We start from the raw sequence: 142,000 nt of genomic DNA on the forward strand, positions 1-142,000 counted from the left end.
GGTATGATGCCATTAGAGTAGTCAAATTCATAAAGACAGAAAGTAGAATGGAGGTCACCAGGGGCTGGGGGTAGAGGGTACCTGGGAGTTAGTGTTTAGTGGGGTCAGCATTTCGGTTTGGGAAGAGGGGAAAAAGTTGCAGAGATACGTTATGGTGATGGCTGCATAACGCTGTGAATGTACTAAATGCTACAGAGCTGTGCACTTAAAAGTGGTTAAAATGGTAAATTTTATGTTGTGCATGTTACCACAGTTAAAGAAAAACAAAAACAAACCTCGCACCTGCATTTTGCTGAATAGGTGAGTGAATAAACACATACTGGGAGACGCTGCTTTTCCATTGGGTAATAAGGTGAATAAAATACGTCTTGGCTTCAGACCTACTCACTGCGGGGTGTGCAGTGCTACAGTCATGCTTCGCCAGAGCACCAGGGTGGAGGGGCAGCACGTGGGCCGCGTAGCTGGGGAGCCCACCCCGCTCACCCCTACGGCATGCCAGGATGCTTGCGGTGGGTGGTGAGGTCTTGATGCTTGCATGGATTTCTGGGTGCTGCATCCTGGGGAATGGGGTGAACTTGGGGGATGGGTGTTGAGGCAAGGCGCAGACCACGTGCAGGGGCCACTGAGCGCAGGGCGGCAGAGTTCCAAGGCCATCCCCCACCTTCCTGGGTCCTGATGAGTAAGTTCCCTTCACTCTCCTTCCCCGCCTCACCCCTTCCCGGCTTCTGCTTCCGGGTCAGCTCAGGAGCTCTCCACCTCTGCCCACCCCCCCACCCTGTGCCGGTTTCCCCGGGGCACTGTGGTGCCCAGTCCACTATGTGTGTGGCTGTCTCCCTTCACTGCAATATGAGCCCACAAGACTTGGGGCTGCCAAGTGCACAATCACTACAACACTGCTCAGCAAACACACAGCAGGTGCTCAATATATGCTGAGGTAAATGACTGAGAAAGGGAGGACATAGAGAAAAGGAAGGCTTCCCAATGGGGGACAACTGGGAAATCACAGGGACAAAGCAAAGAGAGGGAAAGAGTCTGGGACCCACACTGAGCCTTATTTTAGTCTGTACTTGGCAGGCAGCCTTGGAAAAGCTTTGAATAACAGGAAAGTATCTCAGTGCTTCCAGATGCAAGTGGACATGGCTGCAGACAGGAGAGCCCTGGAGGGCAGGGAGTGGACGGGGGTCGGGCAGGGTGGCCAGAGCCATCACAGAGGTCAGCAGTGAGACCTGGGGTGGGAGGACGGGCTCCCGTGCCCGTCGTGTGTGCTCAGGGCCTCCTGGGAAGCGACCCAGGGGTGGCAGTGCCCACTCAGGCCCTGGAGAAGTCTGGATTCCTAGCTTGCTCCTTTCTCTTGCCAGCCAGCTGACCTCCCTCACGAGGCATTCAACTGCTCCGAGCCTCAGTTTTCAGTTCTAGAAAATGGTACCAACATGACACCTCTCTGTGACACCTGTCTGCCTACCTATCTCTAAAAGTGGCAGCAGTAACACCTGAGGTGTCAGTGTGAGTGTTGAGAATGTAATAATCACCACCCAGGAGGTATGCTAAGTGCTTCACAAGTACCTGGGTGAGTTCTGAGCTCTGTGAAGAACTAAGCACAGTGTACCGTACCTGGTAAGCAACTGATAAATGCTGGGGCCTGTTATCATTATTTGCAAAGTAAGAAATGGAAGTCTCAGAGATGAGGACTGCTCACAGTCAGGCTGGCTTCCCCTGCACCAGTCAGGTTGGGCTCCTGAAGTTTCTGGCTTCGATGAATGACGAATCGGGGGACGTGGACACTGCTGGTTTAAGTGCTTCGGTACTGCGGTTGGGGGAGGGAACTCGGCAGCGCCCAGGCCAGGCTCTTTGGGCCCCTTTGCAGCCTCTGATCTGCAGGCTGAGCACTGCTTATCTGCACTAATTCACATCAGGGTGGGAATGGTGGACAGTGCTTAATAGATACCCCGTTCCCAGAGCCATCCAGGCTGTCACCAGGAGGAAGGACTCTGGAGAGGAGGGTGACAGCTAGAGTTCAGGTGGGAAGGCCTGATGGTACTCCAGGTGGTGGGCCGCTCACCAAGGTATGAGAGGGTCAGGGAGGGAGATAATCGCTTTTCTTCCTGCTTCCCTCTTCTCCAGACTCTTTTTTCCCCATCCTCACCTTCCTCAGCTTGTCTCTCTCAGCTAAGGTCCTGCCCTCGGCCCTGCCGAGGCTGTGGTTGAGGGGTCACCTATTGGGGGAAGGTGGCCAATAATGTGAGGGCAGATTTTTCACTTAATAGGAAGGAAGACCTCAACTGAGCTGCCTGTAAGTGGAGCAAATGGCCCTTAGCAGCTGCAGGCCTCGGCTGAGGGTCTGTTGAGGATGCTTCTGTGGGGTGAGCTGGACCAGGCTTCCTGCCCCAAGCCTGGAATTCTGTGCTTGTGGTGGCCAGGATCTCCATGAAGATTTTGCTGAGAGTGGGTGGGGAAGACAGACAGAGTGAGGGAGCACAGACAGGTTCCTTACTCCAAGACAGGAGTCAGCTCTGCTCCAGCATCATGAAATGATCATGGATGCTCAAAGAATTCAGCAGCTGGGTAGGGGGCAGGGGAGAGCCTGCTACAGAATGCCTTGGGGAAAGATCCCTCAGAGCCAGGCCCCCTCCCCCTCTCACACACATCAAAGACTCTGACCACCGCAAGTGAGGTAGCGGGACCACTTCAGGGCAAAAGATGCAGGGCCCAGAGCAACACTACCGCACTTTCGGGTCCCCCCTCCTCTTACATCCCTGTGGCCACCAGCAGAGCTCAGCAATCTGGGACACAGACAGGAGACTGGGCCTGCTGCCCTCCCTGCACCTTAGGTCTCCTGGGGGCTCTGACCAGGGCCCTGGGCAGCTCAGATTCCAGGTAACTGCTTTCTCCTTACAGAGCTGACCCGTGCCAGCACGCTCCTGGGTCCCCTGAATTCCGTCCTCCTCTGTGGGCTGAGCATCAGGGGAAGTCCAGAGATCCTGTGAGGGAGGGTGGGCTGTCCCCAGGCAGGAAAGAGGGGTAAGGGAAGTTGTATTCCAGCCAGAAACTCGGTCGGGGAAGGTAGGAGGGAGGAGGGAACAGGAGGAACCCCCCTGGCTGCCCCCTTCCCTGCCGCTGTGTCTGAAGAAAGTTAGAGCCAAGGAGTTGCTCCTCCGGCTTCTGAACCAGGAAGGACGTCCTCCGGGGTCTCACCCCTCACCCAGGAGGTCTCCCAGACCTGTCTTCCCCTTGTACCCTCAGTCCACCTTCTCCTCCGGGGAATCCCTCGGCCCACCTTCTTCCAGGTGAGGGTCTTCCAGCCCACCTTCTTCCCTGGCGGGAGTGCCTAGCCCACCTTCTCCTCTGGAGGGGTCTCGCAGCCCACTTTCTCCCCTGGCACGGTCTCCCCCCGCCCACCTTCTCTCCCTGCAGGTCCCCTGACGCACCTTCTCCTGGAAGGGTCCCCCGGTCCCTCTTCTCCCCCAGCAGGGTTCCCTGGCCCACCTTCTCCCTCGCCGGGGTACCCCGGCCCGCCTTCCCCGCTGTCCCCGGCCCGCCTTCCCGCGGCTGGAGCGGCGGCCCAGGCTGGCGGGCGGAGGCGGCGCCACCCGGGGCGCTGACGTAGAGGCCGCTCGGCGGCCGGGGGTCCCTTCGGTGGGGCCGCGGCTCCCCGCCCGCCGCCCCCGCGCGTCCATTCCCTTTTGTGTCCCGCGCGCGGCCCGTCCCCCGCGCACACTCGCGCCCTGCGCCCCGCGGGCCGGCGGGCGGCTCCCGGCGCGGCCCTGCACCGCGCGCCCTGCTTTGTGTGGACGCGCCGGCCGGGTGCGCGCGGGCTGTCGTGCGCCCCCGGCCCCGTCCCCGGCCCCGGCCCCGGCTCCGGCCCCCGCCCGGCCCGGCCCGCCCGGCCCGACCCGGGAGCGCAGCGCGGGCCGAGGGGCGGGCGGGCGGCGCGGCGAACATGGCGACGGTGCCCGTGTACTGCGTCTGCCGGCTCCCCTACGACGTTACCCGCTTCATGATCGAGTGCGACGCCTGCAAGGACTGGTTCCACGGCAGGTGAGCGCACAGCCGCCCGCCTCCGGCCCCGGCTCGGGCCCCCCAGCTCCCGGCTCCCGGCCCCCCGGGCCCCAGCCCGGCCGGGTGAGCGCCCCGCAGGCCCCCGCCCGCCGCCTCCCGGCGGCCGCGCGCCCTTTTGTGCCCGGGGCGGGGGCTGAGGCCGGGCGGGCGCCCCTCGCCGCCGCCGCGCACAAAGCGGGCCCGCGGGGGGCGGCGGGCGGGGGCCGGGCAGGGAAGTTGGGGCGCCGGGGCCGGCCGGGCCGACTGACAGCGGGGCCGCGGAGGCCGGGCTCCCGAGGCCCAGGCCCGGCGCCCGGCGCCTCCCCCGCGAAGTTGCAGGAACTTTCCCCGCGCGGGCCCCGGAGAGGCGCGAGTGGCGGGCTCGGACGCTGGCGGGGCTGGGACGGACGTGGGGCCCGGCCAGGTGGCGGCCGGCGCGCCCACCCTCCGCCGCGGTCCGGAGCTCCGGGACCTCGTCCCGGCGGCCGGGACCCCATCCTGGCCCCCGCGGGGCTCGCGGAGCCAGCCGGCCTGCGCTTCCCCCGGTGGGAGTGTGTGTGACAGAACGGTGTCTGTGTGTGTGTGTGGGTGGGTGGGGGGTGCTGTGGCTTTGCTGCCTCCTCCCTGGCTTTCCCCGCTGCCCTCCTGTCTGTTGCAGACCACAGGCCCACCCGGGTTTTCACTTGACCTTACGCTCTCGGAGGAAGGTGGGGTAGGGGGAGATACAGCTTGGTCTTTGCCCGTGACCATGACCTGGCCCTGCGCCGAGTTTTCAAAAGCCCGAGGCCCCTTCCCACCCAGAAGTAAGTGGAGGAGGAGGAAGAGGAGGTGACACTGGTGCCCAGACTGCTCCAACAGGTTCTCATGTGTTCGGGCCTCAGCAGGACCCGCCAGGGGCTGGCCGGGGCAGTGTGCCCTCCTAGGTTCCAGTCTTAAACGCAGCCGGGCTGGGGGCAAGAGACAGAGGTCTGGGATGGTAGGTGGTCCCTCGTCCCCCAAAGAGGAGAACCTCCCCCTGGTTTTAACTGTGGATGGGCCAGTGGCCCTTAAACGTGGGCTGTGGTGTCTAGTCCTGCCAGTTTACATGTGGGCAGCCAGGCAGCTAGATGTGACAGGGCCGGCTCAGGTTGGCAGCGCCAGGCCTGAGTCCCCGGGGCTCAGTGCCTGTGACAGGGACCCCAGGGGGAAGGGGCTGGGGATGCACGGGGCAGGGACACCCACTGGAATCTCCTGGGCCTCTTGGGCTGCTTTCCTGTGGCTGTCCAGGGCTGCGGAGACCCCAAAGAGCAGCGGTGCCTGGAGCGTGAACCCTAGGCTCTGCCCAGAACAGTGCTGCTATGCACACCCACCAGCTGGCATCCTTTCAGAGTTCATGGCTGGATCAAGGGTGAGAGCTGCTATATGATCTTTCATGGCTCCATGGTTGCAGAGATGCTGAGAAGCTGGCCTTGAGTGCTCTGACAGTGGTGGGGCCTCTCCCTCCTCCCCCACCCCCACCCCGGACCTGCAAGAGCTCCCTAGGTACCCAGGCTGGAGGAGTGTGAGGGCCTGGGGGGACCCTTGTCTGGCTGCTCACGGGTCCTCTCCCCTGGATTGAGAAGGCAAGGCCGGTTCTGAGCTAGACTTTGAGAAGAGGGTAGGGAGTGGGAGGAGTGGAGGGGGTAGAGGGAGTCCCAGGAATGAAGGGCAGGCAGGGGAAGGGGGCTGAGGGCTGGCCTGAGGGTCTGGTGGCATTTGCCGGATTGGCTTAGGCAGAGGCAGGGAGAAGGATGCATCCTGGCACCTTAAAGGGCATGTTTTGGGGAGGTCTTGTTTCCTTGTTTCTTGTTTCTCATGTGAGGTCTTGATCTGGTCTGACACAGGCACAGATCACTTGATCAGCGCAGATTCACGTCCACCTATGTGGGGTCGCTCCGGGGTCTGTGCTTCCCCCCTGCCATGGGGCACATCTTTTCTGCATCTAATCAGGGGTCCCTTGTGGAAATGAGCCTTGAGGCCGGAACGCCTTCTGGAGTCCCTAGTCCCCTGCACGGCTCAGAGGAGGTGCTGTGATGGGGCGACTCAGGGTCAGGGATTGGGACTTTTGTGGGCGAGGCTGGGCAAGGCCACGTGTGGCCCCCACAGCCCTGGGCAGACCCCCCTTGGCTGTGCCAGGAAGGTGTGTGACGTGATCCACATGTTTCCTGACCTCCAGATACTCCCAGATGGATGACCCTTCACTCCAGATCCCTGTACACCAGTATTGTTGTTTACTTCACGTTCAACAGCTCGAGTCACTTTTAAAAAGTTTAAAGACTTTTTATTTTGAGAGATTTTTAGACCTACAGAAGAGTTGCAAAAATGGTATAGTTTCCCTAGACCCCACATCTTCCGTCCCCTGAAGTTAAGGGTCTTATCAAATTATGCTGTAAGCATGGAAACTGAGGCAGAAGCCTTAGCTTAGTGCTGCTAACCAAGCTCTGGGCCTCGGGCAGGCTTGCTTAGTTCCAGGACCCCACGTTGCATTTCACTCTCATGTCTCCTTCCTCTCCTGAATATTTCTTAAAGAAGGAAACTTCGTATCATTCCCTGAAATAGAATATTAGTATAACTTGCCGTAGACAGTACCTGTAAAAATAAACATAGCTGTTAAAGTAACAGGCTCCCTCTTGTGACCCATCACATTCCTCCAGCGCACCTCATTTTGGGGGGATTGGAAGGGGATCTCTGACACTCACAGTGGCCAGGCCTTTGCTGGGAGGACTCCGGCAGCGTCGCCAGCCGAGAACGTGGTTGGGGCAGCCTCTTTCTAGGGGCAGAGCCTGCTCACAGCCTGCGCCCACCTATGCAGGAAGCCTCGGGTACCCTGACCACCCCTCCTTGCGTTCCCCAGGGAGGCCTCTCCGCCGCGCGGCGCTGGAACGCAGTCAGCCAGGTGTTCCTCCCCATCTTGACTGTGGCTGGTCACTCTTGGGGCTGGGGTACCGTGTCAGCCCAGCCTGCCTTCACTGGCACTCGCTACTGCGTTGCCTGGGAATTGCCTTTGACTAGGAAGGGATGGATTTTCTGGCCACTTGTCCTCAGAGCTGTCTCATCTGTGTATTTGGCAGGAAAGTGTGGCACTACTTGGGACTGGGGACTTTCCTCCCCAGTTAGGGTGCCACAAAGCCACACAGGCCAAAAACGAAGTGGCTTCTCATTCCTGTGTCTTCTGCCAGACCCCGTGTGTCCCTCCACCCCTGCCTTCTGCAAGGCGCCTGGCTGTGGACCAGTCACTCTGGGGAATGGTCTGGGCGTCTCGCCTTGTCACCAGCTCTGTCTGTTGTGGGAAACAGGAATGATTCTGTTAAAGGGTCAGATATCCTAAATCTTCCTGGCCCTCTTTAACTTCCTGTTGTATCGAACCTGAAGGGTTTTTGGAAGCATAATCAGTAAAGTTGATTTGAAAAGGTCTGAAAGCTGAAGGTGCTGTGCAAGGCCTTCAGTGGTGGAAGTTTGGTTTATTCTGTGTGGGTGCAGTGCTGGCTGTGGGGGTTCCTGGGGTAATAAGGCGGGTCCCTTGCCTCTTACAGGGTTTTTTTCTATGGGAGTCAGACTTGTGGATGGGGAGCTCCATGCCAGCCTGGGGAGCCCTGTGAGAGCCCTGAGGAAGCAGCGTGTGGGAGCAGGAGGCTGCACCAGGGATGGCCTGCGGGGTGGCCGGGAGGTGAGAGCCACGCTGGGGGCTCAGCAGAGCAGTGGTGGGAGGGCACTGAGGGTTTGACAGGGTCTCTCTGGCTGCTGTGGGCACAGTTGGAGAAGGGAGCGGGGACAGGAGCCACTGTCCAGGAGAGAGGTGACAGGCAGGACCTGGGGGTGAGGACTGGGATGGGGAGAAAGGGTGAAATTCTGCAGGTATTCAGGAGGTGATCTGACAAGCCTTGCCTGGTGTGGATCCCCTCTGATTCCTGTGTGTCCATCCACCCATCCGGGCTCCACCTGCCCTCCCCAGCAGGGCCCTGTCTCTGTGCCCACGTCCCCCAGGACTGGTTGGCCGTTGCTGGCTCTTGCCATGTCTTTCACCACACTCAGCCTTAAGCTTCTTGGGGCAGAGCCTCTTCCCGGGCCCTCGGCCCTCACGGGTGCCCAGTACCACAGAGTGGGACTCATGCATGGCTCTGTTGGCCAGCGGAGTGTGTGCACTTTTGAAGGGGAAGGTGGGACCACCAGGAATCAGGCCTCAACATCACAGTCTGGGTGATCAGATCTGACAACTAAGTCCTCAAGCCTGGATTCCCTGAATACTGCGGGGAGCGCCATTCACATGGAGATGGAAACGTGGCTTGTTTGACGTGTCTCGAAATAACGATTCATTACTTTTTAATGAAGAATTCTCACTGTGTGAGTTTAAGAAGTTCCAGAGGAGGATGGGGGAATGTCCTGCCAACTTACAGAGGGCAGAGCAGATGTCTCCTGTCCATCGATCCTCTCCAAATGAGATGTCTAAAGGGAAGCGATTTGGAGTCGAACTCATGGTAATCACCAGAATGTTTGCTTTTATTGAAAATTTTGGCCTGGAAATGTACTTGGTGTGAGCCTCTGCACTGCCCACGTTTTGTGGGGGGCTACTTTGGCTCAGGGGCCGTTGCAGATGGTCTGAGATCCGCAAAGGCTTGGGGTGCTTGGCGCGGACCCTGCCACTCCCGGGGGCCCCATCCTCTGGGGCCATCCCCCCGCCTCTGTGCTTGTGGCACCTGGCCATGTGGCAGGGCCTTTTTCCAAAAGAATGAGGAGAGTTGCTGTTGGGAGTGAGTATCGGCCAGAAAATAATGTTCCGTGACGGAGCATGCGAGAAGACTCTAACTCCTAAGATTCCGGTGTGAGTAAAGCAAAGCCATCAGTTGACTTCTGAACGACTGATGTGAGTAATGGCGCTGCAGGGCTCGCGCTCGGGCTGGCCTGTGTGGTGTCAGGATTCACAGCCGTCCTCTTCCCTGCTTCCCACCGTGACCTGGGTGGTGGGCCGGGCGGGCCACCTTGTCCTCCCACTGCTGGCAGAGGTGGACACCCCTCCGCCAGGTGCAGGGGGGAAGTGGTGTCTGGCTTCTTCTGGCTCACAACCAGATGCTGACAACCCCGTTCCTGTCCATGGTTTCGAAATTGCAACGTGAATGGAAACACCTTCTCAGGAGGAAGGTCCCATCCGGTGCCAAGTAGGGAAGCTGGACCCTCTGCATCTCAGGTGTGCCCAGTGTCCTGCTGGCCTCGCACTTAGAGTTGTGTCTCCATCTCTGTACTTGTCCTTCTCTGTCTCGCTCCATCTCCATTCCGCCACGCTTCTTGGTTCTCAGCTTTATGGCTTGGTGGGAAGTGAGCTTAACCGTGCTCTTTGCAGTGGGGCTTGGCCCTGTGCTTTAGGGTGTAGGGTCTTTTCACTTCCCCCCGAAGTGCGGGTCATCCGTGGAAAAATATCTGTGAAAAGACATAGTTAGAATTTCAGCCACTGACTGGCTTTGACCTCAGAGCGTAAGAACTGAAGGTCCTTGTGGGGTTTGTCCAGGCAAATGGAGAAGCCAGCCTTTCATCTTTTTAAAAAAATTTACATCCCATAAAATTAACCAATTTAACAGTCTATAGCATTGAGTGCATTCAGAATGTTTTGCAGCCATCACCTCTGTCTAGCTCCCAGATATTTTTATCACCCTAAAAGTAAACCCATTAAACAACTTTCCCCTCCCTCCTCCCCCGAGCCTTGGACAACCACCCGTCTGTGGACTTACCTATTCTGGACATTTCGTATGAATGGAGCCATACCGTATGTAACCTTTTGTGTCTGGCTTCTTTCACTTAGCATAATGTTTTTTAGGTTCATCCATGTTGTGGCGTGGATGAGAGCTTCACTGATTTTTTATGGCTGAATAATACTCCATTGTAAGGATATATCACAGTTTGTACATCCATTCCTCTGTTTATGGGCGTTTGGGCTTTTTCCAGCTGTGGCTATTTTCATTTGTGCTGGTGTGAACATTTGTGTACAGATGTTTGTTTAAAGACCTGTTTTCAATTTGGGGGGACTTGCTGGGTCATGTGGTCACTCTCTGTTTAACTTTTTGAGTAACCAGCAAACTGTTTTCCACAGCGCTGCACCATTTTACATTCTTCCCACTGATGTGGGAGCAATCTGATTTCTCCTCGTTCTTACCAACACTTGTTACTTTCCGTCTTTTAAATTATGGATGTACTAGTGGGTGGTATCTCATAATGGATTTTGTTTTGCATTTTCCTCATGGCTGACGACGTTGAGTGTGTTTTCATGTGCTTGTTGTCCATTTGTATGTCTTTTTTAACAAATGTCTGTTGAAACAGTGCTCATTTTTAAATTGATCTATTTTTTTATTGTTGAATTGTGAACAGCTCTTTATATATTCTGGACACTAGACCCTTATCAGATACAACATTTCAACATATTGTTTTATGTCTGTGGTAATGCCCATTGATGCACAAACATTTTTAATTTTGATGAAGTCCAATTTATCTTTTTCTTATGTTGCTTGTGCTTTTTGTGTCCTATCTAAGAATCCATTGCCAAATCTGAGGTCATGAAGATTTACTCCCTTGATTTCTTCTAGGAGTTTTATAATTTTAGCTCTGATATTTAGTGTTTGATTTATTCTCAGTTAATTTTTGTGTATGATTTGAGATGGGGATCCAACTTCTTTTGTCTGCATGTGGATATCCAGTTGTCCTAGCACCATTTGCTGAAAAGACTGTTCTTTCCCTATTGAAAATCGTGGTAGCCTCATTGAAAATCATTTGACCATATACCACGAGGATTTGATTCTGGACTCTATTCCATTCCTTTTGTGGATTTATGTCTATCTTTATGCCAGTGCCGCACTGTTTTGATTACCGTAGCTTTGTAGTAAGCTTTGAAATCAGGAAATGTGAGACCTCCAACCTTGATCTTTTTAAAAAAAAATGTTGTTTTGACTTTCGGGGGCTCTTTGCAATTCCATGTGAATTTGAAGATTGGCTTCTTCATTTCTGCGATAAGGGCTATTGGCATTTCAGCAGGGATTGTATTGAATCTGTAGATTATTTTGGGTAGTATTGACATCTTAAAATTACATCTTCCGATGCAGGAGCATGAGATGTCTTTCCATTTATTTAGATGTAGGTTTTCCCTGATTTCATTCAACAACGTTTGGTAGTTTTCAGTGTACAGGTTTTTTATTTCTTGATTAAGTTTATTACTCGGTATTTCATTCCTTTGGATGCAATTGTGGGTTGTTTTTGTGATTTCCTTTTTGTATTGTTCATTGCTGGTACTTTTATCCTTTCTATTAAAAAAAGAAAAGATCACCTTTTAACGTGTGGCAGCTGAGTTTCCAGAACCAGACACGTGAGGGGTGCAGGTGTTCATGCCCGTGCGGGATGTCACACACCCAGCTGCAGGCCTGTGGGTGCTCTGTGTCCAGAGTGTGTCTGCAGGCCCGGGGAGGGGGTGCTGCTCTCGTTTTTAATCATCAGTGTTTGCCGAGCCTTGCGTCTGCCACATCCTGGGCTAGGCATTTTCCATACATTGTGTCCGGGGCTCCTTCCTGTATTGTCTCTGTTGCCTTCACCCTGACCATCGAGGAAGCCGCAGTGGAGGAGGTCAGGGCCGGCTGCTGGGCACGTACTGCGTGTGCTCTTACTGACCTTCCCACTGCCCTTGAGGGGCTGGGTGGTGGTGGGCTGTTCTGATCGGGAGGGGAGCAACCTGAGGCTGAGGAGATCAGCTTGCTGAGGTCAACATGACGGACAGGACGGCAGCAGTGTGTTTGTCCTGGGTCTCCCCCGACCGGCGCCCTTTCATTGATGTGAGTGATGGGGGAGCGGTGCCCAGGGCCCCGGAAGTCAGGCAGGTCATGGCAGATGCGAACCTGCAGGACGGGTCAGCACTACTCCTGAGCTGAGCAGGCGTGAGGGCAGTGGATAAGCCCCTGGGACAGTAGTCCAGGCTGCTGACTAAGCCGCGAGCCGTATGCTGGAGTGGGCCTCATCCCCGGGAAGCTCTGGGCGCAGTCTCTGGCTGTGTGCATCTGGGGCTGGGTCCCTCAAGTGGGGTGCCATTTCATGCTTCACATGGATGTGCGGGCTGGGCCTCATTTCTTCTTGTACCCGACACACCGTGGGCTGCGTGATAAGTGTGCGTGGCTACACAGGCCTTGGGAGTGCCCTGGGGCCAGGTCTGAGCCCACAGAGGCCTCCCCTGGGGCAGCCAGCCTGGGGCTCGGAGCCCTAACCCTCTGTGGCCGGAACCCCAGACTGACGTATGACTAGCCCAGCTGCATGAACTCTGATACCCAAAAAATCTTGTAACTTTTTGACTTTGCCACACATCTTGCCCATCCCGTAGAAACCCTGCCAAAGCAGAGTCTGGGTGTGATTCTCTGGGAAGCTGGGCTGAGGGCGGTGAGAAAGTGCTGTCCCAGGGAGGGCACAGGGGCCCTTCCCTGCCTGGGGCCCGTCTCACCGTCCTCCTGGGCTGTCTTGCCATTGACTGGAGAGGACACAGATTTGAGGGGTTCAGTCCCTATCTCCTGGAGAAGAGACTGAGGCCTGGGGTCGTGGTGCATGGTGACTGTTAGCATCCTGGAATAATCCAAAGCTGCAGCCTGAGCCGGTCTGCCTCCCAGAGGAGCGAGGCCCAGGGAGGCGTGCAGCAGGGCTTCCTGAGAGCCCCCCAGGCCCTGTGGGGAGGGGGTCCCACAGTGTCCCACGAAGCAACAAGAGGCCTTGCATCGGAGCAGGAGGTGGGTTCTCACCAAACATCCTTCTGCTGATGTTTGCAAACTCCAGGATTAGTTACCATTGGTGCTTGTGGGGTCTCTTCTCTGCAAAGTCTAACACAACTCTGGCTAAGCTCCCAGCTGTTTTTGGAGCTACAGCGTGTAAAAAAAAGGGGCGCGCAGGTGGGTGAGGGGTGTTTGCTGCCATTTGTTTGCTCCCAGCATAAGACACTTTTCTGTCATCCTCTAATTCCTTCAGCAGCTTCCTGAGGGCATCAACAGTCTGGCCCAGAGAGGGCCAGCAGCTGGCCTGGGTCACCCACTAAGTGGCACATGGGGCTTTGCCACTCTGCCCGCCCCTTGGGAAGTTTGGAGTCAGCCGGGCACTGCTTCTTCCCTGAGCTGCGTCCGTGCTGTTGGAGGATGGAAGCGTCAGGTGCTCATTGGCCTCGTTGATTCTCATGGTACCATGTCATCACGGTGACCTTTCGATCCCAGTCTGGGTGCTGGTGTTGCCGGCCCCCACCTGAGCCCAGCACTGCCCACGGGCCTCTCCAGCATCCGCTTCCACAGCCTGGGCCCCCTGTCTGCCAGGGCCCCTCCCACCTGCCCACTGAGCAGGCGCCAGGCATTTGCCTTCTGGTCCCTGGCTCCTATGTGGAGGTGGACGGGTGAGCCTGGGGGTGGCCCCCTAAGTGCAGGCAGGATGTGTGAGGGTGGGGCCGTGTCATATCGTGGGGCCCCCTTCTCTGAGCCGTAGCTAGGTGTGGGACTAGGGCTCTGAGGACCTTTTACCGAAGTTCTGCCTCAAAGGACAGGTACAAATGCTTTTCCCCCGTGTCCTCAGCCCAGTTCTGCCCAGCCTTGTGCCACGTGGTCCTCTGCTGGCCTTGCGGTGCCCCTTCCCAACTCCCATAGCCACCTCCCCACCCCCGACTCTCTCAAACCTCTAGGGCCTGAAGGCAGTGCTGGCAGTGGCTGAAAGGATTCAGTTCAGGGAATCCCTCTGGCCATCTGGGCACGGGTGAGGGAGACGCTTTGGAGCAGGGAGCCGTGAAGCCACTTTCCCAGGGTCCCCCATGCTGTGCCCCAGTCCTGCCCATCCGTGCCCTTCTCCAGCTCGCCAGGGCGCGGGGTTCCTTTCCTTTCCTCCACAGACGATGTGACCCTCTAGAATAGAAGGTGGGTGTTGGTGGGACCAGAGAACCCCATGTGGTTCTGCTCCTGCACACACTCGGTGGCCACGCTCCGGAGGTGCAGCCCTGTGTGACTTCCGTCTGCGGAGCAGCCATCCCGGCCTCCAGTGCTGGATTAAAGCTTGGAGAAGGAAGCAGACAGATTTGCATTCAATTTGAGAAAAGACTTTCTAATAATTGAAACTGGCCCCAAACCCGACACGTCTGGGGAAATAGTCTTTACGTTAGATCAGGGTTTCTCAGCCTGGCTCTGTGGACACTGGGGCTAGAAAATTCTTTGCTGTGCGGGATGTGGAGCAGTGTCCCTGGCCTCTGCCTGCTAATCCAGTAGCACCCGCCCCCCCAGCTGTGACAGCAAAAGTGCCTCCAGGCATGGCCAGTGTCCCCTGGGGGGATAGCTGCCCCCAGTTGAGAATAAGAGGTGACTGAACTTCGTGGAAAATGGAGTTTCTGACCCCTTTTCTTTTCTTATATTTATTTATTGTGATAAAGAATAACTGCATTTTATTCACTTGAAAGTGGTTAATTGAATGAATTTGCAAATGGAACACTAGGACATGTTTTTTCAAAAAAGAGCATTAAAGAATATGTAGTGAAAAACTTGTCTTCTCCCTGGAACCAAATCATTTGCAGCGTCTTAAGAAAAACTCCAGAGAGATTTCTGTTTATACAACATTTGTGTCGCACAGCCACCCCCTCTCCCTTTCCCCAGGCGCACGGGAGCGCGCTGCCTGGGACGCGGCCCCCACCCCGGACTCCCTCGTGCGGGTGCCCCGGGGTGCTTCCTCCCGTCTCCTGTCTCCTGGTTGGCGTCTAGCTTGCTCCTCCTCTCGAGCTATGCAGTTTCGCACAGGGAGCACCCTGTTGCATCCAGTTATGTGTGTGTACACGTGACTTTTATCTGGCAGATAAATTCCAAGACACAAAGGTGCCGAGTTGAAGGGGGCAGCATTTCAGGTTTTAAAATTGTCCGCTAGGTTGTACCAATTTCTGAACTTTTTGATCTTTTGTCAGTTCAGTCTGGAAAGTGAAAAGTTGTATCTCACTGTAGTTTTAAGGTGCAGTTTCCATATTATATTGTGTATTATATGTTATTATATCATCATTTCAGTTTGCAGTTGTCTGACTTTTACATCCCTTTCTCCTTACGATGGTAGGATTTGGGAAGCGGTCCGGATGCTTTTCTAATAAAGTCAGAAAGAGCAGGTTGAATCTGAGAAGTGGAAGGAGCAGCTGCCCTCCTCTGAGGCATGGGGGCTGCGGGGGCTTCCCCCCATCCTCCCCGTCCTCCTGCTCCAGCGGCGCTCTGAGCCCCTAAACTTCCAAGGCTGGCAGACGGTGGAAGCTTGTCTGTTTGTTAAATATCCACCCCCACCTTTCTTTTGAGTCCTGTTGTGAGGTCAGGCCTCATTTGCTTTTATTTCCTTCATAGACTTTTATTTTAGACGTGTTTCAGGTTTATGGAAAAGTTGCAGCCATGGTAGCACTGTGCATACTCCTGGCTCAGTTTCTCTGATTGTTACCATCCCACGTCGCTGCCATACCCTGGTCACAGCTACGGAGCCCACGTGGCTTGGTTGGTCCTCCTCCTCTCGGTCCTCCCCACAGAACTAGGCTTCCTGGAGGCCGTGCGTGCGTAGCTATCCAGCTGTGATGGCTTCTCGGACCCCTTTGTCCTGTAATCGTAACACTGAAGTCACTTAAGGGTTTGTATACCTCTGAGGAGCCATGTCTCCAATGCATGTGCCCCCATCCCAGGCACCGTCACGCACCCTGGAGCCTGGGGCCCCAGCCCAGTGTGGGCACCCCGACAGCTCACGGGGCTGCATGTGACCCTCTGAGGGAGCTGGGCACCACTCAGCAGCCCCGAGGTGGTCCCTGAGGCCCAGACACGGGAGTGTTCTCCGCATCATCCGGACCACGATGCCGTTCCCTTTCGGTTTCTTCTAGATCTCAAACTTGTATTAGATTTCAGACTACTCTTTGGAAAAGAAAGATGTAATTAGACTGGTCTTTGGCACCTTCTCTCTGAAAAGCTGACCAAGAGAGCAGTTTGGGGCACCCCGCGATCTGCCACCATCCACTTAAGTGGCTCTGCCATCTAGACGCACCATTGGAGCAGGATGTGTGAGTGGGGGCTTCTTAGGAGCACTTGGTCTTAGCTCCCCTTTCACAAAAGGGAAATGGAGGCAGCACACCAGTGTCCTCCCGCAGCCTAGAGCTCTTTCCAGAGGTGTTCCCCACAGACGGGCTGGAGCCTTCTCAGTTGGTTCTCCCACCCGGTCCTGAGCAGCACAAACCTGATTGCGGGAAGCCCTGTGCCTCCTGTGACTGGGAGTGATGACTGTGGGCCCCTACTCAGGGCCACCTCGCCGTGTGGCCGGGCTGGGCTGCCCGTCTGCAGTGGGAGGCTGTGACCAGCCGGGCTTGGGGTCCCGGTGTTGAGTGGAGGCGGCCTGACGCCTTCCCTGCCCTGCGGTCGTCCTGCTGGGGCCCCGCCTCCTCGCCTGCCCATTTTCCTTCTCTGCGGGGCACGGGCAGCCTGGCCAGCTCCCTGAGGTCTCTCGTTGGAACTAAGGATCAGGATCCAGCCCATTTTCAGCCCCTCTGAGAGCCACTGGAGGCCTGAGGAGTGGCAAGGCAGGCCTGGTGGTCTCCTTGTCACTTCCCTCCTGACGCTCAGAGATTCCAGGACTCTGGTTCATTCTTAGACTCCCAGGGGGATCCCTGTGCAGACAGTCCCTGTGCTGAGGCCGCTGGTCTGGACGACAGCACGCAGGCGCAGAAGCCCTGTTGGACCGGAGTGTCCTCCTCGGGGAGCGCGCAGTCACCTCCTGCGCTGGCCTGTTGAGCGTGACCTGTGCGCGCTGCCAGTTAGTGAAGGAAGGCTCTTGGCGAAGTCACCCGGCAGCAGTTGGCGGCCTGCCATTCTTACTGGTCGCTTGGCAAGAGAACCCTTCCAGGCCTTTCCGGAAGTGTCCTGACTGTGGGGTGGAACTTACGGGTGAGGAATAATTCTGTGCTTGCTGGTATCTGTCGGTGTGAGTCCCACGGATGGACGGAGGGCCCTGATGTTCCCTGCGTGGTGACATGCCTGGTCTGGGTGAGCCTCTTCTTGTCCTCGGGGCTCGTTCCGTGAGCCAGGCAAGGTCCCTGATTCAGGGAAGGCAGCACTGATGCTCAGTGTTCCTAACACACCGCTAGGTTGGAGGCGGTCCAGCCCAGCCAGTGTCCTTTCACCGTGCTCACTGCCCACTAGCCATGCTGGCTGCTGGTGAAGTGTCCCTTGGGGCCCAGCTTGCACCATCTTAGCCTCATAGTCCCGGTTGCCTCTGAGATAGGGCCCATCAAAAGGCACATCCCTCAGGGGGCCGCGGGGGGGTCTCTGCTTCAGGCCCCACACCTCGCGTCTGTGTCTTCTGGGAGTCTGGGCCAGGGGCCCGCTGGAGCCCATGCACGTTTCCATATCCTGATCTTTGCTTCTCTTGTTCTTTATGGTTAAGAAAAAAAAAAAAGGCAAAGATCAGATACTGGAATGTTCCAGAAGGACAGGACCTCGTATCCGTGAGCCCCTCTCACCTGTAGACACCGCAGCAGTGAGGACCTGAGCCCACCCCTCAGTCTAGGGCTGCCCCCTGGAGGGTCACAGCACAGAGCTGGTCCCCAGGTCCCACCCCTAAACACCCTCCCTGTTGCTGCCCTCAGGCTGGTGGTGGGGGCTGAGGCCAGGGGCCTCACCTCCCTTGGTCTAGAGTTCTACTTCTGTTAACATGACCTTGGACTGCATTTGCTCTCAAGTCAAATTTGTCTTCCCAGCCACCTTGTGAGTCTCTGAGGGCTTTATCCAGATGGAAGGCTGTAATTCCCAGGGCTTCCTGACAGAGGTATTTGCTCTTTATCTGCATACAATTGGTTTCCCTAGAAACTGCTAGAATAAATGTTCCAAAACCTGCTTCTGATTTTTAAAGAGACCATGCCGTGTATCTGGAATATCTGTTAAAAATCCACTGGAACAGGTTTAAAAACATATAAAGAGACATTTTGAATATTCATTTAATACGACAAGGATTGTAGACTCTTAGAGTTGAGGGGATGATTAAGTAAATTATAATGTACTCACAATAGGAAATTATTCAGTCATCAACAGTGATGTTTACGACAAGATTTTAACGATATGGGAAAATGTTTATGCTATAATGCTAAATGGGAGGGAAAAAAAAAAGCAGGATTCTGCATTGTCTATACAGTGCATCAGTTGGTGTGAGGTAGGAGCCAGGCTGGATGCAAATGTGCTGACATGTTAGAGGGTTGAGAGCGTTTTTTCCCTGCTGCTTTCATCCTTCTCTGCACTTTCCAACTTGTTTTCCAGCAGCATAATATTAGTTTTATAATCAGAAATGACGAAGCATGAAAATTAGATTGTCAGAGTGTAGAGGTCACCCTGCCCCCACCTCCCATTTCACAGATTTTGTGGACTATAGATTTTTATAGACACTCAGGCTGGACTGTCTCCCTAGCACCGGGGGGCACAGCTGAGGGATGCCTTCTTTAGGACCCTGACTCTACTACTTAATTATTATTTTTTTATTCTGGGCAGGAAGGTAATTAGGTTTTAAAATTTATTTTTAGAGGAGGTCCTGGGCATTGAACCCAGGACCTCATGCATGCTAAGCACATGCTCTACCACTTGAGCTATACCCTCCCCCTAGGACCCCTGACTCTAAATGCCCTTCCAGCAACCCAGCCCTTCTAAAGAGATGACCCCCGAGGAATGCACGTTAGCCTGGCCTGCAGCCTGTCTGCTGAGAAGGGGCTCTGTCAGCGGCTCAATGGCCCCATCTACCCCAGGGGTCTTTGTGCAGGTGGAGTTTTAAGCCCCATAGGACCCTGCCCTGTCAGAGCCCCCCCTCCTTTGGGGTCATCCCAGGAATGGGGCCTCAGGTTGATGGGTCGGGGTTGGGCCTGCACCTAACTGGGAGCAGTGACTGAGGCCGCGTGACCACTTCCCAGAGCAGCAGGACCATCGTGCCCCCGGCTGCTCCCCTGACGGAATGTCCTACCCTAAGTGGGACCCAAGTGCACGGCCAGTTTTGGAGGACGGAGCCCATAAGGCAGACTCCTCCTGGTCTGTCCTGACATCTCTCTCCTGCAGACTGGCAGCTAAGCCCCTAGTTACCGCACGCCACATGAAGGGAGAGCAGGTGGCGCCTTGGTGCCACAAAATGTGTGGTTTGCAAGGCTGATGCGGGTGTGACCCAAGAGGGGGCCCTTGGGGAGCCCAGCCTTACCAGATGGGCTGAGGGCAGGGGCCAGTCTAGGCTCGTTCCAGTCTGGGAGGCTAAACACTGCTCTGTAAACAGGGAGTCCTCCTGCCTGGGGCTTTAAACCATTACTTACAGATACCAAATGATTACTCATATACTCTCGGATACTTACAGATACTAAGTAATTATTTTCAGATGCTCCACCTGAAGGTGGAGAGTGGAGTAACCTAAGGGCAAAAAATGGGGAGCCTCTTTCCACTGGCTCTGCTTTAGGAGTGGCAGCAAAGCATTGTGAAAATAAAGCATAAGCATTGAGAAATTTAGGGTTTGGTGTTACAGAAAATATTTTCTGACCACATTCACTGTGTGACCATCCACTTTCAAAATGCCCAGTCTGGACTGCCCTGAGAACACGTGCATCTTTGTGTCTGCGATGCACAGGATGAACGTTCCTACAGGTGCACCCACGGGGGCACACGTCCTTTACAAACAGGTGTATCCGCACGGCTGCCTTGCACCAAATGTGTGCGTATCCAAACATGCCTTAATTCCTTTTTTCTTACACATTTTAGAAAATTTAGTTTTATTCTTTCCAGCTTTATTGAGTTATAATTAACACAATTGTAATATATTTAAAGTGTACAATGTGATGATTTAATATACGTATACATTGTGGAAAGAGTCCCACAATGGAGTTAATTAACATATCCATCGTCTCACAGAATTAATCTTTGTGTGTGTGTGTGTGTGTGTGTGTGTGTATGTGAGAGAGAGAACACTTAAACTCTACTCTCTCGGCAAGTTTCAATTATACAATATAGTGTTATGAACTACAGTCGCTGTGTCATATATTGTATCCTCAGACCTTTCTCATCTCACAGCTGAGTTTGTACCCTTTTACCAGCCTCTCTCCATTTCCCTTCCCCCAAAAGATGCCTTGATCTCGGAGGTCAAGCCACATTCCATCAAACAGAAGTTCAGCCTCCCTAAGTTGCCCCACTTCCTCTGCTTCACCAAGCTTCGTATTACTGTTAGTTTTACTCCCGTCTCATAGGCACGAGGTGATGCTGTACTATTTCGGATTTGATAACTAGTCTCTGTTTGAACTATGTCCACAGCAGCCCGCAAGAGTGGACATTTTTCCAGTTGCTCGTTTACCAGCCGTCCATCCTCCTGGCTGGGCTGCCCCTGGCTCTGCCGTTCCTGGCCTTTCTGCTGAGCGGGCTCCTCCTCTCCTGTTGTCTGGATCTGGGGTCCTTGCTGTGACGGCTGCAGGGTGTTTGAAGCAGAAGCAGCAGGACCAGGTGGAGTGGGTTGGCCGTCCTGGGGGGCAGCTCTGAACAGCGGGGGGCTTGGAGAAGTCATGGTTTCCTTGTTTCAGTCAGGACCATGTGCCCAGGGTAGAAGGGGGGGGAAGCTGCATAGAGCACAGGCCAGCAGCCCAGAGGGGCCTTGGGCTGCCCGTTGAGAACCAGCGCGGAGACCAGCCGGTGGAGACCAGCAGCTTTGGTGGGGCCTGCACTCTCCATCCAGGCAGACACAGTGCTGGACCTGGCGGTGCTGGGGCTCTGGGACCGATGAGCAGCGGGGGCTCACAGGCTGCCGGGGTGTGGCTGGGCTTCTGTAGGTGGTGTCTGACAGGTGGCGTCAGGTACTTTTGCAGACCTAAAATCCCCCGCTTCTTGAATATGACTGTCTTCTGTGGTGGGTTGGATTTATCCTGGTGAGAGAGAGGGCTCCTGGCGGGGTCCACGTGGCCTCCAGTGCTTTGAGGGGTTGGCGGGCAGGGCGAATGCGTGGGGTTGTTCTCGCTTCTTGGGGCTTTCTGGTGCCCAGCGGGGCTTCCCGCGCCACCCCCCACCCCCTCTCCCTGCCTGCTGGCCGTGGTCTGAGACAGAGCCCTGGAGGGAGGCGCCGTGGGAAGGAGAGCAGAGGCTGCCAGACCTCGGTTTCTCCACCTGAGGAGCTGGGAGCAGCAGCTTGCTGGGTGCGTGGGGGTTGGTGGACACACAGTGCCCGTGGATGGGTGCGGCTTAACTGCCCCGCCTGTGTCTGGGGTGCAGGAGATGGTCGAGTGTTCTGGGACCTGCTAGGGAAAGGCCCTGTTGTCTCCAGGAGGAAGCTGGCTCACCCTCCCGGGGGTTGGAACCTATCCTGCAGGTGACATTTCAGTCTCCCTGCTGCTGAAGCCCTTTCATTCATCCCCTCCTGCACTTGCGGATTCTTTCAACCTCCCTTTTCACGCAGTGTGGGAAGTATCCGTACCGCTGTGGTTGGGGGTTTTAAAGGACCCCTCTCTTCTTGGCTCTCTGCTTCTCCAATTTTCCAAATCCCTTCCCACCCCAGGAGAGTACCTCGGCCTGGCATCCTCCTCTTCTAGGCACCCAGAAGGGGGGCGTCCTGATGGGGGCAGGGGTCCTCATGAGCATCCCTCCCTGTTTCAGCCCTGCCTGTAGCTCAGCTGACTGGCTTGCGCACTTCGTTTCTCCGGAGGGCCGGCCGTCTGCTCCCGCCGCCTTCAGCTGCTCCACCCTTGGTGAGAGGCCTGGCGCCTGTCTGGTGACCACCAGTCCAGGGGGGCCCAAAAGTCCAGATGCCCCTAAGAGAAGGCAGGAAAGCCTGGCCCACCCCGGGGGCACAGCCCGCTGTGAACCCTGTTTACTCTGACAGGTGAGAACCAGACTGACTGATGATGACACGGACTCCCTGTGAATGTGGCCACACTTTGTGGGAGCTTTGCCACCTTCCTTGTGGCCAGAGCTTTGAGACTTGACTCCCGTCTTACCAGAAAGGCCATGGAGAGGGACACGTGGTGTTTGCAGAGGGTGAGCAGCCAGCAGGGTCCCCAGGGGCTGGGTGGAACTTCCACAGGTGATGGTGGTAAGTGGGGACAGCCCCTGTCCTCAGTGAGAAGTGGCCTCGCCCGAGCTGGTCCTTGCAGCTGTCACCTCTGCAGTAGGGCATGGCCCCGCATCCGGGCACCTCCTGGGAGGCCCACCCACCTCTCAGGCTGCGAGAAGGTCCAACAGGCTGGCCCCGAGGCTCGGGGTGGGGTCCCCTTGGCTGGGGAGATGGGCTGAAGAGGGGCTTGGGAGGCCCCACAGCTGGAAGTCTTGGCTGCCATGTGGTTTTTCAGGTCCCGTTCTTGTTCACGTCCCCAGGAATGGCACCTCCAGTGCTAGCCCATGTGGGCCTGGAACTCTGTGCCTCGGGACTGGCTGTGGGCTCGGGCAGAGCCCAGCGAGGTGTCCTGTTGCCCCCGGGCCCCAGAAAGCACAGTTGGCCTCCAGAGGGGTCTGCCACGGGTGTGCGCTGAGCGTGTCTGGGTGGATCAACCACCTGACCCCAGGAGCGGGTCCAGTGCAGAGGCCCCCGTGCAGGGGGACTGTGACCACCTCCGGGTTCACAGGAAGGCTTGTCCCTGAGAGGCTGCATCCAGTGCCGTCCTGTTGACCTTGCTCTGTTCCCCTGCTTTTGGGGGTCCGGCATGAGCCCCACCTTTCCCACATGTCTGATTCTGTGCTTGGCCCCTCGGAAACTGTGTCGTGTGTGTTCTTCATAAGTCATTTCACTTGTGCCGTTTGTCCTGCAGCCCCTTCTTCCCTTCAGTTCAGGCCTCAGCGGGCCGACTCCATCGGACGTGGGGTTGGAACCAGAGCCCCGAGGGTGAGGTCTGCTCAGACACCTGCCCCCGTGCACCCCGCAGGGGCTCCCAAGGGCAGTTCCAGGGGTGGCTTGTGGGGCCAGGGCTACTCTGGGGGTTAGTTTTAGTGTCCAGCACATTCACCTGCCCGTGGCAGCGACAGGCAGCGGTTAGGCAGTGGTGGCCTGGCCTGAAAGCAGATGGGCTCACGGCTGCAGTGGGCTCACGCCGCGCAGTGACGCCACTGCCCCTCCACGACCCCCGGTTAGCCCTTCTGTTCCATAAGTCCAAGAAGTGAATACCAGAGGGATCAAGGAAGGGATGTGAAACAAAGTCCAAATGAGCAATGGTGGAGGTTATACAAGAAGACAGGGTGCCTGGAGGGTGGAAAACCAAGTAAAGGACTGTGCTGCGTTCATTGTTTGAATGCCAGCGTTTCACAGTGGGACCCAAAGCCAGGAAACAGCGCACGGGGGAGCTGGCCGAACCCCTGCCACGTCCACTCACCCCTGCATTTCTCGTTCCTGGTCTGCGCTAACGCGTGAACTGTCTCAGCTGGGACAGATGGGGTCCAACCCTCATTTCACACGCTGGAGGATTCAGTGCCGGAAGGGACTTAGAAATGCAGGTAGGGATGCCCGATCAGAAATGGTTTGAATTTCTCTTTATTGGAAATTCAAACTTGACTGGGTGTCCTGTATTTTTACTTGCTAACTCTGGCCACCCTAGGTGCAGCCCAGACCTGCATCTTTGTCAACGAAGATGTTGCAGCCAAGTACGGTGGGACCTCAGCACATCTCAGAGAGGGAATCTGGCTGTTGGGTTGCCCCGTGCCCCCCCAGCTCCAGCCTGCTTTACCAGTGAGAGGAGAGCCCTGCGGTGTGCAGTGTGTGTGTGTGTTGTGGAGTGTAGAGTGTGCATGTATGTGTGTGTGTGTGTGTGTGTGTGTGTGCAGCACAGAGCAGTGGAGGGAGGGTATGGCAGCCTGTGCTCAGCACCCTGAGAATTTGGGGGAGGTCCTTCTAAACTCTCAAGTCCCCAGATGCCTCTCATACTTTCTCCTGAAGGGATGGCAGGTGCAGTAGGAGGAGGAGGCTAGGAATTTTTCAGAATATTACCTGTGTGATTCTCTTAGTCTGAAACCTGTCCTCACCGTGGGAGCCCAAGCTGCCCGGGATGCACGGCTCCCCTGATGCGAGTGCCAGCCTCCCTGCAGTGTGGGGTGGCTTTGCAACTCAGATCCGTGCGGCCACCTTCAGCCACACAGCCTGAGCGGGCCCTCACCTGTCCCCGCCTCTCACCTGTAAAGTGAAAAGGGCAGGGGCCGCTTCGCAGGTTGTCATGCGGAGTGAGTCCCAGGCCAACAGCCGCTCTGTGATCATGCCCTGGTGCGTGTCAAGCTCAGCAGCCCAGGGGGGCCAGGGTCTCAGCCCCACCGCCTGGAGGCCTGTAGCTGGAGGCCCAATGGAGGCCCACTGGCTCAGCAGGAGAAGTTCTAGGGAGCACCGAGTCACCAAGGAGTTTGGTTTTGCTCAAGCCTGAGAGAGGGAAAGGCTGTCCTGACACCACAGCCGTGCTGACCTTGCAGCCAGGCTCTGACTGGTGGAAAACACACGAAGAGGGGTCCAATCTCTCTCTTTTTATTTTTTTTAAATGTTTTTATTTGGTAAAGAATAGAGGAGAAATTAGCCAACTATGGACTTTAAAAATCAGTGTTTGGGATTGCTCGGCATTTCGGGAGAGGCAGCTGTGTGCTGGAAGGACTGGCATCCGGGCTCCACGCGTTGTTGTGCCAGGAGGGTGTCCATGGTCCCGGGAGGACCCAGGAGGTAGCTCAGGGCCCAGTGAGAGCCCCGGCCTGGTGGGCACACCAGCAAGGCCCTCAGGAGGGTGGGAGCAAAGCCCAGACATTGTTTCTGGAGGACGAAGGAATCGTTTGCTCCCCGGGACTTCACAGGTGGCGATGCAGCTGCCCCCCACCCCCCAGTGACCATGGTGGCAGCGGTGGGAAGAGGGTCTTGGAGAAGGGGAGGGGGCCCTGGCTAAGGGGTGCAGCCGAGAAGTGGCTTCTCTGCTTCTCCAGCTACTCGTAGTCCCTCCTTTAAGTAGGATGGCTTTGCTCCGGGAGCTGAGCCAGGCCTTCCTCCTGTTCCACCCAGCCCTTGGCCCCCGTCCCTTGCCCTTCCGTCCAGTCTCTCCTTCCCTCCTGGAGCTGTCTTTTCTCTTGTGCTGGACCTCCTCGTTCTCTTCCACGGGCCTTAACTTTGCTATCGCATTTCCCCACGTCTTTTTCTCTCTGGTGACATTCTTGGTAACTCAGTTTACCAGTTCTCTGAACTCGATGGACACATGGAACAAATGTGTCTAATTTGTTGCTGAAACTGTTAATGGAGTTTTAAATTTTAATGTCATTTTTTATTTCTGGAAGTTCTAGTTTTTCAGATTTGTCTGATCATTTTTTTTTTCTCCAGAGTGTGTGTAAGTGTGTGTTTCATGCTTTTGAATCTTTCTTTTCTTCTACAATCATTTAGAATTATTTTATATCTTCTATTAGATGGCTCTATTATTCTATGACGTACTTGGAAGTTAAGTCCTACTTTCCCTCGGGGTAGATCGTCTCCTTATGTTTGGAGATCTATCCTCCTGAGGTCCCAGGGAGCTGCCGTTCCCACCCAGGTCTGTGGTGCACAGCTCGTCCCTGCCCCACGGTGCAGTTTCTAGGGGGTGTTGCAACATCTGAGACAGCCCCCCAGGGGTGCCCCTCTTCCCTGCTCTGTGGGCTCTGGAAACCCTACCCCTGTGCGGCAGCCTTTAGCCAGCTTCTGTCTGATGTCCCGTGGGTCTGGGCTAGCCCTGCACTGATCTGCATATTCAACAAGGCCTTTCAGGGACCAGTGCCGTGGCTGAGCAGAGCAGGGCTGTGAAAGGAGGTGTTGATCAGCAGAGACACCTACAGTGTCATGGGAAAAGTGAGGCCCAGCGGCAGGTCCACCCGCAGGCTGCCACGGACTGTGGCCCTGCTGCTGCTCCCCCAGCCTTCGGGCCCCCCATGCTATTTCCACGTGGCTGGAGACACATCCCGATGTTGTAAACGTGTTTTCCTGCGGCTTCAAATGTGGCTCGCAGTGAGTACCTTGGTTAGTGGTGTCCCTGCCTCAGGCCTCCCTGTGTGGGGCACCCAGAGTATCGGAAACATCTGTTTACGTCTTTGGAATCATGTCTTTGGGGCAGAGTCCCGGCAGTGAATTTATCTGGTCAGAGGACTTGAGGCTGGCCGAATGGCTCCTTTATTGTGATACTGCCCCTCAGGGGTGACTCTACTGCTGTGACAGACTGGCAAGGCTGTGGGGACACAGAGCCTTCCCATTCTCCCAGAGCCTGGGGCCAGCAGCCCTGCCTAGGGGTCTTTCCAGCAGGGAAGGGGTGATGTGGAGCTAAGAGGACCCCGAGTCTCCTGGACCAGTGAGGGCACAGAGGTGGGAAGGAAGCTGCGAGATGGAGCTGGACTCCCGGGTCTGTGGCTGCCCTCCCCAGGGCCCACGGCTACAGAGGCAGCTGGCCCAGATGATGACATGAGCGCTGGGAACCTGGGCCACAGTGCGAGATTGGCACAGGCCTCCCCCGTCCCGGGACCTTTCACCACTTGGTGGGAGCAGCCAAGTTGGGGAAGGAATGGTTGGCTCCTGACTGGGGCTCATATTTCCAGCCGCAGAGCACAGGGCATTCACAGGCGACGGACGCAGCCTGTCCTTGGTTGACTTTGAGGTGCTGTGGGCCCCCAAAAGTACTGCTGGTGCCAGTCTCCCACTGTCTGCACAGCCGGGGTCCCAGCAACCCCCTTCCTGAGGCTACCTCTCACCTCGGCTTCTGGGGTCTTTACAGCTGATATCTGCCTGTAGCTTTTCTTTGCTCAACTCTTCTGCACCTGTTTCCAGAACATTCTCCTGTAGGGCTGACCAGATGGAGCCCAGGACGCCCCCACTGTCTGCAGATTCAAGTGACACCCTCTGCCTGGGTCAGGACGTGCTGGGTGCACCCTGAGTCCCTGCTGGCCTGTCTCAGGCCAGGACCACACGGGCTTCTCGGTGTGCCCTGCACCTTTGCCCAGTGCACCCCTTATCTGCAAACCTGCTTGTGGAAGGAAGCCTTACTCTTCTTTCAGGGCGGCTTGTCCTGGGTGTTCCCAGAACTCCTGCCCAGCAGCATCCTCATGGGGTTGTGCCTGGGCCTGGCTGGTGGGATGGTGCCCTCACCTTAAATGCTCACCTTGACATTGCCCCATTAGTTAGCCCCTGGAGGCTACCCAGTGGCCACCTCTGGATTCCCCAGCCCGCTGCCACTTCTGGCCCTGAGGGGCCCAGGGTCCAGGTGTGCCAGCCAGCACCCACTGGACACTGCTGGGCTGTCTGTGGTTGTCCCAGAGCCTGCCGGCCGAGGAAGCATTTCTGCTGTTTGCGGGGGAGACACCCTGGCCTTGATCTGGGAGCATATGTGTGAGCACGAGGAGGCTGGAGGGGGAGACCCCAAGATAAGGAGGCCCCTCCAAGGTGGGAGAAGACAGATGCTGCTCCAGAGATCAGACCAAGAGGCAGGTTGTGGCTGGTGGTGGAGGCCTGTGCTCATGGGGGTGGAGTGGGGTGGGGTGGGGTGGGGGAGCTGAGGGTCAGGCACAGTGGAGGCCTCAGCCTGGAGCCCTGAGCGCTGCTCGTGGTGTTAGGGAATCAGGGGGAAGAGTGGGCTTGGTGATGGTGAACAGGAGGCCTTGCTTTTAAATTTAGAGAGCTGATTTACATTTGCACTTGTATGGGATTTCAAAATTAAATAGCAGAATGCTTCACGATCTCATTACCCAGCAAGTCAGCATTTAGTCGCTGCTAGTCCTTGCCCATTTGCTTGCTTGTTTTTAAACTTATTTTAATATCTGGGAGAGATATTGTTTCTGCAGGTTTTTATTAGTATTTCCCTCATAAGGTGTTTCCATAAGGTCTTGGCAGCTTTTCTCCAGCCTTCTCACCGAATGGCTCCATGTGTCTCTCCAGGAGCCCACAGTAAGCCTGTGGACACACATGGAACTTCTCCTGATTAAAAAAAAAGACTTCTTGAAAGAGTAGTTTCAGATTTACAGAAAGACTGGGTGGAAAGTGCAGAGAACTCCCATGTACCCCTTCGTACCTGCCCCCAGCGCCCCAGTCATTAACATCTTGCATCAGTGTGGAACGTTTGTTATAATTCATGAGCCAATGTTGATACATTATTACTAACTAATTCCATAGTTTACATTCAGGTTGACTCTTGGTGTTGCACATTCTGTGGGTTTGGACAAATGTATAATGACATGTATTCACCATCATAGTGTCATACAAGAGTATTTGCACTGCCTTAAAAACCAGTCCTCTGTGATCCCTCCCCCCATCTCCCCTGGCAACCACCGATTTTTTTTTTTTTATTTGAGTAAAGGTAGATTTATTTAGAGAGATGCATACTGCATAGAGTGTAGGCTGTTTTGAAAGGCAAGAGAAAGGCCACAAGGTGTGGGGGGTGGGTGCTCAGGTTAGAGTAAAAGTAGGTACACACGCCATAGACAGAGTGCCGGCTGTCTCCGAAGATGAGGGAGCGAGAGGCGGCCGCGAGGGATGCTGTTGCCAGTTTTTAATGGGCTCGATAGCTTCACATGCTAACAAGTGGGAGGACCATTCTAATTAACCTGGGGAAGAGGCTGGGATTCCCAGGAAGTTGGCCATTGCCCACTCTCTGACCTTTTGTGGTTACCCTTGGGACTGTCATGGTGCCTGTGGGCACGTTATTCACCATGCTAATATGTTACAGTGAGCGTATAATGAAGCTCAAGGTCTACTAGAAGTCAAATCTCCCACCATCTTAATCCTCAAGGCCAACTGGGGGTTGGGTCTTCCACCATTTTGATGTTAATTGCTGCGTTACTCCCTGAATGGCTGTGCCCTGCCACCTTCCTTCCTGTCTCACTCCCCGCTCAGAGATTTTACTCCCATAATCTTATGGGGTTGCAGAGGGGTGACCGTACGTCTTCTGAAACTGCTTCCAGGCTGAGTAGGGACGTTGACCCTGCCTATCAGGGCAACCAATAATCTTTTTACTGTCTCCGTCGTTTTGGCTTTTCCAGAATGTCATATAGTTGGAATGATACCGTATGCGGCCGTTTCAGACTGGCTTCTTTCACTTACTAATGTGCATTTAAGTTCCCCCCATGTCTTTTCATGGCTCGAAAGCTCATTTCTTTTCAGTACTGAGTAATATTCGTTGTCTGGATGTACCACAGCTTATTTATCCACTCAGCTACTAAGGGACATCGTGGTTGCTTCTAAGTTTTGGCAATTATGAATAAAGCTACTATAAATGCCCATGTGCAGGTTTTTGTGTGGACATAATTTTTCAGCTCATTTGAGTAAATACCAAAAGACTGCCATTTCTGGATCAAATGTTAAGAGCACACTTAGTTTTGTAAGAAACTGGCAAATGGTCTTCGCAAGTGGCTGTACCATTTTACAGCCCCCGTAACAATGAATGAGAGTTCCTGTTGCTTTGCAGACTCATCAGCACTGGTGATGTCAGTGTCCCAGATTTGGGCCATTCTAATAGGTGTGTAGTAGTATCTCATTGTTTTAATTTTCATTTCCTTGATGACATGTGATGTGGAATACCTTTTCATATGCTTCTTTACCAGCTGTGTTTCTTTTTTGATGAGGGGACTGGTAATATCTTTGACTTATTTTTTAATGGATTGTTGGTCTTATTGTTGAGTTTTTAATAGTTCTCTCGATATTTTGGATACTAGTCATTTTTCAGATATATGTTTTGCAAAGATTTTCTTTCAGTCTGTGGCTTATCTTTTCACTCTCTTAAAAGTGTGTTTTGCAGAGCAGAAGTTTTTAATTTAACGAAGTTCAGTTTATCAATTTTTTCTTTTAGGATTGTGCTTTTGGTATTTTATCTAAAAAGTCATAAGCAAACCAAGGTCATCTAGGTTTTCTTATATGTTTTCTTCTAGTAGATTTATAGTTTTACATTTAGGTCTACCCTCCCCCTCCTTTTTTGCATGTGGTTGTCCAGTTGTTCCAGCACCATTTGTTGAAATGACCATCTTTCTCCATTTATTGCCTTTGCTTCTCTATCAAAGACTGGTTGGCCATATTGGTGTGAGTCTATTTCTGGGAGCTCTCGTCTGCTCCATTGGTCTGTTCATCTGGTATTTCACAGATGCCACACTGTCTTGATTACTGTAACTTTATAGTAAGTCTTGAAGTTGGGTAGTGTCAGTCCTCCACCTTCACTCTTCTTCAGTATTGTGTTGGTCATTCTGGGTCTTTACCTCTCCATTTAAACTTTAGAATCAGTGTGTCAATACCAACGAAGTAACTTGCGTCTTTCTGATTGGGATTGCGTTCAATCTATAGATCAAGTTGTGAAGAACTGATATCTTGGCAAAACTGGTTCTTCCTGTCTGTGAATATGCAGTATCTCGCCATTTATTTAGTTCTTTGATTTCATTCATCAGAGTTTTGTGTTTTTCCCATATAGATCTTGTACACATTTTGTTAGATTTAGGTGCTAATATAAATGGTGTTGTGTTTTTAATACCAACACAGTTTTTAATTTTAAATTCTAATTGTTCATTGCTGGTATATAGAAAACAGTTTACCTTTGTATGTTAACCTTGGTGTCCCACAGCCTTGCTATAATCACCTGTAGGTCAGTTCTTTTGTTGATTACTTGGGATTTTCTATGTAGACCAGCATGTCATCTTCAAAAAAAGAGAGTTTTGTTTCATCCTTCCCAATCTGTGTATCTTTTATTTCCTTTTCTTGTCTTATTTTGTTAGCTAGAACCTCCAGTACCATGTTGAATAGGAGTGGTAATAGTGAATATTCTTGCCTTGTTCCTGATCTTAGAGGGAAAACATCTAGTTTCTCATATTAAGTATAAGTTAGCTGTAGGTTTTTATAAGATGTTCTTTATAAAATAGAGGAAATTCCCCTCTATTTCTAGTTTTCTGTGAATTTTTACATGAAGGAGCGTTGGATTTTGTCAGAAACATGTTCTGTATTTATTGATATAATTATATAATTTTTCTTCTTTAGCCTGTTTAGGTGGTAGATTACATTAATTGGCTTTCAAATATTGAACCATCCTTGCTTAGCTGAAATTAATCCCTCTTGTTCTTTTTATACACTGTTGAATTTGATTTGCTAATGTTTTGTAGAAGATTTTTCCATCTATGTTCATGAGAAAGATTGGAACAAAGGTTTCCTTTCTTGTCTTTGTCTGGTTTTCCAGTCTTCCTGTCTATCTGATTTGCCTTTCTCTCTCCTTATCTAGGTTGGTATTAAGGTAATGCTGGCCTCAGAGAATGAGTTAGGAAATATTTCCTCTGCTTCTAATTTCAGGAAGAAACTGTAAAGAATTGTTATAATATTGTCCTTAAATGTTTGGCAGAATATATCAGAGAACCCACATGGGCCTGCTGTTTTCTATTTTGGAAGGTTATTAAATATTGATTCCAGTTATTTAATAGATACAGCCTTAATCAGATTATTTATTTCTCCTTGAATGAGTTCTAGTAGATCGAATCTTTTAAGGAATTGGTTTATTTAATCTAGGTTATCAAATTTAGGAGCATAGAGTTAGTTGTTCATAATATTCCTTTATTATCCCTTTAATGTCCATGGGATGTGTAGTTATGGCCCCTCTTCCATTTCTGACATTAGTAATTTGTGTTTTCTCTCTTTTTCTTTGTTAACCTAGCTAAAGACTTATCGATTGATCTTTCTGAAGAACCATGTTTTGCTTTCACTGATTTTTTTTAATATTTACTGTTTTCAATTGCATTACTTCCTGCTGTAATTTTTATGACTCCCTTCCTTCTCCTTACTTTGGATTTTGTTTTCTCTTTTTCTCTAGTTTTCCTCAGGTGGCAGCAGAAATGACTGCTTTTAGGTCTTCTTTTGTAATGTTTACATTCAATGCTATAAATTTTCCTCTAAGCACTACTTTCGCTGCATCCCATAAATTTTCTAAGTTCTGTTTCATTTTCATTTAGTTAGAAATATTTTAAAATTTCTCCTCAGACTTCACCTGTGTGTTATTTGGAAGTGAGTTATTTAATCTCCAAGTATTTGGGGGTTTCCCAAATATCTTTCTTTGTTGATTTCTAGTGTAATTCCATTGTGGTATGCGAGCATTCTTTGTATGATTTCTATTCTTTTAAATTTGTTAAAGTGTATTTTATTGCCCAGAACGTGATCTCTCTTGGTCAATGTTCTGTGTGAGCTTGAGAACGTTCATTCTGCTTTTGTTGGATGAAGTATTCTATAAAAGTGAATTAGACCCAGCTGATTGATGGTGGTGTTCAGTTCAGCTATGTCCTTACTGATTTTTCTGTCTGTTGGGTACTCAATTATTGATAGAGGATGTGGAAATCTCTAATATGCTAATGGGTTTGTCTGTTTCTCCTTGTGGTCTGTCAGTTTCTGCCTCCTGTATCTTGATGCTCTGTTATTAGGCATAGATACATTCAGGATTGTTCTATCTTCTTGGAAAATGACCCCCTTTATCATTATGTAATGCCTCTATTTGTCCTATGGCTTTTCTTGTTTGGAAGTTTCCTTTATCTGAAATTAATATAGCTGCTCTGGCTTCTTTTGACTAGTATAAACAATGATACATCTTTCTTCAATCCTTTACTTCCCCCTAGCCTAAAAATTTTTATTGTTATTTATTTTCTAACAGAATTTTATGTTTTAGAATAGTTTTAGGTTCACAGCAAAATTGAGCAAAAAGCACAGAGAGTTCCCATACCACCCCTCCTCCCTCCCCACCCCAACAATGTCCCTTTCAATCTGTGACTCTGTATGTAAAGTGAGTTTCTGATACGCAACATGTAGTTTTGTTTTCCCCTGACTCTTACAGTCTCTGTCTTTTAATTTGTGTATTTAGACCATTGATGTTTAAAGTGATTATTGAAAATGTTGGATTAATATTTATTATATTTGCTTCTATTTTCCATTTATTGCATCCTTGTTATTTGTTTTGGGTTTTCTCTTCTACTCTTTTCTGCCTTCTCTGGCTTTAATGGAGCATTTTATATGATTTCATTTTCCTTCTCTCTTAATATATCAATTATACTTCTTTTTAAACTTTTTTTGCCCTTGAGTTTGCTATATATATTTATATATTTATATAAAAATATATATATATTTGCTATCTATATTGCAATATATATATTTATATTTATATTTATATTTATATTTATATTTATATTTATATTTATATTTATATTTATATTTATATTTATACCTAAGCCAGGTCCGCTTTCAAATACACTGTATCACTTGTGGGTACTGCAAGTTCCTTATAAGAGAATGTTCCCTGTTCCTCCCTCCTGTCTCTTATGACATTGCCATCATTTATTTCACCTAATCCTAAGCTATAATCATCTAGTTCATTGTTGCTATTATTATTTTGAATAAATTATCTGTTAGATCAATTAAGAATAAGAAAATTAAAGATTTTACTTTCCTTTAATTTATGCCTTTTCTAATGCTCTTCCTTTATGTAGATCAAAGTGTCTGACTTACTATGTCCTTTTCCTTCTCTCTGAAGCTGTTCTTTTAACATTTCTTGCAAGGCAGGTCTCCTGGTGACAAATTCCCTCAGTTTTTGCTTGTCTGATAAAGTCTTCATTTCTCCTTCACTTCTGAAGGATAATTTTGCAGGATACAAAATTCTAGGTTGGTGGTTTGTCTTTCAGCACTTTTAAGGTTTCACTCTACTTTCTTCATATTTGAATGTTTTCTGTCCCCCCCCCCCTTAATGGAGGCACTGGGGATTGAACCCAGGACCTTGTGCATGCCAAGCACATGCTCTACCACTGAGCTATGCACCCCACCCCCTGAATGGTTTCTAAAGAGAAGTTGGTGTCATTCTTATCTTTGCTATAAATGTTGTCTCCTTCTGGCTTTTGTTTCAAAATATTTTCTTTTTCTTTGTTTCTGTTACAGTGTTTTTGATTTCTAGCATTTCCTTTTATTCCTTTCTTAGGATTTCCATCTCTGCTTACATGGCGCATCTGTTCTCACACATGGTCCACTTTTTCCGTTACAACCCTTAACATATTAATCACAGTTAATTTAGTTCCTTATCTGATAATTCCAACATCCCTGCCATATCTGAGAAAGCATATCTCATGCTTTCTGTCTCTTCAGACTGTTTTTTTGTTTGTTTGTTTTTTAGTATGCCTGTTATTTTGTTGCAAAAAAATATTTTACAGAAAAGGAATCTGTCCCCTTTGTATGCCACCATCCAGAGGTGTTCATTTGTAACCTCTGTAAACACTTGCCTCCTCCCATCTCTTTTCTCTGTGGATGTTGCGATGACTCAGTGTGCTGTTTCCTGTATATGGTATAAACGTGTCCCTGTCAGAGCAAACCTTTGGGTGCATAATGATCTGTTAGGCGAATACTGACTTAGCAGCTCCTCTGTTACTGGATACTTTAGTCTATGAGTTTTTAAGTCTCTCCTGATCTGGGTTTTCTTGCTGTAGTTTATGGACAAGGAGGCTGAGGGAGGCCCAGAGGGGCAGCACCCAGGCCAGCGTCCTTTCTCCTGCTCATCTGATGCTGCTGCAGGCCTGGGTCAGACAGGGATGCCCAGCACTCTGGCATCCTGGCCTTCCAGCGTCCTGTGACCACACACCAGCTATGCTCTTAGTTCTACATGTGGATGTCCCAGAACAGGCCCCGGCCTGGAGTCTCCTAAGACAAATGCGGTCCCCATTGCCGCTGGACTGCCTTTTGGTCAGGATGTGTTGCAGACCCTGTGTTGGTGGGGGAGGAGGGGCTGCTGCCCCAAACATCACCCCAGATGCCAGGTCACAGAGGGAGCACCGAAAGGCCTCAGAGGCTAGTAGGATCTCTCCCAACCCTGACACCGGGCTGTGGAGGCGGGCCTCAGGTGGGCTTAGCTGCCCAGAGCAATGGGGGACATGCTGACCTGGTGACTGAGGGGAGGGGCACAGGCTGCAAAGTGCCCACTGGGCCATAGGTGTGTGCCGGGCTGATGATGATGGTCACGCAGGGTTTTCAAAACCAGTTCCATTAGCTGCATCATATAAAATCATGAGATTTCACATAAGGATGTGCATTCCCAGGTTTTCGTGACAAATCGGGAGATCTGACAGAGCCCAGCGCCCATCCACAGGGCGCCCCTGCGGGCCTGCGTGGCCCTGAGCCACGATGTTCTCACCTCCGCTGCTCACTGAGCTGAGAGGGGCTGCCCCTCTGCCTCCTCACGGCTGCCCGCCCCTCCCTGTGGGCCGCGTGCTGCATCCCTGTGCACAGCCCAGGGCCCGTCTGCTGGGCTGTTCTAGGTGACCCTCCGGTCCCTGCCGGGCGGAAACGTGATGGGTGTCTGAGGGCCGGCCGCGTGGGGACCTGTGACCACTGGGGTGTCTGTGGTTTCCTTGGAGCTGCGTCGGGGAGGGCTGTCCTGTGAGTCGGGCCGCCTGCTTCCCACGTGTCCCAGAGAAACGCTGACCATGATTCGTGGAGGGAATTAAAGTAGGCGGGGCAGGCCCAGTGTCCACGCTGGGCCCTAGTGTCCTCGTCTCACAAAAGAGAGGGCTGGACAGGATGGAGGTTCGCTGAGTACCTTCATTTTTTGATGTTTCCAGAGCCTTCACCTCTTGCCTGCTTGACACTACTCTCAGAAAGTTCCAGCACTTTTACCATAAGCGCTCACCAGCACTTACTTTTGACCTGCATTCTATAAAGATTTATCTTTGAGAGCCAGAAGAATATTTTCGAAAAAGTCTATTTGAATATACTTTAAAAAATTCAAATAGCTCTGAGATGAATCAAATCAGTTTACTGGTATTGTAGTTCTTTATAATTTTTAAAGGGAGACAGCGATATGTACACAGGAAAAAATTCAAGAGTCAAGAATTTGTCTTCTGTGACAAGTCTGTCTCCTTCCTGCTGATCACCAGTCTTCTCCAGAGTTGGCCAGTTGCGTCAGGTTTCTGAGTTGCTCCAGAACGTTCTGATGACAGAGGAGCATGTGTCTGCTTTTCCTTCAATGCGCACAAAAAATGGGTGGGTGCCCTGCCCCCCTTTCCCAACTCCTGTGCTTTGCTGCACGAGACATCCTGGAGGCTGCTGCAGATTGCAAGTGTAGAGTCGGTGCTTCTGGGCATTCCAGACGTTGACCTAAGTGTCCCCTGGACGGACACCTGCTTGCTGCTGCGGGAAACGCCCTGTACACGCCGGCCCCGGTGTAACTGCGCATTCTTGGAAGAGGGCCACGGATGAGCGTGCACGTGTTTTCAGTATCAGCAGCTCCCATCCTGGAGGCTGCGCCAAGGTGTGTCTCCGCAGAGGGCGTGTGAGAGTGCTCGTCTTCCTGCAGCATCACCACACCACGTCCTGCCCGTCCTCCTAGGGCAGTGCCAGCTGACGGGGGAGGTGGCGGGGGAACGTCGCAGTTTTAGTTTGCACGTCTTACTACAAGCACTGTTACACCTCTTTTGGAATATTGAAAACACCACTGTGTCCCTTTCTGTAAATTATTTACTTAAAGCCATGATTTAAATCACTGTTCAGGCAGTTTCATTATGTTTTTTTTTTTTCCCATAAAAAATGTATTCCTACAATTTACTCCATCCTTGACATACGGTTCAGACCTAGACTGAGGTCTCCCTGAGGCACATGAGACTCACAGATGGCAGGTGCTGAGTTGGGTACCTGATATTTTTCACTCCTGGTACTGCTGTTCATTGTTTGGAATCATTTGGATTTTGGTGTCCACAAGGCCAGTGGCAGGGCATGGACCACGAGGAGGTGCCCCCCTCAGCGGCGTCTCTGTGGGGCGTGGGAAGGGCCAGGTCTCCATCGGGGCCTACAGCCTTCCCCGACGTGGCCTTGGTTTCTTAGTGCCATGAGCCTCTGTGTCCCACTTACTTCTCCTCTTCAGCAAACACCTACTTAAACTAAACCTGCAGATGTGGTTTTGTGCTTGAAAATGCTTTAGGGGTAAGATTTTTGGACGGCAACCCTTAGGGGGGCATTGTGTCAGCTAAGTCCACGTGAGCGTCTTGGGACCTAGAGTGCTGTCCTCTGGCCAGTCTCCTGTTCTCGTTTGCTCACGGGTGGCAGGTGTCTGCTCACTTGTGTCCTCTGCTGGGCTCTCTATGCCGTCTAGAAATCAAGGACTTCCCCCTTCCTCTGGGGTGGAGCTGCCTGCAGGTTTCTAGGTCATGGAGCTTTGGTCCCATTGGGGCTGTGGCAATGCGCTGGGCAAAGCAGTTTGCTTAGGGTTGAGTAACGGGACTCATAAAGGGTAAGTGACTTATGTCCCATGTGCAGGGGGCTCTGCTCTGTGGTTTCCGCCAGTCACGCTTGGGGTTTTCCTTCAGCAAACATAGCCCAGAGATGTGCTTGAGCAGTGAATTCCTAGGCAAAGCTGGCACCTGAGCGCAGACGGTGGCCGAGGGCCACGGGTGTTGACCAGAAACAAGCCGGGGACTTGTGCTGTGCATGTGGGCTGCTCCTCTGCAAGGGGCTGTGTGTCCTCCTAAGAAGGGAATTACAGCCCCTTATGGGTCATGGAGACCCCGAGTGAGGCCTGCATGGGGCATAGGCCCTGCCCCCCCGGCTCCCTAAGATAGACCCTTCTATATAGCAGCTCCCAGGTTCCAGCTTGTCTTTGGAAATGGGCCTGATCCAGTAAGTCAGGCGGGGCTGGGAGTCCAGATCTTCAAAACCCTCCCTGAGGCTCTTCGATATAGTCTGGACATATTGCCAAGACAATGTAATTGCCCGGGCATGTTGGTAAGTGGAAGCCCAAGGGCAGTAACTGATTCCAGCTGGATTAGCCCTGCACACTGAGGCCACAGGTCAGAGGTTGTGGGGGCAACAGAGTGACCCCTCACAGAGTCCCTTCTTCATCCGCCGATAGTGGACTTGCACCGGCCAAGAGACCCACGGGACAGAACCCGACCCGAGTCTGTGATCTGCACCAGCACCACCCATGGGGCACTCGGGCCGGAAACGCAGCTCGAGTGCTGTCGTGTGGGAACGCTCGGCAGTGCAGGACGCGGCGTCTGTAGGGGACCACTGGCTTGGAGCCTGCCAAGGACAACGCCAGCGAAGACAAAGAGCGTCCCTTGACCCCATTTAAGGAGCCCAGAGGATGGGCAGCTGGTGCCATGTGTGATCTTGCGTCAAATCTACAAATAGCTAAGAAGGATGTTGTCAAGACAACTGGGAAAATGTGACTATGTAGACACATGCTTATGGTGTTAACTTTGATGGTGTGGCTATCGTGAAGACAGCCCTGTTCCCGGGAGGCTGCAGGCGGATGAATTAGGGGGCAGGTCCTGCTGTCTGTAACATATTTGCAAGTATTTCAGAAAAAAAATTACAGAGATGTAAAGCAAATGAGAGGAGTTGTTAAGGACTGGAGAACCTGAGTGAAGGGAACACGGCTATTCATTGTAGTAACCTTTCAACATTTTCGGAGGGCTTAAAATTTCAAAATAGGGAAAGTGGATCAGAGAGCCCTCTTAGGTGACGGTGACATTGAGCAGGCAGAGAACTGTCACCTGCCTGCCTCTGCTTTCCTCCCTCAGCTGTGTCCTGCCCGACCGTGCAGGGCACCTGCTGGTAGACTTCCCGGGGCCGCACTTGGCCCCACTCAGGCCCTTCCCAGGGCCCTGTGCTTGCCCCCCACGCCCTGCTCCTCCCTGTTCTGGCAGCCCGCACACTGCCTTTGGGATCCTTTTCCAGATGAAGGAGACGAGGGATGTGCCTCGCCTGCCCCCAGGTGACTGTCAGGAGAGGTGTGTGGACGTTCGGGACCTTGACTTCCACCTCCACTAGAGTGAGCACCATCAGTTTATCCTTGTTTAAACCATTGAACTAGGAGAGAGGAGGAAACCCCATGTGCCCTACAAGGGTACCTCTGTGGTGTCTGCTGCCATTGTAGGTGTGGATGCATGTGCTTCTCTTAGAGATGGTGATAAATTACGATAAATTGGGGAGTTAAAGAAGAACAGGGTCTTTGGGCCCTGCTTTCCTCACCCTGCGAGGGGCTTCATCCAGATTCCTGAGAGTGGTGCTCTCAGGGGTGGCCTGGGGATGGTGGAGGTTCCTCTCCGGAGTGCCTGCCAATGGCTTCCATCCCCCCATGGCTTCCACCCCTCCCCATGACTTCCATCCCCCTCATGGATTCCATTCCCCCAAGGCCTCCGTCCCTCATGGCTGTTTCCTTGTGGCTTCCACCCACCCCATGGATTCTACCCCACCATGGCTTCCATCATCCCATGGCTTCTGTCTCCCCCATGGCTTCCGACTCTCCCATAGCTTCCTTTCCAGGGAGCCCCATCCTGCTGAAAGGAAGTGTGGAGAAGCACAAACAAGAGTGTTACAGCCAGGGAGGAAAAACTTTGGGCAAGATGGCATGAAGCTCAGCTGGTCAGAGGTCACTGGCCCCTCATTATCTCCTTGGAGACAGGGAGGGGCTGGGCTGGAATCCATTTACCTCAGAGTCCTGGAAGAGTGGATATGACACATTTGAGAAGCGGAATAGATATTGACATTCTTTCCATGCAGATTCTGTGTTTCCCTCTGGAGTTTTGCTCTTTCTTATGATGGAAATGAGAGCATGTGTCATGATCCATTAGCTCAGCAGGAGAAAATAATGATGATGACAATGATGATAATGATAGTGATGATCATGGTGGTGACAATTGTAGTGATGATGGTGGTGATGATGGTGATGGTGGTGATGGTGATGATGGTGGTGATGGTGATGATGGTGGTGATGGTGATTGTAGTGGTGATGGTGATGATGGGGATGGTGGTGGTGATGATGGGGATGGTGATAGTGGTGATGACGGTGGTGGTGATGGTGATGGTGGTGATGGCTATGACAGCAGTAAATGTCCTGTCAGGCCCCTGCTGTGTGCCCAGCACGGTGCTGGGCATTGTACATACAACCCCTCTTGAGTTCACCTGCCACACTGCCAGGGGCTGGGAGGACAACTGTCCTTTGCATTTTGGAGCCTGTTTTCATCTCTTCTGAGCTTTCTGTCCCTCCCCATAGTCCTAGTTACCTATGGCTGTGTAATGGTCACCCTAAACCTAGTGGCTTCTGAGAGCAACCACGTGGGTTTTTGCCATGAGTCTGCATCTAGACCCAGCAGACAGAACTGACCCCACTGAAATTCTGTCATCGTTCTGTGGCTGGGTTCCCACAAAGGCCTGGTGGAAGCTGCATGGTCTGAATGACCCATGAGGATCCTGATGTACTGAGTCCCCAGGCCGACTGCCCTTCAGGGTTGGGAGTGAGACACTCCTCAGTGGGGCAGTGTCACCTAGCACTCCCAGGCCACGTCAGACACCCCCCTACACCCCATGCTCACAGGCGCCCTCCTCCCCAGGTGGGCCGGGCTCCTCCAGCTGGGCCAGGTCTGGCTGTTTCCTCATTCCCCTTTCCTGCTCCTCTTTATGAACTCATCCTGTTAGGGCTCAGCCGCATCAGGGGTCTGATCTTTCTTGTATCTCCTCCACCTCCCGAGGCAGAGTGTTTGTTATCCTGCCCTGCATAGCAAGCCCTTGGCTGGCTGGGAGCTGTGAAGGCTACTGAGCCTGGTGTGCAAGCTGCAGGGTGCAGATAGCCCCAGCTGCCCCTGCCTGCTCTTGACCCCTTCCCACGTGGGCCTGGCAAGTGCCGGCCTCTCCGGGCCCCAGTTTCTCCCTTGTACATCATGCCTGAGGCTCTTAGGGTGAAAGCAGAAATCCATGGGCAGCTGCTGGCCTGGGGGCGTCCTGAGATGAGGACCAGACTTGCTGCCCTTGCTGGTGTTTGAGAAGGGCCGCTCATCCAGCCTGCCTCTCGCCTGCGTGTGGCTCTGAGGGTGTCACCTCCCTTCTCCCACCGTGGATTCTCCCCTGTTGTGTGGAAAAGCTGTGTGGCTCCTGGACTTGTGGCTGGGCACTTTGTGGTATAGTGATTGTTTGCACGATTATGGTCTCAAGGATCAACTCAAGTTTGACCTGTGGCTGATGGCCATCTTGAAGCTGAGTGGTGACCGAGTTGTAGTCCCCATGGCCATGTCACATGGAAATGTGCCAATGACCAGTTCCTGGGCATCTTCTAAGGACCGCAGGTGGGAATGGGGGAGGAGGAGGGAGGAAGCAGGATGGCTCTGAAGTGGGGTGGGCTTGACATGGGATGACATCACCATGAGGGAAATCACTGAGCAACCCACCCCCCCCCACCCTGGCCATAACTTCCCTGCAGGGTCTGCCTGTCCTGTCTCTCCCTGTCTCTCCTGCCAGCCTGGCCTCTCCCCTCCACCTGGCTCCATGAGACGGGTGTCCTAGCCTTGCTGCAGGGCGGCCAGCTCAGGAGGGCTTTTCAGTGGGACACCAGGACCCAGAAAAGACAGAAGAAAGTGAGCTGGGAAGGGGCATCATTCGATTTTGAAAATATAGCAGGACTTTGGCTGCTTCATACAAAAGGAATACAAACGCATTTTGGGTGGTTTAGGAAAATATAGAAAAGTACAAAGAGGAGATGAACATGCTCTTACTGGCACCAGCTCAAGGCCCTCCTGTGTCACTGTGTGCCGGAGCTGTAGTTTTAATATCTGCAGATTGCAAAAATGTATAAAGCCAGAGTTTTGATTGCTGCATAATATTCTGCTGTGTGAGTGCAGCATGACCTGGGTATCTGACCTCCTGGCTGGAAAAATTTACTGCTCCGAATTTTTTGCTATTTTAAATAATCCTGGAGTGAACCCTCTTGCATGTGAATCTTACGCGCATTTCTGCTTTTGGCCTTAGAATAGGTTTGTAGTTGTGGAATTACTGGCCTAAAGAATAAAAACCTTTCTAAAGCTCTCTGCACACACGACTGTATTGCAGGAAGCTTCTTCCCACGTTAGTCCCTCCATGGGCAGGAAGAGCGCCCAGTCCCTGCAGCAGCCCCTGCATCATGACCATTATTGACACGTCCACTGTGCCACCTCTGAGCGCCTCGGTGCTGGAGGCTGCGCGGGATGCCACGTCGGGGAGGTTCTGCCTGTCCCCCTCCCCTCTTGGATCGAAAGGGGCCACTTCCTTTTTTTTGAGGCTCCTCCTATGATTAAAAAAAAATAAATGTCAAAACAGGGTTAGAGCAGTTGTGGTTTACATTAAATCAACACTCTTGACAACACAATAGAAAAAAACCACCATACAGTCTAACTGTGGATTCATGAGAAAATTCTAGCCGTAATTCCCAAAGGCTGAGCAGAGGAATGTGGTGGGGTGCCCAGGCCGGGCTGGGGGCTGGTGCCCTAGGAGCTCCTCTGTCAGGGCTGTCACCACGATGTTGGGTCCCCCATGCTGGGATTCTAGAAAGTCTTGCCAGAAGTGGCCCGACTGGAGGGGAGAGTTGCTTTTTGTCTCTGTTCCCCTGGTCCTTGGTGTTGTGAGGGTCTGACAGCCAGAGCAGCTCCAAGGGGCAGACTCTGATTTTGCACAAAGAGCGGGGAATCCAGGCTTCCCTGGGAACGGGCATTCCTGGAGGACGGATGGCCACTCGGACAATTCTGATGTGATTTTGCTGCCTTTGCAAATGTCTGAAATCTGTAGCCCCCTGCCCCTCAGTTCCCCCTTTCTTGATCATTTTCTTCAGTGACTTATCCCCCTCCCACCTCTGCCTTTGAAAATTCTGTTGTCTTTCTACTTCCTGGACAGCAAATTAGCTTTAACTTTGGTTGGTGTTGACTTTGTGGCATGCTGGGGTCACTGGTTGCTCAGATCAAACCAGTCATGAGCCCCTGAAAATGCACCTGTGTCCCTCCCTGTTTCTCACCACCTGGCCTCTCCAGTGGCAGGATGAGTGGGGTGGACTGAGTGAGCACACAGACAGGAACACACAGGCACACACCCGTATGCACACACATGTATGTACACATGCAGGAGTGCACACACAGTCATGCACACGCACATGCACCCACACATGCACACTCACCCATAATTTTGTTTTGGGTTTTCTACTAAAAAGAATTATGCCGTACACATTCTCCTGTAACCTACGATTTTTCACTCTGCAGTTACTGTGAGTATCTTTCCATGTCAGGATGTAAAGATCTATTTCATTCTTTTTTTTTTTTTTAAGTTAGTTTAGCAGTATCCTGGCCACACAGAGCATTCTGCGTTGTAGATCTGCCTGCGTCGGGCAGGTGGTTTCCAGGTCTCTTTCACGCTGTGAGTCCTGGGTCTGACCTCATCCTGTATCCCACCCTCTCCTTCAGCCGTCACATGAGCAGAGCCGTCCCTGGGCCCCTGGGAGATCTACCAGTTGGTGGGAACATCACTCATTCATTTGTGCCTCTCCTAGGGACCTGTGGTCCTGGGTGCCGGCCGCCTGGGTTCTTTCCAGGGGAGGGAAGGCAGGGTCAGCAGGGTCCATGATGATTTGGCCCCTGAAGCTTTCCGCCCTGCAGGAAGACATGTGGCCTTTGGGGCATTTGGGGGATGGCTGCTCTCACCAGAGCTAATAAAAAGGACAAACTCAACAATTGCCTGGCTGACTGTGTCTTTTTGCCGAGGTGCCAGAGCTGTTGAAGTTGTAGTTCTGTTTTAGAACCGATATCCCGGGTGACTTCTGTCCCCATCCAGCCTCTGAGGTCTGTGCGGGGTTCCCCTGCCTTGGCCCCACAACGCCCCTCCCAGCTCCTGGTCTTGCCCCCTGTGCCCTGAGTTACGTGCCTCCGCGCTCTCCCTCTCTCCTTCCCTCTCTGCCTCTCTTCCCCTCTTTCCGTCTCTCACCTGCCTGCTCTCCCCCAGCTTGCACACCACGGTGTGCTCACCTGGCGGCTTAGCCCGAGGCCTGGCTGACCACCCCCCAGGCTACAGCTGGGACTGCCTTGTGCGGATGTGGTGATCTTGGGGACACGGACGCAGCGGGGCCTGGCCGTGTCTGGGGTCTGGCTCGTGGCTGTTGCCCCGCGTCTTCCTTCTGCCCCTGGACCTTTGGCAGGTAGCTTTGAGCCTCTGCTTGGGCCTGCAGTGTGCGGCAGGTTATAGTGCCTGCTGCCCAGGAGGGCGATGCCGCCTTCCATCCAAAAACCCCTGAGTCTGGGGCCCGCTGCTGTGAGGGCCCTCCTCATCCCTTCTTCGGCTCACTGGGTCCTCACAGAGCCTTCGTCTGCTGCAGTCCTGCAGGGGACAGGGGACAGGCGAGGCCCTCGGGTGCCTTGCCATCGGCCCAGGAGGACTAGAGGATGCCCGGCTGTACTGAGCCCCCCAGGTCCGTCGGGGGAAGTCCCTGAGTGCCCCGCTCTTGTCCTGCGCTAGCTGTGGTCTCCATGGGGAGGAGACCTTCCAGACCAGGAAAATCTGGCTGCTTGGGCTCAGGTGGCCCTGAGCAGGGTTCCTGCAGAGGGCGTGCCTGTGGGAGTCCACGCCTCGGGCATGTGTGTGTTTGGCATTTTCTTCAGACTGATGTTCGTTAGCCACTTGCCCGCTGTGCTTAGTGAGGGTAGAGTGGGGTTGGTTTACGTTAATGTGAAGTGTGTAACTCTTTTTTAAAGTTTGATCTTTCAAAGTATTTTAAAATAGTGATCCATCACACTGACAGCCGCCGACTAGGTGCTCGTGCATCTCTGTGCTCACTGGGTGGTGCTGATCCCGCGCTCCCGGGTGGTCACTCGGCGTGACCCCTCCATCAGAACATCAGCGTCTTTGCTCCTGGACTTAGGGCAGGGAAGTGCTTCTGCCTTTTCTGTTGCTGTGTTCTCTTCTCAGACTTTTTGATAACTTCCCAAATAACTTCTTAGGGGCACTCAGTAAGCCTTAACTTTCGGATAATGAAATAAATGAGCTGTTTCAAGAAACAGCCCGCCTCGAGGAGATGGCAGTGACCACAATGTGGCCTAACTCTCACTGCCCAGGAGCTGGTACTGAACAGTGGGTCCCTGGACCCTTGAGGCTGCCCCTCTGCTCACAGCATAGCCGGTGGGCTGGTTCTGGGGCCTTAGTTTCCATATGTCAAGTGGCCCCTGTCAGGGCTGTGGGCACAGGCAGCCAAGGCCGCAACATGTGTCCGGTTGTGTGTGGGGGCTGCTGGCACCCATTAGGGGAGGGGCTGGGCCTGCCTGGGGTCACCCCCTGGTGTGTGGCCCAGGCCTTGGGTGGCTTTCCTAGGTGAGGGGCAGCCCTAAGGTGTTCCCAGCAGAACAGGTGCCCACCTCCCTTGCCTCTCTCCCTTTCAGTCTGGGAGCCTTCCTGCACAGTGCAGCTAACAGCCAGACCCATCCTGGCCCAGGCGGGACCTGTGCCCCCCAGGGGGTGGCATTCTAAAGAGGTGGCCCCAAGGGATGGAGTGGAAGTGTCAGCATGCACATGCACAGGGTCATGACGCCTGGGCCTCAGCTTCCCACCTGTCACCTGGGCCCCACCTGTCTTGGACCTTCCATGGTGCACCTGACTCCTGACCTGGTGAAACGGCCTCAAGTCAGTGTCAGAGTTTGGTCATCTGCCTTCAGACCTCCTGGCTGCCTGCAGGTTCAGTGCCAGCACATGGAGGCCTCGCAGCAGAACCTGTCTGTCTCTCTGTCCCTGGGGTGCCTGTGGCCCCGGCACACAGGGATTCCAGACAAGCCACGAGTGTGCATGGCCCCTGCGGGGATGAAGACAGACTCGTCAGGGGAGGCCAGCCACCCTCAGTGTTTGTGTGCTCCAGGGGCCGCCAGTGAGAAGACAGCCTGGAGCCACCGCCCGGTGTGGACGTGCCATGTGCCCTGTTGACCTAAAACTGTAAAACAGCCAGTCATTTTAACAGCAAAATGGGTTTATTCAGATATAGCAAAGAACTGCAAGATGGGACATGCAATCTCTGGCGAACCACAGGCAAGTTCAGAGAACAAAGAGGAGGGACGTTGTTTTATGAGGAGAAGGGGAAGTTGGGAGGGGCTGTTATAAAGGGTCCATTGGGGGAAACTGGGAATTCAGAGTGTAGTGGCTTTTCATTGGCTGAGCGTGACATTCTCTCGTTGTCTGGGCTGTTGCCGGGCGAGGAGACATTCCTCCTCCTGCTGAGGAGTAAAGTAGTAACCTTCTTCATCTTGGAGATGCAAGGGTACATTCTCTTCCTGTTGGGACTCCAGTTGGCATCGAGTGGTAGGGCGTAAGACTCCTGCCTCCATTCTAAATGAGGTTTCTGCTTATTAATTTTCACAGGACTGCAGGTGTGGACATGAGGTGTAGACCTGGGGTGTGGGTTCTGGGTCCAGTTTCTGGACCTGGCTAATCCTGAACAGTTGCAGGGGTCTTTTGTCTCAGCCCACGGCTCCTGGTGGGTGTGAGCGATGGGGCTCACACATGCCTAGCTCTGCAGTTGCAGTCTTTATCCTTGTGTGATCGCTGGTGTCACTTTATGGATGAGCAAACTGAGGACAGCTGGCTCAGGGCCTGTCATGCAGAGCAGGCCCAGGGTTCAGGACCCTTTCGGTGACCTGATTCTGGGAGGCAGGGATTTGAGGAGGACTAGGAGGGAAGGAGCCGGGTGGGCTAGCCCCGGGGGAGAGTTCAGGTGAGTCAGCCCTTCCTCCTCAGGAGTGGAGAGAGGCTGGCCTCTGCTGCCTGAGCCTCCAGGGCGCGTCCCATACCCGGCAGTGGAGGGAGGGGACAACCTTGGCTACAGACCCGTGGTGAGCTGGCTGTGTTTACTGTCCTCGCTGTGCCTTCACCAGCGTGGAGTGTTACCAGTTTAATGCGTTTCGGGTTTGGTTAATTTGTCAGGTGAAAATCATCGGCATCGTGATTTGAGCTTACCTTTCATGGTGGCCAGTGAGGTGGGGCATCCTTCTCCGCAGGGCTCCGCCTGCTGCTTCTGGGAGGTGCCCTTGGTGTATATTTCATGGAGGAAGGGTAGAAACACTTTGCCATGTGTGCTGTGTACATGCTTTTCATAGTTCGCACTTCAAAGTTTGTCCTCATGATAAGGAGCACTGTCCCTGTCCATCAGTGTCCTCTCCGGTTTCCTTTCCGTGTTTTTGTTTGTTTAGAAAGTCACTTGTGCATCGTGAGAACAAACACGCCCTCACGTTCTGATTTTGATGGCTTTGTCTTTTACACCTGACTTTAGACTGCTTGCACTTTATTTCCGTTTCGTTCTAAAGTGAAGAGCAAACTTTATATTTTCAAAACACTTGCAAAGGTCTTTCTGGGCTTCAGGCTCTGTTCCCGGGGCTGTGGGGCTGGGGCATCTGTGGCAGGCAGTGTCCTGTCCGGGGCCTTGGGGACGTGGTGGCCTGCAGGGAGTCATGCTTATCCTGGGCCAACGCCTGAGGGTGAGGGAGGACTGTCCCCCTGAACAGTGAGGAGACTCTGGGGCTAGGAAGACACCTAACCTCTCTTGCCTGTTTCCTCATTGTACAGCAGTGCTAAAGATAATTGTCCCAATTATTGCAGGATTGTTGCAAAAAAAATACATTTAGGGTTACTGATGCTGCCAGATGTAGAGTGAGCACTCAGCCAGCCTTAGTGACGATGGAAATGTGTCACTCTCACAGGGCCAGCTTCTTTTCTTTTTCTTTTTTTATTGAGATAAAATTCACATCACATAAAATTAACCTTGTTAAAGTGAACAATTCAGTGGCATTTAATACAGTCATAGTGTTGTGCAACCATCACCTCCGTCTAGTTCCGGAACATTTTCATCCCAAGCGGAAGTGCGCTAAACAGTCATTCCCCATTCTCCCCTCCCCCCACCCTCCCAGGTCACCCGTTGATCTGTCTCTCTGCATGTATCTGTTATGGGCATGATCATATAAGTGGACTTGTAATATGCGACCTTTTACGTCTGGTCCCTTCCACTTAGCATGATGGTTTTGAGGTCCGTCATGTCGTCGTGTGTATCGAGTGCTCCATTCCTTTTTAAGGCTGAACACTACTCCGTTGTGTGGCGACACCGCAGTTTGCTTATCCATTCATCAGTTGACAGACATCTGGGTTACTTCCATCTTTTGGTGACTGTGACTGAAGCTGCTGTGACATTTGTGTACAAGGATTTGTTTGAGAAAGTGTTCTCAGCTCTTTTGGGTCTATCCGTAGGAGCGGAATTGCAGGGTCATGTGGCAATTCTACTGTTTAACATAGAAACTGCACCATTTTGCATACCTACCAGTGATGTAAGAGGGCTCTGGTTTCTTCATATCCTTGTCAGCACTGGCTAGTTTCCTATTTTTTTTCTTTTTTAAGTTGTAGTCATCTTAGTGAGTGTGGAGGGGTATCTCATGGTTTTGATTTGCACTTCAGTGGCATCCAGGTGGCCAAGGATGTTGAGCATCTTTTCATGTGCTTGTTGGCCATTTGTGTATCTTCTTTGGAGAAATATTTATTCAGATCCTTTGACCATTTTTAACTGATTTGTCTTTTCGTTGTTGGGTTGCAAAGTTCTTTATGCATTCTGAGTGATAGACCCTTATCAGGTATATGATTTGTAAATATTTTCTCCCATTCTTGATGATGTCCTTTAATGCAGAAAACTTTCAAATTTTGATGATGTTCAGTTTACCTATTTTTCCTCTTGTTGCTTGTACTTTTGGTGTCATACTTAGGAATCCACGATCAAACCCAAAGTCATGAAGATTCACCCCTGTGTTTCCTTCTAAGAGTGTTGCAGTTTTAGCCCTTATCTTTAGGTTGTTAATGCCTTTTCACTTAATTTTTTGTATATGGCGTGAGGTAGGGGTTTGGCTTCACCTTCTGATATCCAGTTGTCTCGGCACCGTGGTCAGGCCCCTGGGGAAGGTGACTTGCATCTGTCCCCACCATAGGGTCCGGAGGGGCCCTGCCCATGGCTGCAAACTGCCTATAGTGAATTGAGGGGGGTGGCCTGGCTCTGAGACCCACACCCCCAGCATCCCTGGGCTCTGTGGTGACAGGGTAATGATGGCCCACATGGAAGCAAGCTCAAAGGATGACCAGTTCCCTCTGCCCCTCCTGGTCACACCTGGTGAGGCCTTCCTTGACCCTATGTCCCTTTTCGAGTCTCCATCCCATCCCCATGGCCACCGTCCCCGCGCACACTCTGCCCCGGCTGCGCTCACGCTGCCCGGCCCTTCTTCCTGAAAGGTGAGCGGGAGGTGCTGCAGAGCCCTGCAGGGGAAGCAGCGGAGCAGTTGCTGACTGCTGGTGATGTCTGTGTCTCCTGTTGCAGCTGTGTTGGCGTGGAAGAGGAGGAGGCCCCAGACATCGACATATACCACTGCCCAAACTGCGAGAAAACCCACGGGAAGTCCACCCGTAAGTATGGTCCAACACTGCTGCTCCTTGGATCTGGCCGGGGGGCAGGGTCTCCGCTTGGCCTTGACTCCAACACTGACCTGGCCCCAGCTTGCTGGAGTGAACCACCCATGCAGCCGGGGCACCCTGGTGCCTGGGTACCACCTCTCGCCTTACTTACTGTCCCTTATGGCCCTGCTGGGCCCACTGTGACTCTTCCTGATTGTCTCCTGCCTGTGGATGCAGCTGGGGCCGCTCATGGCCCTGTGCAGAGAGCCCAGCGGACTTTAAAGGCCTGAACAGGGGCCGCAAACTCCATCTGCAGTGATCAGGCAGCCTGAGATGGGGAACTGGCTGGCCCAGCCCAGCCCTGCCCAGCCGGCCACCTCTATGCAGGGCTCTGGGAATGTGCACTGCTGGCGATCTGCTCTCCTTCCCTTTTGTGGTGGCCCCTGCAGGGAATCTTAGCTGATTCTCTTTCTCAAACTTCTGTTTGTGCACCATGAAGACCCCCTTCCTTCTGGTCCTTTGGGGTTGATGGAGCCTGTGGGGCTTCTCAAAGCACAGGTTCATCCAAGGTGGCTCCAAGGGGCCTCACGTCATGGCTGGGAGGCAAGTTCCAGGGCTGAGTCTACGTGAGGGAAGTGCCGTGGTCTGCAGACACTGGACCCCTCCAGCCCTTATGGGCGAGTCCTGTGGATCCAGAGCGTGTAGGGAGAAGCCTGGCCCAGAGTGGAGGCCCACTCCCAGCGCCTCTGTGGGTCAGGGGTTGAGGCTGGCCAAGGGTGCCTTGAGGACTGCAGCCCAGCCCCTTGGGAAGCTGGGTGAAGCGGGGTCTCTCTTTGTGCCTAGCCTGCACCCCATCATCACTGAGTGACCACTGGGGTGGTATTCATTTCAGCTCTTGTGCCCTGCCCTCCAGCACATTGTGGTCTTATGGGGAAATGCTGACAGGTGCATGAGACGGGGGAGAAGAGGAGACCTGATGGCTTCTGAACTTCCCAGACACGAAAGTTCTTAAGTTCCTAACTTAGCCACATACCCCCGGGCGTTGGCAGGTGTTCACAACACATCTGCCCTACATGACCCGACAGTTCTGATAACTGCCTTACAGCAGGTGCAGGAGGAAGACTGTCACCCTGTGGCTTAACCAGCATCTCTGGCACCTCGCGAGCCTCCAGGAAAGCTCAGGGCCTGGGAGATAGGAGCAGGGTCAGACCCAGGGGCTGCACCTGCGGGCCCTGGGGCAGATCAGGGCTGGAGCCAGCAGACTCCCATCCTTCAAGCAGAGCCGAGTGCCCTGGGGAGGCACTGCCCGGGGGGTGCTCGGGGAGGGCGGGGGCAGAGCTGCCCCTGTTTTAGACCAGCAGCAGTGTGGACAGCAGCCTGGCGGGACCTGGCAGCCCTTCCCTGGCTGTGTGTGTGCACACACGTGCGTGCATACGTGCCTCATGAATTCTGTGAATCAGACGTTTCCTGCCGTTATGGAGCCCGCCAGGGACAAAGGCACAGATTCTAGCACCTTCCGCCAGTGGGTGCTCTCAGATTGCCCGTCACCATTCATCTCACACATGTCTGTGCCCTGATGGAGCCTGTCTGTGACACACTGGTTGGTTTTTGCCACGTCGGCTTTGGTCACACCTTCCAGAGTGAGGCCCTTGGATGCCCCTGTGCGCCTGGGGGACACTCGAGCACGTGGGCCTGCCTCCCTTCCTGGCCCTGGCCTGGTGGGGGGTTGTGGTGAACACAGCAAGGCGAGGACAGGAGGGAGAGGACCAGGATGGGATGGGGGCGGGGTCCCAGAACGAGCTGGACCGAGGCCACATCCCTCCAGCTTTGCCCTGTCTTCATGAGATGGCAGGGTTCTCTCCCCCTGCTGTCGCCACCTGTCCCTACCTGTCCCTTGGACTGATTTTGGCCTGTGACCCGCGGGCCCACAGGTTTACCCAATTCACAGAGATTTGAGGTGGGAACTCGACAAGGTATCCTCATTGGCATGAAGGCGCACGGGAGGCAGGTGACATGGCCCTTAAAGTGGTTCTGAGTGCTAGCGTTGCCTCCTGGTAGCTCTGGGCCTGCTCTGGACGCTACTTCCCTCACTCACTTCTTACCGTCCTCCCCCAGCGGCTGCCGCAGCTGTCTCACCCCATGAGGTGAGGTGAGCCACGCTCGGAGGCTGGCAGGGCCCTGGTACCAAACGCCTCAGGCACACCTGTTGCCCCCGTGCTCCGGGGGGCCCGCTGAGCCCCCACCAGCCTTCCTGATGGGCAGCCAACTTCAGGGCGCCTTGTCAGAGGGTGCTTTGGGGTACCACAGGCAGGGCAAGGGTCAGCCTCTGGGCTCTGGGGGGGTCATGGGCCCGGGGAGGGAAGGAACCCACCAGCCAGGGCTGCAGGGGGTTTGGAGGTAGCCCTGTGGAGCTTACACCCTGCCCCACAGCTTCATCTCTGGCTGGTGCCCCAGCACACCTGCACCAGTCACAGTGTCAGGTGTGTTCCAGCCTCTCCATGAGACGCTAGGAGCTGCCCAGCCCCAAGTGAGGGCCCAGAAGGCCCACGCCGGCCCAGGACAGGACTGCCCCCGGCCCCTGGTCAGCGTGGCCTTCTCAGGCCCCGCTCTTGGCAGGCACACGGAGGTGCTGCTGGCTTGTCCTGCTGCCCTCTGCTCCCCTGCCTGTTTGCTGTCGCTCGGCTGTCTGCCCCCTCCGAGACTCGGTTTCCCCAGGTGGCCTTCTGGCACCTGGCACTCCACACTGGGAGGGCTGCCTCCTTGGACCTCTGTGTACCTTCCAAGGGGAAGGTAAGGCTGCAGCCTTGGTCTTGTCCCTAGAAGTGGGGCTGCCCTGAAGATCACCCTGCCTCTCAGGAAGGGGCGTGAGGCAGATGCAGGAGCCAGGGCAGGCATCCTCAAGCCAGAGAGCTGTGCTAGATGAGCTCGTGCTAGAGGGAACAGCAGCTGGGGAGGATGTGGGCACCCCCACCCTGCTGACCTTGAGGGCCCATGCACGGTCCCTCCAAAGCACCTCCCTTCCCCCTCGCCCCTCCCTGCCGGCCCCTGCTCTGCACAGGGACTGCCTGTCTCTGTCAGCCTTCCCAGCTGGGTTGTGGCCTCTCCTGTCTGCTTTGTCACAGCTGCCAGAGTGCATCCTGGGCTTCCCTTTTCACCCCCTCCTCAAATCTCTGAATTCATTGGGCCCCCTTGTAAGTGGGACGCCCCACTACGAGCCAGGTTCGCCTCCCACTGGGGACAGTCAGAGAGGCTCCCTGCTTCGTGGACAGCCTGGATCCAAGAAGCTGGACTCGCCAAGTTCCACTCCACCCCTCCGTGGACACACACAGCTCCCTCCGTTTCCTCGGGCCCTTCTTGGGACGGAGTGGGGCACCTTGTAAACTCTAAAGCCCTTTGCACACATGGTGCCCCAGGGGCACTTGTTCACAGGGCTCGGTGCCCGTTCCGGACCAGCCGGCTCTTCTCTGCGGGCCCCACTGTGCCCCGCACAGAAGGATTCAGACATGTGCAGCAGCGATACGTGCAACAGAAAGGGTGGCGATGTTGAGGCTGTTTCATCGAGAAGGTTTTCCCCTTCCTCCAGGGCCCTGCGTTGGCCATGGGCACCCCCTTCCCAACCAAGCCAGCTGGGCTCTTTACAAAGCACTTTAAGAATCAGGGATGACCCCCAGGCCACCACCCCCGGCCTTGGTGACCTCTGTGCAGAGCTGAGCTGGTGAGCAAGTGCTTGCAAATTTACAGAAGAACATGCCTGAGATGGAGTAACAGGAGGGCAGTGGGGAGTTTTCCTCCTGGCATTGCCGGTCTCTGTTGGGTATCAAAGGCCATGGGTTGGACTGAGGAACTAGTATGGCACTGGGGAGACACCATCCATCCACAAATGTCCCTCAGTGCCCACTCTGTGCTGGGCATTTCCAGGCAAAGTGGGGCACCTGTGGTCTAGGTAGCCTTGCTATAAGAAAGGGGCCTGAGCTGGTGCAGTGGTGCCTGGCAGAGCTCTGTGGGGCAGGTGGGATACCAAGCGCTCATCTCACAAGGAGCCCAGGAGGCCAGGATTAGCATTAATAATGAGGCACAGAGATACCCAGTAACTTGCCTAGGGTCACACAGCTACAAGATAGTGGGCAAGAAAGATCTGGGCAGGTGACCCTGAGGCCTTTGGATCTGGATCTGGAAGTCCCAGCTCCAGCCGTCCCTTTGCGGGACCTTGCCAGATTTCCGTAATGTCCACCCACACCTTGGTCTTGGAGACCAGGCATGATTAAATATCCCCTGTTGTAGGAGACAGTCTCAAGGAGTTATGACTTGATGAGACAGGGAAGGGGTGGCAGTTTGGAACCGAGGTCAGCTCAGCCACCAGCCTTCCCCATCCTGCCTTAGGCAGGTCCTGCTCAGGGGTAGCCGTCAGCTTGCTTCATCCCCACAACCGCCAAGACGCAGGAGGACTGCAGTCCCCTCCGTGTTCTTATCCATGAAGGACAGGCACCCTGACGGCACTGCCAGCTCTCCCTCACATCCAGTCTCATCTCTACCCGAGGGTCAGCCTGTTTCAAACCCTGCCCAGCAGCCCCCAGCAATGGGTCCCCACACCTGGCCTGTCCTCACTCACCGAGTGGCCAGTGGCTGCCCTGAATGGGGGCGAGGGCATCGGGGAAATAGCTTCCCTCCCTCCGGGCTCTCACAGTCCAGTAGGGGTGTACGTTAGTGTGCGTGCGTGCTTGTATGCCTGTGCTAGTGTGCACCTGCCTGTCAGTCTGCGAGGGGCATGTGCACTTGTGTGTGCATGTGCACGTGTGTGTCCGTGTGTATGCACATGTCACAGCCCGGTAGGGGAGGTGTGCATGCCCAGTGCCCTGGGAGCTGGCTTGAGAACCGGACAGCCTGAGGGGCGGGCAGGCAGTGGTGGGCAGGGGTGATGGCGAAGAGGGGTGTGAGGAAGACGTGACTTGGGGGTGGGGAGGGCAGCCGGTGCAGCAGGGGGCTCTGGCCTGCCCTGCCTGTGAGCTGTGGGCTGTCAGGGCAGTAAAGGTCCCAGCTGGGAGGGACAGGGTTTGTGCTATTGGAGGGCCCGTCTGAGGGGAGGCCGGGCCGGAGGTGTCCTGAATAGCAAGCCTTGATGGGCCTTCTCAGGAGATGCCTCTGATGAGTTCTCGGCAGACTGAGCGCTCAGTGGGGAGGGGTCCCAGGAGACCCCAGCTTTTGCATGCCATCAACTGAACCGGCAGGTCGGGAGGTGTGGGGCAGGTGGGGGCCGTGACCTGAGGATGGGGAGGGTGGGACCTGACCACGTGACAGCTCAGGGCCAGGGAGCCCCGAGGACTCTGTCTCTGAGGAGGTCTGAGCCTTGTGGCGCTCATGGTGGCTGTCCTCCCAGCTGGGTCCCGGGAGGCTTGGGGAGGGCTGCGGGTGACGCACTGCCTGCTGTGTCCCCCGCAGTGAAGAAGAAGCGGACCTGGCACAAACACGGCCCAGGGCAGACGCCCGATGTGAAGCCTGTGCAGAACGGCAGCCAGCTCTTCATCAAGGAGCTGCGGAGTCGGACCTTTCCCAGGTGGGCAGGCGGCAGCCGTTCCCTCTCTGGCCTGCCCGCTCCCTCCCAGGCTGGGGCGTGCACCCCCACGGGGGCTCCAGGGCCCCGGGCTTCCCCCCAGGGGGCCAGCACAGTGGCCAAAACCCCACGTGCTCCCGGCACGGGGGCTGCCCTCTCCCTCCTCAGCGCCTCCGTGGACAGGTGTTGGCGACCCTGTTCCTCTGGGCTCTGGGCTCAGCCCGGGGAGGACAGGACCTACCATCCCCACCTGGTGTGGCCCTTCCCACAGGACCTTCCTGAAGGAGAGGCCACTGTCCCCATTTTATGGATAAGGAGTGGGTATCCAGCCTGACACCACCCTCTGGATGTGGCAGGTGCTGGTGTCAAACTGCTGTGACTTTCATCTGTGCCCATGGCCCGGGGGGGAGTCCCTAGGCCTTCCTAGAATGCCCCCCACCCACCGCACACCCTTGTCCTGCATGAGGGCTGAGGGCAGGATCAGGGCCGTCGGGAGCGGCTTCTGGTGAGACAGGGGCACCCTGACCGCGTGTCTGTGCGGTTGTAGAGACAGCTCCTCCTCACCACCCTTGGCCCTTCATGGCTGCAGGACAATTTTTATTTGACAGAGTCTTTACTTCTTCACTTTTGAAGGGTAATTTGATGGACACAGAATTCTAAGTTGGTGGGGTTTTTTTTTTTAACACTTTAAATGTCTCACCCCATTCTCTACTTGAGTGCATGGTTTCTGATGAGAAACTCAATGTAACTCTTGCTCCTCTGTGGGTAAGGTATTTTTCCTCTCTGGCTTCTTTCTCTTTTATTTCCTTTCCCCCATCTTTATTGAGATGTAAGTCAGATACCGTACAATCCATCTATTTAAAGGGTACAATTCAGTGTATTCACAGATCTATGCACCACCAACAGTTAGTTTTAGAACATTTTCATCAGCTCAAAAAGAAACCCGTAGCATTATTATTATCCCCATCCCTCTCCCTTCTCTTCTCAGGCCTACTGCTAATCTGCTTTCTGTCACTGTAGATTGGCCTATTTTGAACATTTCATCTAAGTGGAATCATATACTATGTGGCCCTTTTGTGACTGGCTTATTTCACTTAGAATAAAGCCCTCAAGGTTCATCTCTGGTGTAGCAAATCTCAATGCTTTGCTCCTTTTTTATGGCTGAGTAATATTCCATTGTATGGATAGACTGTCAGCTGATAGACACTTGGATTATTTCTGGGTTTTGGCTACTGTGAAGAATTCTACTATAAATGTTCTTGCAAAATGTTTTGTTTGGATGTATATTTTCATTTTTAGGAGTTACTCAATTTCATTGAACAATTGCCAGACTCATTTCTAAAGTGGGTGTACTACTTTCCATCCTCACCAGCAGCCTCCACGTCCTCACCAGAACTTGTTATTATCCAACTATCTGATGGTTTGATTTCAGCCATCCTTGTAGGTATGAAGTTGCCTCTCACTGTGGTTTTAATTTGAATTTCCCTGATGACTAGTGATGTTGAGCACCTTTTCATGTCCTTATTGGCCATTTGTCCTTTGCCCATTAAAAGTTTTTTCTTATCTTTTTAGTATTGAGTTCTTTATATATTTTAGATATAAGTCCCTTATCAAAGATATGATTTGCAAATACTTTCTCTTGTTTTGTGGGTTGTCTTTTCACTTCCATAGTGTCCTCTGAAGTGTAAAAGGTTTTAATTTTGATGAAGTCTAATTTATTTGTTTTTTTCTTCCATTGCTTGTGCTTTTATTGTCTAATGTAAGAAACCATTGCCAAGGTTAAGGCCACAATTTATGCCCATGTCTAAAAGTTTTAGCTCTTAGATTTAGATCTTTAACCCATTTTCAGTTAATTTTTCTTTATGGTGTGAGGTAAGGCTCCAACTTCTTTTTTTTGTATGTGGATTTCCAGTTGTCCCAGCACCATTTATTGAAATGACTATTCTTTCGCCATTGAATTATCTTGACTCTCTTGATGAAAAGCAATTGACCATAGATGTTTCGGTTTATTTCTGGACATAGTTCTGTTCCACTGATCCATATGTCTCTCTTTATGCCAGTACCACACAGTCTTGATTACTGTAGCTTTGTGAATTTTGAAACTAGGATGTATCCTCCAACTTTGTTTTTTTTAAAGTCTGTTTTGGTCATCCAAGTGCCTTGCATTTATTTCAGCATTTCAAGTTCAGTATGTCAAGTTTCTGTAAAGTAATCCCCTGGGATTGTGGTAGGAATTCTGTGGAATCTGTAAATCAATTTTCCGTTACTCCTTGAATCCCACTCCTTTCTTCTAGATTTGTTTTCCTTCTTGTTGAATTATATCCTGTAGTGGTACTTTCAGAAAAGGCCTATAAAAATATTCTCTATGTCTGAAAATGTTTTAATTTCGTTCTTATTCTTGCATGATTCTAATTTCCTAAAATGGACCTAAAATTCTAGGGTAAAAGTTACTTTCCTTGAGGTTTTTGGAAATATTTCTTTGTTGTCTTATAACATCTCTTGTTATTGATGAGATTTCTGTTGTCATTTTAGTTGCTAGAGTTTTTGTTCTGTTTTGTTTCGTTTTGGTAAATAATCTGTTTTTTGATCTGAAAGCTTTTGAGCGTGTCTTTTCATTTTTTAAAGCTGAAGTATAGTTGATTTACAATGTTATGTTAGTTTCTGGTATACAGCATATTGATTGAGTTATACATATACATATTTCCTTTCTCATTCTTTATCATTATAAGTTGCAAGATATTGAATATAGTTCCCTGTGCTATACAGTAGACATTTGCTATTTATCTATTTTATGTATAGTACTGTTTATCTGCAAATCCCAAACCCCTAATTTATATATTGCCCCCTTCCCCTCCAGTAACCATAAGTTTGTTTTCTGTCTGTGAGTCTGTTTCTGCTTTGTAAATAAGTTCTTTTAGATTCTACATGTGAGTGATGTCATATGATTTATCTTTCTCTTTCTGACTTACTTCACTTAGTATGATAATCTTTAGTTCTATCTGTGTTGCTGCAAATGACAGTATTTCATTCTTTTTTTATGGCTGAGCAGTATTCCATTGTGTATATGTGTATATATATGTGTGTGTGTGTGTGTGTGTGTGTGTGTGTATACACCACATCTTCTTTATCCATTCACCCTTCAATGGACATTTAGGTTGCTTCCGTGTCTTTATTGTAAATAGTGCTGCTATGAACATTGCGGGGCAGGTGTCTTTTCCAATTAGAGTTTATGCCCAAGAGTGGAATTGCTGGATCATATGGTAAGTCTGTTTTTAGTTTTTTAAGGAATCTCCATACAGTTTTCCATAGTGGCTGCACCAAACTACATTCCCCCCAACAGTGTAGGAGGGTTCCCTTTTCTTCACACTCTCACCAGCATTTATCCTTTGTGGACTTTTTAATGATGGTCATTCTTACCAATATGAGGTGATTTTGTGGTTTTGATTTGCATTTCTCTGATAGTTAGCAATATTGAGCATTTTTTCATGTGCCTATTGGCCATTAGTATGTCTTCATTGGAGAAATGTCTGTTTAGGTCTTTGCCCATTTTTGATTGGGTTGTTTGCTTTTTGTTATTGAGTTGTATGAGCTGTTTGTATATTCTGGAAATTAAGCTTTTGTCAGTTGCATTGTTTGCAAATATTTCCTCTGAGTCCATAGGTTGTCTTTTTGTTTTGTTTACAGTTTCCTTTGCTGTGCAAAAGCTTATAAATTTAATTATGTCCATTTATTTATTTTTGCTTTTTTTAATTGCCTGGTTAGACTGCCCTAGGAGAACATTGCTACAATTTATATCAGGAATGTTTTGTCTATGTTCTATTCTAGGAGGTTTATGGTGTCTTGTCTTATGTTTAAGTCTTTAAGCCATTTTGAGTTTATTTTTGTGTATTGTGTGAGGGAGTGTTCTAACTTCATTGATTTACATGAGGCTGTTCAGTTTTCCCAACACCACTTGCCTAAGAGACTATCTTTTCTCTATTGTATATTTTATCTCCATTGTCGAAGATTAATTGACTGTAGGGGTGTGGGTTTATTTCTGGGCCCTCTATTCTGTTCCATTGTTCCATATGTCTGTTTTTGTGCCAGTACCACATTGTTTCGATTACTGTAGCTCTGTAGTATTGTCTGAAGTCTGGGAGAGTTATGCTTCCAGCTTCCTTAATTTTCTTCAGTATTGCTTGGGCAATTCTGGGTCTTACGTGATTCTATAGAAATTTTAAGATTATTTGTTCTAGTTCTGTGAAAAATGTCCTGGGTAGTTTTATAGGGCTGGCATTAAATTGGTAGATTTTTTGGGGTAATATAGCCATTTTAACAATATTAATTCTTCCAATCCAAGAGCATGGGATATCCCTCCATTTCTATAAGTCATATTTAATTTCCTTTATCAGTGTTTTATAGTTCTCAGCATATAAGTCTTTCACTGCCTTGGTCAGGTTTATCATAAGTATTTTATTTTTTTGATGTGATTTTTAAAGGGATTAGCTTTTTACTTTCCCTTTCTGATATTTTATTATTAGTATAAAGAAATGCAACAGATTTCTGTATGTTAATCCTGCTACCTTGCTGAATTTGTTTATCAGCTCTAGTAGTTTTTGTGTGGTGTCTTCAGGGTTTTCTAGATATAATATCATGTCATTGGCATATAGTGAGCATTTTGTCTCCTCTCTGCCAATTTGAATCCCTTTTATTTCTTTTTCTTGTCTGATTGCTATGGCTGGGACTTCTAATACTATATTGAATAGAAGCGGTGAGAGTAGGCATCCTTATCTTGTTCCAGATTTAACAGGAAAGCTTTCAGGTTTTCACCATTGAGTATTATGTTGGCAGTGGGTTTGTCGTAAATAGCTTTTATTATGTTGAGATATGTTTCCTTCATACCCACTTGTTAAGAGTTTTTATAATGAATGAATGTTGAATTTTATCAAGTGCTTTTTCTGCATCTATTGAGATGATCATGTGGTTTTTGTCCTATCTTTTGTTGATGTGGTGTATCACATTGATTTGTATATGTTGAACCATCTTTGTGACCCTGGGTTGATACCAACTTGATTGTGGTGTATGATCTTATGTGTTGTTGGATTTAATTTGCTAATATTTTGTTGAGAATTTTTGCATCTATGTTTATCAAAATATTGGCCTGTCATTTTCATTTTTGGTAGAGTCTTTGTCTGGTTTCTATCAGGTTGTTAGTTGCTTCATAGAATGAGTTTGGGAGTTTTCTCTCCTCTTCAGTATTTTGGAAGATTTTGACAATAATTGGTATAAGTTCTTCTTTGTATGTTTGGTAGAATTCCCCAGTGAAGCCTTCTGGTCCTGCATTTTTGTTTGCAGGGAATTGTTTTATAATTAAAGATCCTATTTCATTTACAGTGATCAGTCTGTTCAAATGATCTATTTCTTCTTGATTCAGTTTTGGTGGGCTGTGTGTTTCTAGAAACTTGTCCATTTCTTCTAGGTTATCCAATTTATTGGCACATAATTGTTCATAATATCCTTTTATGTTTTTTTTGTATTTCTGTGGTATTGGTTGTCATTTCTCCTCTTTCATTTCTTATTTTGTTTATTTATATCCTCTCTCTTTCCTTCTTGCTGAGCCTGGCCAGAGGTTTGTTGATTTTGTTTATCTTTTCAAAATAAAACTAGAACTTGGTTTTATTTTTATATTGTTTTAAAGTCTCTTATTTATTTCCTCTGTGATCTTTATTTTTTCCTTCCTTCTGCTGAGTTTAGTTTTGCTTCTTCTTTTTCTAATTCTTATAGGTGGTCGGTTATGTTGTTTATTTGAGATATTAAGCCTATATTGCTATGAACTTCCTCTTAGCTTTTGCTGCATCCCATAGATTTTGTGTGGTTGTGCTTTCATTGTCATTTGTTTCAAGGTATTTTTTAATTTCCTCTTTGATTTCATCATTGACCCATTAGTTTTTTTTTTTTAGTAACTTAAAAAAAATTTTTAATAGCATTTTGTTTAGTCTCCATGCAATCATTTGTTTCTCATTCCTCTTTCTGTGGTTGATTTCTAGTTTCATGCCATTTTGGTCAGAAAAGATGCTTGGAATAATTTCTACCCTCTTAAATTTGCTGAGGCTTGTTTTGTGTCTGAGTTTCTGGTCTATCCTAGAGAATATTCCATGTGCACTTGAAGAGAATGTATATTCTGTTTTTATTTTTGTTTTTGTTTTGTTTTTTGGATGTAATGTCCTGAAAATATCAATTAAATCTGACTGTTCTATTGTGTCATTTAGGATTTCTGTTGCTTTATTGATTTTCTCTCTGGAAGATCTGTCTATTGATGTTAGTGGGGTATTAAAGTCTCCTGCTATTATTGTATTCCCATCAATTTCTCCCTTTGTATCTGTTAGCATTTGTTTTATGTATTTAGATGCTCCTATGCTAGGTGCATATATGTTAAGGAGTATAGTATCCTTTTCTTGTATTGGCCCTTTTGCCATTATATAGTGTCCTTCTTTATGTTTCTTTGTGGCCTTTGTTTTAAAGTCTATTTTGTGATATGAGTATTGCTACCCTTGCTTTCTTGTCATTTCCATTTGCATGTAATATCTTTTTCCATCTCCTCACTTTCAGTGTTTGTGCATTCTTCTCCCTAAAGTGGGTTTTTGTAGGCAGCATTTTATAGGTTCTTGTTTTATTATACAATCTACCACTCTCTGTCCTTTGATTGGAGCATTTAGTCCATTGATGTGTAAGGTAGTTATTGATAGATAGGTGCTTACCGCCATTTTTACCTTGTTTTCCAGTTGATTTTGTATTTATTTGTTCCTTTTTCTCTTTGTTTTTCCTTTTGTGGTTTGATGATTTTATTTCATGTCACACTTCGTTTATTTTCTTTTTGGTTTTTATGACTCTGTTGTGTGTTTTTGATTTGTGAGTAGCCTGTTTTTCAAGTATGTTAACCCATTACTCTATCTACTTGTTTTAGAGTGGTAATCATATAGGCTCATACACATTCTAAAAAAACAAAAAAGAAAAAAATCTACATTTTCTTACTCCTCTCTCCACATTTTATGACTTTGATGTCCTCTTTTACTGCTCATGTTTATTCATCTGCTGTTAATTGTTGTCATTGCATTTCCAAATGTGATCTTCTCTATTCTGTAGATTCTTGCTTCTTTTCTATTTAGAGAAGACCTTTCAATGTTTCTTTTAGAATAGGTTTAGTATTGCTGTATTCTCTTAGTTTTTGCTTGCCTGAGAAATTCTTCATCTCTCCTTTTATTCTAAATGATAATCTTGCTGGGTAGAGTATCCTAAGTTGCAAGTTTTCTCTTTCAGGACTTTGAATATATCTTTCCATTCTCTTCTGGCCTGCAACATTTCTGTAGAAAAATCAGCTGATAGCCTTGTGGGGGGTTTCCTTGTAACTAACTGTTTTTCTCTTGCTGCCTTTAAAATCTTTTCTTAATTTTTAACTTTTACAATTTTAATTATAATATGTCTTGGTGTAGGTCTGTCTGGGTTCATCTTGTTTGGAACCCTCTGTGCTTTCTATACCTGGACATGTTTCCTTCTCTAGTTTTGGGAAGCCATAATTTCTTCAAACATGTTTTCAACCCCCGTTTTTCTTTCTTCTCCTTCTGGGACCCACTGTATGCATAGATTGGCATGCTTTATGTTAGGTCTGTATACCCGTAGGTCTCTTAAATTGCTTTCACTTTTTTTCATTTGTTTTTCTATTTGCTGTTCTGATTGAGTGGTTTCTACTATTGTATCTTCCAGATCACTTATTCGTTTTTCTACATTATTTAGTCTGTGACTTATTGCCGTTAGCTTGGCTTTCATCTTGGCAGATGAGCTGATTTTAATTGGTTCCTCTTTCTAGTTTCTAGTTCCTTTTTTATAGTCATCTGCATTTCTATTGATAGCCTTTCTTAATTTGTTCAGTATTTTTATTATTTTCTTTTTGAACTTGAGGTCTGGTAGACTAGAGAGGTCTGTTTAATTGTCTTTCAGGGGATTTCTCTTGTTATTTTAACTGTGAGTGGTTTCTCTGCTTCTTCATTTTACTTAGATCTCTCTGACTCTGTGGATTTATGAGTAACGGTTATCTACTGTGGTCTTGAAGGGCTGCTTTTATGTGGGTGTGTCCCTGTGTAACCTGCGTGCTTCTAACATTTTTGTTATGAGGGCTGTTTTTAGTATGCACGGCTGCCACGTCTTTCCTCTGTGTGTACTGGCTGTTACCCCCTTGATAGGGGGTGTGATTGGTGTTGTGGTGACCAGAGCCTGCACTGGGGTTTGAAGGGGCCTCTTCTTTGCTTTATGGTTGTCACAGCCCTGTCGGGGTGAGCTCTGCTCCTCAGCTGTTGGAGTAGGGGCCCCCAGATCCACTTTTGAGCTGCTGTGTGAGGTAGGGTGGGATTGGTAGGTGCTGCTCCTGGGACAGGAGCTGCTGGATACTCCTTCACAGGAGTTGCCATGGGGAAGTGCCCTCTGTGGTGCTGCCTGTCACCTACTGTGCGAGCTTGCGACATACACAACATACACTCTTTTTGGTGCTGCCCTCAACCCCGCCTCAGTCATGGGAATGCAGACAGCCTGCCTTAGTGCCCCTCAGGCACTGTGCTCACAAAGTCACCAGGGCAGATCTGTTGAAGTCAGGCACCAAGACCTGCCATAGTCACCTGTAGTTGTGCGCCTGGATCCACCATGGGCAACAGGGTCAGCCCAGACCCCAGCCCTGACTCCATGTGTGCATGGCCACCTGTAATGCAGACCTACCCCAGCCATGCACCAGCTTTCCGCTGGGATGTCCCACAGACACCAAGTCCACAGAGGCACCAGGGCTGTGAATCCGCCAAAGATGCCCAGGACAGGGCTCAGCCCTCACCTTCATGCGACCCTTGGGAGTAGGCCCAGACCTCAGCTTCTCTTCCACTGGGGATAACCTGTCAGTGACTGTTCCCTGTCACAGCTCCCAGAGATGGAGCCACCCTAGCTGAGGGCAAACCGAGAAAGAGACCACTCTGGCGGGGTCCCACCCCTCCCCTTGCATTTCAGTGGGGCTTTTATGGCAGGACCACACCCTGTGAGCACACTGAGACGGATGCTACTATGGTGGGGTCCTGTCCCTCTGCTCACAAGCAAGCGCTAACAGTGGGGCTTTTTATGGCAGACCCAGGCTCCCTTGCACACACTCCCAGTTTCAGCCCACACCCCACTCTAGCTCCTTCAGGCTGTCTCTGCAAAGCCAACCCCAGGTCTGTCATCTGAAGCCCAGCTTCAGTGCCCAGCTCCAACACACAGCAGCTCGAGTGCTGGGCTGGGGAGCTGCACGGTGGCCTGCACCCTTGGCCCCAGTTTCTCTCTGTTCTGGTCAGTGACGTGGCTGCAGTGGTCTCCTCTGAGCCCCTGAAGCTCCCTTTCTGTCCCAACTAATCTCCCCGCTGATGAAGGGTCTTCCCAGGGTGAGGGAACTCTTCCTCTTTACCGCTCCCTCCTGGGTGCGCAGGTACTGGTCCTGATTCTTCTTTTTCCGTTTTTTTTTAAATCTTACCTGGTTACAAGGAGATTTTTTTTTTTTGTAGCTTTGCTAGTGTAAGTTCTTCTGCCAGAGTTCAGTAGGTTTTCTGTGAGAATTATTAGAATTACTCCACAAGTAGATGTATTTTTGATGTTTTTGTGGGAGGAGGTGAGCCCCGCATCCTTTTATTCCACCATCTCGAAGCCCCACTGTCTCCTCACTTTTGATGTAGCACGGGTATGCTGCAGTGCCTCTAACGTGCATTTCTTTTTATATATCCTGGTCAGGACTCAAGGAAGCTCTTTTAATTTGAGATGTCATATTTTATCTCAATTCTGAAAAATGTTCTATTTTCTCTTTTAATAGCACTTCTTTCCCATTCTCTATGTTATTTTTCAAATCAAATACCCAATTTTTTTCAATCAGCTCCCATTTAATGTATCTACTGAGTTTTTAAAAAATTCAGTCATTGTATTTTGATTTTCAAAATGCATATTACTTTTCAGTGTTGCCTATTCTTTCCCCCTCCTGCTCTTTTCTTTGCCTTTTCCTCTCATTATCCCTTTGAATGTGTGTAATATATTTGTCTTAAAGTCCCCTTTTCAATTATCCTGTTATCCTCAGCTCTTGGGGTCTACTTTTCTTGGCGGATGAATCTGCAGGCTCCACCCCCGGGCAGTTCACCTCCTCTGTGAGGCGTGACCCTCAAAGGGCATCCTTTCCCAGGGCAGACTGGCTGCCCCCACAGGGTGGTTTTTTTTCTTGCCTCTTGCTAGGTCCTCATGGGTTTCGCAGTTCCAGACCCAACGCATGGGTGTTGTGTGAATTTGGAACTCTCACCAGTGAGATGAGAGCTTGGGGTTCCAGTGTATCAAGGGCGACCTTCTGCCTTTGGCTTCCACAGCTGTCTGCACTGTTCCAATACTCCCAGTGCCTCTCACAGCAGTTGCCTACCACGTTCCTTCTCTTCCTCACCTTCCACTCAGGCCTTCTGGTTTATCCCTAACATTCTGTCACCATGGGGTCAAACCCAAGGATCACTCTCCAGGCCTCGCCTTAACTGACTTGTCAAAATGTAGCAGTGGTGCAGCCCCTCCCTCCTTGCGTCCTGTCCTCCACGGAGACTGTGACTCCATGTCTGCTGGCTCTCCTCTGTCTGCCCAGCCTCCTCCCCTGCTGACTGCTCTCCCTGAGGAACTCTGCTTTCGCTCCCCACCATCTGTTTCCCTGGCTTCATAGATTGTCCCCTGGTCAGCCACTCCTCAGCTTCTTTCTCCAGCCACCAATCTCTCTGAGCTCCTGACCTGTCTGCCCAACTGGTGCATCCACTGGCCAGTCCCACCAAGTGTGTCCCTACTCAGCCCTGGCTCTGTCCCCACCCCCACTCCTGTCCCTCTTCCAGGCCCCAGTCAATGGCTTCTGGCCCTTGGTCACTCAGGCCAGTCCCTCAGCTATTCACCTGTGCCTCCCTCTGTTCTCCTCCCACCCCTGTCTGGTCTTTGGAGTCTGCCATTTCCCTGTCACTGCCACCTTCCAGTCCAGGCACTGCGTGCTGAGCCTCCTCCTCCGTGGTGGCCCTGCCCTGTCCACTGCGCCCTGGCCCTGCTCCTGTCCACTGTCCATCTGCGTAGCAGCCAGATGAACCTCTGATTGTCACTGTCCTGCTCAAGCTGTCTAGTGGTTCCCAGTGCTCTTGGCATGAGGTGGCCTGACCCACCTCCTCACCTTGGGTGCTTGGCGCCGCCCTACCCTTTTGTCCCCCAGCCGCCCAGGCTTCTTCTCATTCCTCACATTTGCCAAATCCTCCTCCCTCCAAGACCTTTGCCGGTACAGTTCTTCTCAGACCCCTGACCCCCATCACGCCTGCTCCCCTGGGCTTCTGCAGGCCCAGTCTGACGCTGTTTCCCGCTGTGTCCACCACAGCACACCCTCAGCTGTGGGTTAATGGCCTTGCGCACTCATCTGATGAAAACCCCTCTCCAGCATCACCACAAGCCCAGGACAGCGTCCAGCACAAAGGGAAGCAGGAAGGCTGCTGACCACCAGCCCACCCAACCCGTGGGTCCTGTGCTCGGCTTGTCTAGAGGGTGGCTTCTCTCTGCAAAGGGGTTTGTGTCCATCTGCTGTGTCCTTAGGTCCTGGACCTGCCCCCGTGTGGGGTCTGATCTCCAAGCACCCATGAGGAACGTTATTGAGTGGGGGGCAAGAGGCGAGCGGCGGGGCGGATGTTGCTCATACCTCTGGAGTCTCCCTCTTCTGTAGTAGGAGGGAAGGACGTGGTGTGTGCCTGTTCTCCGCTCACCACGGCCCTGGGCAGGTGCCTGGGTCTCCCAGACCTCAAGGTTCCTGTCTGTGACAAGTGTGTGGGGCCCTGCCGTGTCTACCCCGGGGCTGCCTTGTGACCCGTGAGCTTGGCGCGGCGGCAGGCCCTCCTCCTGGGGCCGTGGCGGGTGTGTGGCCGGGGCTTGGGCTTCACGTCTCCAGCCCCGAGGCCCTGTCCGGACCTGTCGTAGGGGCTGGGACCGGGCCCGACTTGACCTCGGACTTGTGACCTCCCCGCAGCGCGGAAGATGTGGTGGCCCGCGTGCCGGGCAGCCAGCTCACGCTGGGCTACATGGAAGAGCACGGCTTCACCGAGCCCATCCTCGTCCCCAAGAAAGATGGGCTGGGCCTGGCGGTCCCAGCCCCCACCTTCTACGTCAGCGACGTCGAGAACTACGTGGGTGAGTGCCCTCTCCTTCGTGTGGGTTGTGGGTTTCTAGGGCCTGCTGATGCCAAGCCAGGAGTCCCCGAATACACCGCCTAGGCCCTGACTGTGTCCGGAGACGCGTGAGCCGGTGTGACTCAGGGTCCCCGTGCTCCATTCCTAGTGCTTTTCTTAGAATGAGACCCCAAGGCCCACCAAATGATGGATGACCCAGATTCCCTCCCTTCGCAGTTACTCTGCCTGCAAAATGAGGGATGTTGAGTGGTGGCCTTCATCTGGGCAACCGCAGATTCCATTTCTGTTGGGTGCTGACGAGAGGCGTGCCTGGGAGGGCCCCGGCTGCGTGGGCCACTGCTCCTGTGGTTCGTGCTGTGTCCTCCTCAGCCTCTCCTGGGATCACCCAGGTGGCTGGCCTCCCTGTCTGCCCTGGACATGCCTCCCCATGGCCCCCGGACCACCTCCTTTTCTGGATCCCTCTAGGGTCTAGCTGAGGCTCTTGGCAGTCCTGTCTTGTGTCCCCTGGAAGCTCCCAGCACTGTGGACACCCTCTGTCAGGACACCTCTGGGCGGAGGGATGTGCTTGTGTGTGCTGGGGTGTCGTCTGGAACAGAGAGGTCAGCATTCCCCTGCAGTGACCTCGGCTCTGAGGCCCTCATGGTTGCTGGGGCTCGGGCTGTGCCCAGGGGTGCCTGGGTGGCCAGTGGGGGAGGAGGAAAGACCCTGAAAAGGCAAGTGCCCAGGCCAGCTCTGGCTGCACACCAGACAGGGGAGTGCACAAGTGCTGACACCCTCAGACAGGTGTTCCATCACTGAACTCCTGACCTGCTGCATCTGTAAAGCCTTTGAGTGGGGAGGAGGTGGTAGGGATTAAATGAGATCATCTGTACAAGCCATAGCGGAAGCCACTGGCATTCCAGAGAACTAGGTGCACTCCTTCTCTGGAGCCAAGGCTGAGGGTGGCCCCGAGGCCGACCAGCTTGTGGCAGGGAGCGAAAAGGGACTCACTTTTCTAGTCTGGCAGTTACCACCGTCTGGAGCTGCTTCTGCCAGGTTGTGGCCCCTGTCGTAACATCTAGCTGATGGCTAGTGAGTGCCAGCAAGGTACCAGGCATCCTTCTCTTCCCTCAGAGGAGCTAGTAATCCTACTCTCAGCTCTGCCTTCCAGGCCCCAGGCTCAGCCAGCGGCCAAGGATGGGGCCAGGTCTGCCCTGCCTCCCAGCCCTGCAGCTGTGTATCTTGGAGTGGGGAGCAGCTTACCACATAGGGGAGGAGACAGTCCAGAGGTTTCAATTGTAAATGTCTTTCTTTCTTCTCTTAATTTTTCTGTATTATGCAACTTTCACACACATGCACAAAATGAGAGAAGTAACCAGTGAACCCCCATGCACCCAGCACTGGTCACAGAACTCACCAGCTTTTGCTATTTTCCTGTCTCCCCGACTCCCTCTTCCCCCAAGTATTTGAAACCAAATCTCTGGTACATATATCATTTCACCCATGCCAGCTCTGTAACACAGCGCTGACAGATGGCTTTTAAAGTAATGTAATCAGTTCCATTCTGGTACTCTATGATGCGAAAAATAGTTTTTTTAAATCATCTAAGACCCACCTAAATTCTCCCCAGTTGCCTCAAAAACACCTTTTTAAAAAAAATTGAGTTATAGTCAGATTATCATGTTGTGTCAATTTCTGGCATATAGCACAATTTTTCATCATACATGAATATACATATATTCATTTTCATATTCGTTTTTACCATAAGCTTTTACATTTGGCTGTTTGAATCCAAAAAAGATCCACACACTGCATTTGGGTTTTATGTCCCTTCAGTCTCTTTACTTCTGTAACAGCCCCCACTCCCTTTCCGTTCCCTTGCTTTGTTGGAGAAGTGGGCTTGTCCTAGAGGATCTTTCCTATTTGGGATTTGGGAAAAATCTCACACTCAGGATTTGCCTGACAGTGTCCCTGTCAGCCAAACGACAGTGGTGTCGTTTACTGTGTTCCTCGGTCCCCAGTAGTTCCTGTGACAGGTGGTTAGAGGCTGGCTTGGATTTGCATTCAAGTTGTCGGCAGGACTCCTTCCAAGAGTAGAGGTGCTCCCACTCACGTTATTTCAATGGTCAAGGTGGTCCAGCCTCATCTGTGCACAGAAAGCTCCAGCAGCCTTTCGGCTCATTGAGCAGCCAGTGAGGACTGTTGCAAAGGGCGAGTTTTCCAGTTCTGTCCTCTCTCCTCCTATTGTGAGTCTTCTATAAAGAACGTTGCCTCATTAGTTACTTGGTCATCCAGAACTTTCTTTTTCTCATTAACAATTTTTTACCTTGAAATTTTCCTCATCAAATTATAGAAAATGTAGGATAAACATTTTTTCTTTTCTTTACCAATTTTCAGAATAATGCATTGGTGCTCTGGAAATGCGAGAGTATTTTTATTTAAACATTTTTAAAGTATAAGTATGTCCCATGCATTATTTGGAATATACTTACACTAAAAAACATCTTCATTGTTTATCTGAAGTTTAAGTCTACCTGGGTCCTATATTTTTATTTGCTTCTCTGGCTTCGTTAGGTGAGGTTTGTGGCTGTGCCACCTCATGCACCGGGGGTCTCTGTGGTGGCCCATGGGAAGGAGCGGCCAGGGCAGGCGGGGAGTGGGGTGGGGTCAGACGTTAGAGCCGCAGCACTCCGCCCTCCCCTGGGCCACCTTCCAAGGGTGAGTGAGCATCCCCCATGTGCGTCCTGGCCCCTGACCTCAAGGGGTGGGAGCCGCGCCCTCTTCCCTGGGTGTCCTCACCCCGTCCCGCTGCCTCCTCAGGCCCGGAGCGGAGCGTGGATGTGACGGATGTCACCAAGCAGAAGGACTGCAAGATGAAGCTAAAGGAGTTTGTGGACTATTACTACAGCACCAACCGCAAGCGGGTCCTTAACCTCACCAACCTCGAGTTCTCTGACACCAGGTGAATGGGGCCAGGGCAGGAAGGACAGAGACGGAACCAGTTTGGAACATGCTGCAGGTTTAAAGAGGAGGGCCTGTGACTCAGGCTGTTGAGGTCAAGGTGGCCTGGCCTGGGACTTGTGACAGTCTTGTCCGAATGCACAGATGTACCCAAGGCAGCAAGAACATGGAGACCCCCTTCTCAGCTTGGCGGAATTGTAACCGCACAGGGGCTGCTGAGCTGGGTGTTCCTGATGCAGTGTGCTACCCAGGACAGTGGCATTTAATTGAATCAAAGGCGGCCTTTGCCTTTTCACATCTTCCCAGGAGATGACTTACCTGGTCTGACAGGGGCCTGGAATGGCAGGGAGCTGCAGGCACCCAGGCATCTGCTCGGGAGAGCAGCGGATTTTCCTTAGGTGACACCAGGAAGCACCTGGGCTGTGCGTGAGCAATTGTTTACTCCCAGGGCCCCATCGCGCCCAGTGGCACTAGCCTGGGCCCACCTGAAATTTCTCTCTTTCTGGTTCTTCAGGAAGGACGTTGTCTCTGGGGTAGATGGTTCTCAGGCCTTCTCCGTGCCCATCTTTGGGTGAAGAGAACAGTATTAGATGCCTGCCATGGCCACACCCAGCAGCTGGGCTCATTTCTCCCTCGGTGAACCTCAGTTTGCTCATCTGTAGGATGGGAGCAACGCCATTTAACCCAGGGTGGAGAAGTAGATGTGGGATGCCTGTCTCAGAGCCTCTCCCCTGCCCCGCCCCGGGGGCATGACAGACGTGGCGATGGTTCCCGTCACTGCTGACTGCTCTTCCTGTCCCTGTCTCCAGAATGTCCAGCTTCGTGGAGCCTCCTGACATCGTGAAGAAACTGTCCTGGGTGGAAAACTACTGGCCCGACGACGCGTTGCTGGCCAAGCCCAAGGTGACCAAGTACTGCCTGATCTGCGTGAAGGACAGCTACACCGACTTCCACATCGACTCCGGGGGCGCCTCCGCCTGGTACCACGTGCTCAAGGTGAGCGCTGCGCGGGCCTCTGCCCCCGCCCCCGCCCCGCCCCCGCCCCGCCCCCCGCGGGCCTCCGCCCCGCCCCCTGCGCGGGCCCCAAGCGGCCTCGATGGCAGGGTCCCCTCCTGACCCGGTGCTGTCGGGCTGCGAGCCTGTCTGCGGTCCAGCGTAGGGTGGGGCAGGGACAGACTGTTTCTCCACAGAAGGGATACAGATGCTGGACCCTCGGGAGGTGTGGGGCAGGCAGGGGGAGCACCTCGGGACCAGAGCAGCCCACAGCTGCTGCCTTTTTCTAAAGCTTGAGGTTCATGAATCAGTTGGAGGCTGCCCACTGGAGTGGTGACCACTAGCTTGTGTCCAGGGAAGGGAGAGCAATGCTGGGAAGACTTCCTGGAAGAGGCAACATGGGAGCATGACCTACTGGGAGTATGAGGGTTGGACTGGGGGCTGGGGAGCAGGGCTGCAGTGACATCTGAGTGGCAGAGAGCTGGAACAAAGGAGACCGTAATTCTTGGGCTTACCATCCTGCCCTGGGTCTCCCCAGACCTGCTGGAGCCTGGCTAGGGTGGGCGGCTCAGCTTCTGATCCCAGCCCTGTGAGGCCCTGAGCAAGTCCTCTGCTTGTCTGCCCTGTGAGTGAGGGCCTCCCCATGTCCCTGGTCTAAGCACAGGGCTGAACTGGGACTGGCAGGGGTGCCATCTTTTCATCTCCAACTGGGACTCAAGCCACTTTCAAGAGCAGAGCTTTCCTGTAACTCATCAGACAGCAGAACACAGCATTGTTTCCCTTGGCACCCACGGCACCCACAGTGCTGTGGAGACATGGTGTGTGTTTGTGGAGTGGGGCAGTTGTCCTGAGCACGCTGGGGCTCCTGTACCTAGAACCTTTCTGACACGCAGACTTCTGACTGGAAAGCACCCATGGTCCCAGTGTTCCAGGGCAGGAATGGTGGGCCTGGGTAGGATGGTTCTGAAACCAGGACCCATCCCCAGGGCACGGTAGACTCTCAGCATCCCCAGGGCTGAGTGGGCTCTGCCCACCCCCAGCCTATGACAGGCTCTGCCAATGGCCTCTTGTTGGCAGGGGGAGAAGATCTTCTATCTCATCAAGCCAGCTTCGGCCAACATCTCCCTGTACGAGCGCTGGCAGTCTGCCTCCAACCACAGTGAGATGTTCTTTGCCGATCAGGTGGACAAATGCTATAAGTGCACCCTCAAGCAGGGTCAGACGCTCTTCATCCCCTCAGGTGAGTTCCCTGTCCCTGTGCTGCATCCCCACCACTGAGGTGGGGCCCTGGGGCCAGGCCTGCTCTCTGATCACTTCTGGGGCCACTTTGGGGCCATGAGAGCCCACAGACTCCAGCCTGGCCATTCTCACAGAGGCCAGGCACATGGGATTGTATGCGGGCCCGGCCCCAGGAGCCCGGCCCAGAGAGCCCAGGTACCCTGTCAGAGGCGGTGTTTGCTCATCTCGACATTTCAAACATATGTAGACATGAGCAGGTGAATGCCCTTTAGAGATGTCACGTTGGTTTATCCATAAGTATTTCACCAAATCTGTAAGATTTCCTTTTAAAAATAACGTCATTACAATACTGTCATCATACTTTAAAAATGAACTGTTTCTTCGTATCACCAAATAGCCAAATAGCCAATGTTCAGATTTTCTGATTGTCTTAACATAAGTCCTCACATTTCCATTGATTTATGTTCCTGAGTCCCTCCTGATCAGCCCTCACCCCTGTTTCCTACAATCACAGTTATTTCCTGAAGTCTGGCCCAGGCCCCATCTCTGAGGGTGATGTTGAGACGAGCCCAGCTCTCCTGGGAGGTGTGGCAGCTCTGCCCTGTCTCTTTCTGCCCCTGCACGTGGAGACCAGGGATGCCAGGCCGCCCGACCCTGGCGTGGGTCTGAGCAAGTCCCCTCAACTCCTGGGCCTTGGTTTCCCTGTCGGTACCGTGCAGGGCTGGATTGAACAGACTGGACCAGCTTGGACAGTCTCTTCTTCCGGGAGGGCCCACCCACTTATTACACGGAGGCAGGGGCCAGGGTACCTTCCAGAGGGCCCAGGTGGATGGGGCACGGAGGGCAGGTTGGCAGGAGCCCAAGCCCAAGCAGGCTGGAGTCAGGCCAGGTAGCTGCCGAGAGCCTGGCATGAGAGCTCTGAGGGGGCAGCCACATCCCTGTCTCCCCAGGCTGGATTTACGCCACGCTCACGCCTGTGGACTGCCTGGCCTTCGCGGGACATTTCCTCCACAGCCTGAGTGTGGAGATGCAGATGAGGTAGGACCAGGCCTGAGCCCCTGGCCGGTGTGGTGATACCTCCCCTGAGTCCTGGCTGGGCCCGACCCATGGGTGGCCCTGGCCAGGCCTCTGTGCAGGGGGAGCAAGGAGGAAACGGGCTGTGATCTTACCAGGGTCCCTAGGTGCCTGGTCGCCCGACAGCCTCTGTGGCCCTTTGGCGGGTTTGGGGTGAGCTGAGAGGCCAAGGTGCCTTCTCCTTGGGCACTGACAGAGAGCTCTAGAAGCCGCGGCCCATGGGGCTTACCCTCACGCGAAGTGTTAGTCACGATGTGGTCCCCTGGTCCACTGCGCCACGCATGGCCCAGCAGGGAGCCCAGAGTGGGCATGGCCTGGTGTGGCCTCTGGCTGTGGCGTGGGTTCACCTTCCTTTAGCATTGCCTGCTCAGGGCTTAACGCACTGAATAGTTCTCTGCTGTGGCTTCCAGAGCATATGAAGTGGAAAGAAGGTTGAAACTGGGCAGCCTGACTCAGTTTCCTAACTTCGAAACTGCCTGCTGGTACATGGGGAAGCACCTGCTGGAGGCATTCAAAAGTACGTTCCCTGGTCTGCGTCTCAGCCTGCAGCTCTGGGTGGTTGGTTTGCGTGCGGAGCTCAGGGGCGCTGCGGAGTGGTAACAGTTCCGGGACCCTGGGGACAGTCCCCCCAGCTCCCGGGCCTCAGTTTCCTTGTCTGTGCGGTGTGAGGCTGGACAGGACTCCTGCCTGCAGGGCAGTCTGCTGTTTCAGAAAGAGTTCTGGCCGAGTGTTCCCAGGCCTAGTGTGTGTTCGGCGTGGTGCCCGTGGCCTCGTGTGGTCACTGACTGGGCTCAGTGGGGACATCTCGAGGCCTGGGTGTATGCCTGCCCCCACCAGCTGAGGGACCCCTGCAGTATCCCTGCTGTACTAGGGGTGGGTGTGGTGGCAGGGCCCCTCGTGGAAGGCGTGTGGGGAGGGGTGGCTCCGCTGGGTCTCTGCCCTCTGCAGTCATGGCCCTCCATCCCAGGCCCTGCCGGGGTCATGCCTTTGGGATCAGCGCGTGGCTCTTGGTGGCCACCCTCTGCTCAGGTCTCCAGACTTCCTGCAGCCACGTGGGAGGAGTGTTTGCTTTCACAGAGAGCTTCCTTTTTCAGCAGCGCCTGCCCTTCCTGGAAGCTGCTCTCTTGTGTTCTGATAAGAGCCGCAAGTGGAGGCCACCTTATTAGGACTTAGGCGCTTTGGCTCTAGTTTGAGATGAGAAACCTGGGCTGCCCAGGTTTCACTGAAACTCATCCATCACTCTCTAAATTCGAACCCTGTGCCTCCACCCTGGCAGAGGGCGTGCCCTGCCTGGGGGGCTCCTTGCTGGGGAGGTGGGATGGGGGTCATGCTGGCGGAGCCACACCTTGGGACCTGGGGACAGCCTGGCCAGAGTGACTGCTGGCCAGCCGGGCCTTGCTGGGCTGCCCCCGCCCCTCTGCTTCAGGCCTTCCTCTTTGAAGGGGCTGACATCACAGCAGCCCCAGGGCTGAGGGGACCCAGAGAGTTGCCAGGCAGATAGATGGTCACCGGCTGGTATCAGAGCTCGAGGCTGCTCTGCCTCCGTAGTGTGCTCTTTGCCAGAAGAGGGGACGCTCTGTGCCTTCTATATGGGACTGGCTCTGGCTCCCAAGGGTGTGTTTGAGGTGGTGCTTGCCCTGGGTCACCCCAGTGGGAACCGGATCCTGCCTGGTGTCCCTCAGCTGTGCAGGGTGCAATGTGAGAGTGGGACTCAGGAGGAACCTGGGGATGCTTGCTTTGGGGTGTGACTGTGGCCGCTCGCTGATGCAGGCCAGGGACCAGGTGGAGGGGGGAGTTGGGCTGCCTGCATGAGGGGCCTGGTGGGTGGACAGTGAGGCCAGTCCTGCCCCTTACAGGGTGTCTTGGATGGGTGTCTCCTAGGTTCCAAGAGGAACCGCTGGCAGTTGGGCAGGTGGCAGTGGGCAGAGGCCTCTGAAAGGTCCGGCCGTGAGTGCCTCCCACCACCGGGGCTTTAAGTCACCTGCAGGTAGCAGGTGAGGGTGGGCACCCTCCTGAGCAAACCCCTCCATCTTCCCCCAGGTTCTCACAAATCTGGGAAGCAGCTGCCCCCTCATTTAGTCCAAGGAGCTAAAATTCTCAATGGTGCTTTCAGATCATGGACGAAAAAGCAGGTAGGGAGGTGTGCTAGGTGTGACCCAGGGCAGAGGGGACGATGGCAGGTGGGGAGCCGTCCCCAGGGCGCGTTCTTCCTTCAGTGGGAACTAATACGTGTAAATCAGGTGGGTGCCATCTGCCTAGGTCAGACACCTGTTGGTGGGGGGCGGATGCATCATCCAGGGGCCTGGCCTGAGGGGCGGGGGCTGAGTGGCAGGGAGATTCGGTGGGAGGAAGGCAGGTGGTGGAGACAGTGCTGGGTGAACCCAAAAGGCCAGGGAGCACTCAGGCTAGTGGCTGGCTGGATGTTCGGCTGAGATATCCTCTTGGTCCTACCAGCTGGCCCAGGCACCAGCTCAGAAGCTGGTTTTGCTCTGTGCCCCTCTGTCCCCCGCCCACAGTAGCACTGCCCTGTGCCCCTCACGGCTCCCCTGAAGCAGCACTTCTGGGCCCCCCTCATTAGCACCCACGCAGCAGCTGCTTCTCCTAATGGAGACTCCAGAGGAATGGCTTCCCACCTGCCTTGGCATCCTGCCTGGATTGTGGGTGCAGTGGGAAGTGCGGGGCCTGGTCAGCCCTGGGTGCCCTCTGGGGCAGTGTGCACTGCCTGGGGACTCCCTCCCAGTCAGGGGCAGGTCCCACCAGGCCTGCAGGAGGGGAACTCTGTGTACTTCGTGCTGCTCTCGTGGGCGGGCTGGGACGGATGGCAAGTCCCCTCCCAGGGCCCTTCTTCGGCCACACGTCCCCTGGCCTCAAGGCCCGGAGCAGTGCAGAGTGGCCTCTTATCTCACAGCAGCTGCATGGCCAGGTGGAGCGGCCTCGTGCCCAGGAAGAAGGGATGGCCCCCATCCACCCCACAGCAGAGGCAGTGGCCTTGGGCACCCCTCCTCTCTGGGACTTATGTGTCCGCCTCAGAGTAGGGTCATGGCAGAGCCTTCCTGTCGGGGCAGTGTCTGGCCAGAGTGGGCTAACCCCTTCAGGACCCCATGCAGCCAGTCCACTCCTGTGCAGCCCCGCCCTTGTGCCTGTCTGGGTGGCAGTGGGGCTGGGAGTCCTGGGTGGATAGGTGGGGGACGGTCTGGAGGGACAGAGGGCGTGTGTCAGAAACCACAGAGGCGAGCCTGCTTGGGGTCCCTGTGGGTGGGTGGATGGGTGGGCCTCAGTGCCCAGACCCAGCGGGAGACCCGCTGACCCTGTGTGTGGCTGCCCTGCAGGCTTTGGCAGAGCATGAGGATGAACTCCCAGAGCACTTCAAACCCTCACAGCTCATCAAAGACCTGGCCAAAGAGATCCGGCTCAGTGAGGTAGGGTTGACCTGGGGGGCCAGCTAGCCTCGGTCAAGGGAGATCTCTGCCTGTCTTCCCTCGTTCTCCCCAGGGCTGCCCACCAGGGACGGCCATGGCCGAGGCAGCCCCTCCCCCAGCCCCTGTGGGGTGGGGCTCCCTGCAGGACAGGGGCCCGGACTCCTAGGCCCCGTGGCACACTCCCATCTCCTGGCTGATGGAGGAGGGGACTCCTGCAGGGTGGGGACTCCCTGCAGCTCCCTGCGGGTCTGAGGGAGGACGCTGTGTGAGCCTGGACAGCCCACAGCCTCCCCGTGCCTCAGGGTGGGACAGCAGTCCCCGCCAAGGAGGCGGAGGGGTCATGTGCGGACGCAGACTGATGGCGCCCTGTTTCACAGATGGTGTGGGGTGGGACAGATGTGAACGTGTCACATGGGTGGTGTAGGCGGTGTGACCGTGTTCGCAGGTGGTGGTGATGGATGTGGGCGTGTCCTACAGATGGTGCAGGAGAAATGTGAACGTGTGAGCTGATCGTGTGGTCGGTTGCTCCTTTTCTGCTTGAGTGCCTCCCGCGGCCTGGGGCTGCGACACCCTCCAGCAGAAGGTGGCTGGTCACCTCTCCCTGTCCTTTTCCCAGAATGCCTCCAAGGCCTCCCGACCCGAAGTGACTGCGGCCGTCTCCTCAGACGAGGTCTGTTTTGGGGACCGGGAGAAGGAGGAGCCCCCGTCCCCCATTGAGGCCAGCCCTCCTCGGGCCTTTCTGGAGAAAGTGTCCAAAAAAAAGACTCCCAAAACCATGAAGATGCCCAAGCCGTCCAAAGTCCCCAAGCCCCCGAAGCCCCCCAAGGCTCCCAAGTCGCTGAAGCTCAAGGATGGGGGCAAGAAGAAAGGGAAGAAGGGCAGGGGGTCGGCCTCGCCCACCATCCCCAACCTGGACCTGCTGGAGGCCCACACCAAGGAGGCGCTGACCAAGATTGAGCCCCCCAAGAAGGGCAAGGTGGGTGGCCGCGCCCTCCCCGCCCAGGCCAGCAGGCCTGCGGGCACCTCCGGGCTCCAGGTCCGCGGGGGGTCCTGGGGCTGCGGGGTCTGTGTGCTGGAGATACAGGGCAGCTGGGGTGAGACCCTCCCAATGAAGGCAGTAGAGCTGGTGCTGGATCAGGGTTGCACCACTGAGGGTCACCTGGGGGAACGAGCTGGCTGAGTCTTCCCTCGGGCCCAGGCATTGGCTGGGACCTGAAGGCGAGTGAGGCACCCAGTGGTGGGCAGTGTGGAGGCAGGAGAGGGGCTGGTGATGGGGCTGGCGATGAGGCCGGGTTGCCTTGAGGGCCTGAGCACCTGCAGGCAGTTAGAGAGGCAGGCCTGGCCCTGAGAAGCCACCAGTGTGAGTAAAGAGTCTTAGGTGTGGGCTTTGGGGACCATGAGTCCCTGAGAGCAGGCCACATGGAGTGACTTCCTGGAAATGGGAGCCATTATCCACTTCCCAGGAATTTGGTGGCTAACAGAGCTAGTGTCGCAGGGGCGTAAGTGGGGCACATTGGTTTTCCCTTCCCCAGGCTAGACGGCTTTCTCTTTCTCAAGAAGGTAGATGAATGAATGGATGGATGGGTGGAAGGACGGAGAGAAAGAGAAAGGAAGGGAGGGAGAGGAGGGAGGAGGGAGAGTGGGAGGATGAATGAGTGGGTGTATGGTGGGTGGATGAGTGGGTGAGTGGATGGATAGAAAGATGGTCAGATCCATGGGTGGGTGGTAGTGGGTGGATAGGTGGAGAGGTGGACGAGCAGACTGATGGAAGGTGAGCTGCTGCATGCAGGCCAGCAGGAGGCAGGCTCAGGAAGTGGCTCTCACTTCGCGCAGTAGCCTGATGGGGCCCGGCTGCCCTCCCATGTCCTATACTAGATCATGGCTAGTATTTTCTAGGCCACAAAGAATGTCCTGAGTGTGCCCAACAAGGAGGTGGTCAGCACGCAGAACGATGTGGAGAGGTTGGAAATCCGAGAGCAAACCAAGAGCAAGTCGGAGGCTAAGTGGAAGTACAAGGTGAGGGGGCTGTGTGCAGATGCGCCCACCTCGCGAGTCCGCCCTCGGGGAGGGCGGTGCGGGGGAACACGGGCTCGGTGGTGTGAGCGGAGGTGGGCACCTGTTTGCTGTGAGTGTGTGCTTGTGGAGTGTGTCAGGTGTGTCCACCTGTCCCCAGGTGGGCAGTGCTGAGGGTCTGGTTGTGCACGTGGCCTCTATGGAGCCAGCTTCCGAGGGGTTGTCGTGGGCACATCCCGGCCTAGGACAATGGCTGGTGTGGCCTCCCCTGGTTCAAGCTCATACTCCCTGGAACGGGGCAGCGTCCAAGGGCAGGTCCTGTGGGCCAGGGGCTGCCATGGGCACGGGTCCCCAGGTGACATGGTCAGAGGGAGGAGGCTGGCCAGTCCTGCTGCCTCTCCCCACTGGCCGCCTCTGTGGGGCTCAAGGACAGTCCTGGGTTTGCTTTTCAGAACAGCAAGCCTGACTCCCTATTGAAGATGGAGGAGGAACAGAAGTTGGAGAAGTCTCCTCTGTCAGGCAACAAGGACACCAAGTTCTCATTTTCTTTCTCCAACAAGAAGCTCCTAGGGTACGTGAGTGCTCGTGCCAGGAGGGGCTGGTTGCACGTGCCACGTGCCGCACACACATTCTCTGAATGCCCCCCACCCCGGCATCACATGCACACACACACATCCTCTGCTTGTACACACACACACACACACACACACACACCCTGGAGGGCTTCGCAGATGAGTTCCCTCCTGAGCTGGCTGGTATCACCAGGCAGACCCCTTCCCTACCTCCTGAGCCAAAGCTCTGGTAGGTGGGGCAGGGGCAGTGGTGTGTGCCAGCAGGAAGGAGGAGAGTGTGATTGGGCGGATATTAGCTGAGTGGCTCTCCTGGGCTGGCACAGAGGACGTGATGGGAGTCAGGGTCCTGGCCTTGGAGCCCAGACGCCAATAGGGAGGGGCTGGTATTAACCCAGTACTCAATTCACCTAAAATTACGGCTGTGATGGAGGCCAAGGAGGAAGGATTTGTGGGCCCTGGGGTGCTGTGGAGTCCTCGTGTCCCCGAGGGAGGAGGAGATAGCACTAAGCTGAGAGATGGGGGCACCCGGCCTGGGAGGGCGTGTGTGTGCGAGCTGGCGTGTCTGGGGTGCAGACTGCATGAGGGGTCTCCCCTCATCTGCTGACCAGTGTGTTGGGCTGGCCTGATGGGAGGTGGGTGAACCAGGCACCCCATGCCTGCTGAGACGCGGCCTCGGCCCCACACGCAGTTGTAAGCTGAATCCGGAGGCCAGGGTGGGCACCCAGCAACCAGGAAGCTAACATGTTGCGATGGGACTGGGGCCACTCTTCCGCTGTACGCCCGAGTCTCCTCACCTGCAGGATGGGGGAAGGCCGTTTCAGGTGCTGGGGAGATGGAGCTGGCAGCACCTGGTGCGGGTGCAGGCCTGGCACGGGGGAGCGTGATTCCCGAGAGCTCACGGCAGTGCGCAGGCGGGGCGCGGGCCTGTCGCCCTGACTTCATGGCCTTTGCATGTCCTCGATTTATCTGAAACTCAGCCATGAGGTCCGGGGGGCTTCTGCGCGACACTGACTCTCTGGCTGACCCTCCATGCTATGGGGTTTAGAAATGGAGGAGAGGAAAGCAGACATTCCTCATTCCTTGGTAACCATACCACCCCCGTGTGTGTGCACGTGGGGAGTGTGTGTGTGTGTGTTACAGACCTCATGCCCACGCCCGGCACAGCTCACGCCAGCCACCCTCTGCGTTTCCGTTGCTGGGAATAGGAGCTGTACGCGTTGGCAATTGCAGAGGCCTCTGCCCCGCATGCTGTCCCCTCTGCTGAGTGTGCATTAGTGCCCTGAGCCGACGGGGAGGCGGCGGCTGTAGCATTTGGGCTCTCCTCATTTGCAGGAGCCCTGTCTGATCCCAGGAGGAAGATGAGTTGCACGTGTGTATGACACTTTTTAGACCATCGTGTCTGCACATCTGCCCTGAATTTATCTTTTCAGAATAGCCATGCAGAAAACGCAGGCCAGGGGGCACTGGCTTGTATCAGGCCCCAGGGCAGGGTGAAGGAGGGCTTTGCTCGCCCAGTGGCTGCAGTTGAGGGGTTAGTGAGGGGCACAACCTTGAGCAGCCAGAGAAAGGGCCAGGCACTGGGGAGGAGGGCCAGGCGTGTACCCCGTACGTTGTGCGCTGTCCTTGCTGGGGTCATGGCACGGGAGGAGCCTGTGGGGTTGGGAAGGGTCCCACCCAGCTCTCGGGCCTCCAAGGCCCATGGTGGGGTGCCGGAGGCTCTGGGCAGGCTGTGCGACGCCCACTGACCAGCCCGCTTCTGCCACCCCAGCTCCAAGGCCCTCAAGCCACAGTCAAGCCCAGGGGTGTTCGGGGCCTTGCAGAACTTCAAGGAGGACAAAGCCCAGCCTGTGCGGGACGAGTATGAGTACGTGTCAGATGACGGGGAGCTCAAGATTGACGAGTTTCCCATCAGGAGGAAGAAAAATGCTCCGAAGAGGGACTTGTCCTGTGAGTTGGGGGGACGTGGGGTGGGGACAGGCCCAGCCTCATAAGGGCGATCCTGGGCATGTGGAGTGGGCATCGGGGGTCGCCGGACCTGGGCTCCCGCTCCTCCAAAGCCACCACTGACCCCCGTCTGCTCTGCTTTCAGTCTTACTGGACAAGAAGGAACCGCTGCCCACGCCCGTGACAAAGCCAAAGCTGGACTCGGCGCTCTGCAAGGTAAGCAGGTGCCTCCTGGGGCCCTGGTCACAGGAGGCCCAGCAAGATGTCCACCCCCGTCTCTGGACGTCCTCAAAGCTATGGCTCGCGTGCCGCTTGGTGGGACATCTCTGACTGAGCTTTCTGGGCGGGGTGCAGAAGGGGCCATGTTCCTGGGGAGGCTGAGCGAGCCCCGGGGCCCTGCACAGGAGGGGCAAAGGCAGATGTGGGGCTTGTGGAAGGTCTGTAGGTGTGTGTGAGTGGTGCGGCCTTGGGAGCCGCTCTCCCGTCAGACCTGCAGTGAGGGTAATGCATCTTGTTGATGCTCAAGGACGGGGGTTTGGGGGAAGCGGGGCCAGGCCTGCTGGCTGTTGGGTCTTGTGCTAAGGTGTGGGGGTTAAGTTAGATGCCCTCTAAGGCCATGTCCAACCCAGGATGCAGTGGCCATCTCTGAGGAGGCCAGGTTCCTCGTCAGGGTCACATCCTGCCTGCAGAGCCCAGGATATCCCTGCAGAGCCACCTGCCAGGGGCTCTAAGCAGGGGGTCCCTCAGGCGCTGGCACACGCGCCTGCTCCCAGTCCACCCATGGCAACTCCTCTTGTATCTCTGTTCAGTACCGGGGCGCTTGCATAAGGTCCTGCGAACCAGGGTTCCTCTGGGAAGCAGTGCAGGTGGGGCCCCAAGATCCCAGCACAGAGCTCTGGCAGGTGCTCATTACAAGGACAGGCTCTTTAAAAACTTTAAAAAAAAATCTCCTTTTTCTCACTGAAGGGAACCAGTAGTCCCCATCCCCACCGCCAAGGCCCTCTCTGACCCGCTGCTCTGTCCCCACAGCAGAGCGACGACTCCTCTGACGAGGGCTCGCTGCACATAGACACGGACACCAAGCCCGCCCGCAATGCCAAAGTAAAGAAGGACGGTGGGGGCTCGGCCGCGGGCATCCTGGACCTGCTGCAGGCCAGTGAGGAGGTCGGCGCGCTCGAGTACAACCCCAACAGGTAGGCCCGGTGCCCACGGGGCGGGGGGGTGCTTCCACGGAGGTGGGCCAGACGGAGCCCTGAGGATCCACGTCCCGGAGGCCAGGCGGCCAGAGTGCGACCCCTGCCTGGCATAGGTGGTGTCGGGTGGCCAGGGAGGTGAGCAGAGGCTGGCAGTGCAGGCCCTGCGTGTTGCAGAGCTCCCGAGCCAGGGCATGGAGCTCTGAGGACAGACGTCCTGGATGCTGGATGGGAAGGCAGCTGAGGAGCAGCTCCACGTGGGGGCCATGACGGAGGAGTCTGGGGGGGCCACCATACCTGTGGGTCCCCGCGGGGACGCAGTGCCAGGCTGGGCACCTGGAAGGTGTTGGGGTTGCTCCAGGTGGGGACGCCTAGCTGTCTCTGTCTCCTCGCTTCCCAAATGCCACAAAAACAAGAAAAATTCTACTGTGTGCGCCCAGTGTCAAGGTCAAGGGCATTTAACGGGCCTCTCTGGGACCCCATCCTGGCTTCCCTGTGACTAGGGAGATGACGGCTTCAGAGCTTGGGGGTGTGGAGCCCACTCCCTGACTGAGGAGGGGCTGGTTTGGCCAGTTTCCCAGATTACCGCACCGACTGGGGCTGTGTGGGGACCAAGGCGTTGTCCTTGAGACCCGTGGGAGCCCAGGTGTGCGGCCTCAGGAGCCCACTCACTGCGGGTGTGCACGCTGCTCTTCCCTGGAGGCCCCGAGGCTCCGGGCAGTCCGGCAGGCCAGGGCGTGTGTCCGTGCAGCTCCGGCTGCCCTCCTTGCCTAGGCCTGCCCAGCTGCCATCCTTTGATTTGGAGAAACGGATTAATCCCCTTGGGGCTTTGCATTGGATGAAGGGCCAGGGCTTGTTTTTCTCCTGGTGGTCCCAGTTAAATTCTTTTAATCTCAGTTAACTTTTGTTTTTAAGCATCATGGCCTGTTGTTTTTTTTTTTTTCACACGGAGTTTCCACGAGTTCCACAGACAGAAAACTGAGGGGTTGGGGCTGTTCCCCCTGCAGCCTCCCCATCTGGGGACCTAATCCACTATGGTAGACGGTGGCTCCCCTTCCAGTCCTCGAGTCAACAGCAGATGCCTGCTGCACAGATGGGGAAACTGAGGCTCAGGCCACACTGCCAGGAAGCAGCAGAGACAGGACCAGCATCTCCATCTGCCTGATAACAGGACCCAAGAGCGGGGATCCTGGAAGGTTGACCGTGCTGCTGGCCTGGGGAAGGCAGGGCCCATATGGCCTTCTCAGTGCTCTCGGTTCCCTAGATCTGCCCTCTGCCTGTCCCCGTCTGCCTCTCAGTCCGTGTTTCCAGAATCGAGGTCCCCAAGGCTTCGTGAACCTGGGGAAGCCAGCGTGTCAGCCCCGCCTTGGATAGCGGGGCTCCGGGAGGCAGATGAGTGCTTGATTGAAAAGGGCTCTTGCTAAATTAAATGGTTGTATTCTCTTTCATAAATTGCCAGTTCTTGTGCAGTGTTATGCTCACAGACAGCCGTAGACACCTTCTCTCATGGGAGTGGAGTATGACTGGGGGTTTAAGTGGTGTCTGTTGATGTGCACACCTAAGCCCTTCTATGCAGTGATGCCCTCTGGCCTTTGCTGTGGTGGGACCCTGACCTGAGGCCCCTTTGCCTGGACAGGAGCTGTCTTTGCCTGGAGGGTGCTGGTGCCCGGGGCTGGCCCCTCACCTCTTTGAAGTGCCCTTATTCTAAGGGGAAGAACTGTAACTAGCTGGTACCTCAGTGACTGGTTGACACCAGACCCTGGAGAGGTGCCCTAGATACGCCAGGTCCCCCACGAGGCCCAGGGAGAGGACCCCCGGGATGAGGGCAGATGGCGCTGGTGCCCGAACTCTGCGTGGAGCTGGGACGCAGGCGCTGCGGCTGGGGTTCCTGACAACCTGAGCGCGGTCTGCCAGGAGGAGGGCATCCAGTTTGAGGACGCTCTGTAGGCACGCACGTGTGGCTCACACACGCCCGCACACGTGCACGTGTGCCTGCCGGGGCTGGGCCCCCTCGGCCGCCGCAGGCAGTTCCTTTCCCAAGTCTCCCATTTGGAGTGTAGGTCAGTGTTTGATGGTCCATTTGCTCTGTTTTAAGTATTCGCTGTTTGGGAAAAAAAAAGCAGCTGAAGAAAATGGAGGAAAATATGTTAATTTCTTGTGGATGGTTTGCTTAGTGTTTACCACTGGGGGGAAAGGAGAGGATTTTGGTATGATAATTGGAGGATTAAGGTATTATTTTCCATGCGCACTGGTTAGACTTCGCTCCTTGATTCGCCGGCCCGTGTAGACAGACTGCAGCCCTGGGCTCCGAGGCCCCTCCCTCTCGGGTTGCAGCCAAGCTGGGCTGGGACCACGCGGTCCAGATGGCACAGGCAGGCGGCTGGTTTCCACGCTGGCTCCCGGGGGACCCTCGTGGTGGGTGTCCAGGCCTCCACCCTCCCATCCCTGCCAGAAGCCTGGTGCTTGTCCAGGCCATGAGAGCGGGTGAGGGGGCCCGAGACCTTCAGGGTGGGCCAAGAAGGGCCTCATTCACCTCCTGGAGAGCCTGGTGCAGAGGGTGGATGGCCTGCTCTCAGCTCTTGCTGGCTTTCGTGCTGAGTCGGGGGTCTGGGCCTGCTCAGAGAGCATGAGAGGTGATGCTACAGCAGTGATACAACCGGACGCCACGTGCTCCTGGCTGGGTCTGGGCGGCCCTTTGCCCTCATGGCGTGGGTCGGTGGGGGCTAGGAGGGTGCTGGGGCAGGTGGAAGATCTGATGGAGGGCTCCCAGCTCTCCGTGGCGGTCTGACCATATTTGATTTTCCCATTATTTGCGGCTTTGGAACCGTAATCCGTTCGCTTCCAGCAAAACCCCAAAACACTGCGGTCCAGTGCGTCCCAGGCAGGGCTAGGGGAAGTGGTATGCATGGAGGGCTGCCCAGAGAGGCGCCTGCCCGTCGCCTCCTCCTGGCTTGGGGCAGAGTCCCTGGCCTGGAGCCCAGCAGTACCCCTCACAGGATGGCTTTTGTCCAAACTTGCCTCATTGGGACCCCAGGACCACAGGGGACCACCCTCTGTGTCTGTGTTCCCCGGGGCCAGCTCCATCTCCCTGCACCCTCCAGCTGCAGTCTTGGGAACCTTGTTTCTGAGGAGGGACTCCTGATCCCTTCTTGTTTTAATGTCTTACTAAACGTGCTTCAGACACTTTGGGAGCCGGGGCAGGAAGCGGGCAGCATGGGAGCGGACAATGCAGAACCACTGGGACCCATGTGGAATGGCACTCTGGTGTGCTGCCTCTGGGTTCTGGCAGCCCTGAGCGTGGGCCCATCCCCCGGGGGCACGTGGGGCAGGCAAGCAGAGCCCGGGATGTCAGCCACACAGGGCAGGACCACCGCCGGGCCTCTTGGGCCTGTGACCAGGGAGGGGGCCTAAGTAGTGTTGCAGCTCCCCCCACCCCATGTCCAGATCCTGGCCCTCCCTTCCAGGGACCCAGAGAGCCTTGAGAGGTGTGGCCGGGCTCCCCACAGGCTGAGAGGGGTCATCCTGTCCCTGGTAGACATAAACCTGGGGTGATGGGCAAGGGCGAGGGTCCAGGTGCAGGTGCCACCTGGGGAGACCGAGTGCCATGGGACGGGGAGGCCAGTGCCTCTCCATCTCAGGTGCTGGTGTGAGGACGCCCTTGAAGACATGGGGGGAGGAGCACCAGGGGCAGGGGTCTAAGGTGGGAGAGCAGTGTGGGGTGGGCCGACGGGTGCACAGAGCCAGCTAGAGTGGGGAGGGGGAAGGAGGATGGCCTGGGTCCTTGGGGGAGTCTGCTCATTGGCTTTATGATGGCAGAGACCAGGAGCAGTGGCACCTCCATCTGCCACCCCCATTCCTCTGCCCCTCCATCTGTCCCCTTCCCTTCCTCCTTCTGTGTCCCCTCTTTATGCCCCTCTCTGTCCCAAGGCCTCCAACCCTCCCTTTGGGGAAAGGTAGGGGAAGGGGGTGGCCGGCCCTTTCCATGGGGGTCATCAGCCACCACCGTCCTCCACCCCAGGCCCTCCGCTGGCTGTTGGGTGGGAGGCTGTGTGGGCTTTGGGCTGAGTGCCTGTCTCTCTGTGCCTCCAGCCAGCCCCCCGCCTCCCCCAGCACACAGGAAGCCATTCAGGGAATGCTGTCCATGGCCAACCTGCAGGCCTCCGACTCCTGCCTGCAGACTGCGTGGGGCCCTGGCCAGGCCAAGGGCAGCTCGCTGGCAGCTCATGGCGCCCGAAAGAACGGGGCTGGTGGTAAGAGCACGGGCAAGCGGCTGCTGAAGAGGGCGGCCAAGAACAGCGTGGACCTGGGCGACTACGAGGAGGACCAGGACCACCTGGATGCCTGCTTCAAGGACTCGGACTATGGTGAGCGCCGCTGTCGGGGAGGGGCGTGCACCCTGGGTGCCGGCAGCCGGGCCCTGTTTTATGAGATGTAATTCACGCACCTTAAAAGTCATCCTTTAAAAGCGTGCAGCTCAGTGGTGCTCCGTGTATTTAGAGGGATAGATGTGCCCCCATCACAACACTCAGTTTGAGAACATTTTATCATCCTAAAAAAAACCCCTGTCCTGTACCTTTAAGAGTCCATATACCCTCCCCTGGCCCCTGGCCACCACTGATTTATGCTGCCTTGTAGATTTTCCTGCTCTGGGTATGTCATGTGAACAGAATGGCACAGTGCCTAGTCTTCTGTGCTGGCTTCATCCACATTATAGCTCATGTCAGCACTCCGTTCCTTTTCATGGCTGAATAATATTCCACCACGTGGACGCACCACATTTGTTTATGTCTTCGTCCCTCCACAGATGCATGGATGGCTTCCACCTCTTGGCGATTTTTGAATAGTGCTACTATGAGCATGGGTGTGCAGGGGATTTTATATGGCCTGTGTCTGTGGTGCCCCTGGGCATATGCCTGGGTCGCTGCCTGTTTCAGCTTCTGAGAAACTGCCTGACTCTCCTCCTTGTGGCCGCACCATTTCACAGACATGCTGAGACCGTGTCACCATCACATGTAGGCAGAGTGGCTCTAGGGCCCAAGTCTGTGGTGGGCAGTGAGTTAGTGGCTAGGCTGTGGCCGTGGCTTCTGCTCAGGAGCGTGGCCCCTCACCGCCCACTATAGCCCTTCCAAGCCCTGCACTCCAGCTTCTGACAGGCTCTCAGGGAGCTGCTGTTGGCCACCTGGGAGGGAACTCTGAGCGAGGACCTGCCTCCATGCCTTGGCCCGCTGCCTAGGGGTGTCCCAGCCCCCACAGGGTGCAGAGGGTGCTGGCACAGACCCCTACACCTCGGGGCCAGGGATGTGCTGGCCCTGGTAGGGCAGAGCTTGCCTTTAGCGCAGTCCTGATGATCTGACAACTGCCTGTTCACGCTCCTGCCCCTGGAGAGTCCTCCCACGGTGAGGCTGGCCCTGCCCTATCTGGTGGACACTTTGAGGCCTTGCTGTGGGGCCTGCCCTGGTACGACTGACAGTGAACTCCATTTTTTGGGCTCCCCTGGGACACGAGGCAGGCCCCTGGGGTTGAACCAGTAAGGGGGTGGCACCCAGTGAGTCACCAGGGCTGCTGTGTGGTGCTCCGTCCTCCAGAGACTTGCAGAGCCGAGCCCAGGGGCCTCAGAGCCACCTAGCTCCATGGACATCAGGTGTTCTCTTCTCTGATGGCATCAGAGTGGCCCCCAGTGGGTGCTGCGGCCAGGCTGGGGCAGCACTGCTGGTCAGGTGGCCACGGGGTCTGGACAGGACCCCTTGCCTGGGTAGTCCCTGCCCCTGTCTGGACCTCAAGGGGGCCTGGGCTGGACAACTTCAGAGGCCACCTGTGCCGATGTGTGTGTCAGCCACGCCAGGAGGGTTGGCATTATGCAGCCAAAGACAGCCCGGGGGATGCTGGCCACAAGGTCTGCCCGTGGCCACACCAGTAGTTCCGCCCTCCCTCCCCTCACTCTAGTTTACCCCTCGCTGGAATCCGATGAGGACAGTCCTGTTTTCAAGTCCCGGTCTAAGAAGAGGAAAGGCTCGGATGACGCCCCCTACAGCCCGACAGGTAATGCTGGGGGCTGGGAAGGGAGCTCCGTCCACGCCGAGTGCCAGCAGCCATGTCCCACACTCTCTCACTGGCTCTGTGTGGGGCTCAGACGGAGTGTCGCCTGCCTGCAGGGGCCTGACTGGGGTTCCCCATCCGTCCCAGGACCTCAGCCCAGGTGCTTTTGCAAGCTCACCCAAAGGCGTCCCAGCGCCTGCAAGTAGGGCAGTGCGGTGCCTCCGCGGTGGGTGCCCTTCTGCCAAGCTCCTCTCCAAGGAGCTGGGACAGTTGCCTCTGCACCTGGCCCCCGTCACAGCGGCCAGTGGGGTGGGGTCTTGTTCGCCTTCTACGCGACTCCCTCCCGATCCCTCCTGTCTGCTCGTGTTGGGAGGCCACCCCTCGCTGGGTTGGGGCTCATGCTGACCCTCTTCGAGTTGTGACTTGTCCCTGGGATGCAGGGACAGACTGGGGCAGGATCGGGGGAGCCCAGGAGGGCACACAGGCAGTGGGTGGCCGCTCGAGGCAGGCTGACCTTCTCTTCTGCAGCGAGGGTCGGGCCGTCAGTGCCGAGGCAGGACAGGCCTGTGCGTGAGGGGACCAGAGTGGCCTCCATTGAGACCGGACTGGCAGCCGCCGCGGCCAAACTGTCTCAGCAGGTGAGGAGGGGGCCCCCGCCTGAACTCAGGCTCCCAGACACCCCTGTTCCCCCCACCCTCATGCATGGACCACCCAGGCTGGGGCTGTCACAGGCCTGGGGACATTTGAGTGTTGCTGACCCCTGTTCTTCCAGCTCCCAAGTCCCTGAGAGTGGGGAGTGGGGAAGCCCGGAACTGGTGGCAAGAGTCCCATGGCAGCTCAGAAGGGGAATGGAGGGGTTTGGGGCGACGGGGGGCTCATACCACACACCCACCAGTAGGTCAGCTCAGATTGAGCAAGGTTTTTCTGCTGCAGTTGAGTGCTGGTGCCACATCTCTCACGTCCCTGGGTCCAGGACGGCCCACCTCACAGCAGGGGGTCTGGTGGTTCCTCCACAGGCCCCAGCCCTGCTCTGGGGTGCCCAGCGTGGCTGGAGCTGGGGCTCGGGCATGGCCCAGACCTTTCTGCTCCAGCAGCGCTGGCTTGCTCAGTGCCGGGGAGAGGCCTTGTGCAAGGAGCCTGCTCCCTGGCTACGGCTGCTCCCAGTGTCCGAGGCCTGGCCGGCCCTGCCGGCTGACATGCACACATGTTTTGTTCAAAGGAGGAACAGAAAAGCAGAAAGAAAAAGAACACCAAGAGGAAGCTGGCCCCCAACACCACCTCCCCGTCCACCTCTGCCTCTGCCAGCACCACCTCGGCCGGTACCACCTCGGCCAGCACCACCTCGGCCAGCACCACGTCGGCCTCCACCACCCCGGCCTCCACCACCCCAGCCTCCACCACCCCGGCCTCCACCAGCACGGCCAGCAGCCAGGCCTCCCAGGAGGGCAGCTCGCCTGAGCCCCAGCCAGAGTCACACAGCAGCAGCCTGGTTGACCACGAGTACACGGCAGCCGGCACCTTTGCTGGGGCCCAAGCAGGTCGTGCCTCCCAGCCCATGGCCCCTGGGGTCTTCCTCACCCAGAGGCGGCCCTCCTCGTCATCCCCCAACAACACCGCTGCCAAAGGTACCGCGCCTGCCAGCCCTGACTTGCAGACTGTCCCTGTGGATGCCCACAGGTCTCCTTTGTCCCACTGTAGCCACAAGTGTCTGTGGCCAGGCACTCGGTCAGCCTGTGAGCGAAATGGTCCCTTTCGAGATTGAGAGCTGTGGTTACTCACCCGGGGGTCCTGGTTCTCTCGGAGCGAGGTCCAGCCCTTCAGGCTCCTAGAGCCTTGACCTGGGGCCTGGCTTGGAGTCAGGGCGTGGTTGGCAGTTTACTGAGGGTTCGCTGGGACGGGACTAAGGTGACCCAGGCTCCTCTGAGTGAATTAAGGGTGAGGACTGTCTGGGTCCTATGACATCCCTACTGTCAATCCCAGACGCCCTTCACCCTGGCTGTGACATGGGGAACGTGGCTTCAGGTGGCCCTGCTGCCAGGACGTGGGTCAGGGGCCTCGCTTCATAGTGATGCCGTCCCTGGCCTGTCCCTACCCCACTCGCCACGGCCCAGCCCCTTGGGGACATGGCCTCTGGGCTGGGCGTTTGTCTACAACTGATGAATTTGTGGGGATGCGGCACCCCCAGGGCTTGGGTGCGGCAGACCCACTTTACAGACGGGGATAGGGGCTCAAGGAGGGGTTGCAGACCCCCACCCCACACACTGCTCCTCTCACTTATCTGTCTCTTTTGTCTCTTCTCCTCCCTCAGGAAAACGTACAAAAAAGGGCATGGCCACTGCCAAACAGAGGCTTGGGAAAATTTTGAAAATTCATCGGAATGGAAAACTGCTCCTTTAAATTTGGAAAACCAGGATCCTTCTGCTCCGCTCAGGACCCCCGGAGCCCCGCTGGAACATCAGCCCCCAGGAGGGTGGCCTCACTGCCTCATCCCAGGGAGGGCCTGGCCTCCTCCCGGCTACCCCCGCCCCCCACACGAGCGTCTGTTGCTTTAGCAGGCGAAGTTCGCCAGTACGGACAGACGTCTTTTCTCAAGTTGCTTAGAGTGACCAGTTCCCGAAACGAGGCCCTGCCAGTTTGAGGACCATTCCAGTGTCAGGACCGCCTCCAGGCATCCCCGAGCATGGGTGTGATTGCAGTGTCTCTGCAGCTCTGCTGCGAGCAGGAGTCCTTCAAGGAAGGAGGAGTGAGCCAGTGCTCACCAGGCCCGGAGTCTGAGCTGGCCACAGGCTGGTAGCCTCCAGAGGCTTAAAAAAAGGCAAAGAACACTAGAGAGGAAGAGGAGGAGAAATTGGGGTGTGTATGTGCCCCCCTTCTCTTCCCAAGTGATTCTCAGACAAGTGCAGAGGGTGTTCGGCCCTGCCAGGAATGTAGCTTCTGTGCTCCCCCGTCGGTGGGTGGCGGGCCGGATGGCGGGTGGCGTGCCCTGAATGCCTGGGGCATCTCTCGGGGCTGGCTGGGGCCGGCAGCAGGGTCAGTGTGTCAGTGGGGTGGGGGGGAGCCGTCATGGGGTCCCCGGGGAAGGGCTCGGGCCCAGCTGCAGTGTGGGGCCCAGGGGGCCCAGGCTAAGCCATGCGATGGGGCCCTGTCCAGCCCGACTGGTTATATCCGAGAAGCACTTCCCAGCCAAGTCACCCTGCTGTGTGCCCGGTGGGACGGACGGCGGCCGGGCGGCCTGAGGACTTGGGGGCCAGGCACTTCTGTCTTGTCACCTGTTGGCGTTTGGTGTCGAGTGCATGGGTGGCTCCTGGACCACGTGTCTGCCCATCGACACGGAGGGGCTGGATTTGTTTCTCAGGCAATCCTGTATTTTAATTTTAGATGTATTTCCTGAAGCATATTTTTCATAGAATGTAGCGTGTAAATAGCTTTTTAAATGACTTCTTTTTTATAAGAGTAAAAGTATCTTTAGGAGTTTCTTTCTATAGAGCCCTTCATTAACATTTATACAACTTTTTTGCCGAGTATGATGGACAGTTGGGTTTCCGATGCTTTTCCTTCTTCCTCCTTTCTTTGTATTATTATGGTTATTATTATTATTTTTTCTTTTAGGACCTAAGGTATTGCCTGAAAAACAAGTGATGTCTGTGCAGCCTTATAATCTGTCTTTACAGAAGCAAACAGTACACAAAAGATCTATTTCAGACACACGTGAAGAAGGATCTTCACCTCGAATACCAGCTCTTTCTTTCCTTCTTGCTGATGAAGGGGGTGGGGGTACAATTATTTTACTAGCACCTTGTGAAGTGTTTCTGTGTTTTGTGATGCTGTAATTTATTAATGTTTGTAGCTTTTTATATTTGTACATTTCTTATGAGCTTTGTTTATATGCCCATCCCTGGGTGTTCTGTCCACGAGGAGAGGCAGCTTCACGCAGGCCTTGCCACCCTTGCTTGTCCTGTTTGGGGGCGCGCAGCCCCCCCCCCCCCGGGGCCCGGAGGCTGGGAGGGGCAAGCCTCACGGGGCCCTGACTATCAGACCCAGCGTTTTGAAGGTTTCCTTTCCTTGTCCGTGTTGAACATTTATAGAATCTAACCTGGCCATCGAGCTGCTCCCTCTCTTCCTCTTTCTTTTATTTTTTTAATTTTATTATTATTATTTTGGCAACATGTACATTTCTAACAAAGTTTATTGTGGCTATTAAAGTGTTTTATTTCCCAATTCATATTACTCTTGTATCGAGTCCATGAGGTCTAAGGTAACTTAGATCAAAGTTTTAAAAGAGTAAAAATATTTCAGGTTTTGTACAGAACCACGTCTGTGTCGTTTCTGCCTCATTTGCCGTCGTCCACCCTGGTAGTGAGGACGGTGAGGGTCCTTGACGTTGGAGAGGGGAGGCACTATGGGTCACTGGGCTGGGTGTGAGGGCGGGGAGTCAGGCCAGGCCCCCCACACAGGGGGACGCTCCTTGGAAGGCCCTTGGATTGCCCACAGGGCGTATATACTGCCCTGCACCCCAGAGCCGCAGCACCCTGGACCGGCCTGCGGGAGCAGGCAAAAGAGACCCTTGGTCAGGGTGGGCAGCCTTTGAGACCCTGGAAATCCCAGCCCTGAGCACCCTTAGGGACATCTAGGGCCTTGTTAGGGTTCACAGGTGTGTAGTTTAGCTGAGTCCAGTCAGGAACATGTACAAGATTTCAATCTAAATCTGACGTTATTCACAACAAACAAAAGCAGAATGCCACACCCCCTGCTCCCCCAACATCCACACAGATGCACAATGCAGGGCACGGTGAGGATCGAGGTTTAGAGGGAAAGAAAGACAGGCTGGCTGGAGGGGGCTGCCATGGAGGAGAACCTGGGCCCAAGCTAGGGCCACCCCAGCTGCCAGGCATCTCAGGCATTGCTGGGCCCTGGGATGCAGCATTCAGTCTGGGCACAGCTTGAGTCCGTTGGCTGGACCTCGCAAGAGGGGCCCTTGCACACCCCCGTGTTGGGCACTCACCCTGCTTACAGCCGTCCTGTCCCTGCCCAGATCCAGCCAGATTCTGCCCTGTGACTCCTCCCAGGGGTCCCCACACCCTCACCCCACAGCCACTGGCAGAGTGTGCCCAGTCCTGGGCTGCTCTGTGCAGCACCCCTAAGCCTGGCTCTGGACACCCCCATGCACCGGCTGCCCAGGCCCTGAGCTTGATTCCTTGAGGCCGACCTATCTGGGTGCTCTTGGGTGCTTCCGGACACGTGGCTTTTGCGACTGGGCCTTCAGAGGGCCATCTGGAAGCTGGGGCCCTGGGCGTGGGGAGGGCCTCCTAGCTGGTGCCCAGAGTCTCTCCCCGAGCCCCAGGCCTTGTCCTGGGCTGTACCCACACCGTCCTGGTGCTGCATGGCCCAGTCACACCCTGGGCCCTCACTGTGGCCCCAGCAGCCCACGTGTCCAGGCTTGTCATCTGTAAATGGACCTGGGACGCCATCTCTGGGTGTGCCCGTAGCAGGAGCAGCAAGGGGCCTGTTTCGCTCCATGCTTGGTGCTGGCCCTTCAGGGATCTCCCTCTCGCCATGCAGGGCCAGTCGCCCTGAGACAGTGAGCTGGGAGGGGAGGGGCTGAGCAAGTGCCCTGTCTGGCCCCACGGACCCAGCCCCTCACTTGACAGGTGGATAACCTGAGGCCCAGAATGAAGCCCTTGGTGGATGAGACTTGAGTGCTCCGGGACTGTCCCTTGCTCACCGTAACTTCTCAGCCTCCTGGCAGCGGGTGGCCGGCTGCGTAACTGAAACACCACCATCCTATTGAGGCAGCTCCGGGGGTGCCACGGGATGCCAGCAGCAGGGTCCTGGAGTTCCTGCTCGGAGACCCACCTGACCAGCAACAAACTTTGCAAGAGGAAAAGCAAAGCGTTGCATGTGAGGCCTCCGAGATCTTGGAGCTGTTTGTTACTGCAGACTACCCTGGCCTTGTCTGACTGAGACTCACATGCAGCTGGTGCCCTGTGCGCTGAACACGGCATAAATAAACAGATTGCCCCTTAACTGGGCTCCCAAAGTGCAGCTGGATTTTATCGCCATTTCCTGAGCACCTATTATGTGCCAGGCTCCGTGTTGAGAACCTCCTGGAGCCTTCATACGGACCAAGCCTGGGGCGAGGGGAGTGGCTTGCTGCTCCTCTTGGGGAGCCCAGATCTTGCTAGCTCTGGGGCCCACACTGTCCCCTGCCCCCTGTACAGTAGGACAGGCCGTGGTGAAACACGTCCATGGTGTCCTCTTACACTCCAGGTAAAAGGGGGGAGTCCGGGAGTTTCCCTGAAGCTGCCCATGAAATGACAATGTTTCCAGCAACATGAGCGAAGGTCCCCAGGGCAGGTGGCCAGATAGACCTCAGGGTGGTCAGATGGTGAGAGGTGGGGCTGGAGCTGGCTCGGAGGGGCCGAGGGTGTTCACACGGTGGGGGATGTGGCAGGCCCCGGGGAGCCCCTGCAGGTTAGTGAGCAGGTGCAGTGGGCTCTCCAGGAGAGCAGCCTGCTGTGGGGTAGGCTGAGGACAAGGGGCTCATCCCACCCCCAGGATTCCCTCTTCCAGGGGCTCCCTCTTCCCTCAAAGTCTCCTCCTCCCCTAAGGGACTCCCCCTCTGCCCCTGGTCTTGTGCCCATCAAGCACACGTTCCCATCGTCTCTGTGCAGGTGGGGAGCTCAGCACCGCGGGCAGCCCAGTCTGCTTTTCATGGGCCTGCCTGGGTGCCCAGAGACTTGGACAGACCCAGAGCCCATACCCAAACTTGCAGGAAAAGGACCCACCTGGTGCCTTGGGGCAATACTGAGAGTGACCACCAGGGGGCAGGGGAGGGCCAGGAACGAACAGTCCTCTGGCAAAGGCGAAAGCATCTTGTTTAGTGCCTGGTGTCCTGCGGCCAAGACCTTGGTGCTAATGGCCAAGGGGATAGCAATGGGCAAAGGAAAGTGAAGTTACCAGTGTGCTGTGAGTGTTGGAAATGAGAGGATGATCATCAGATCAGCTTGGTCCTGAACTATGTAAGCGCTGAGAGTGAGACCTGTTTACATCTCTGGCACATATTTGCGCAACCACATTTCACAACCGCCCCCTGAAGGAGGTCCTATGACTCTTACCGAAGCCGAGGCAGAGACTCTGCTGGGGTTACATCCAGGCAGGACGATTACAGAGCCCTTGAGCCCATGAGAGACACCCTCCCGCAGATGTTGGCCAGCAGATGTCTGCCCTGCTCCCCAAGGCCCCAGGAAGAAGAGCTATGCCAGAACAGGGAGAAAGGAGCTACCGTTCAAAGGCCCTGGGGTGGGAACAGGTGAGGTGCTGTCTTTGAGGCCAGCTGGAGTGAGGGGTTAAGCACAGGAGAGGGGGCAGCAGGATGGGCCATCCCTCGCCCGACTTGCCCTTCCGTCACGGGGTCTCCCTCTTTCCCAGGCTGCACAGAGACCTTCAAGCCCACCCCGCCCCCAACCGCACTTCCCCTATGGACCCTGCCCACCCCTCTGTGCACATCCCTGAACAAGGAGCCCTCTTTTTTTGCAGATGGGACACGGCGGCAGGTCTTGTGTTGGACTCATGGCTGCAGGGGGTCTCTGCCCCTCTTGTCCACAGTACTGAGGCTGGACGGTGTGAGGGAGGAAGACTGAAGAGGGCTCACTCTCCAGAGTTTAAAGAAAAAGATGCTGCTTGTCCCCAGCTCTAGGAAAGCAATTTTTAACAATAATTATAATGAAGTGTAAGATTCATATCAAAGACATTAGACGCCAGTGCTCAGTTCCACAGGTTTCATATAGTGATTATGCTGCTGGAGTGGCTCCATTTCCTGAGTGCCTACTGTGTGCTGGGCAGGGGGCAAGGCTAATTACTCATCACTGCCCCTATATCTCGGCCTGCAGAGAAGATGAGGCTTGAGTCTTGAGGTCAGGAGGCCTCTCTGAGGAGGTGACCTTTGAGTAGAACCCCAATAGCATGGGGGAAGAGTACTGGGACCAAGGGAACAGTCGAGCAAAGGCCCTGGGGCAGGAGCAAGCTTCACGAAGAATAATGGGGGCCGTGTGGATGGAGAGCTCGGCAGGGCCAGGGTTCCAGAAAGGCTTTGTCTGCTCCTGGGCTTGGCCCAGGCTGTGTCCCCTGATGTGAGTGGCTATACCGCTGGCCCAAGGAGCCCATGGTGGGCCCTGTCCAGCCTGGCTATGGAACCTGGGGGCTGGCCCCAACTTCCTCATCTGCAGAGTGGCTGATGGCTCAACTGCACACAGAGGTGCTGCAGGACCAACTTCTCCCCAAAGGCCTGACTTCTCCCCAACAGGTCCGCCATTCCCACCTGGCCCTCTGCTGGGGCCTGCCCCGAGGGCCTGTTAGCTGTGTGATCTCAGGCAGATCACTTCCCCTCTCTGGGCCTCTTCTTCTATTGGCCTTCCTGATGAGGAGGAGGAGGATGGCGCGGGGAGCCGGAGCTGAGGGAGCGGGGTGTCCCCACCTGGTCTGCCCTACATCCTCTCTGCCATGGGGACTGCCAGCGCAGGAGGCAGGTTGCATCAGGACACGGGCCACAGAGCGGCCTCAGGGCTGAGAGGTCAGCCGATGGACACAGCGCATCCCGACCTGCAGAGGCGTGAGGTGCGGGGTGGAGGCTGCACCCCGGGCTGGGTGTGAACCCAGACAGTTGTGTTGATGCTCCGTTAAACGTGTCCTCACTCCCAGTTTGCAGCCTCCTTCTCAAACTTTGGAATGGATCCTTACTTTTTACGACTCACAGTTTTGCGTCCCCAGAGCCCAGTAGATGGAGGGACGCTGGGTGGGGCGGCGGGACTGAGGAAGGGTGGTGGCGGGAGGGGGACGCTGCGGGCTGTCGGGCAGCCTGACAAATGGCCTCCCCGCTTAGCCGCCAGCCCGCCTTTCCCAGGCCGAGTCCCACCGGCCGCCTCATCCAAACATCCCAGGGGATGCCACCTCGGCAGAAAAATGATGCTGTTCCATTAACATCTGACACGGATTTGCAGGCCCCAAACAGACGAGCGTGCATGTAAACACCCGGCCTAGCTGGGCCCTCGCCCGGCTCAAAGTGGGATCCTCGTAATTAATTGTCCTCCTGCCGGCCCGCGGCCTAAACCCACACTCCAGCCGGTGTTATTTCAAGATTGCAACCCCTCACCCTCCAAACTCCATTTACCAAACAGCGGATGTGCCGGAGCTTGGAGGAAGGAGCAGGAGAGAGGGTCGCGGCTCTGCGGGCCTCGACTTCCTTCCTGTAAAATGGAGCCATCGGCCTGGCCTTTGAGATGGGCAGGAGAAGCCGGCACACAGGCTGGCTCGGGCTGGGCCAGAGCTTCTGCACACCCTGAAACATGCTGCCCCGGGTTGCCGGGCCCAAACGGGTCAGGGGCTGAGGCGATGCAGCCTCACAGGCCGGGGGGGGGGTGGTCTCAGCACCCCTGCTGTGGGCCCAGCTCGGCTGGCACTACTCGTTTGGGCTGATTTAGTAAGTGTGTAAAGCCTTATGGGGTCCAACACGTGTCTACCTTGGAAAGCCAGGATTTTTGTAGAATGCTGTTCTAGAAAGTTATCTGGAATCAGCGATGCTGTGTGTGCATGTGTGTACCAATAACAACTTTTCTGCTGTTCAAAGGGAAATCTTATTTAAGCGGGCCACAATTTTGGACACATTTTGTAGAGTAAACCTTGGTCTGCCACATTTGTATTCGCTGCCTTCCTTTGCGGGTTCATTTCTTTTAGCGTTTAGGAGAATCGCATGCCTTGGCTTGCAGTGGGCCCCCAGGAGTCTGTCTTCCTGCTCTGCACGCCCAGCTGGCGGGAAGGCCACCTCTGTGAGCTATGGCATGGGGACAGTAGTTAACCTTCGACAGGATCGTAGGGACAAACCAATGCCAGGCTCACAGACGGGTCCCTGCAATGAGTACTGGGCTCAGTACCTTTGCTCAAAGCCATTTATTTCACTTTTAAGTCTGGGGCAAAAAACAAAACAAAACAAAAAGTCCTTTAAAAATATTTTACTTATTTGTTATTGTATTATTTAATTATTTTATTTTTGTGGTGGTGGGGAGAGGTAATTAGATTTATTCATTCTTAGAGGAGGTACTGGGTACTGAACCTAGGGTCTGGGGCATGCTGAGCTACCCCCGCCCCTCAGTTTTACTTTCTTATCCTTTACTTTTTAAATCACCTGTGACCCTCCCCTACTCCCGGGGGGTGCACTGTAATTCCTGGCTGAGAGCAGGGATCCCGTGTTTGTCCTCCATCAGCCTCCAGGTATTTGTGGTCCACGTCCCACAGACATTTGTTGGTGGGTTTCTCTTGGTGGCCGTGGATTGAGCTCAGGTAACGTTTATTGGTGCCCACACTCTGCTTTGCCCCGGGAGCTTCCAGGAGCAGGGTCCGCAGTGCCTGCTTAGCAGCTCCAAACCCTCACTCCTGGGTGCCTCGGGCCTCAGGGACCCTTCCTATCTGTCCTTCCTCCGACAGGCTTGGAGGGCTTGGCTCCGGCTTCATTTGATCTCACCCTCCCGCCAGCCCCACTTAGCCTTCCCCCAGGACTGCTTACGTCAGCCCTGCCCTGGTTCTGTTTCCCTGATTCCCTTCTTCGTGGTCTCCAAATTCAGCCCCAAACTCTGCCTCCTCTGGTTGTTCTTCAGCTTAGCCACCTTCCATGGCTCCCCATTAATTACCTGTGGGATACCCACATTCCAGACTTCCCGTTCTTTTGTGCCTCAACTCTGGCAGCCCCAGTAGGGCATCCTCCGGGTGGTCACACGGACCCCCTCCTGGCCCATTTCACCCCTGAGGACAGGCTGTGTCTTCCATGTGGGCACTGGAGCCTTGGGAAGCCCCTGGTTCAGGGTAAGCAAGGGCACCAGTGGCTGGTGGCTGGTGGCTGGTGGGAGAGCAAGGTGGACTGAAGGACCAGGGCCTCCAGAGGAGGGAGGGAACAGAAGGATGGGAGGGGGACAAGGGGAACTTCGAGAAGAGGGCTGTCCAAGTGGAGGGAGGGAGTCTGTGCTAAAGGGGGCTCCGGGCAGAGGAATATGTTTGGAGCAGGAACTGAGGGGAGGGTATGTTGATCCCTGCCCTGCAGGGGTGGATTATGACAGACAAGCATCCAGGGTGGCCCTTCTGGGGCCTGGGGTTATCACTGCTTCCTCTTATGAGGCTGCTGATGATTCATGGCCTGAGGGCTGATGGGCAGGCGGTCAGGGGCATGGCTAGGCCAGCAGGGAGGGGGTGTGGCCACTCTTACTATGAGGGGCCGGGCTGACCTGTGCAGGCAGGCCCCGGCTTTTGGGAGACCAGGTGACAGAGTGCAAGACTCCAGATCCCAAAACCACAGCCTCGGAGTCCATTCCAGCATTCCAGACAAGTGCTGTCTGGCCCTCAACCCCACACACCCCTGATACCTTTGATGGAGTGTTTATAAACTGCTACATGCTCTGTCTCACTCTTAAACTCAGCTGGACTCAGAGATCTAGAACCTGCCTTCCTGGGCCAGCTTTGTAGGGCCTGGAGAGAAGGTTCCCCTGGGATTGGCTCTGGGGCTTAGGCCATAAACCAGGTCCAAGAGATGGGGTCATGCAGCTCTGGGGTTGGTGGCATTTCTCCTGTCCCCATTTTCTAGTAGATGACTGATGCCAAGTAAGACAAGTGACATGGATGTTTTTGGTGGCTCGTTCAAAAGTAGGAGTTGCTCTCAGCAAACATGGCTATGCGGGGGATAGATCGTCCCCCTCTGGGAAGTCCTATGGGGGCCCAGGTAATGGGAGCATTGCTATTTGAGCAGGGTGGTGTAGGGGCAGATCATTAAGTTGGAAGCTTCCTCTGGAAACAGACGTAAAGAACAGACGGTTGGGGCTGAAGAGGAGGCAGAGGGACCAGGAAGAAGGGAGGTGGCCATAAGGCCTGAGCTGGGGCCAAGACCAGGGTCATAAAGAGGACAGGATGGATTTGAGAGCCACCTGGACCTTGCATGACCTCCAAGAAGCCTAGAGAAAATGCCTACCTAAGAGAGATGAGACCAGTTGAGAAACAGATCTCTCACACTCCGGAACAAGGGTTGACCAATAAATTATTTGCAATAATGAAAATGTTCATAGAGTGTAACTGAGCACTTGAAATTTGGCTATTGTGGCTGAATTTTGAATTCTTAATTTTATTTACTTTTAATTATTTTAAATGTAAATAGCCACATGAAACAGTCAATGAAACAAAAAACAGAAAAATAGAGAAAAATCAATGAACCCCAAAATTAGTTCTTTGGAAAAATCGATAACATTGATAAACCTCTAGCTTGACAGATAAAAAAAAAAAAATGAAGATGGTAAACATTCCTAATATAACAAATGAAAGAGTGGTCATTACTGCTGATTGCAGACATTTAAGAAAACAAAAGAATATTATGATCAACTTCATGCAAATAAGTTTGACAACTGAAATAACATGGACAAATTCCTTGAAAGACACAAATCACCAAAACGGATGCAAGAAGAAACAGAAAATCTGGTTAGCTTTCTACATACAATTTTTTTAAAATTAATATTTTAAAAGTTCTCTCCCTACACACTCAAAACTCCAGGCCCAGATTGCTTTACTGGTGAATTCTCATAGACATTTTATAAAGATATAAACTCTTTCAGAAAATACTGGATGCAGCAACATTTCTTATTTTATGAGTGAGCATTACACTGATTTCAAAACTAGAAATATTAGGGGAAAAAAAAACTATAAACCCATATCCCTTATGAGTACAAACATAAGATTCTCCATAACATATTAGCAATCAAATCCAGTAATATAAAAAGGGATCATCATATTTAAGCGGGGTTTATCTTAGGAAGGCAAGGTTTGTTCAACATTCTCAAATTAACATAATTCACCATATTAAGAGAATAAAGAAGAAAACCATATGATCATTTTGATAGACTAAAACAAAAAACAAACCCACCCATTTAGCGCCCATTCAAGACAAATCTTTCAGGGAACTGGAAATAGAAAGGAATGTCTTCAACTTGATAAAAGTAATCTGTTTTGTGAGAAGACTAGATACATTCCCCCCAAAACAGAACTGAGGTAAGGAAATCCACTCTTAGCACTTCTATTCAATAGTGCAATAAAGCAATAAGGCAAGGAAGAGAAATGCAAGTCCTAAATATTAGAAGACACTCACAGATGCTGTTACTGTATGTAGGAATCCCTAAGGAATCCATAAAAGAGCTATCAGAACCGATTTGAGCAAAGACTTGGAGCATAAATCAGTTTAATGTATAATGAACAAAGAAGTAGAGAGAGAGAAAAAAGGGTTAAGACTAGAGAGATTGGCAAAAGCCAGTTTGTCAAGGTCACAAGATATAAGATCAGAATTTAAAAATCAACTGTATTTCTATATGCTAGCAATGAACAACTGGAAATGAAATTATAAAGTGATACTTTTCACAATAGCATAAAAACACAGAATGCTTAGGGATAAATTGAACAAAAATATTTACAAGACTTATACACTAAAAACTAGTGACAGAAAAAACTGCTGAGAGAAATTAAAGACAAAAATGAAGAGATAAATTGTATTTATTGCCTAGAAGAATAGATATCTTTAAGATGTCAATTTGTTCAAAACTGACCTACACATTTATTGGAATTCCAATCTTAGCAAGATTTTTGGTAGAAATTGACATAGAAATGCAAAGGACCTGAAATATCCAAAACAAACAATTTTAAAAGAACAACATTGGACTTAGATTGGTTGGTTTCAAGATGACATAAAATTACAAAGGCTTGTTCTTAAGCTAAGTAAACAAAACAATGCGGTAGATACAAAAAAATAAAACTAGATGGAATGCCCAGAAATTCATCCACATGTATATGGTCTATTGATTTCCAGCAAAGACACTGAGGCAATTCATTATGGAAAGAAAATTCTTTTCAACTAATGGTACTGGAAAAACTAGATATTTGCCCAGCAGTGGGTGGGGACCACCTTGGCCCTTACCTCATTCATACACAAGAGTGAAGGTAAAAATGATCAGAGACCTTAAAAGCCAAAACTATACATCTGCGAGAAGAAAACATAGAAGAAAATCTTTATGAACTTTTTAGGCAAAGATTTCTTAGAATGGACAAAAAAAGAACAAAACATAAAATTAAAAATTGGCAAATTGAACTTCATCAAAATAAAAATATTTTGCTTTTTGTAAGTTTCTATTAAAAAAATAAAAAGCAAGCCACATGAAAGACGAAGACCTCCAGATTCAGGAAGCTGAATGATTCCAAACAAGATAAATCCAATGAAATCCACACCAACCATGACACATCAGAGTCAAAACTTGTGAGAAGACAAAGAAAAAAAATTCTTTTTAATTTAGAAAGAAATGGCACATCATCTACAAAGAAGCACCAGTTCGAGTGACAGCAGATCTGTCATTGAAGCCATGGAGTTTGGAAGGAAGTAGCACAATGATTTTCAAGTGAGGAAAGAGAAGTCATTAACCTCACATCCCATATTCAGTGAAATGATCCTTCGTGACTGAGGGGAAGAATGATCACTCTCAGACAATCAATCACTAACAGAACTTGTGGCTAGCACACCTACTTTAAAAAAAAAGCTAACAGAAGCTCTCCAATATAAAGGAAACAAAAACAGAAGAAGACTGGTACCTTCAGAAAGGAGAGAAAAACAACAGAATAGGTAAAAACAGAAGAAGGAATTGGTAAAAATATAAGTTAAAAAATAGGTAAAAATAGAAGTAAAATAGAAGTAATATCAAGAGTTTCTTTAGCGGATGCACAGTGTCAAGGCCTGCATGCCAGGCTGCAGGAGCAGCCGCAGTGGCCAAGCCACATGGGAAGAAGCGACCTGGGCTCAGCCCCTAGCACAGGTTGTGCAAGGTAGCCCTCTGGCCAGGCCAAGAGTGGGAGCTGGAGGGCACTGAGACAGCTGTTGACCAAGCACTGGCTGTAGTTGCCACAAGGGCTCAGGAGGCGGGCCCCATGGTGCCGCCAGAGCTGCTGCTGCACCTGCCTTCACCTGCGGCACCCTTGGCAGAAGAGCTGGATCTGAGTGACCAGCAGGAGCACTGGGAGACGTTGCAGAAGCCGCAGAGGCTCAGCTTTGAGGGCGCTGCCAAGCTGCTGCTGGACACCTAGGAATACCAGGGCCTGGTGAAATACGCAGGAGGCTGCCACTGTGGAGTGGTTCAATTTGAAGTTTGAGTCTTGGCAAGCCTGCATATCCTTGCAACTGCAGCATTTGTAAGAAGAAGCAGAAGAGACACTTCATTGTTCTGGCCTCCCGCTTCAAGTTCCTGAAGGGAGCTGAGAGCATCACCCCCATACACGTTCAACACCCACAAGGTGTGGTACACCTTGTGTAAGAGATGCAGAATTCAGAGCTTTTACTCTCCCCACTCCAACCCTGGAGACTTCAGAATCTCACACCCTCCCACCCCCAGCTGCCAGGACGATAGCACTTTGAAGAGTGTGATCACTGAGGAGTTTTGTTTTGTTTTGTTTTGAGAGTTTCTTTAATCAGATTTTGTGGTTGAAACAAAAGTAGTATCACTCTTATGATGTGGTTCTCAAGATGTGTAGAAGAAATAATTAGGAAAATTTTGTTTCAAAATTTGGGAGGGTAAAGAAAGTGTAGAGGGAAGTACGGTTTCTTAACTCATTCAAACTGGTAAAACATCTACACCACTGGCTGTGATAAATAATGTCTGTGTGTGGTAACACCTACAGCAACCATTAAGGAAACTATATGTACCAATAGATTCAAAATTTTTATAAATAAGTCAAAAAAGGAATCTCAGAAGCATTCAAATAACCCACAGGAAGGCAAGAAAAAAAGAAACAGAGGAATAGATACAAAAGGAACAAACAGAAAACAACAATACAATGGCAGACTTAAGTCCTAATGTGCCATTAATTGCTTTAGATGTAAATGATATAAATACATCAATTAAAAGACAGATTGGAAAAGTGGGTTTAAATAATGTTTCAATTATAAGCTGTCATTAGGAAACTTACTTCAAACGTAATGGCAGAGATAGATTGAAAGTGAAAGAATGGGAAAAGATACATGCATTCCAAGTATTAATTTTAAAAAGGATATGTGGGTATATTAATAGCACATAAAGTAGAATTTAGAGAAAAAACAATTACTCGGGACAAAGAGGAACATTACATAATGACAGAAGCATCAATCCACCAAGAAGATATAACAATCCTATATGTTATGCTCTGAATAACAGCCTTTTCAAGTACGTGAAGCAAAAATTGATAGAGCTGAAATAGACGAAGAAATAGATAAAGCCATAATTATGTTTGGGACTTCAACACCCTACTCTCAGCAGGTGAGAGAACACAGAACACACCAAACAACACCAGAGTACACAATCTTTTCAAACAACCATGGGGACATTTACCAAGATAGGCTATAACCTAGGCCATAAAACAAACCTCAACAAATTTAGAAGAATTGAAATCATACATAGAAATCAATAAGATAAAGACAAAAGGAGCATCTCCAAACACTTGGGAAGTAGTCATCAACACATTTCTAAATAATCCATGAGACAAAAAGAGAGTTTCAAAGACAATACAATAATAAATAGAACTGGCTAAAAAATAAAAACATGGCATATCAAAAATTGTGGGATACAGCAAAATCCATGCTGAGAGGGAAATTTATAGCCCTACATGCTTATATTAGGAGTGAGAAAAGTCATCAAAGCAATAATACATGTTCTTACCTCAAGAAATTAGAAAAGAAGAGCAAAATATATCCAAAGCAATATGAGAGAAGGAAAGAATAAAGATAAGAGCAGAAATCTATGACATTGAAAAGAGGAAAACAATACAGAAAATTAATTAAAAATTGCATTAAAGTTGATAATATTTTAGCAAGACTAAGAGAGAAGACCCAAATCACCACTATCAATGATGAAACAGCGGTATTACAGGAGAGTCTGCAGCCACTGAAAATGTAGTAAGGGAATACTGTAGTAAACTCTATGAGAATCAACCTGACAACTTAGAAGAAATGGACCAATGTCTCCAACACCACAACCAACCAAAAGTCAAGCAAAAATGAGACACATTGAATAGTAATAAAACCATTAAATAAATTGCATTGATGATTTTAAAACTCCTGAAAAAGAAATTGGTGGGCCAAAATGATGTCACTGAAGAACTCTAACAAAAATTTAAAGAATTAGCACCAGTTCTGCACAATCTAGCTCAGAAAATACAAAAGAGGGAACACTCCTCAACTTATTTTATGGAGCTAGTATTACCCTGATACTAAAACCAGACAGAGAGGGGGAGGGAGAGGAGGAAGAGAGGCAACTAAAGACCAGTATCTTCCATGAATCTAGAGGCAAAAATCGTCAACAAAATATGAGTAAATTAAATCTAGGAGTATAAAGCAAAAAAACATACACTCATAGTGGGATTTATTTCAGGAATGCAAGGCTGGTTCAATGTTTTAAGATCAATCAACTAGTCAAAGATGAAAAATACAATTATATCCATGAATGCAGAAAAAGAATTTGACAAATCCAACAGCCATTTATTGTTTTTTAAAGCTTCAACAAACTAGAAATAAAGAGGTCAATTCCCTCAACTTGCTAAAGAACATCTACTAAAAAACCTATAGCTAACATCATACTTAATGGTGAGGGGCTAAATCCTTTGCTTCTGAGTTTGGGAACAAAAGAGAGATGTTTGTTCTTACCACCGTTATTTCACACAGTCCTGGATGTTCTAGCCACTGTGATAAGGAAAGGGGAAAAAAGCTGCACAGATTGTAAAGGAGGAAATTAAACTGTCCCTAGTTGCAGATGACATGACAGTTTATTTATCAATTTTTTTTTCAGAAAATCCAAAGGAATTTACAAAACATACAAACAAATGAACAAACTCCTAAAGGTAATAAGTGAGTTCAACAAGGTTGAAAGATAAAAGATCAAAATACAGAAGCCTATTTTGTTTCTTTATACTAACAATAAACATTTGAAAAGTGACATTAAAAGCATAATATCATTTACACTTACTCCAAAGAAAATAAACACTTAAGTGTAAGTGTAGCAAAACATGTACAGGATCCAAATAGCTGACAGTTACAAAATGTTGGTGAAAGAAATCAAAGGAGATCTAAATAAACAGCAAGCCATACCATGTTCATGAATTGGAAGACTCAACATGGTAAAGAAGTCAGCTCTCCCCCTACTGATCTATAGGTTTAATGTAATTCTTATCAAAACTCCAAGAAGGTTTTGGGTGGGCATAGACAAGCTCATTCTAAAATTTATATTAAAAAGCACAGGCTTTATGATCCAGCAATTCCACTCCTGGTCATGTATCTGGAGGGAACTCTGATTTGAAAAGATACATGCACCCCAATGTTCCTAGCAGCACTATTTACAACAGCCAAGACATGGAAACAACCTAAATGTCCATTGACAGATGACTGCATAAAGAAGTTGTGGTATATTTATACAATGGAATACTACTCAGCCATAAAAAAGAATGAAATAATGCCATTTGCAGCAACATAGGTGGACCTAGAGATTGTCATTCTAAATGAAGTAAGCCAGAAAGAGAAAGAAGAATACCGTATGATATCACTTATATGTGGAATCTAAAAAAGAAAAAAGAGGACACTAATGAAATCATCTACAAAAGAAACAGACTCACAGACATAGTAAACGATCTTATGGTAACCTGGGGAAGAGGGTGGGAAGGGATAAATTTTGGAGTCTGAGATTTGCAAATGTTAACCACTATATATAAAAATAGATAAAAAGCAAATTTTTTCTGTATAGCACAGGAAGCTATATTCAGTATCTTGTAATAACCTTTAATAAAAAAAGAATATGAAAACAAATATAGGTATATATATGTATGACTGAGACATTATGCTGTATACCAGAAATTGACACATTGTAACTGACTATACATCAATTAAAAAAAAAGAAGGTACAGGCTTTAAAATAGTATTATGGGTTGAATTGTGTTCCCCAAGACTCATAAACTGACATCCCAACCCCCATACCTCAGAACGTGCCCTTATTTGGAGATGGAGTCTTAACAGAGGTAATCAAGTCAGAATGAGTGAGGCCTGGTCCAACATGACTTGGAGATGGACACGTTTACAGGGAGAATGCCTTGTGAAGATGAAGATGGCTGTGTACAAGCCAAGGGGAAAGGCCCAGAGCAGAGTCTCCCTCACTGCCTCCGCAGGAACCAAACTTGATCTTGGACTTCAGCCTCCAGAACTATGAGAGAACAAATTCCTCTTGGTTAAGCCTCCAGGTTGGGGGGCTTTGTTACAGCAATCTGAGCAAACTAATACAAACAGCCAAAGCAATTCTGACAAAGAAGAGTGAAGTGGGAGGAGTCACTCTTTTAATATTACAGCTACTTCTGTAGCCACAGTAAAGAAGACAGTGTGGAGCTGGTGGAGAGGGACACAGAAGTCAGTGGGAAAGAACAGAGGACTCAGAAAGAGACCCGCGAAGAACAGCCAGCTGGCTTTGGACAAAGATACAAAATCGATTCACCAGAAGGACAGCCGTTCAATAAACGGTGATGGAGTAACCAGACATCATAGCCAAAGCAACGAATCTCGGTCTAAATGTCCGACCTTACACAAATAGGAACTCAAAATGGATCATGGATTTAAATGTAAAACTAAATGAATTTTAGAAAAAAAATAGGACACAATTTTCTGAATCTAGACTAGGCAAAGAGTTCTTAGACTTGCTATCAAAAGAATAATCCATAAAAATAAAATGAATCAAAGATAAGAACTTTTGTTCCTCTGTGAAAGACGTTTATGTGAAAGGATGAAAAGATCCCCTTAATAAACTATAGACTGGGAGAAAAATGTTTGCAAGCCACACATATAACAAAATACTAGTCTCTACAATACACAAAGACCTCTTAAAATCTAACAGTGAGAAACAAACAGTTCCATTGGGAATCGGGCAAAATGCATAAACAGACGTTTCACCAAAGATGATTCACAGATGGCAAACAAGCTCACGAAAAGATGCTCAAAAGCAGTAGCCATTAGGGAAATATGATATTATTACACGCCAATGAGAGCAGCTAAAACAAACAGAAAAACGTGACAACCCCAAACGCGGTGGGAGTGCAGAGGAACTGGATCCCTCAGACGTTCCCGATTGGAATGTAGTGTGCAGCCACTCTGCAAAATCCTTGGGCAGTTCGTTTTAAATCGACTACTGAAATGACTAGAACACATCGCAGTTGTACTCTTGGGCATTTATCCCTGAAAATGAAAACGTATTTTCACATAGAGATTTGGACAGGAATGTTCTGATCAACTTTATTTGTAACGGCTAAAATCTGGAGCTGATCCGGTGTCCTTCGATGAACGAATGTGGGAACACTGTGGTACATCCGTACCGTGGAGCGCTTCTCAGCAAGAAAAAGGAAAGAATATCGACACACACAGAAATGTGGATGAATCTCTAAGGGAACTAGGCTGAGTGAAAAAAAAAAAGCCAATTTCAAAAGGATACATACTGTGGATTCCTTTTATATAACATTTATTAAATAATATGATAATAGAAATGGAGAAGAGATTACTGGTTGCCTGGAGGTGGGGATGGGATGGGAGTGGCTACAGTGGAGCAGTGTGAGGGAGTCTTGTGGATCATCTTGATCCTGGTGAAAGTTACATTAAACTACATGTGATAGATCTGCATAGAGCTAGACACACAGACGCTTGCACAAGCACACCTATAACTGGAGTAATTTCAGTAAGCTCCATGGACCATGTCAGTGTGACTCTCCTGGTTTCGATATCACACTGTTGTCACACAATATGTCAGACTTGGGGGGAGGGAGGATGAAGGGTGTATAGGACCTCCTCATATATTGTTTTGCAACTTGCTTTAAATCTACAGTTATTTCAAAATTAAAAAAAAAAAAAAAAGGTAAAAAAGAAAAGCAAGCCAGAATTCAGAGGGGGGAATAAAATCTAGAATTTGTATATCTGAAACACATAAAGAACTCTTACAACTCACTAATAAGACAAACATAGCCAAAAAAATGGGTCAAAGAGTTGAAAGACCTTTTTCAAAAGAAGGTATTCTGATGGCTAGAAGCACATGGAATGTGCTTAATATTTATTCATTGGCGAAATGCAAATTGCAACTGTAATGAGCTATCACTCGCTAAATATCTATTCGAACGCTGACATTACTCTGATCAGCCATACCGCGTGTTGAAGAAAACGCGGAGCGTGTTGGAACTCGTATACGCTGCAGATAGCAGGACCAAATGGGCCCCACTGGGTGAAACATCTTGGCAGTTTTTTTGTTTTGAAAGTTAAACACATGGTTACCCTCAGACCCAATACCTCCAGAAGGTTGGCTTAAGAACATCTTCTGTATCTCCCCTCATCTGAGGCTGAAGCCCTGCCCCTTTGACAATGCCCAGCAGCCCAGCTTGGCTGAACCGGCTTGTCATTTACTTCTGAATGGAATCCTCCACCTGCAAGCATTTTCCCTCTTGTCTCCTTTGGGTACCTACAGACAAGGCACTGACCGTCCTCGGACTGGGTCTGCCTGCTCTCAGGGCGCTCCCCTCCCACAGGGCTTTCCTTCCCTCCTGGTCTGTCCCCTCCTACTGTATCCTTCCTGTGTCTGGTTCAAGTAGCTCTTTCTTCCAGAAGCTGTATCTGATTCCCCAGGCTGAGCCAGGCCTCCTGTGGGCCCCCCAGTGTCTCCGTGGTGTCACAGTACTGACTGGCTGCTTTGCGCCCCGCCCTGTCCCCTGGATGTCCTCTGGGCCAAGCCCTCCATCTCTGGCTGGCACAGGGTTCTCGCAGCCTTGCTGCTGGGCACTTGGGACCTACCTCCTGCCCCAGGCCCGTCCTGAAGGACAATGGGGACTTCTGCTCCGTGCAGGGGACGGAGACCTGCAGCCAATCTCCTGAGCGCCCATACCTGTGTTTGGAAATGCAAGCTTGACAGGTGGGCTGGGCCTGGAGCTCGAGTTCAGGGCTGATTCGTTAAAAGGTTTTATGAAAGCATGCTAAATAGACCGTGCAATTGTGAGAGTAAGTCCTTCCCTGGTGGAAATTACTCAGCCATTTGGTTTTTATTTTTGCAAACGCGGCTCGGCCCTTTTGAACACTTACTTGAACTGCCAAAGCAACAGGAAGATATGCTTTGAATTCTCTGTAAAACCCCCATGTAAACACCAGGCTTACGGGTAATTGCAACAGAGCACCGGCCTCGCTCCGGGAGCCTTCACATGGTCTGCCTTCCCCGACTACTGCGGGTAAACACACAGTTCCTTTGGGAGCCCCTGCCCACCCTACAACATCCACCCTCCAAAGCTTCAAGGGTCGGAAACGAGCCAGTCGGGCCCCCACCCCAGACCAAGAGGCAGGGCTTCTGGACGGGTTCTGTCTGTAGGGAAAGGGGGGCCCCACTTCCTGGAGTCTCTGGCCTTGGGATGCACTGTCCTCCGCCTCTCCTGGTTAGCTCTGGTCATCCCTTCCTCTCCGATCCACAAAGTCTAGTCCTGGGGAGGCGTCCCTGACTTGGCTCAGGTCTGAGTGGCTCCTGCCCAGCCCAGCCCAGCTCCCCACCCAATGGTGACCAGACTCCAGACTCGTTCCGACTGGCCCACGATGACAGGCCTGTCCCTTCGTGCAACACGGACTGGCCTCAGCTCTGAGCATTCTCCAGCCATGTGCTCCCATGGAGCAGAAATGCCCAGCCTGCCTGGCTCACATTGTCTGGCTCCTGGGGAGCCTTCACCTGGGACAGGCTATTTGCATTTCTAGTCAATGCTTACCTCCTGCTGCAACTCAGAGCAGCCTTTCCGGAACTCCCAGCTGCACAACTTTCTCTTGCTTCACAACTTTCTTGAATCTTCTAGGGTGATGTGTGTGGTTTTCAACTGCACTGCACTGGATTGGACCATCTCCTGGCTCTGGGTTGACCCGTGCCTACCTGGGAAGCCTTGACCAGGGTGCAGGATTCATAACTGGAAGTTTCAGCCAAAGTCCCCTGATAGCAGTAGATGGAATGTCCCAAAGGCAGTCGTGGAATTCCTGCAACTCTGCCCAGTGGGGTCCAGGAAAAGGGGTCAGGGCTCTGTGGACTTCCTTGTCTCTGCCTCTGAGAGACCCCTAGCCTGGAGGAGCAGAGGGGACCACCAAGCACTGCTGGACAAGGCCTTATCTCCAGGCCGAGGATGGCGACTGGCACAGGGACCACACTCAGTCTCCTGGAGCCCATGCCACTCTCTGGGCGGGCCTGATGGCTGCCCCTGCCACTGACCCTGTGCCCAGAGTAGAAATGAGAGTGACCATAGGGTGGGGCTTGTCCCCTTGGGACCTGGAGAAGTGTGAATGGGTCAATGTCCATCCCAGGCAGGCACGGGGGCCCATAGAACATCTGTAAAGGGATGCAGGAGACAAGTGTACCTGTGCAAGACGGCCCCTTGGGAACTGCCTCATCACACCCCTATATACGCTCTGAAGAGCTGGATGCCGGGGCCTGTTCCTTCACCTCACTCATTCATTCGCTTGTCACTCTCCTAGCAGCTGCTGGCCACTGGGCATTACTCTGACCCAGTGTGAGTCCTGGAGGGGCCCAGGCCGGTGGGGAGGCTGACACGGTAACACACAGGACTGTACAGGCTGCACGGAGAAGAGGCCAGGGTGGGGCTTCAGAGCCCAGAGGAGCCCCTGGCCAGCCCGGGGGAGGCCCTGGAGCAGGGCTGGCCGGGTGGAGGATAGTGTGGTGGGTGATAATGTGCTCCAGGTGGGGGACAACACGAAGGCCTGGGGATGACAATGGTGCGGCTGGGGATGCTGCACAAGACATGGGGAGGGGCCTCTGAACTGGTTCTCCCCACTGTGGCACAGAGGCCCACTGAACTCGGCGGTCAGAGGCCTGGAGGCCCCCTTGTCTAGCCCCCGCCCAAGACTGGAATCTTCTGTCCTGCCCTGGCACGGCCTGCTCGTGTGCCAGCGGTGGGTCCTCCCTCCTCCTGGGCATCTCCCCTCATCCTGGCTGAGCCCCCAGCGGTCGGACGTGCCTCTCACAGCACCACTGGGGGTCTGAACTGGGCGGAGCTTGGGGTGAGTGAGAGGTGGTGCAGAGGCGGGTCTTTGTGGGGCAGAAAAGGAGCTGCCACTACTTGGGTGTCAGGCCTCTCTGTGGCCTCGGGGATCACAGTGGACTCGGACAGTCCCTCGAACACATGCCTCAGTTTCGTCATCTATAAAAAGATGGGGCTGTTCGTCTCAAACTTGGAGGGCAGTGGTGAGCGTTAAGTATAACGTGTGAAATTCTTAGCTCCTCTGAGCATGTGATGGATGTAAGTTATTGCCACAATTGTTGGTTCCAGAAATGCCCTCTGTACTCTTGAGCCAGGGCCCTGCCTGTCAGGTCAGCCCTGGGTTGGGGGCCTTTTTGAATAGCCATGGGCACAGCCAACCAAGGGCATTAGTCTGGGTGACACCCAGCCTGAGATGCAGGGGCTCACCCCCACTCTCAGAGACCCAGAGACCCTGACCTGCCTGTTGTCCCTGGACAAGCCCCACCATAAGAGACCCTGGGATTCTAGTTCTGAGATCTTTGCAGCCCGGGACAGATAGGAACTTCGGGAGCAGACTTGACTCCATTTTGGGGAACCCCAGTCATCCCATTTTTGTTATAAATGTTGCCAAGAGCAAAACACAAGACAGCTACACGGTCATGCTGGGGGAGGAACGGTGGATCTCCCAGCCATGTGGAGGAGACTTGGCTGTGGCAGTCCGTTTCCTTCACCTTGGCTGACAGACATCCCATTACTTTGTCACGATCTACAACTGTCCCTCATCCCAGCGAGGAGATGGAAACCCAGAGGGGCAGGTGCCTCCTCAAGCAGACGGGAGTCAAGGGTCCCACTGCAGCTGTGAGCGGGAGGGTCCCCAGGAGAAGCCAGGAGGTGGGGAAGGAGTGAAGTGGGGAGGGGGGAGCCCAGCAAAGTGTGTGTCACCTGGCCAGTCACCCTTGTGGGCGTCCGCGTAGAACTCAAACCTCAGCATCCCCTCCTGAGGGAGCTGGGGCATCAACCCACCACTCCTGTCAGCAAAGGGGGAGCTGATCCTGGCACACTCCCCCTGCCAGGTACAGGGGTCCCAGGTTGAATGCGAGTGGCTGATGCAGTGAAGGCTGGCAAGCGTGGGTGCGCAGTGGGAGGGTCCGTGCAGGGACACAGGGAGTCCACCTCTCCGGGACACAGAGAGTCTGGTTCCCCGTCGCACCTCCATGCCCAGCACTTGGCTTGGCCCAGAGACGGGGTCCAAGTGGGGCCTGGCTTGGGAGACTCGAATGGTCTGGCTGGGGACTTCCAGAACAGGCCCGGCACATCCAAGGGGAGACCTCGCTCCCTGACAGACCACCGGCAGATCTGCAGTCACGTTGAACACCAGCGGCTGGCGTGCCGGATGCCGGCCTGGAAGCTCTGCCGGCTTAATGCTGCTGCCCCCCGGCCAGAACCCGGGAGGAGGCAGGTGGGCTGTGCAGGCAGGATTTAGCCTGGATTTCCTCCCGGGCTCCAGACCCCAGCCCCTCTTTTGTAAACCACCGAACTTTGTTCTTGCATGAAAAACGTCTTCATTCTGTCAGCAAGTGTTTACTGAGTTCTAGTCACTGAGACCAAGCTGGACGTGGCCCCTGTCTCCTGAAGCTTGAGCATGGGCCTCAAAAGACAAGCAACCAGCAAGAACACACCAGGCTTGGGTGGAGCGAGATGAGAGCACAGCGAAGAGGGTCTTGAGACAAGGAAAATAAGGGAAAGCAACTCTGAGAGAGTGACTTTCCATCTGGGATGGCAGTGGAGAGAAAGCCTGAGGTGAGTGGAAACTGGGCAAGCGCCCTGCAGGCATTGGGGACAGCTTGTGCAAAGGCCCTGGGGTACGACTGAGCTGGGAGTGTCTGAAGGCCAAAAGGAATGACCCAGGACGAGAGGGAGAGGGTATGAGCACAGAGGTCACCTGGAGCTGTCAGGAGAGCCTGGCAAGTCTTGAGTCTTGGGGAGGAAATGGGAAAAATAAATGAACCGTCCAAGAAAGAAGGCCACCTCAACCCACTGTCCCCTCCGTCACCACCCCCAGGCCACAAGCGAGGTCTGCAGGCTGGATCCCTAGGGGAACCTTGGACATCAGTGCCGAGACCAGCCCCTTGGCCAGCCTCACTCCTCCCCCTCCAGCTCTCACCCTCTGCTGCAGGATCCCCATCAGGGAGCAGGCCTCGGGGCGGTGTGGATCAAAAGGCCCCCCCACCGGGGCTCAGCCTTGCCCATCAGGGAAACATCACATTGCTCTGGAATGAGGTGATTTCGAGCAGCCGATGCGAGGAAATGGGTATTTATGTAACGGTGGGCATGGTTTTTATTTTCCCTAATTTTCAGATTACTTTCGATTAGGCCTCTTCGGAGTGGAAAAGGCTTGAAGTGAAATGGATCCTGCCTAAATCATTATGGCCCGCCCGGCCCCAGGCTGCCTCTGCAGACAATTACCCCGGACCCTGGGGTTAGGGGGCAAACTCCAGGCCAGGGCACTTCCTCGGTGCTCACCGGGCTGGGCAAGTGCAGGGCTCGGCCGCACGCCTTTTGTGCCGCGTGGACACACAGCGACCATTGATTCCGACGTCCCTCCAGCCAGAGGGGCTTGGGGGAGGGAGACAAGAGAACTTAATTCTCACCAACATCTGGACTCTATCTCTCCTCCCCACCCCCAGCTCAGGACAAGGCAGGGGAGGGGGAGAGGGAAAAAGGAAAAAAAAAATGCCCAGGCCAAATTCAAATGCTTTCATAAATTTTGCACCAGAAATGTTTTGACGTGAATATTTTTGTCAGTCTCCAGCGTTTGCCAAAAGAAACTCAACTCCACACGACAGCTCAAATATATTCTCTAGATGACTCTGGAACCGCTGGGAGGCCAGGCGGGCTGATCCCCCAGCACCTGTGAGGCACGCGGGGGCCTGGCGCCTGGCCTGGGGTGGGCAGACGGGCAGGCACTGGGGACCCGCGGCCCTGTGGGCATGTGACCTCAAGGAGCACCGGCCTTTGTTGAGGAAAGGCCTGGTGTGGCATCCCGTGGCCCAAGTCCTCTTTCCAACGTCCACCCACAAGGTAGGCCCATCACTGGTCCAGCCGAGCTGAGGACAAGTGGCTGCAAAGGGCAGCTGACAGGCGGGTGAACGGAGGGGAGCTTTGGAAAGATGGTGCCCCCTCTATTAACACCATACACATGTTCATAGTGGGTTTCGTCTGCAAAATTGAAAAAAAAAAGTCATTTTTGGCTTTCTTTTTTTCTTGACTATAGTTTTTCCACTTTACTACAATATAAATGACCAAAAGTGTCCCTTAAAAATATATCTCAAACAATAAGTATAGAATTGTCATATGATCTAATAATTCCACTTCTGGTTTTATACCCTCCAAAACTGAAAAGCAGGGTCTTGAAGAGATATTTGCACACCCAGGTTCACAGCAGCATTGTTCACAACAGCCAAAAGGAGGAAGCAATCCATCGACGTATGAATGGATAAGCAAAATGTGGTATGCCCATACAGCGGGGTACTTATTCAGGCTTCAAAAGGAGGTTCTGACACAACGTAAAACCTGGATGAGTCTTAAGGACATTCTGCTAAGGGACATAAAGCAGTCACAAAAGGACAGGTACCACACGACTCCACTTACGCGAGGTTTTCAGAGCAGTCAGACTCCCAGAGACGGAAAGTAGACTGGTGGGTGCCAGGGGCGGGGGGAGGAGGGCGTGGGGAGTTAGTGCTTCTTAAGGGCAGTGTTTCAGTTTTGCAAGATGAAGAAGTTCCGGAGATGGCTGGCAGCGATGTTTCCACAGCCCTGTGAATGTACCTAATGCCACTCAACTGTCATTCAAACACGGTTAAAATGGTAAATTTTATCTTATGTCTATGGTATCACAATTTTAAAAATCTAACAGATTTGTGTCCTTCTCTTTGCCAAATCAGTTGTCCCCTCTGAGGCAGTGGCTCTACACCCAAAGTCATCCCTGTGGGGCTGCGGTCTGGCTGGAATGTGGCCCTGACGCTTGCCATCCCTGTGGCCTCGGTTTTTCTCATCTGTAGACTGTGACACGCTGCCTCTTCCCAGCAGGAGGCTATAGGAACGATGCCCCAGCAGGTGTCCAGGCTCAGCTTGAGGGTGCTAGGGGCCGAGCTGGGTGGACACTCTCTTGGGACCGGCCTGGCTTTCAGGAGCTGGATTCCTCCTGTTGTCACCCAGGGCACCGGGAGCTTTCAAGATGGAGGAGACTGAATCCCAAGTGGGATTCTGAGCCTGGAGGTGGGAGGGGCATGGCCCCCAGTTGTGGACACAGTCCACCACGCGCAGACCAGCCAGGCCCCCTCCCCACTCAGGGTGCTCCGGTGGCTGTGGGGAGACGGAGGAGGTGGTGGCTAAAGGCAAGTTCCTAACTTTCCCATGCCTCAGTCTCCCCATCTGTAGCCTGGGGTGATGGTGGGCTGCAGTAAGGAGTGAAGGAGAGCAGTTTCTGCTACACAGGAAGCACCCAGTACCCAGTACCCAGTACTGTGTTATTATGTCAGTACTTGTCTCAGTCCTCGCCATGTGCAAATGGGCATCAATATTGGCTGAGATAATTTTTATATGAAAAATGAGGGTCCCATGTCCTCATTCGTTGTTTCTTCCAAACTTCTCTGCTGAGTACCCATCTTGTGGGCCCGGAACTGGGACGAGGCTGGCCCTTCCTGGGGGCTGCAGGCTGTGGAGGGGACAGTGGCAATGGGATGATACTAGACAGAAAGGTCAGAAGGCAGGAGAGAGGCTGCTGAGAACCCATACTTGCGGGCCTGGAGGGCAGGGGTCTCTGGAGAGATACCACTTCAGAGAAGAGGGAGAATGGAGTGGGCAGTGTGGCGATGCCATTCACCAGTCCCCGCACACGCCAGTGTTTGGCTCTCTGCTGCGTCTGGTCTTCAGCATCTCTCTGTACTAGCTCATGGTCCCAGGACACAGCCCAGGGAGCCTGGGGCCACATCCCACCTGCAGATGGGTTCTGTGTGGCCTGCAGGCTGATGCCAACCTTGACTGAGCAGGAGAGAGGGTGGCTGACTGTGTAGTTGGCTGGGACCTTCTTCTTGGTGTAGAGACATCTGGGCTGCTCTTCTGGCCAGCATTGAATTGGACCAGGCCCCTAAACCCTCTCAGTGAGTCACACAGGGCCAAAATCACGGTAAATGATGGTGATCAGAGGCCCCTGCAGACTACGTGGGACAGAGACAAGGAACAGAGCAAGAAAAAAAAAAAAACTGTTGTTTCCAGCCACTGGGCTTTGGATGTGTTTGTTACTGCAGCAGAACCAAGACAGTCTTGACTGCTACAGACATTTTACATAATTATCTGGATCTCTGGATTTTCTAGAAAAAAACTGGGAGCTCTGGCCACACGAGGCCTGAGTTCCCACAAGGCAACAAGTGGATGGGCAGCTTTATTTGGGGGCAAGACTGTCCCACTTTGCCTCAGTTTCCCCTTTACTCACTCATGCTACCACTGCGGCATGGGTGGTTGCTGCCCACAGAGTCCTCTCAGGGCCTCTGTCACTCTGAGTCTCCCCACAACTGTGAACTCCTGCTCCAAGGAGAGGCTCTGAGGCTCTCAGCCAACCTGACGTGTGAGGGACATTTGCATCCAACGCTTGGCAGCTTGGGGCAGTCGGTGTTCATAATGCATTTGCTGACTAAAATTTTCACACTCAAGGAATGACATAATCACTGGGTGGGTGCTGCCATCACATGGAATTCTGGCCACACTCACGGCCATCTACTCCAGGCAGGGAAGATGCTAACCTCAGGGCTCAGAAGACACCGGGTAGGCACCTGGAGGAAGCGGCTCACAGAGGGGAGGTGACCCAATCAGTCACACAGCCAGTGTGGGGAGGATGTGGCTGGCCTGAGCCAGCGCTTATGTTTCCTCACACGACTTCCTTGTGCAGCTCTCCGGGAGAGCACAAAGCTCTCTTGCTTCTCCATCTACTTTCCTCGAAGGTCACCAGGCTTCCTAAGGTCTTCAAAAGGCACCCAGTCTCACTCCTTTCCAGGGGAGAAATCACCTCTGTATGCTGCCACCAAGTGGCTGCCTGTCCAGCTACCCACGAGTCCCTTTCTTGCCTTCCCTCATGGGGGTTCAGTCTACTTTTGGGAGCCTATTTCACTACACTTCCTTCTTAACTTTTCTGGAAGAAAAATATATCAGACCAAGAGAATGTACCTGTGTCAAGATACCCACCTCCAGCACATGGAAGGAATCAAGCCAGCCACCAATAAATCTCCCCCAAAGTAGTCACATGGGCTAAACATCATGGTGACTCAAGCACTCACCTCAAGCAGAGCTCAGTCAGCAACAAGCCCCTGTGAGGCGGAGACTCTGATCCTCCTTTTACTGATGAGAAAAACAAGGCACAGAAAGACAGAATGACTGGACCAAAGCCATACTGTGAGTGGGGGCAGAGATTGAAGCTAAACCTTCTGCTTCTGAATCCAGACTTTCTCTGAACTCTGACCTGATAAATTCTCCTTTTATTCCTAAAAACCAGGCAAAGGATTCAGGCAGACTTAGATTTTATCCTAGACTCTTCCGTGTATTATAACTATGAGATCTGGGGCAAATTCCGGTGCCTCTCTGAGCCTAGGATTCTTCGTTGGTAACATGGGGGCAAGGGCACCCCATTCATGATATGGGGCGGGGGTTAGTTACAACTGCGTGAGGCTCATCCGTGGTTAGCTATGACTAGCCACTCACAGCCCTGGTCATTTCTAGAGCTACTCCACTTAAAAAGAAGATTCCCCCTTGAGAAATGCCAGGATTCCTGTCTGGAAATAGAACGAGCATTTCGCCTTCACCTGAAGAATTAAGACTGAAAATAGGAGAAAGCTTCCCCCTCCTTTAACTTTCTTCTTTGGGGATTAAAATATCCTTCTGTTTAGTTTGGAAGTATACATACCCAGCCTGGAGGATGGTCTGGGTGGAGGCTGGATCAGGAAAGACGAAAGTCCGATCAACTGGATAACAGCCAGGCTGGCCGGGATATCGACCTTGCTTCCTTCCTTTCTTCCTTCCTCCCTCCCTCCCTTTCTTTTTCTGATTTTTTTTTTATTGTGACAAAATACATATAACATAAAATTTATCCTTTTAAGCATTTTTAAGCGTACAATTCAGTGATGAAATTAAATCCATTCACAGTATTGTGTAGCCATCACCATTATCCATCCCCAGAATTTTTCGTCATCTCAGACAGAAACTCTTTAACCTTTAAGCAATAACTTCCCATCCCCCCTTCTGCAAACCCCTGGTAACCATCTTTCTACTCTCTGAATTTGCCTACTCTAGGTATCTCATGTAAGTAGAATCATACACTATGTGCCCTTCTGTGTCTGGCTAATTTCACTTAGCATAATGTCTTCAAGTTTCATCCACGTTGTAGCAGGAATCAGAATTTCATTCCTTTTATTGGCTGAATAATATTCCATTGTATGTATATATCACATTTTGTTTACCCATTCATCTGTTGGTGAAGACTTGGGTTGTTTCCACCGTTTGGCTGTTGTGAACAATGCCTCTGTGAACATGAGTGTACAAGTATATGAGCCTTTGCTTTCAATTTTTTGGGTATATGCTTAGAAATGGGAATGCTGCATCATATGGTAATTCTATGTTTAAATTTTTGAAGAATTATGCTGTTTTCCACCGTGGCTAGGTCATTTCACATTTCGATTAGTAATGTGTGATATTTGCAATTTCTTCACATTCTCACCAATACTTGTTACTTTCCTTTTATTTTTTTCTTTCACAATTGCTGTCTTAGTAGGTATGAGGTGGTATCTAATTGTGGTTTTTGACTTGCATTTACCTAATGACTAATGATTTTGAGCATCTTTTCATGTGCTTGTTTGGCCGTTTGCATGGCTTTAAAAATATATCTAGTCAACTCTTGGCTCATTTATCAGTTGGAGTATTTGATTTTTGTGGTTGTGTGGTGGGAGAGCATTATATATTTTGGGTATTAATCCCAGATAGATGTATGATTAGCAAATATTTTCTCACATTCTGTGGGTTTTCTTTTCACACTCTGGATTGTGTTCTTTGATGCACAAAAGTTTTCAATTTTGGTGAAGCCAATTCATATATTTTTCTGTTGTTGCTTCTGCTTTTGGTGTCATGTCCAAGAAATCATTGCCAAATCCAATGTCATGGAGGTTACCTCCTGTGTATCCTACTATGAGTTTTATAGTTTTAACTCTATGTTTAGGTCTTGATCTATTTCGAGATAATTTCTGTATATGGGGTAAAGTAAGGGTACAAATTCATTATTTTGCATGTGGATATGCAGTTTTCTCAGTACTACTTGTTGAAAAAACTGTCTTTTCGCCAGTGAATTGTCTTGGCAACCGTTTGGAAAATCATTTGACCATATATGTGAGGGTTTATTTCTACAGTCTTCATTGTATTCCACTGATCTATATGTCTCTCCTTATGCCAAATCACACTGTTTAGATTATTGTAGGGTTTTTTTTTTAAAGTAAGTCTTGAAAGTAGGAAGTGCGAATCCTCCAACTTTGCTCCTTGTCTTCCAGATTCTTTTGGCTATGTGGGCTTACTCGAGATTCTATATAAATTATAGGGATTTTTTTCTGGTTTTGCAAGAAATGCTGTAGAGATTTTGATACGGACTGCATTGAATCTGTAGTTCCCTTTCTGCAGTTTCGTGATCTTGACAATATTAAGTCTTCCAATTCATTAACATGGGATGCCTTTATATCTATGTCTTCTTTAATTCCTTTCACCAATGTTTTGTAGTTTTCAGGGTACAGCTCTTTTGTATACTTTGTTAAGTTGATTCCTAAGTATTTTATTCTTTTTTGATGCTATTGTAAATAGAATTGTTTTCTTAATTCCTTTTTCATTGTTAGTGTATAGAAATGCCTATTGATTTGGTATCCTGCAACTTTGCTGAATTCATTGATAAGCTCTGACAGCTTTTAAAAAATTTTTTTAGTGAAGTGAAGGCAAGTTTATAGAAAGATACACGCTCCATAGACAGAGTGCAGTCTGTCTCAATCAGAAGGGTGAGTAGCTTAGGAGATACACACTCCATGAGCAGAATGTGGGCCATCTCTGAAGGGGAGAGGGAGAGAGGCCGAGAGGTGCAGGGAAGTTTAGTTTAAAGTAAAAGTAGATACACACTCCATAGACAGAGTGTGGGCCATCTCAGAAGGTGAGAGAGAGAGCGACCATGAGGTATGGGGTTGTTAGTTTTCAATGGGCTTGGTAATTTCATATGTTAATGACTGGAAGGATTATGCCAACTATGTTGGAGAAGGGGCAAGGAGTTCCAGAAGTTGGGCCCCCGCCAATTTTTGACCTTTTATGGTCAGCCTAGGAACTGTCATGGCACCTGCGAGTGTCCCATGAGTCCCAATGTCTACTGGAAGTCGAATCTTCTGTCATCTTGGTTCTAACCAGTTTGTCCTGTCCTCGATGGCTGTGTCATTCCTTCAATGCTTGTGCCTTGACCCCTTCCCTCCTGTCTCAATTCCCCCCTCAGAAATTTTACTCCCATAATCTTATGGGGAGCAGAGGGGCAATGATCTGTCTTCTGCAGCTGCTTCAGAGATGAGTAGGGGTATTGACCTTATCTGTCTGGCAGCTTTATTTGTGTGTAGAATTTTTAGTTTTTCTGCATATAATATCATGTTGCATTGGAGTAGAAATAATATTACTTCTTCCTTTCTGAATTGGATACTGTTTCTTTTTCTTGCCTAATTGCTCTGACTAGAATTGCCATGTTTGTTGTTATAGTTTTTATTGAAGAATAGATAACATGTAGTATTATATAAGTTTCAGGTGTACAACCTAGTGATTCAACATTTATATACATTACAAATTGATCACCACAATAAGTCTAGTAACCTTCTGTCACCATACCAAATTATTAAAATATCACTGACTGTTCCGTATACTGCACATTATAACCTCATGGCATTTATTTTATAGCTTCAAGTTTGTTCCTCTTAATCCCCTGACTCAAACCCCATTTACCTCCTCTCTGGTGACAACCAGCGTGTTCTCTGTAGCTATAGATCTGTTTCTGGTTTCTTTTGTTTGTCTATTTGTTTTGTTTTTTAATTTTTACATAAAAGTGATATCATACAGGATTCATCTTTCTCTGTCTCATTTGTTTTGTAATACCCTCCATGTCTATCTGTGTTGCTGCAAATGGCAAGATTTGATTCTTTTTTATGGCTGAATAGTATTCATATGTGTGTGTGTATATATATGTATATAAATGTTTTATTTATCCATTCATCTATCAGCGGACGCAAGTTGCTTTCTGTCTTGGCTATTATAAATAATGCTGTGATAAAAATAGGGATGCATGTATCTTTTCTAATTAGTGTTTTTGTTTTCTCTGGATAAATACCCAAAAGTGGAATTGCTGGATCACGTGGTAGTTCTATTTTTGATTTTTTGAGGGACTTCTATACTGTTTCCCACAGTGGCTGCAGCAGTTTACACTCCCACCCACAGCGCATGAAGGTTCCCTTTTCTCCTTACCCAACATTGTTATTCATTGTCTTTTTGATAATGCCATTCTGAAAGATATGAGGCGATATCACATATAGCTATGGTTTTGATTTGTATTTGGCTGATGATTGGTGATTCTGAGCATTCTTTCACGTGTCTGTTGGCCATCTATATGCCTTCCTTAGAAAAATATCTATTTGGGTCCTCTATTTTTTGAGTAGATTGTTTTTTGATATTGAGTTGTGTGAGTTCTTTATATATTTTGGATATTAACCCCTTATCATATATATGATTTGCAAATATTTTTCCCACTCAGTAAGTTGTCTTTTCATTTTGTTGATTATTTCCTTTGCTGTACAGAGGCTTTTAGGTTGATGTAGTCCCATTTGTTTATTTTTGCTTTTGTTGCCCTTGCCTGAGGGCACAGATTCAAAAACATATTGCTAAGACCAGTGTCAAAGAGTGTACTGCCTATGTTTTCGGCTAGGAGTTTTATGGTTTTAGGTCTTACATTTAGGGCTTTAATCCACTTTGAGTTTATTTTTGTATATGTTGTAAGAAAGTGGCCCAGTTTCATTCTTTTGCATGTAGCTGACTAGTCTTCCCAATGCCATTTATTGAAGTGACTGTCTTTTTCCTACTTTATGCTCTTGGCTCCTTTGCTATAAATTGGTTGACCGTAGAAGTGTGGCTCTCTATTTTGTCCCACTGATCTATGTGTCTGCTTTTGTGTGAGTAACATACAGTTTTTATTACTATTCCTTTGTAGTATAGTTTGAAATCAGGGTGCATGGTATCTCCAGTTTTGTTCTTTTTTGCTTTGGCTCTTCGGGGTCTTTTGTGGTTCTATACAAATTTTAGAATTATTTGTTCCAGTTTTGAGGAAAATGTCATTGTTATTTTGATAAAGATTGCATCGAATCTACAGTACCTTTTTCTATCCCTTCACTGTCAGTCTGTGTGTGTCTTTAGATTGGAGATGAGTCTCTTGTAGGCAGCATATATTTGGTCTTACTCTTTAAAAAAAAATCAATTCAGCCACCCTATGTCTTTTGATTTACACTTAAAGCAACTATTGATAGGTTATGTATTTATTGCCATTTTGTTAATTGTTTTCTAGTTATTTTTGTGGTTCTTCCTGGTTCCTTTCTTCTTCTTTTGCTGTCTTTTGTGTTTTGATGATTTTTAAAAATATTACGTTTGTATTTCTTTCTATTATTTTTGTGTGTGTCTGTAATAGATTTTTGGTTTGTGGTTACCATGAGGTTCATATATAATAATCTTTGTACTTGGATTTGATGGGCACTTAATATGGGGCTCATTCTAGAAGCATTACATTTTTACTACTCCCTCCCCCACATTTTATGTTTCAGACATCATATTTTACTTCTTTTAATTTTTTTGTATTACTTAAACAATTACTTTAAACACAGGTGATTTTTACTTTTGTCTTTTAACTTTTGTGCTAGCTTCATCAATGGTTGATCCATTACCTTTACCATATGTTTGCCTTTACCTGTGATAATTTTTCTTTCATAATTTTCTTGTTTCTATTTATGATCTTTTCTTTTCCATTTAAAGAAGTCCCTTTGGCATTTCTTTAAGGCCAAGTTAGCAGTGATGAACTCCTTTGGATTTTTCTTGTCTGGGAAACTCCAGCTCTCCTTCAATTCTGAATCATAACTGCTTAGGTAGAGTATTCTGGTTTTAAGTTTTCTGTTAAGTACTTCAAATATATTGTGTTAGTCCCTTCTGGCCTGTAAAGTTGGTTCCCTTTTATGTAACCAGTTGTTTTTTCGCTTTCTACTCTTAAGAGTCTCTCCTTATCTTTAACTTTTGAAATTTTAACTAGAATGTGTCTTGGTGTGGGGCTCTCTTTGTGTTCATTTTGTTTGGGACTTTCTGTGCTTCCTGGACTTGGATGTCTATTTCCCTCATCAGATTAGGGACGTTTCCAGCCATTATTTTTTCAAATAGATTTTCTGTCCTTTTCTCTCTCTCTTTCTTCCCTCTGAGACTCCCATAATGGCTATTGTATATAGTGCTGCTATAAACACTGGGGTGCATGTAGCTTTTTCAAATTAGAGTTCCCTCTGGATATATGCCCAGGAGTGGGATTGCTGGATCATATGGTAAAACTATTTTTAGTTTTTTAAGGAAACCCCATAGTTTTTTCCAAGTGGCTGCATCAATTTACATTCCCCCCAAATAGAGTAGGAAGGTTCTCTTTTCTCCACACCCTTTCCAGCATTTATAATTTATGGACTTTTTAATGATGGCCATTCTGACTGTTGTGAGATGATATCTCATTGTAGTTCTTATTTGCATTTCTCTGATAATTAGTGATATTGAACATTTTTTCATGTGCCTATTGGCCATTTGTATGTCTTCATTGCAGAATTACTTGTTTAGGTCTTCTGCCCATTTTTGGATTGGATTGTTTGTTTTTTTGTTATTAAGTTGCATGGGAATTGTTTATATATGCTGGAAATTAAACCTTTGTCAGTCACATCATTTGCAAATATTTTCTCCCATTCTGTAGGTTGTCATTTTGTTTTGCTTACGGTTTCTTTTGCTGTGCAAAAGTTTATGAGTTTAATTAGGTCCCATTTGTTAATTTTTGCTTTTATTTCTATTGCCTGGGTAGACTGCTCTAGGAGAACATTTCTAAGAGTTATGTCAGAGAATGTTTTGCCTGTGTTTTCTTCTAGGAGGTTTATAGTGTCTTGTCTTATATCTATGTCTTTAAGCCATTTTGAGTTTATTTTTGTGTTTGGTGTGAGGGAGTGTTCTAACTTCATTGATTTACATGCTGCTGTCCAGTTGTTGCCTGTTTGTGTTTGTTGCCTAAAGCCCCCATATGACTTAGTGTCCATGCAGAGCTCAGAAGAGCAGTGCAACTCTTAGGGATTCTGGGCTGGTTTCTACCCCTGATGAAGCCATGGCTTCTCTCTTTAAAGAAGAGAGAAGCATAGACCTATCTCGGTGAGGACCTCCTACTCCATGGGGTGCAGTTCAGACAGGCCCAGCAGCCTGTCTGGATTAGCCTGGATTCTTCTCATGGTTTTCTCTGTGTGCTGTCTTCTAGCCCCACAGCTCTGGCCGCAGAGTCAGGGTGCAGGACAGCTCAGACATGGACTTCCTGATCTGAAGCCCAAATCTCTAAGCAGTGTCACTCGCATTGCCCATTCCACTCTACTACGGGCCGTGGGGGCTGCCTGCATGCCCTGGGTTGTGGCACCTCACATTGCTGTTGCTGTCCAGCACCTTCCTCCCTGGAGGGGCACTTCTCCGAGCGCCGCTCTGCCCATCGCTGCCTCAGCTGTGAAGCGGCTCCTGATCCTCAGTGTGTGGAAGGTTCATGAGTGTGTGTGTGTGTGCGCGCGCGCGTGTGCGTGCGCACGCATGCTCACAAATGTTCATTGTTCTGGCATTGGAACCAGAGCACCATCATATTTTCACAGAGGTCTGTGAGCCCCAGGCATTTAGCTCCCATTCCCATCAGGGTTCAGGCTCAGAGCAGCCTTGACCCATCCCCTCCCCAGGGCTCACATCATGAGCAGCTTTGACCCCCACAGCCATCACCCTGTCTGTGTGTGGGATCTGTTTTCTAGGGTGTTAGAGACCTGAGGGCAAGTGCTCATGGTTATCTCCTTAGTGTACCCAAGTGACAACCTCAGCCTGATTGTTTAAGCAGATTCTACTGCTTTCCTGGGGCCAGCTTCCTAATAGGCATTTTGTTTTGTGTTTCTTTTTTCTAATTGAAATATATTTAATACATAAAGTGTATAAATTTAAGGTCTTCAACATGTTAATTTGATACATTTATACACTGTATTATGATTGCCACTGTAGCGATAATTAGCACCTGTAGCACATCACATAATTGTCATTTCTTTTTAGTTATTTGAATAATTAAGATCGAATCTCCTAGCAAGTTTGATGATATAATACAGTATTATTGTCTGTATTTACTACACTGTAGGTTAAATCTCCAGGGCTTATTTATTAACTTGTTGCAAATTTGTACCCTTAAACAACATCTGCCGTCTCCCCTTCCCCCTCATCCCCTGGTAGCCATCAATTTACTCTCCATTTTTATAAGTTTGGCTTTTGCTAGATTGCACATGTGATATCATACAGTATTTATTTTTCTCTGTCAGACTCACCTCACTTAGTGTAAGGTCCTCAAGTTCCATCCATGTTGTCACAAATGGCAAGATTTTCTTCTTTATCGTGGCTGAATAATATTCCATCGTGTGTGTGCGCGTGCGTGTGTGCGTACGCGCACGTGCGTGCGTGTGTGTATAGCCTCTTCTTTACTCATTCATCCATTGATGGGCACTGCACTTCATATTCTATAAATTTCACAGTAAACTATTTTAGCTGTATCCCACAATTCTGAATATGCCATATTTTAATTTTATTTACTTACATGTATTTTTTAAACATTTTTTATTGATTTATAATCATTTTACAATGTTGTGTCAAATTCCAGTGTTCAGCACAATTTTTCAGTCATTCATGGATATATACACACTCATTGTCACATTTTTTTCTCTCTGAGTTATCATAACATTTTGCGTATATTTCCCTGTGCTATACAGTGTAATCTTGTTTATCTATTCTACAATTTTGAAATCCCAGTCTATCCCTTCCCACCCTCCACCCCCCTACTTACATGTATTTTTGAATCTCCTTTGAGACTTTCTTTGTGTCCCATGGATTATTTACAGGTGTATTGCTTCATTTTTAAGTATTTAGATATTTAGATATTTTTCTGAGGTCTTTCTCTAGTTGATTTTTAGTTTATCCTATTGTGGTGAGAGAACACACTCTATGATATTAATTTAAAAAAATTTTTGAGGGCTGTTTTATGGCCCAGGATATAGTCAGTCTTTCTTGGTGAATGTCTTATGGATGCTTGAAAATAATATGTGCTTTGCTGCTGTTGAGTGAAGTAGCCTATAACTTTTGATTAGATCATGTTGGTTGATTTTATTGGTAAATTCTTCTGTATTCTTGTGGATTTTTTGTCTAGAAGTCTATCAATTGCTGAGTCAAGGTTGTTGAAGTTCCCAGCTATAATTCTAGATTTTTCCATTTCTCTTTTCGCATCTGCTGGGTTTTGCTTCATGTATTTTGAGGTTCTGTTGGTTTGTGCATGCACATTTAAGGTCATTATGGCTGCATGGTAGATCAATACATTAATCATTATGTAATGCCCCTCTTTCTCTTTAGTATTTTTCTTTGCTCTGACATCTATTTTAGCTAATATTGGAATAGCCACTCCTTCATTTAGAAAATAATAGTTTCACGGTCCATCTAGTTCTATTCTTTAATTTACAACTTGTCTAAATTTTTATATTTGTGTTAAGCTTCTTGTATGTAGCATACTATTGGAATCACAGTTTTATTAACTCTAACAGTTTGTCTTTTAATTATTATATTTAGATCATTTACATTTAAGTTAATTACTGATAATGTTATGACTAAAGTCTGACACTTTATTATGTTTTCTGTTTGTTTATTTTATTTCTCTGTCCCCTGTTTCTCTTTTAATATCTTTCTGTAGATTATTTCAACATTTTTGAGTATTCTCTTTTGATTTTTGCTTTTTAATATACTGTGAAGTATAGAAAACTTAATTTCCTCTTAGATTCTTTACCTTCCCCATTAAAAAAATATCTTTAGTATTTCTTCTTCATGCACTGAGCACCACATCAGATTATATTAAATTTTTTGCTTCAATTATCAAATAGGATTTAAAAACTCATGACAAGTAAGACAGACTATTTTATTTACTCCTATTTTTACCCATGTCAGTGTTGTTCTTTGCTTTCCAAACTGACATTCCGAACTTTTTTCTTTCATCACTTTCTGTTTATAGAACTTTCTTTAGCCATCATTTAAGAGACTGTCTTATAACAATAAAATTAATTCCCCTAAATTTCTTTTGTCAATCTTAATTTCTTCTTCATTACTAAAGAATGGTTTCACTGGATTTGGTATTCATGGTTGACAGTTCTTTCAGGACTTGGAAAATATTGTGCCTACATAGTTCCTGATGAGAAATTTGCTGTAATTCAAAGTTATGTTTCCATATAAAGAATGTGTCTTTTCTCTCTGGCGGTTTTCAAGATTTTTTTCTATGTCTCTAGTTTTCAGAATGTTAAGTATGTTGTGTCTTACAGTGGATTTCCTTAGGGTTATTCTATTTAACATTTGCTCACCTTGAATCTGCAGGTTGACATCTTTGACTAAGTTTAGTAGGCTTTTGGCCATTTAGTTATTAAAATATTTTTCCAGTCTCAGGCTCTTGCTTCTTCCTTTTTAAGACTATGGAGAAAATGAACATTAACTCTTCTCTCTTTTCCCTACAGGGCCTTGAGGCTGTGCTCAATTGTTTTATCCTGTCCATTTTCTCTCTGTTCCTCAGATTGCATAAATCTTCTTCCTCTGGTCTCAAGTTTACTGATTCTGTCATCTGCCATCTCCACTCTACCATTGAGCCCCTAAAGTGAGTTTTTATTTTTATTTTTAATTTTTTTTTATTTCTTGACTTTTTAAAAATTTCTTAGTTTTTACATTTTTTTATTGAGTTATAGTCAGTGTACAATGTTGTGTCGATTTCCAGTGTAGAGCACAGTTTTTCAGTTATACATGAACATACATATATTCATCGTTGCATTCTTTTTCTCTGTGAGCTACCAGAAGATCTTGTATATATTTCCCTGTGCTATACGGTATAATCTTGTTTATCTATTCTACATATGCCTGTCAATATCTACAAATTTCGAACTCCCAGTCTGTCCCTTCCATTGTACTTGTCTATTCTATCATTACCATTTGGTCTTTACTCATAATTTCTACTTCTTGGATGATATTTTTTATTTTTAAAATTAGTTTCAAAAGAATTTGTAATTACTTGTTGAAGCATTTTTTTTTTAAAAAAATGATGGCTGCTTTAAATCCTTGTCAGATAATTTCAATATCTGAATCATCTCAGTGTTGATGTATGTTTATTGTTTTTTTTTTCCATTTATGTTGTGATTTTCCTGGATCTTGAAATGACAAGTGATTTTTTTTATTGCATTGTAAACAGTTTGCATATTATAATATGACTCTGGATTCTATTTCATCATCTTCCTTTTCAGTCAGATGGTCCTCCTTTTCATTTCTAGCACAAGGGCCAGGTAGGCGTGTATGTGTAGTTCCCCGCTGGATCCCACTGATGGTTTTTCAGCTGAGATGTGGTACCAATCAAAGCACTCTTTGTCTCCAAGTAAAGATATAGAATCCACTCCCTGCTGGGCCCTTTGATCCTAGGGAGGGAGACGTAGAGGGCTGGCTCACCCTTCTTTTTTGCTGCAGGGTGGGAGGTTGGTCTCACCAACACCAAGAATTGGAGGGAAGTAAAGTGTTTATTTGACCTGAATTGCACTGCCTTCTTCAGTCTTATTGATGCTGTGAGGGGTGAAGGCTCAGCTGGCTGGCCCACATTTGTGGGAGCATCAAAGCACTGCCTGCCTCTACTGGCAGGAGATGGAAGATAACTTCCTCTGAGTCCTACTGAAACCACGGAGGTGGGGTGGGTGCAAGCTTCCTTTTCGTCTTTGGCTGGAGTAGGGTGGGTATTACCAAAAAGGATTCATATTGTTAGGCCATTCTTTTCTTTTCTTTTTCCTAGGAAGAACAGGCTTTTACATTAAAAAAATATTTTATATTTTTAATTGTGGTAAAATCACACATTAGTGATGTTTAGCACATTCACAATGTTGCACAACCATCACAACTTCCAAATTCTAAAACATTCCCATCACCCTAAAAGGAGATCCCCACATCTATTAAGCAGTTACTCCCTACTCAGTCCTCCTTTGCCCTGGCAATCATTAATCTGCTTTCTGTCTCTCTGGATTTGCCATATTCTAGATGTTTCATATAAATTGAATAATACCATATGTACCCTTTTGTGTGGCTTCTTTCATTTAGCTTAGTGTTTTCAAGGTTCATCCATGTTATAGCATGGGCCAGTATTTTATTCCTTTTTATGGTCAAATAGTATTCCACTGTATGGATATGGCACATCTATTTATCCATTCATTGGTTGACAGACATTTGAGGTGTTTCCCTTTTGGGCTTTTGTGAATAGTGTTGTTATGAACATTTGTGTACAAGTTTTTGTTTGGGCATCTGTTTTGAGTTCTGGGTATTAACCTAACAGTGGACTTGCTGGGTCACATGGAGATTCTATAATTTATTGAGGAAACACCGAACTATTTTCCATAGTGGCTATACAACTTTACATTCCAGTAGTAATATACACCATTTCAATATTTCTCTACTTTTGCTACCACTTTTTAGTTTCTGTTTACAAGTTTGACTTGTGTTTCCCTAATTACTACTGATGTTGAGCATATTTTCATGAGCTTTTTGGCCATCTGTTTATTTTCTTTGAAAAAATGTTTACTCAGAACCTTTGCCCATTTTAAATTAGGGTATCTTTTTGTTATAGAGTTGTAGGAGTTCTTTATTTATAGTAGATACTAGGCCCTTATTAGATATATGATTTGCAAATACTATTTCCCATTCTGTGGAATGCTTCTTCACTTTCTTGTTCTGGTTTCCAGGCTGCTGCACAAGAGCATTTTATGTATAAAAAACATCTATCTTACTTTAGGAAACCAATGAGGACTATTAAAAAACTCAGGTATGTCACAGCAATGCAACAAACTATTATGCTATATAAAGGTCTCAGCCTAGAAATTTCACAGCTGGTACCCACCCACTAACATTTAAGACACAGGAATACTTTCTTGGAAGTACATTTTTAGTGCGACTAAATTATCAAATTTCATTCAAATCAAAATCCAAATAGGTTTAATTCTCCAAAGGAGAAACAGACCATTAAGGTGTTCATGAAAACTGGCTTAAACAAAACAAAACTGGGGGAGATTGGTCAAGATGGCAGAGTAGAGTGACCCTGAACTTTCTTCCTCTCACAAGCACACCAAACTATCTGCAGAACAACCACCAGTGAAAAAGACCAAACATATCAGAAAAAATCTACAACTAAAGACATAGAGAAGGACCCACAATGAGATGGGTAGGAGTGGGTGAACTCATGATGTAATAAGTCCCATACCCACAAACTGGAGAATAATTATAGTGCAAAGCTTCTCCCACATTAGTGAGAGTTCTGAGCCCCATGTTGGGCTTCCTAGCCCAAGGGTTCTGCACCAGTAAGAAATGCCCCCGGAGCATTTGACTTTGAGGGTCAGGGGGGCTTTATCTGGGGAGTCCCAAAGGACTGTGGGAAATAGAGACTTCACTTTTAAAGGGTGCACACAGTCTCGTGTGCTCTGGGATGCAGGACAAAAGAAGTAATTTGATAGGAACCTGGTGCAGAACTTCTGCTGGACTGGAGAAGTGCTGGTGGGGGCCAGCTGGGGCTAACACTGGGGACAGAGACACTGGCAGCAGCCGTACTTGGGAGCATGTTCTACCGCATGGAAGCTGGTTCAGGAGAGCACCATCATGGGATCCTTCCTCTAGCTCATTAGCACCAAGACCCGGCCCCACCCAACAGCTTATAGTCACAAAGCTGGGACACCTCAGGCCAAATTATTAACTGGGTGGAGACACAGTACCATCCAACGGCAGACATGCTACCTAAAAACTTCCTAAGCCCACAGCCCACCTCTACACATGGCACTGCCCACCAGATGGCCAAAATCCAGCTCCACCTACCAGTGGGCAGGCACTGGCCCTGCCCTCCAGGAAGCCTGGTCAGCCTCCCTAGCTAGGAAGTGAGCCTAGATCAGACTCACTCACCAGTGGGCAGACATCAGACCCATGAAAATCAATCCTGCAGCCTGTGGACCCAGCCTGCCCACAGCAGACCAGACACTAACCTGGAACCAGCTGGGTCTCAGCCCTGCTTACTAGTAGCCCAACACAAACTTTGGGTCTCCCCAGGCCCCGTATACAACTGTGTCAGAAACTAAACACCCTCATTCCTCAGTGATATGATACCAGCTCTGGAATCCCTGGGCCCTGCAGCCAGGCTCCACAACCCAGCTCTGCCTGCGAGTAGTCTGGCACTAACCCCAGGACCTGGCTTCACCTGCAAGTGTGGAACACAGCCCTGGAGTCATCTGGACCCTAATTCCTCTTACCAATGAGACAGCACTATCCCCAGCCCCTCTGTGGTTCTCCCTGAGTCAACCACCTCATGAACAGACCCCATTAACCAGCAGCCAGCAGCATCTATACAAGGCAGGGCCTGGCAAAATACTGGGCTAGGGGCCAGTCAGGTCTACCAGATTGCCCACAGGTTCAGCCTGGTCATGACAGAAAGACCCACACAGCCCTCTTGGGGGACTCTCTAGAGCATATAGCTTGGGTGATGAGGGGAGTTGCACTGCTGGGACACACAGGGCTTCTCCTATAGAATGCCATGTCTCCAAGTCGAGAAACGTCACTAACCTATCACATACATAAAAATACAAATAGCAACTTAGACAAAATGAGGCAGCAGAGGAACATGCTCCAGACAAAGGAAGACAATAAACGCCCAGAAGAACTAAATGAAGTGGAGATAGGCAGTCTTCCAGAGGAGGAGTTCATAGTAATGATCATAAAGGTGATGAAAGAACTCAGGAGAAGACTGGATGCACAGAACAAGAAGTTAGAACTTTTAAACAAAGAGTTAGAAAATATAAAACAACCAGAGGTGAAGAATACAATAACTGATCCTCAGCAAAACATTAGCAAACCAAATCTAGCAATAAATTAAAAGGACCATACACCATGATCAAGTGGGATTTTCAATATCTGAATATCAATCAGTGTGATACACCACATTAACAAATTGATGAATAAAAACCATTTGATCATCCCAGTAGATGTAGAAAAGGCTTTTGACAAAATTCACCTTTCATTTATGATAAAAGCTCTCCAGAAAGTGGGTGTAGAGGGAACACACCTTAACACAGTGAAACCCACATATGACAAGCCCACAGGTAACATCAGACTCAATGGTGAAAAGCTGAAAGCATTTCCTATAAGACCAGGAATAAGACAAGGGTGCCCACTCTCACCACCTTTATTCAACATAGTTTTGGAAGTCCTAGCCACAGTAATCAGACAACAAAAAGAAATAAAAGGAATCCAAATTGGCTTGGAGCTAGTTAAACTGTCACTATTTGCAGCTGACATAGAAAATTTTAAATACACTACCAAAAAACTACTAGAGCTCATCAATGAAGTTGATCTGCTGCATTTCTGTATATTAACAACAAACTATCAGAGAGAAAAATTAAGAAAACAATTCCATTTACCATTGCATCATAAAGAATAAAATACCTAGGAATGAACCTACCTGAGGAGGTAAAATACCTGTACTTGGAATGCTATAAGACACTGATGAAAGAACTGAAGATGACACAAAAAGCTGGAAAGATATACCATGTTTTTGGATTGGAAAAATTAATATTTTAAAATGACTATACTACCCAGGACTATCTATAAATTCAATACAATCCCTATCAAAATACTAATTGTCTTCTCACAGAATTTAAAATTTGTATGGAAATACAAAAGACCTTGAATAACCAAAACAATCTTGAAAAAGAAGAACTGAGCTGAAGGATTCACTCTCCCTGACTTCACATTGTACCACAAAGCTACTGTAATCAAAACAGTATGGTACTGAAACAAAAACAGACATAGATAAATGGAATAGAATAGACAGCCAAGAAATAAACCCACACAATTATGGTCAATTAATCTGTGACAAAGGAGGCAAGAATATGCAATGGAGAGAATACTCTCTTCAATTAGTGTTTCTTGGAAAATGGACAGCTACATGTAAAAGAAAGAAATTAGAACATTTTCCTACAGCATATACAAAAACAAACCCCAAATGGACTAAAGACCTAAACGTAAGACTGGATACCATAAAATTCCAAGAGAAAACATAGGCAGAATACTCTGATATAAACCATAGCAATATTCTTTTGAATCCATCTCCTAAAACCAAGGAAATAAAAACAAAAATAAACAAACGGGACCTAATTATACTCAAAGAGCTTTTGCACAGCAAAGGAAACCATTGACAAAATGAGACAACAACCTTCTAAATGGGAGAAAATATTTGCAAATGATATGACCAATAAGGGGTTAATATCCAACATATATAAACAGCTCATACAACTCTTAAAAAAAAAACAACCCCAAAAAAGTCAATTTAAAAATGGGCAAAAGAACAGAATAGACATTTTCCCAAAGAGGAAATGCTGATGGCCAACAGGCACATGAAAAGATGCTCAACATCACTAATCATCAGGGACATGCAAATCAAAACCACAATGAGATATCACTTCACACCTGTCAGAATAGCTATCATCAAAAAGAACAAAAATAACAAGTGTTGGCAAGGAGATGGAGAAAAGGGAAGACTTGTACACTGTTGATGGGAATGTAAATGGGTGCAGCCACTGTGGAAAACATCATGGCAGTTTCTCATAAAACTAAAATTAGAAACTACCATATGACCCAGCAATTCCATTGCTAAATATATATCTGAAAAAAAAAACCCAGTAATTCAAAACAATGCATACACCCCAATGTTCATAGCAGAGTTATTTACAATTGCCAAGATATGGAAACAACCTAAGTGTCCATCAGCAGTGCTGCCTGCCCCTCTCACTCCAGTCCAACTACTTTACCCTGTCCATTTCATATGTATCTTTTCAGAATGTCTTCATGCACAGGTGAGCATTTTGTCTATATATTATTTAATTTTTATCTATCTGTACAAATCCTTGTACTTTTGTTTTTCCCTTACTGCTACATCTTGGAGAGAATCTTCATAAGCATAAGGCAAGCCCTGATTCTTTCTTTTGAATCACTTTCACCTTCTCTCCTCTTGCTTCCCATCCTTGTCACAAGATCTTGAAAGACAGGGCAGAGGACAGAGGGCCCACCAGCCTTATCACCCAACTGAGGCTCCAAGAGCATGACTTTTTTGGGAAGCTCTGGGGAAGCCTTGAGTCCTCTCAAGATGTTGACCCCACCCTTTCTTGTGGGACGGAGTTGGGCACAACAGGGAGAGAAGAAGGAAGGACAGCCCAGCCCGTGACAGGAATTACAACTTCTGTCCTACCTTTGGCAACCCCACTGGAGGAGCCAAGATTCCACCCAAGGGTGCTTGGGAAAGACTCCTGTGACCTCCTACAGCCCCCTGAGGGAGGGAGGGAATGTTCCTGCACCTGGCAGGTAAGGAAATAGTTGTAGGGAGGAACGAAACCTGGCCCTTGTGCTCAAACTGGCAAGTGACCTGCTCCCTTATAAGAACTGCCAGATACACTTGTCTATTTTCATCTCTCTTAAGAGAACATCAATCCAGTTCATCTGCTGAGCCCAGACTTTGGAGTCAGATGGCCCTCACTAGAGTCCTGACCCAACCCCTTGGCAGAGGTGCATCCCTGGGCACATTCTTTGATCTTCCTGGGTTCCTTGGGTCACACCTGGGTAAAATTCTGCAGGTCAGGGACCTGAAGGCTACTGGACAATTCTCGATTAACAGGGGATTCCCTCTGACTGGGCTGAGTGCTCCATCTCACACATTAATGGGATGCAGCCCTCCTCCTCCCGCCCTTGGACTATGGGCTTTCCAGAAGGTACAGAGGTCCCCAGTTTGCTCTTCTCAGGATTCTGGTCAATATCCTGTGGCCATTTGAAAATTTGGCATAGGAGTGTGATCTCAGGTGACTTCAGGTAGGTTTGTATCATTTGCCTCTCCTGGGTATTGACTCTGAGTGTAGAGCTGGAGTGCTGTCAAACTCAGTTGAAGCCACCAGGTCCCAATGCAGAGGAGGCTGTGGGATGGTCCCATTGAGGAGCTCTAGAACCCACCCCAACCTGCAAGAGGGCAGGAGGATGACAGCACTGGCAGTCCTGTGTCTAGACCTGGATATGCCTGGTCAGTGAGATGTATAGGGCAGTGGGCACCTGTTTCTGCTGCCTACCCTCTATCCCACTGTCTCCTCTTTTACTTTGAAGGCCCACATCTTTTTCCTTTGCTGGTCGAGGTGGTTTAAGTGGAGACAAACCTGTGATCCATTCTTGGCCAGTTAGACCATGGCATTCTACTGGGCCATGATCAGCTCAAAGTGGGCATGTGGCCAGGTCAGAGCTTGGCAAAATGATTATAAAACCATCACCCAACTTTGTGCTGTTTATAAAAACTTCACTTTAAATTCAATGATACAGGTAAGTTGAAAGTAAAAGATTGGAAAAGATATGCCACACAAATGTTAATTTTTAATAATAAAGTAAGAATGCCTACATAAATATCAGATAAAATGAACTTCAAAGCAAAGAAAAGTACTAGAGACAAAGAGAGACATTACATAATGAGAAAAAGATCAACCTACCAGGAAGGCTAACAGTCTTAACCAAACCATAGACCCTCAATATGCATGAAGGAAAAACTGGTACAGCTGAAAGGAGAAATACACAGATCCACAGTTGTATTTGGAGACCTCAGTCCCCATCTCAGCAACTGATAGAACCATGAAGCAGCAAAACAGCAATGCTTAGAAGAGTTGAACAAACCAATATACCAAGTGAATCTAATTGACATTTTTAGAACACTCCACCCAATAACAGCAGAACGCACCTTTTTTTCAAGTGCTTATGGAACATTCATTAAGAAAGACCATATCCTAGGCCATAAAGCAACCAACACATTTTTTAAAAATTGAACTCAGACAAGTGTGTTCTCTCACCACAATGGAATCAAACTAAAAATCAATAGAGAAAGACAAGAGGAATCAATAGAGAAGTAACAAGTATCTTTTGAGAGATTTGAAAATTAAGCAATACACTTGTAAATAATCTACGGGTCAAAGAGGAAGTCTCAGAGGGAAAAGAAATCTAAATATGTGAGATTCAGCTCAACAGTGCTGAGAGGGAACTTTACAGCACTTAAATGCTTACATTAGAAAGGAAGAAAGGTCTGAAATAAATCGTTTCTGTGTCAAGATATTAAAAAAGAAGAGAAAAATAAACCAGAAGGAAGTAAAATGTAGAAAGGAAATAATATATAAAAATAAAAGCAGAAATTCATGAAATTGAAACTATTTTAAAAATCAGACAATGTCAATAAAACAGAAATCTGGTTTAAAAAAATCAGTAAAACTGATAAACCTGTAGCAAGAATGACAAAAATAAAGAGAGAATTCAAATCATCACTATTAAGAATGAAATAGGGAACATCTGGTGACTATAAAGGAATACATTGAACACCTTTATGCTCATAAGTTCAGCAGTTTAGAAGAAATGGGCCAATTTCTCAAACACCACAAGCTATGAAAACTTAACCAAGATTAAACAGATAATATCAACACTTACAACTATTAAAGACATTTCATTTGAATTAAAAATCTCACAAGCTAGAAATTTCTAAGCTCAGATGGTCTCGCTGGAGAATTCTACCAAACATTTAAAGAAATAACACCAATATTACATAATTTCTTCTGGAAAATAGAAGAGGACAGAATACTTCCCAACTCATTTTATGAGGTCTTCCACAAGTGAATGTTTAAACAAACTGTAGCAGTAAGGCATACCATGGAATCATACTCAGCAATGAAAGTGACTGAACTGTTTTTTCCTTCCAGTTTTATTGAGCTATAAGCAACACATAGCACTGTATAAGTTTAGGGCATATGACACAATGATTTGACTTAGAAATACCATAAAACAATTACACAACAAGTTTAGTAAACATCCATCATCTCATATAGAGATGATGGGAGTGAACTATTGACATACCCAACAACTTGGATAAATCTCCAGGAAATTACGTTGAGCAAAAAAAGCCAATCCCCAAAGATCGATGACTATATGATTACATTTACGTTACATTAAAAATTTTTTTATTTTGCTGTTTATTTAATTAAAAGAAATTTTCTTTTTGCCTTTTTCCCTTTAACAGAGGCACTGGGGTTTGAACCTAGGACCACGTGCACACCAAGCATGTGCTCTATCACTGAACTATAACCCCACCCACTCCCTTATGTAATGTTCTTGAAAATTATAGAAATAAGGAACAGATTAGTAGTTGCCAGGGATTAAAGAACAGGTTAGGGGTGGGAGGTGAATGTGATTATAAAAGGACAAGAGGAAGAATCCTTGTAGTGATGGAATGTTCTGTAACATAACTGTGCTTGTGGATCGATAAACCCACACACAATAAAATTGTATACAACTAAACACACACACACACAAACTGAACAAAGGGTACACAAGATGTCTGTGTTAGTTCTTATAATTGCATGTTAATCTACAATGATCTCAATAAAATCTTCAATTAAAAATAATAACAGTACTTCAGGAGAATTTTGACAAAGAGAACAAAGCCACAAATGATACTTTATCCAAATAGATAGAAATATTGACCATTCAGGCATGTAGAAAGGAAAATAAAAATTCCTACAATAATAACTGTGCATAAATAACCGTGTGTTAGTTGTCTGCAGCCTCCACAAAGACCTCCTTTTGACGGAGGGTGACTGTCACTGTGTCTGTCTTTGCCCTAAGATAATTTCTGGCAGATACCAGTTTTAAAACTGAGGATCTAATTATTTAGCAGTATGTCTTTATTTCACATTGCCCTGTTGGTGTGTTTTTCTCTCCACTCTTTGCTTTGGCTGTGGCATTTCCATTATGGCTCATTCAGACAGAAGACCAAAACTTAGAACTTTATAACCACTCCACATGTATAATACAGGGTCTTTTTCTGTGTTTGAACCCTGGCTGATACAAATGTCCACAATGTAAGTGGCTCCAGAGAAATAGACTCTTATGGATGAGTTCTCTGTATTGGCTCTGGGTTTCTGGAACTTATTCTCTAATCTTCCTAGGTTTAAAGGCACGAATGATCCTGCTTTTAGTGGTAAAGAAGACAGTGGCAGTCTGTGTGGCAAAAAAGTTACTCAGATGATTGCTGTTAGACATTTGTAATCAAGCACAGATGGCAAGAGTCTGGGTAGTCACATATTTGCTACCTTAGAACATTTTAGTCAAAATAAGGTGTACAACAGCATTGGGTGGTTGCTCCTAAATGTGCTAAAGAAAGTGGGGAAGGAAGAAGACGAGCTCAAGCTGCAAATTCCCAGCTTAAACTCTGCATTGATGACATGATGTCTTCTGCATCCGCCCTGAGACGCTTATCTCCTATAGCCACAGGGCTGGGATGTCTGTAAACCAAGCATAAAACATCATCCTGTGAATGGCTGAATCATAAAGCAAACTGAAGTCTTAATCCTGCATGGTGTTTGCTGTTAAAGTGAGGGCATCGATGGGGAAGGAATGGGATCCTGAAATTCAGAAAGAGCCCACATGGAAAGACACGAACGAAAGTGGGAACATTGAGCTCCTAAATTCTGCTGAGTCATCTTGACCAGGAGAAGCAGCTCTCCCATCCCTGCCTAAGAAGTTATCTGAAGAACATATATTGCCCTCCTCTCCCACCATGTAGCCTTGCAAGACATTGCTGATTTCCTCAGGTTGCACCTCTACCCACCACCCCTCTTTGCTTGTAGATGTATGACTAGATTCAAGTCCAAATAGATCCCAAAAGACGAGGTACAATGTGTGACTCGTGAGGAAGTGCAACGCCCCCCCCCCCAAAAAACTGATGTGATTTTTCCAAGTTATACAGACTGAAATCCAGAGAATGTGTAGGAATGAATATTTAGGGTGTAGAATAATAACAGAAGAAACATAAAGTTGAATCAGGATGACTTTATTGACATAAGCTCACTAAACAGAGATTCTGGATTTAATGTTGCAGCTTGAGGGGAGAGAAGGGGCTCGAACAGTTCATTTGGTTACTTGGCTAAAACATCAACCAAAAGGTGGGCACAGTAGATGAGGTTGAGATGCCAGAGCTGCCTTGTTTTACTGTGGAGGAAGGGATCCAAAGGCATAGGAAATTGGAGTATTAGAGTGGGTTTGTCATTTAAGATCTGCTCACCACCCTTTGCTGGATGCATCTTTCACTACAAGACAGATCCTTTTAGGAAGGACTCCATCTTTCACTACAACCCACACGTGTGTGTTCATGGATCCACAAACACAGTCAAGTTACAGAACATTCCATCACTACAAGGATTCTTCCTATTGTCCTTGTGAGAAGTCAGTTTCTGAGGGGAGTCCCAGAATCCTTGAAGAGCTCCATGATTGTTCTTCTCTGAAGGTCAGAAGTTACAATGAGAACTTCTGTCACCAACTTGAGAAACGTAAATGCAATGAGGATAATTGGATCCTGGGGTGACGGAGGCCAAGTGGCAGCTCTTAGTCACCCAAATGCAAGGTGGGCTTGGTTGCAATGATGGACAGTAGAATCAAAGGAACCACCAGAATAGTCTGACTTGCAGAGACCTATGTGTTGACCAATGTTCATGGTTTTCCCAGAAGTGAAATGGGCAGTCTATCAAATATTTGCTTGATCTGTATGAGCCAAAAAGTTCTATGTCATTAAAATTCTAACCTGAATCATAAAAGCAGAGAGTCACAGCCCTAAATCGATTGCCAGACTTGAGTCAGTTTACAGACCCAGAACCCTCTGAATGAAAAGGAAGACAGATCCTTTTAGGAAGGACTCCATTACACTCTGGAAACTTTAACGGTTAATCTTTTGACCAGCCTTCTTGAAAAGGACCTACGGCTATTCACCAGGATGACTGTGCATTAGGGAAAAGGGAATAATCAGACTTTTAAGGGATTTACGGACACCAGCTCTGGACTGACTAATTCCAGGAGACCCCGAACATCACTGGGGTCCACCAGTCACAGAAGGGGCTTATGGAGGTCAGGTGATCCATGGAGTTTTAGCTAAGGTCTGTCTCACAGCGGGGTCAGTGATTCCCTGAACCCATCCTGTGGTTACTGCCTCAGTTGTGACATGCATGGTTGGAATAGACATACTCAGTAG

At 50.5% G+C, this 142,000-nt stretch overlaps 1 protein-coding gene and 1 non-coding gene across 7 annotated transcripts; one reads left to right on the forward strand and one right to left on the reverse strand.

Moving 5' to 3' along the window:
* Window positions 1-2,769: 2,769 nt before the first annotated feature.
* Window positions 2,770-92,677, forward strand: PHF2 (PHD finger protein 2). Of its 6 annotated transcripts, none has more exons than XM_074363020.1 (22): window positions 2,770-2,874; window positions 49,118-49,203; window positions 54,628-54,742; window positions 66,786-66,946; window positions 69,745-69,886; window positions 70,695-70,881; window positions 71,956-72,118; window positions 73,068-73,155; window positions 73,602-73,708; window positions 75,232-75,323; window positions 76,521-76,610; window positions 77,227-77,586; window positions 78,507-78,626; window positions 79,076-79,194; window positions 80,964-81,142; window positions 81,285-81,355; window positions 82,169-82,332; window positions 86,422-86,696; window positions 88,276-88,371; window positions 88,897-89,006; window positions 89,588-89,993; window positions 90,677-92,677. In XM_074363020.1, exons 4-22 carry the CDS (start codon window positions 66,838-66,840, stop codon window positions 90,763-90,765), a joined length of 2,967 nt encoding a protein of 988 aa, XP_074219121.1. In that variant the 5' UTR covers window positions 2,770-2,874; window positions 49,118-49,203; window positions 54,628-54,742; window positions 66,786-66,837; the 3' UTR covers window positions 90,766-92,677. The 6 variants fall into 6 exon arrangements, with proteins under 6 accessions (XP_074219121.1, XP_045360553.2, XP_074219120.1 ...); XM_045504597.2 differs by lacking the exon at window positions 2,770-2,874 and adding an exon at window positions 2,984-3,284; XM_074363019.1 differs by lacking the exon at window positions 2,770-2,874 and adding an exon at window positions 3,559-4,035 and having other exon boundaries at window positions 82,172-82,332.
* TRNAA-GGC (transfer RNA alanine (anticodon GGC)) lies at window positions 33,717-33,789 on the reverse strand. The gene has a single exon. It is a non-coding gene; the product is annotated as a tRNA-Ala (tRNA).
* Window positions 92,678-142,000: the final 49,323 nt, after the last annotated feature.

The sequence above is a fragment of the Camelus bactrianus genome, chromosome 4, assembly GCF_048773025.1.
Source record: "Camelus bactrianus isolate YW-2024 breed Bactrian camel chromosome 4, ASM4877302v1, whole genome shotgun sequence".
Lineage (NCBI taxonomy): Eukaryota > Metazoa > Chordata > Mammalia > Artiodactyla > Camelidae > Camelus > Camelus bactrianus.

Coding starts and splice junctions, on each gene's coding strand:
- PHF2 (XM_074363018.1), top strand. CDS start 3,938: ATGGCGACGGTGCCCGTGTACTGCGTCTGCCGGCTCCCCTACGACGTT. Junction 76,611..77,226: donor AAGAGATCCGGCTCAGTGAG/GTAGGGTTGACC, acceptor TCCTTTTCCCAG/AATGCCTCCAAGGCCTCCCG. Junction 86,697..88,275: donor CTTCAAGGACTCGGACTATG/GTGAGCGCCGCT, acceptor CCCTCACTCTAG/TTTACCCCTCGCTGGAATCC.